This window comes from Marmota flaviventris, chromosome 13, assembly GCF_047511675.1.
Source record: "Marmota flaviventris isolate mMarFla1 chromosome 13, mMarFla1.hap1, whole genome shotgun sequence".
Taxonomy (NCBI): Eukaryota; Metazoa; Chordata; class Mammalia; order Rodentia; family Sciuridae; genus Marmota; species Marmota flaviventris.
The window spans coordinates 11,799,573-11,942,251 of NC_092510.1; positions in this window are offsets into that span (position 1 = coordinate 11,799,573).

The window sequence follows — 142,679 nt, forward strand, 5'->3', positions numbered from 1 at the left end:
TCTTGTTAGGGTCAGGTTTAGAGCTACAGGTATTATTGGGGTAAGGGTCAGGATAGGGTTTTTATTAGATTAAGGTTTAGGGTTAAGGCTCAAGTTATCATTATGGTTAGGGATAGGTTAATGATAGTTTTAGGTTTAGAGTTGAGGTTAGGTGTAGGGTAATGGATAGGGTTAGGGTTAAGTATAGGATTAGGGTTCAGTCTATGGTTAGCATAAGGGTTAGGGTTATCATTAGGGTAATGTGGTAGGGCTAGTGTTATGCTTAAGATTAGGTCTTGGGTTAGGGCTAGGTTTAGGGTTATGGCTAAGTTTAGGGTTGTGGTTAGCTTTAGTGTTAAAACTAGGGTAGGGCTTAGTTTAGGGCTAGGTATTGCAATAAGTTAAGGCTATGACAAATGTAAGAACTTTGTTATGATTAGGGCTAATTTTAGAGTTAAAGATAGAGTTAAGTATAGTTTTATGGTTAGGTTTAGGGTTAGTGTGATGTTTAGAGATAGGGTTAGTGTTAATATCAGGGTCAGTTTTCAGTTTAGGGTATGGTTAATGGGAAAGCCAGAATTAGGACTAGGTTTAAAACTAGTGCAAGGGTTAGTTTTGGGCTTTAGGCTAAGGGTTATTATTAGGGCTAGAGCTAAGTTTTTCTTTAGGTCTATGGGTAGAGTTATGGATAGTTTAGGATTAGGTTTAGGTCTAGGGCTAGTGTTAGTGTTAGGTTTAGGTATAAGGTTACCAATAGGGCTAATGTTAGGGTTCAGTTTAGGGTTAGGTTCAGGTTTAGACGTATGATTAGTGTTAGGGTCAGAATAAGGGTCAGAGTTAGGGTTAGGGTTTGGGTTATGGTTATTGCTAGAATGAGGGCTAGGGTTAGGACAACTAATAGGGTTAGGGTTTTGGTTAGGTTGAGGAATAGTATTAGGATTAGGATTAGAATAAGCATTCGGTTTAGGGTTTGGCATAGGTTAAGGGATAGGGTTAGAGGTAAGGTTAGGGCTAGTGTTATGGTTAAAGCTAGGTTTAGGGCTCAGATTAGGGCTAGTTTTGTGTTAGGGTTATGGCTATGGTTAGAGCAATGGCTAATGTAAGAACTATGGTTTATAAGGTTAGTTTTAGGGTTATGGTTAGGGGTTAAATCTCTAGTGTTAGGATTATGTTTAAGGGTAGGGTTAAATATAGAGCTAGTGTTAGTGTTAGGTTAATAGTCAGGGTCAGGTTTAGTTTTAGGGTTATGGTTAAGACTCGAATTAAGGCTAGGATTACTGTAAGGATTCGGTTTAAGGTTAGGGTGGTGTTTAGAGCTAGGGTGAGTGTTAGGATATGAGTCAGAGTTACAGGTAGTATTAAGGTTAAGTTTGGGACTCCAATTAGGGCTAGGGTAAGGTCTAGGTGTAGTGTTAAGGTTTGGTTTAAGTTAAGGTTTAGGGTTAGGGCTTTTGCTGGGTTTTGTTTTACTGCAAGGGTTAGTGTTATTGCAAGTTTTATGATTAGCATTCGGGCTAGGGCCAGTGTTAATATTAGGCTTAGGTTTAGGGTTAGGGTTAGATTTAGAGTTAAGGTTAGATCTAGGATTAGGACTAGGAATAAGGATTTGGCAATGGTTATGGCTAGGTTTAGGGCTAGGTTTAGGATTACATTAATGGATAGTGTTAGAAGAAGGGTTAGGGCTACTGTGAGAGTTAGAGTTAGTCTTAGGACTAGGGTTAGGGTTAGGGTTAGGGATAGGGTTAACTTAGGGCTAGGATTAGGCCTAAGATTAGTGTTTAACTTAGGCCTATAGTTAGGGTTAGGGTTAGGTTTAAGTTTAGGATAAGGAATGGCATTATAGCTAGGTTTAGAGATAAGGTGAAGATAAGAATTAGGTTTAGGGCTATGGTTTGGGTTAGGGTAATGATTAAGGCTAGGTTTGGGGCTAGGATGAGGGCTATGCTTTATTTTAGTGTTAGGGATAGGATTAGGCCTAGGGCTAATATCAGATCTAGGGTTACGGTTAAAGATACTTTTAGGGTTAGGTTTATGCCTACCTATAATGAAAGGGTTAGGTTTAGCTTTAGGGTCAGGTTTAGATCTAGGGTCAAGGTCTGGGTTAGAAGATTGGTATAGGTTAAGGTTTAAAATTAGGGCTCAAATTAGCATCATGGTTAGTGTTAGTGTAATTATAATATGAGGTTTAGGGTTTAGGTTTGGTTTAGAATAATGCATAGGTTTAGGATTAGGGGTAGGGTTAGGTTTAGACCTAGAGTTATGGTTATTGCATTGGATAGGTTTAGAGATATGTTTAGGGCTAGGGTAATAGTTTTGATTAGGGTTAGCATTAGGATTAGGTTTAGGGTTAAACTTGGGTTAGGGCTTGGATTAGGGCTAGGTTTTGGTTTAAGTTAGTGCTAGTGTTAGGGGTAAGGTGAATGTTAGTATCAGGGTTACAATTAGGGTTAAATTTAGGGTTAGGGTTAGTGGTAGTTCTAGTGATATGGTTAGGGTTAGGGTGATGTTTAGGATAGGGTTAGTATTATGGTCAAGCCAGGGTTAGTGTTAGTTTTAGCTTTCAGCTTAAAACTAGAATTAGAGCTAAGGTTAGGGTTAGAGTTAAGGGTTGGTTTAGGTTAAGGGTTAGAGTTAGGGCTATGGCTCAGTTTTGTTTTAGGGCTAGGGTTAAAATTAGATTTAGTGTTATGGTTAAGGTTAGGCTTAGGGTTAGGTTTTGATTTAGAGTTAAAATTAGATCTAGGTTAGGGCTAGAGCTAATGATACGGCCAGGGTTAGGGCTGGGTTTAGGGCTAGAATTAGGGTTCCAGTAAGGGATAGGGTTAGAACTAGGGATGGGGCTAGGGTGAGAGTTAGAGTTAGTCGTAGGGCTAGGGTTTGAGCTAGGGTTATGAATAGGACTAAGTTAGTGCTAAGATTAGGGCTAGGGTTAGTTCCTGGGTTAGGCCTAAATTTAGGTTTAGGGTTAGGATTAAGGCTAGGTTTAGGGCTGGGGTTTGTGTTAGATTTAGGGCTAGGATTGGGGCTATGGCTAATGTCAGGTCTAAGCTTATGATTGGGGATAGTTTTAGGATTAGTGTTTATGGCTAGATCTAGTGTAAGGGTTAGGTTTAGTGTAAAAGTCATCCTTAGAGATAGGAGATTTATTAGGGTCAGGGTCAGTGTTACAGTTTGATTGAGGTTAGGTTTTAGGGTTAGGGCTTGAATTAGCACAAGGGTGTGGGTTAGGGTAATGATAGGGTTTTGTTTAGAGTTAGCATTAGGTTTAGGGTAATTGATAGGGTTAGGGTTAGCAATAGGTTTAAGGTTAGGCCTAGGGTTCACATTAAGGTAAGGGTTATGTTTACTATGATGGATAGGATTAGAGTTAAGTTTAGGGCTAGGTTTATGGTTAAGAAGAGGTCTTGATTTAGGGTTAGGGTTAGGGTTAAATCTAGGGTTAGGCTTAGGTTTATGTTAAGCATCAGGGTACGGTTTTGATCTATGTTTAGGGCTAGGGTGAGGGTTAGGTTTAGGGTTACTTCTAGAGATAAGATTATAGTACTCATAGGGTTAGGGTTAGGATTATGGCTAGGGACATCATTAGGGATAGGGTCAGGTTTAGGGTAATGTATACGTTTAGATGTAGATTTAGGGCTATGTTTAAAGTTAGACTGAGGTCTAGGCTTAGAGTTAGGGCTATGGTTATGTTTAGGTTTATAGTAAGGGTTAGGGTTTGAGCTAGGTTTAGGTCTATGGCAAGTGTGAGATTTAAGGTTAGGTCTAGGGTTAGTTTTCCAGTTAGTCTTAGGTTTAGCATTAAGCCTAGGATTATCAATAAGTTTAGGTTTAGGTTTAGAGTAATGAGTAAGTTTAGTGCTAGGTGTAGGGCTAGTGTTAATGTTAAAATTAGGGATAGGGTTATGGTTAGATTGAGGAATAGGTTTAGGTTTAGGTTTAGAGAAATGTTTAGGCTTTGAGCTAGGATTAGGACTAAGGCAGGGTTAGGTTAGGGTTACTGCTAGGGTTAGGGTTAGGGTTAGGTTTATGCTTAAGGCTTGATTTAGGCCTAGGACTAGCTCTAACTTTTGTGTTACGTTTAGGGCTATGGTTAGGGCTATGGGTAATGTAAGAGATAGGGTTATGTTCAGGGCTAGCTGTAGGGTTAGGGTTATGGCTAGGTCTAGTGTTTGGTTTAGAGAAGTGCTAGGGTTACTCTTAGTGTTCGGGTAAGGTGTGGGCTGATTTTAGAGCAAGGGTGACTTTTAGGATATCAGTCAGGTCAGGGTTTGCTTTAAGGTTAGGGTTATGACTTAAATAAGGGCTAGGGTTACTGTTAGGGTTTGGTTTAAGTTTAGTGTTGTCTTTAGAGCTAGGGTCAGTGTTAGGATATGAATCAGAGTCAGGGTAAGTTTTAAGGTTAGGGTTAGGACTCGAATTAGGTCGAGGGTTATGTCTAGGTATAGTGTTAGGGTTTGGTTTAAGTTAAAGTTTAGTGTTAGGGCTGTTGCTCAGTTTTGTTTTAGTCCTAGGTTTAGGGTTTGGGCTAGTTATAAGATTAGCATTAGGGTTAGGGCTAGTGTTAGTGTTAGGCTTAGGGTTATATTTGGATTTAGCATTAGATCTAGGATTAGGGCTAGGCCTAACTATAGGGCAAGGGTTAGGGCTAGGGTTATGGTTATGGTAACAGATAGGGTTAGAAGTAGGGCTAAGGCTAGGGTGAGAGTTAGAGTTAGTCTTAGGTCTAGGGTTTTGGTTAGTTTTATGGATAGGGCTAAGTTAGGGCTCGGATTAGGGCTAGGGTTAGTGTTCAGCTTTGGTCTAGTGTTAGGGCAATGGTTATAGTTAATTTTAGGGTAAGTTATGGTGTTATACCTAGGTTTACAGGCAGGGTGAGGTTTAGAATTAGGGTTAGGGCTACGGTTAGGGTTAGGGTTATGATTAAGGCTAGGTTAAGGGCTAGGATGAGGGCTAGGGTTTGTTGTAGATTTAGGTCTAGAATTAGGGCTAGGGATGATGTCAGGTCTAGTGTTACAGTTTGGAGTATATTTAGGGTTAGGTTTGTGTCTATGCCTAGTGTAATTGTTAGGCTTTTGGTAAGGGTCAGGTTTAGAGCTAGGTGTATTTTTAGGTGCAGGATCAGTGTTAGGGTTTTTTTTTTAGGTTAAGTTTTAGGTATAGGGCTCAAATGAGCATTAGGGTAAGTGTTAGGGTTATGGTAATTGATTGGTTTAGGTTTAGGTTTCAGGGTAGGTTTAGGGTTTGGAGAGCTTTAGGGTTAGCAAAAGGGTTAGGGTGATGCCTAGCATTAGCATTAGGATTAGGGTTATCATAAGGATAATATATAGGGTTAGATCTATGGTTAAGGCTAGGGTTAGGTTAGTATTAGTGCTAGAGTTAGGTTAGGTTTTGGGTTAGAGCTATTAAACCTAGCTTAGGGTGAGGGTTAGGGTTATATTTAGGGTAAAGTTTAGGTTTTGAGCTAGGGTTGGGTCTAGGACAAGGGTTAGGTTTAGTGTTATGGTCAGGGTTAGGTTTAGGGTTAGGGCTAGGGTTTTCATTAGGGTTAGGATTAGGTTTAGGGTAATAGATTGGTTTAGATGCAAGGTTAGCTTTATTGTTAAGGTTAGGTTATGTTTAAGTTTAGATTTAGGGCTAGGTTTACTGTTGAATTAGGGTAAGATTTAGGGTTTGAGTTAGGGTTAAGACTATGGCAAGGTTTAGGTTTAGGGTTAGGTCTAGGGTTAGATTTATGGTTAGGTTTAGGGTTTCAGTTAGGGTTATCATTAGGGTTAGGGTTAGAGTTAGGTTAATGACTAAAGTTAAAGCTACTGTTATGTCTAGGTTTAAGGTTAGAATTACGGCTACAGTTAGGTTTATGGTTAGGGATTGTGCTAGGGTTATGTTTTGGCTAAGGGTTAGGCTTTGAGCTAGTGTTCCGACTAAGATGAGGGTTAGGGTTAGGGTTAGGACTAAGGTTAAGGTTATGTTTAGGGTAGGTTTAGGCCTCGATTAGGGTTAGGGTTATTTAAGTTTTGTGTTAGGTTTAGGCCTAGGGTTACTGCTATGTGTAATGTAAGTTCTAGGGTTCTGATTAGAGCTAGTTTTAGGGTTAGACTTAATGCTATGTCTAGTGTTATGTTTAGGTTTGTGGTTAAGGTCAGGTTTAGAGCTAGGTTTAATGTTAGTTTCAGGGCCAGTGTTCAGGTTAAAGTTAGGGTTAGGGTAAAATCCAGAATAGTACTAGGGTTAGGTCTAGTGGCAGGGTTAGTGTTTGGTTTAGGTTAAGGGTTATCCTTAGTTCTAGCACTAAGTTTTTGTTTAGGTCAGGGGCTCGAGTAGGTAAATTTAGGATTAGGTATGGGGCTAGTGTTAGGTTTCGGTTTAAGTATAAGTTTACTGGTAGGGCTAGTTTCAGGTTTCAGTTTCTGTTTAGGGTTAAATTTAGACCTGTAATTAGTGTTAGGGTCAGAATAAGGGTGAAAATTAGGGTGAGGTTTGGGGTTAGGATTAGGTCTAGAATGAGGGCTGGTGTTAGGACTAGTAATAGGTTTATTGTTTTGGTTTGGCTAAGGATTAGGATTAGGACTAGAGTTAGCATTATGAATAGGGTTTGGCTTAGGGTAATGGATAAAATTAGAGCTAGGGTTAGGGCTAGGATTAGAGTTAGGTTTAGGGCTAGTTTTAGGGTTAGGTTTAGCGTTAAATCTAGTGTTAGGGTTAGGATTAGGGTTTGGCTAAGGCCAATGTAAGAACTAGGGTTATGATTATGGTTAGTTTTAGGGTTATGGTTATGGCTAGGTCTAGTGTTAGGATTAGTTTTAGGGTTAGGGTGATATTTAGAGCTAGTGTTTGTGAATGAGGGTTAGTTTTAAGCCTAGGACTCGAATTAGAGCTCGTGTTATGGCTAGTTATGGGTTAGGTTTGGTTTAAGTTAAGATTTAGGGTTAGAACAATGGCTAGGTTTTATTTTAGGGCTAGAGCTTGGATTAGGGCTTGTTTTAGGATTAGCAATAGTGTTAGAGCTAGTTGTAGAATGAGGATTAGGCTTAAGATTAGGGTTAGATTTAGAGTTATGGTTAGATCTAGGGTTAGAGCTATGGCTAGCGTTAGGGCTCAGGTTAGGGCTATTGTGAGGGTTATAGTAACAAATAGGGTTATAAATAGAAATAGGGCTAGGATGTGAGTTAGTGTTAGTCATAGGCTTAGGGATAGGGGTGGGGTTAAGGTTAGGGTTCAAATAGGGCTAGGATTAGTGCTATGATTAGTGTTAGGATTAGGCCTATGTTTAGGGCTAGGGTTAGGTTTAGTTTTAGGGGAAGGGATGGGGTTATATAGCTAGGTACAGTGCTAGGGCGAGGGTTATATTTAGGGATAGGGATAGAGTGAGGGTTTCATTTAGGATTAAGTATGTTTGGGGCTAGGATGAGGGTTAGGGTTTGCGTTAGGGTTAGGGCTAGGATTAGGGCTAGGGATAATGTCAGGTCTAGGGTTATCCTTAGGGATAGTGATAGGGATATGTTTATGGCTAGGTCTAGTGTAAGGATTAGGTTTAGTGTAGGGCTCAGGTATATAGCTAGGTTATTATTAGGGTCAGAGTATGAGTTAGGGTTTGGTTTGGGTTAAGGCTTATGATTAGGGCTCAAAATAGGATTAGATTTAGGGTTGGGGTTAGGGTCATGGATAGAGTTAGGTTTATATTTCAGGTTAGGTTTAGAGTAATATATAGGATTAGTGTTAGGGATAGGGTTAATGTTAGGTTGAGGGTTAGCATTTGGTTTAAGCTAACCAAATGAATAGGTTTAGTGCTAGTGTTAGGGCTTAGGAAAAAGTTAGGATTAGGGCTAGGATTTGGGTTAGTCCTAGCATTTGTGTTAGCGTTCGATTTAGGGTAAGTGTTAGGGTTTGAGCTAGGTTTAGGGCTAGGGCAAGGGTTAGGGTTAGAATCAGGGTTACAATTAGGGCTACGGTTAGGGTTAGGGTTAGGGTTAGGGTTAGGGCTAGGGTTAGCATTATGGTTAGAGTTATGTTTAAGGTAATGGATAAAGTTAGAGCTAGTATTTGGGCTATGGTTACACTTGGGATTAGGGATAGGGTTAGGGTTAGGTTTAGAGCTAGGGTTATATTTAGAGTAAGGGTTAGAGTTTGAGCTAGGGTTAGGGCTAAGGGCAAGCATTAGGTTTAGTGTTTGTGCTAGGGTTAGGGTTAAGGTTATGCTTAATTCTAGGTTTAGGGCTTGTATTAGGGCTAGGTTTTGTGTGAGGTTTATGGCTAGTGTTAGGGTTATGGGTAATGTAAGAGCTAGGGTTATGTTTATGGCTAGATTTTTGGGTTAGGGTTATAGATATGTCTAGTGTCAGGTTTAAGTTTTGAGAAAGGATAAGGATTAGAGATAGGATTTGTGTTATGGTAAGCATCAGTGTTCGGGTTAGCATTGGGTTTATTGTTAGGGCTAGAATTAGAACTAGGTTTAGGTCTAGAGCTAGGGTTAGTCTTCGCAGTAGGTAAATGGTTATTTTAGGGCTAGGGCTAGGTGTTTGTTTAGGACTAGGGATAGTGTTATGGCTATATTTATGATTAAGTTTGGGTCTAGTGCTAGTGTTATGGTTAGGTTTAGGTATAGGTTTACTGGTAGGGCTAGTGTTAAGGTTCGGTTTAGTGTTTAGGTCAGGCTTTAAACTAGGGTTAGTGATAGGGTCCGAATAAGGGTAAGGGTTAGGCTTAGGCTTCGGGTTAGGTTAGAGATAGAATGAGGGCTAGGATTAGGACTAGTAATATAGTTAGTGTTTGGGGTAAGCTTAAGATTAGGTTAAAACTAGGGTAGCATTGGGGTGAGAGTTTGGCTTATGGTAAGGAATAGGTTTAGAGCTAGGGTTTGGATTGGTGTTAGGATTAGGGTTAGGGTTCGGGTTAAAGCTAGGGTTGAGGCTCAGATTAGCGCTAGGTTTTGTGTTAAGGTTAGGGCTATGGCTAATATAAGAATTAGCTTTAGGGGTTAGGGATAGTTTTAGGGTTAGTTTTAGGGCTAGGGCTAGTGTTTGAGTTAGGTTTACGGTTGGAGTGATGTTCAGAGTAGGGTTAGTTTTAGGGTCAGCGTCAGGGTCAGTTTAGTTGTAGGGATACCTTTAGGATTCGGTGTAATATTAAGATTTGTTTTAGGTTAAGGGTTAGTATTAGGGTTAAGATCAGTTTTGTTTGTGGGCTATGGCTAGGGTTAGGGGTAGTTTTCAAATTAAAATTAGAGTTAGGGCTAATGTTAGGGTAAGATTTAGGTTCAGATTTAGGGTTAGATTTAGAGTTAGGGTTATTTCTAGGTTTAGGACTATGGCTTGTGTTAGGACTAAGTTTAGGGCTAGTGTTAGGGTTAGACAATAGATAACTTTGGTACTAGAAATAGGTCTAGGGCTAGAGATAGTGTTAGTCTTAGGGCTAGGGTTACAGTTAGGGTTACAGTTAGCAATAAATTAGGGCTAGGATTTGAGATATGGTTAGTGTTAGGATTAGGCCTAGGGTTAGGGCTAGGATTAGTGTTAGTGGTAGTGTTAGGGTTAGGGTTAGGGATAGGGGAAAGTATGTGGTTATACCTAGGTTCAGAAATAGGGCAAGCGTTGAAATTAGGGTTTGGGATAGGATTAGTTTTTGTGATAGGATTAAGGCTAGGTTTATGATTAGGATGAGGGCTTGGGTTTGTGTTAGGTTTAAAGCAAGAATATGGTTGAGTGCTAATGTCAGGTCTAGGGTTACATTTAGGGATACTGTTAGGGTTAGTTTTATGGCTAGCTCTAGTTTAAAGGTTAAGTTTAGGGTAAGGGTCAGTTTAGAGCTAGGTTTGTTAGTAGAGTCAGGGTCTTGTTCAGAGTTTGGGTTAGGTTTTGGTTTATAATTAGGGCTCGAATTAGCATTAGGGTTAGGTTTAGAGTTAGGTTTAGAGTAATTGATAGTGTTAGGGTTAGTGTTCATTTTAGGTTTACGTAAGGATAAGTTTAATATTAGTGAAAAGTTTGTGGTTAGGCCTAAATGGATAGGGTTAGATTTAGGTTTAGGACTAGGGTTAGTGTTAGGTTTAGCGTTAACTGTTAGGGTTTGTGCTAGGATTAGTACTATGGCAAATGTTAGGTTTACGGTTAGGTCTTGGGTTAGGTTTAAAGTTAGGATTAGTGTAGGTTTAGGGTTAGGACTAGGGTTAAGTTTACAGTTAGGGTTAGAGTAGGTTTAGGGTTAGGGCTAGTGTTATTATGATGTTTATAATTAGGTTTAGGTAATGGGTGGGGTTAGAGCTATGTTTAGAGCTATGTTTGGGTTAGGCTTATGTTTAGGTTAATGGAAAAGTTTAGGTCTAGGATTATTGTTAGTATTAGGGCTAGGGTTAGTTTTAGGTCTAGGGTTAGTGTTAGGGTTAGGTTTAGGGTAAGTGTTAGAGTTTGAGCCATGGTTAGGGCTAAGTTGATGGTTAGGTTTAGTATCAGGTCTAGGTTTAGGGTTAGGGTTAAGTTTAAGGCTAGGGTTATCATTAGGGTTAGGGTTATGTTTAGGGTAATGGATAGGGTTAGAGCTAGAGTTAGGACTAGGATTATGGTTAGGATTAAGTCTAGGGTTAGGTTTAGGGTTAGGGCCAGATTTAGGTTTAGGTTTAAGTTTAGGTAATGGATAGGGTAAGGTTAGGGTTAGGGTTAAAACAAGGTGTAGCGCTCAGTTTAGGGATAGAATTTGCATTAGGTTAAGGCTATGGCTAATGTAAGAACTAGAGTTATGATTAGGGCTACTTTATGGTTACAGTTAGGGCTAGTACTAGTTTTAGGTTTATGTATACTTTTAGGGCGATGTTAGAGCTAGGGTTAGTGTAAGGTCAGAGTTGGGCTCAAGGTTAGTTTTAGGTTTAGGTTAGGACTGGAATTAGGGCTAAGGTTAGGGCTAGGTGTAGGTTTAAGTTTTGGTTTAGATAAGTGTTAACATTAGGGCTATGGTTCAGTTTTATTTTAGGGCTTGAACTAGATTAGGTCTAGTTTTAAGATTAGTGTTACTGTTAGAGGTAGTGTTAATGTGAGGTTTAGGCTTAAGTTTAGGTTTGGACTTAGAGTTATGGTTAGTTCTAGGGTTAGGGCTAGGGTTAGTGTTAGGGATAAGGTTAGGGCAAGAGTCAGGGTTATGTTAAGGGATTGGGTTAGATCTAGGAATAGGGCTAGGGCAAGAGTTAGAGTTAGTCTTAGGGGTAGTGGTAGGATTAGGACTAAATTATGTCTAGGATCAGGTCTAGGATTAGTGCAAGGGTTAAGTCTAGAGTTAGAGTTAGGGTTAGATTTGGGTGAAGGGATGGGTTTATAGCAAGGTTCAGAACTAGGGTGAGGGATAAAATTAGGGATAGGGCTAGAGTTCTGGTTCGGGTTTGGATCAAGGTTAGGTTTAGGGCTAGGATGAGGGCTAGCGTTTGTGTTAGGGTTATGGCAAGAATTAGGGCTAGGGCTAATATCAGGTCTAGGGTTATGGTTAGGGATAATTTTGGGGTAAGATTTATGTCTAGGTCTAGTTTCAGAGTTAGGTTTAGGGTGAGGTTCAAGTTGAGAGCTAGGGATATTATAATAGTCAGAATCAGGTTTTGGGTTTAGGTTAGGTTTAGTTTTAGGGTTATGGCTCAAATTAGCTTTAGGTTTGAGTTAGGGCTAGTGTAATGGATGAGGTTAGGTTTAGGCTTCAGGTTTGCTTTAGGGCTTAGGTTTGATTTAGGGTAATGGATAGGGTTAGGGTAAGGCCTAGGGTTAGCATTAGGTTTATTGTTATCATTAGGGTAATGGAAAAGGTTAGTGCTAGGGTTATGTTTAGGTTTAGGGCTAGAGTTAGATGTTGAGTTAGGGGTAGGGTCAGGTTTAGGTTTAAGACTAGGGTTAGAGTTTAGTTTAGCATAATTGTTAAAGTTTGAGCTAGGGTTAGGACTGTGACAAGGGTTTGGTTTATGGTTCAGTCTAGGTTTAGGTTTACAGTTAGGGTTATCATGATGTTTATGGTTAGTGTTAGGCTTATGGGTGGGGTTCAAGCTTAGGTGAAGTCTATTTTTAAGTTTAGGATTAGGGCTAGGGTTAGGGTTAGGGTTAGGTTTATCATTTTCTTAAGGTTAGGTTAAGGGTAAGGGTCAGGGATTGAGTAAGTGTTAGGGCTAGGTTGAGGCTTCAGGTTAGAATCAGGGCTAGGGATAGAGTTAGGGTTAGGGTTATGGTTAGGGCTAGGTTTAGTATTAGGTTTAGGGTTTTGGTTAGGGTAATGGATAGAGTTAGAGCTACAGTTTGGGCTATGGTTACGGTTAGGATTAGAGCTAGGATAGGGTTTAGGTTTTGGCCTAGGGTTATGTTTAGGGTAAGGCTAGGGTTTCAGCTAATGTTAGTGATAGGGCTAGGTCGAGGATTAGGTTCTGCCTTAGGTCTAGGGACAGAATCATGGTAGGTTTAGGGTTAGGGTTAAGGTTAGGGCTAGGGTTATCATTAGTGTTAGGATAATTGTTAGGGTAATGGATATGGTTAGCTGTAGGCTTAGGTTTAGGTTTAGGGTTAGATTTAGTTTTAGGGTTAATGTTAAGGCTACAGTTATGTTTAGGTTTATGGTACATGTTAGGTTTTGAGCTAGGGTTAGGGCTATGGCAAGTGTTAGGTTTAGGGTTTGGTCTATTGCTAGTTTTCAAGTTAGAGTTAGGATTATGGTTAGGGTTAATGGTAGGGTTATTGATACAGTTAGGTGTTGGTTTAGAAAAGTTGTAGGTTTACAGCCAAGTTTAGGGATAGGGTTAAGTTCAGGGTTAGGGCTAGGTTTAGGGTTTAGAGTAAGGTATAATTCTAAGTTTATATTTATGGTAAGGGTTAGGCTTTGAGTAAGGTTTAAGACTAAGGCTAGGGTTAGGTTTAGATTTAGGTTTAGGGATAGGATTAAGGTTAAGGTTACACATAGGGCTAGATTGAGGCCTAGAATTTGCTCTAGGTTTTGTGTTAGGTTAAGACATAGAATTAGGGCTATGGTAATTGTAAGAGCTAGGATTATGATTAGGGCTAATTGTAGGGTTAGAGTTATGGCTATGTCTAGTGTTAGATTTAGGTTTTTGGTTAGGGTCAGCTTTAGAGTTAGGTTTAGTGTTAAAGGCAGGGTCAGTGTTCAGGTTAGAGTTAGAGCTAAGGTTAAAGCCAGATTTGGGACTAGGTTTATGTCTAGGTGTAGGGTTAGTCTTTGCATTAAGTTAAGTTAAGGGTTATTGTTAGGGCTACAGCTAGGTTTTTGTTTAGGTCTAGAGCTAGAGTTAAGTCTACATTTAGGATTAAGTTTAGGTCTAGGGTTACCTTTAGGGTTAGGGATAGGGTTAGAGCAAGTGTTAGGGGTAGGGTTAAGTTTAGGGTTAGGGTTAAAGCTAGGTGTAGGGCTCGGATTAGGGCTCGATTTTGTGTTATTGTTGGGGCTAGGGTTAGGGCAACATGTAATGTAAGAACCAGGGATACAATTAGGGTTAGCTTGGGGTTAGGGGTAGGGGTAGATCTAGTGTTTGTTAGATTTAAGGTTAGGGTGATATTTAGAGCTGGAGTTATTTCTAGAATAGGAGTCAGGGTCAGGGTTAGTTTTAGGGTTTTAGTTAGGACTCAAATTAGAACTAGGTTTACTGATGGGGTTCGATTTAAGGTTAGTATCATGTTTAGAGCTAGGGTGAGTATTAGGATATGAGTCAGGGTCAGAGTAAGTTTTAAGGTTAGAGTTAGGAATTAATTAGGGCTAGGATTAGTTTTTGTAGTACGGTTTGGTTTAAGTTAAGGTTTAGTGTTAGGTCTATTGCTCAGTTTTGTTTTAGTCCTAGGGTTAGAGTTAGGGCTAGTTTTACAATTAGTATTAGGGTTAGGGCTAGTGTTAGTTTTAGGCTTAGACTTAGGGCTAGTTTTACAATTAGTATTAGGGTTAGGGCTAGTGTTAGTTTTAGGCTTAGACTTAGAGTTAGGTTTACATTTATAACTATGTTAGATCTAGGATTAAGCTAGGATTAAGGATAAGGGCAAGGGTAAGGGCCAGGGTTAGAGTTATGGTAAGGGATAGGTTTAGAACTAGGAATAGGGCTAGTGTGAGAGTTAGAGTTAGTGATAGGGCTAAAATTAGAGTTAGAGTTTGTGATAGGGTTAAATTAGGGCTAGGATTAGGACTAGGGTTAGTGTACAGTTTAGGCCTAGTGATAGGGATAGGGTTAGGTTTAAGTTTAGGATAACGAGTGGTGTTATAGCTAGGTTTAGACGTAGGGTAAGGGATAGAGTTAGGGTTAGGGCTAGGGCTGGGGTTAGGGTTATGATTAAGGCCATGTTTAGGGCTAGGATGAGGGCTAGTGGTTGTATTAGATTCAGGGCTAGGATTAGTTATAGGGCTAATATCAGGTCTCAGGTTATGGTTAAAGATAGCTTTAGGATTAGGCTTATGGCTACGTCTAGTGTAATGGTCAGGTTTAGAGCTCAGGGAATTATTAGGATTAGGATTTGACTGAGTTAAGGATTTAGGTTTAAGGCTCAAATTAGCATTAGGGTTAGTGTTAGGGATATAGTTAGGGTTTGTTTTAAGGTTCAGGTATGGTTTAGGGTAATTGATATGGATAGCGTTTGTGATAGGTCTAGGGTTAGGCTTAGGGTTAGCATTAGTGTAAGGGTTATGGTTAGGGTAATTGATAGGGTTAGAGATTAGATTAGAATTAGAGTTATGGTTAGTAATATGCCTTGAGTTAGGGTTAGAGATAGTGTTAGAACTAGGGTTAGGGTTTGGTTTAGGGTTATATTTAGCATAAAGTTTAGGTTTTGAGCTAGGGTTAGGGCTAGGTTTAGGGATAGGTCTAGGGATAGGATTATGGTAGGTTTAGGTTTAGGGTTAGAGTTAGTGCTAGGGTTATCATTAACATGAGGGTAGGGTTAAGGTAACGGATAGGGTTAGATTAGGTTTAGATTTTTTTAGAGTTAGAATTAGTGATAGTTTTAGGATTAGAGCTATGGTTATGTTTAGGTTTATGGTTAGGTTTATGATTTGATCTATAGTTAGGGCTATGCTGAGTTTAATTTTAGGGTTATGTCTATGGTTAGTTATCTGTTTAGGGTTAGGGATAACATTAGGGTTCGGGCTAGGATTATCAATAAATTTAGGTTTAGGGTTAGGGTACTGGGTTGATTTAGAGCTAGGATTAGATCAAGGTTAAGTTTAGGATTTGGGCTATGGTTAGTGTGAGAGTTAGGTATAGGTCTAGGCTTATGTTTAGCATAAAGGTTAGGCTTTTAGCTATCTTAGGTCTAAGGTGAGGGCTAAGGTTAGGTATAGGGCTAGTATTAGGGTTAGCATTATGTTAGGGCTAGGATTAGGCCTAAAATTACCTCTATGTTTGGAGTTAAGTTTAGGCCTAAAGTTAGGACTATGGGTAATGTAAGATCTAGAGTTATGATTAGTGCTAGTTTTAGGGTTAGAATTAGGTTTAAGTTTTGGTTAGTTTCAGGTTTAGTGGTAGGTTTAGTGTGAAAGCCAGGGTCAGTGTTTGGGTTAGAGTTAATGTTAGGGTTAAAGCCAGAATTAGTACTAGGTTTAGGTCTAGGGGTAGAGTTAGTGTTTGGGTTAGGTAAAGGATTTTTAGGGCTAGGGCTAGGATTTTGTTTAGGTGTAGAGCTATATTTCAGGCTATATTTATAATTAAGTTTAGGTCTAGAGCTAGTGGTAGGTTTAGGTTTAGGTGTAAGTTTACAAGAAGGGCTAATGTTAGGATTTTGTTTAGGGTTATGGTCAGGTTTAGCCCTAGGGTTTATGTTATGGTCAAAATTCGGTTCAGGGTTAGGGTTAGGGTTTGGAATAGCATTAGAGATAGAATGAGATCTAGTATTAGGACTATTAATATGGTTAGGATTTGGTTAGCCTAAGGATTAGGGATAAGTCTAGGGTTATCATTAGGATTAAGGTTTTTCTCAGGGTAAGGCATAGGGTTAGGCCTAGGGGTAGGTTTATGTTTAGGGTTAAAGCTAGGCTTAGGGCTCAGATTAGGGAGAGTTTTTGTGTGAGGTTTAAGGCTAGGGTAGGGCAATGGCTAATATAAGGACTGGGGTTACAATTAGGCTTAGGTGTAGGGGTAGGTCAAGTGTTAAGGTTAGGTTTAAGATTAGGGTGATATTTATAGCTAGAGATAATGTTAGGATATCAGTCAGGTCAGGGTTAGTTTTAGGGTTAGGGTTAGTACTCGAATTAGGTCTAGGTTTATTTTAGGGTTCAGTTTAATTTTAGGGTGGTGTTTAGAGATAGGATGAGTGTAAGGATATAAGTCAGGTTCAGGGTTATTTTTAAGGTTATGATTAGGACTCAATTTAGGGCTAAGGTTAGTCTAGCTGTAGTGCTAGTGTATAGTTTAAATTAAGGTTAGTGTTTGGCCTTTTGCTCGCTTTTGTTTTAGTGCTATGGTTAGAGTTAGGGCTAGTTTTATGATTAGCTTTAGGGTTAGGCCTAAAGTTATGGTTAGGTTTAGGATTAAGGCTGGATTTAAGGCTAGTATTAGGACCAGGTTTTGTGTTAGGTTTAGGGCAAGAATTAGGGCTAGGACTACTGTCAGGTCTAGGTTTATAATTAGTGATATTTTTAGGGTTAGGTTTAGGGCTAGGTCAAATTAAAGTTTTACGTTTAGGGAAAGGGTCAGATTAAGAGCTGGCGTATTATTAGAGTCAGGGTCAGGCTTTGGGTTTGGGTTAGGTTAAGGTTTATAGTTAAGGCTCAAATTAGCATTAAGTTAGAATTAGGGTTAAGGAATGGATAGTGTTAAATTTAGGGTTCAGGTTAGGTTTAAGGTAATGGATATAGTTAGGGTTTGTGATACGTTTAGGGTTAGGCCTAGGGTTTTCGTTAGGGTGGTGGATATTATAGGGTAATTTATAGGGTTACATCTAGGGTTAGGGCTAGGATAATGGTTAGAATTAGGGCTAGATTTAGGGTTATGGACAGGGTTATAGGAAGGGCTACATTTAGGATTAGGTTTAGGAGATTGTTTAGGGTTTGAGCTAGGATTTTTGCTATGGCTAAGGTTAATTTAGGGTTTGGTCTCGGTTTATGGTCATGGTTAGTGTTACAGTTAGGGCTAGTGTTATCATTATGGTTAGGGAAATAGGTTTAGATGTCAGGTTAAATATAGGGTTAGGTTTAGGTTTGCATTAGGTTTAGGTTTAGGATTAGTGTTAGGGCTTGAGCTGCTTAGATTTAGGGTTAGGGTTAGATTTACTGTTAGTTCTATTGTTAGGTTTATGTTTAGAGTTAGGGTAGGTTTAGCTTTAGGTCTAATGTTATCATTAGAGTTAAGTATAGGGTTACAGTATTGGGTATGGTTTGAACTAGAGTTAGGACTAGGGTAAAGGTTAGGATTAGGGCTGGGGTTAGGGTTAGGGTTAGTCCTTGCTTACAGTTAGTTTTAGGTTAAGTGTAAGGATTAGGGATTGAGCTAGATTTAGGGCTAGGGCGAGGGTTAGGGTTACAGTCTGGGTTAGGGTAGGGTTAGGATTACGTTTAGGGCTAGGTTTCGCATTAGTTTTAGGGTTATGGTTAGTGTAATGCATAGAGTTAGAGCTAGGGTTTGGGATATGGTTACAGTTAGGGTTAGGGATGGAGTTAGGATGAGGTTTAGGGTTTGGGGTAGGGTTATGTTTAGGGTAAGGTTTAGGGTTTGAGCTGGGGTTAGGGCTAGAACGAGGGTTAGGTTTATGGTTAGGGCTAGGTTTAGAGCTGTAATTAGGGCTAGATTTTTTGTGATGTTTAGGGCTAGGTTTAGGTATATGGGAAATGTAAGAGCTAGAGTTATGGTTATGGCTAGATTTAGAGTTTGTCTAGTGGTAGGGTTAGATTTTGAGATAGGATAATGTTTAGATTTAGGGTTTTTGTTAGGGTAAGTGTCAGTGTTCAGGTTATGATTATTTTTAGTGTAAGGTCCAGAATGAGGACTAGGGTAGGTCTAGGGGTAGGGTTATGGTTTGGTTTAGATTAAGAATTATTGTTAGGGATAAGGCTAGGGTTATGACTATATTTAGAATTAGGTTTAGGTCTATTGCTAGTGTTAGTGTTAGGTTTAGGGTTAGGGTTACTGGTAGGGCTAGTGTTAGGTTTCAGATAAGGTTTAGGGTCAGGTTTAAACCTAAGTTTAAACTTAGGGTCAGAATAAGGGTCAGAGTTAGGTTTAGGGTTTGGGTTAAGTTTAGAGCTAGAATGACGGCTAGGTTTAGGACTAGTAGTAGAGTTAGTGTTTGGGGTAGGCATAGAATTAGGGTTAGGACTAGGGTAGCAATAGGGTGAGGGTTTGACTAAGTGTAAGTAATAGGTTTAGAGCTAGGATTAGGACTAGGGATAGCGTTAAGGTTAGGGCCAGGGTTAGGGTTAGGGTTAAAGCTAGGTTTAGGCCTTGAATTAGGGCTAGGTTTTGTGTTAGGTTTAGGACTATGTCTAATTTAAGAACTGGCATTACGATTAGGGCTAGTTTTATGGTTATGTTTAGGTTGACGTCTAGTGTTAGGATTAGGTTTAGGGATAGGGTGATGTGTAGAGCTAGAGTTTGTGTTAAGGTCAGAGTCAGAGTTAGTATTAGTTCTGGGGTTAGAATTAGGACTCAAATTAGGTGTAGGGTTAGGGTTTGGTTTAGGTTAAGGATTAGGGTCAGTGCTATGGCTCAGTTTGGCTTGAGGGCTAGGTCTAGGGTTAGAGCTAGTTTCAAATTAGTGTTAGGGTTAGAGCTAGTGTTAAGGTGTGGTTTTGGCTTAGATTTAGGGTTATATTTACAGTTAGGGTTAGATCTTGGTTTAGGGCTACAGTGAAGGTTAGGGCTAGGGTTAGAGGTCTAGGGTTTGAGTTACCATAAGTGATATAGTTAAAACTAGGGATAGGGGTAGGGCTAGACTTGGAGTTAGTGTTAGTGTTAGGGTTAGATTTGGGGTTAGAATTAGGGCTCAGTTAGGGTTAGGATTATAGCTAGGGTTAGTATTAAGGCTTAGCCTAGGTTTATGGCTAGGGTTATGGTTATGGTTATGGTTATGTATGATGTTTTAGATAGCTTTAGAACTAGGGTGAGGTTTATAATTAGGGTTAATTTTATGGTTAGGGTTAGGTTTAGAATTAAGGCTAAGAATAGGACTAGGATTAGGGCTAGAGTTTGTTTTAGGGTTAGGGCTTTATTAGGGCTATGGCTAATGTCAGGTCTCGGGTTATGGTTAAAGATAGTTTTAGGGTTAATATTATGAGGGTTAGTATTAGGTTTATGGATACGCTTAAGTTTAGGGTTCAGGTTACGTTTAGGGTAATGTATAGGTTTAGGGTTATGAATAGGTTTAGGGTTATCCTAGGGTTAGCATTAGGGTTAGGATTAGGAATAGGGTAATGGATAGGGTTACAATGGGGATACAGCTAGGTTTAAGGTTAGGATAAAGGCTAAGGTTAGGGTTAGGTTTTGGGTTATGTCAAGGTTAGGTCAGGGTTAGGTTTAGGGTAAGATTTAGGGCTAGAATTAGGGTTATGGTTAGGGTTATATGTAGTGATAGGGCTCAAATTAGGGATAGGTTTTGGTTTAGCTTAGGGCTAGGTTTAGGGATACAGCCAGTGTAAGAACTCATGTAATGATTAGAACTAGTTTTAGTGTTAGGGTTAGGTCTAGATTTAGGGTTAGGTTTAGGTTTAGGCTTTGAGTGATGTTTAGAGGTAGGGTTAGTGTTAGGTTCAGAGGCAGGGTCTGGGTTTGTTTTAGGGTTAGGTATAGGAATCGAATTAGGGCTAGGTTTAGGGCTAGGTGTAGGCTTAGGGTTTGGTTTTTATGTTCAAGGTTAGGGTTAGGGCTAATGTAAAGGCAAGTGATAGAATTATGGTAAGTGATAGGGTTAGAATTAGAAATAGGACTAAGGCGAGAGTTAGAGTTAAACTTAGGGCTAGCATTAGGTTAGGTTTAGGGCTAAATTCGGTCTAGGATTAGATCTAGCATTTGAATTAGGGTTAGGCCTAGTTTTAGGCTTAGGAGTAGGTTTAGTTATACGGTTAGGTTTAGAAGAAGACATGGGGATATAGCTAGTTTTAGGGCTAGGTAAAATGTTAGAATTCGGTTAGGGCTAGTGTTATGGTTTTGATTAGTAATAAATAAGGCTAGGGTAAGGGCTAGGATGAGGGCTAGGGTTTGTTTTAGGGTTTTGGCAAGAATTAGGGCTAGGGCTAGTGTCAACTTTAGGCTTATGTTAGGGATAGATTGAGGGTTAGATTTATGGCTAGGACTAGTGTAACGGTTTGTTTTAGGGTAAGGGTCAGGTGTAGAGCTAGGGGTATTATTAGGGTAAGAATTAGATTTCAGGTTTGGTTTAGGTTAGGGTTTAGGTTTAGAGCTTGAATTAGCATTAGAGTTTGGTTAGGGTAATGATAGGTATGGATTTAGGGTTCATGTTAGGTGTAGGGTAAGTGATAGGGTTAGAGTTAGCTAAAGGGTTAGGGTTAGGCCTAGGGTTAGCCTGAGGGTTATGGTTGTGCTTAGGATAATGGATAAAGTTAGGGCTAGGGTTATGGTTTGTATTAGGGCTAGAGTTATGGTTAAGCCTAGTGTTAGGTTTAGGTTCAGGTTTAGGATGTGGTTTAGAGTTTAAGCTAGGGTTAGCTCTAGGGCAAGGGTTAGGTTTAGGGTTACGTCTAGGTTATAGTTACAGTTAGGGTCAAGGTATGTGTTAAGTTTAGGGATAGGGTTATCATTAAGTTTAGGGTATTGGATAGGGTTTGGTTTTTGTGTTAGGGTTAGGGTTAGGGTTAGGTTTTGCCTTAAGTTTAGGATTAGGGATAGGCTTAGTGTTAGATTTAGGGTAATGGTTAGGATTTGAGCAGAGGTTAGCTCTATGGCAAGGTTTAGGTTTATGGTTATGTCTAGGGTTAGAGTTAGGGTAGATTTAGGTTAATGGCTAAGGTTATCATCAGGGTTAACTTTAGGGTTAGGGTAATGGGTAGGGTTAGAGCTAGGGTTAGGGCTAGGGTAATCATTAAGGTTAGGGTTAGAGATAGGGTAATATTAGGGTAATATGTAAGCTTAGAGCTAGGGTTAGTGATAACGTTAAGGTTAGTGTTAGGGCTAGGGTTAAGTTTAGGTTTAGGTTTAGGCCATGGTTTAGTGTTAGGGTTAGGTTAAGTTTAAGGGTTAGGGATTGAGCTAGTGTTTGGACTAGGATGAGGATTAGGGTTAGAGTCAGTGTGAGAGTTGGGGCTAGGGTTAGCATTAGCATTAGGGTTAGGGTTAGGGTAATGGATAGAGTTAGAGGTAGGATTTGGCCTATGGTGATTGCTAGTCTCAGGTTTAGTTATATGGCTAGGTCTAGTGTTAGGGTTATATTTTTTGTTAGGATAAGCTTTAAAGCTAGGGTTTGTGTTAGGGTAAGGGCCAGTCTTTGGTATAGGGTTAAGTTGATTGTTAGGGCCAGTGTTAGGTCTAAGGTTTGGTCTAGGGGTAGCATTAATGTTTGGTTTAGGTTAAGGGTTATTATTATGTCTAGGACTAAGTTATTGTTTAGGGACAGGCCTCGAGTTATCACTAGATAAAAGATTAAGTGTAGGTCTAGGTCTAGTGTTAAGGTAAGGTTTATTTATAGGGTTACAAGTAGTGACAATATTAGGGGTCGGTTTAGTGTTAGGGTCAGGTTTAGTTCTATGGTTAGTGTTAGGGTCAGAATAAGGGTCAGGGTTTGGGATAGAGATAGAGCTAGGTTGAGGATTAGGGTTAGAACTAGTAATAGAGTTAGGTTTTGGGTTAGGCTAAGAATTAGTTTTAGGACCAGGGTAGTTTTACTGTTAGAGTTTGGCTTAGGGTAAGGGATAGGGTTAGCACTAGTGTTCGGGCTAAGGTTAGGGTTAGGTTTAGGATTAGGGTTAAAGCTCAGGTTATAGCTTGGTATTGGGCTAGGCTAGTTTTGGTGTTATCTTTAGGGCTTCGGGTAATGTAAGAACTAGTGTTACAATTAGGGCTAGTTTTAGTGTTAGTGTTTCACCTAGGTTTAGTGTTTGGTTAGGTTTAGTGTTAGGGTTATGTTTATGGTAATGGATAAGTTAGGGTTAATGAATGTGTTAGGGTTAGGCCGAGGGTTAGCATTAGGGTTAGGATTAGGGTTAGTGTTAGGGTAATGGATAGGGTTAGAGCTAGGGTTAGGGCTAGGTTTATGGTTAGTGTTAGTGTTAGGGTTAGTGTTAGGTTTAGGGTTATTGCAAGGATTAAATTTAGGGTTAGTTTTAGGGTAAGTGTTAGGACTTGGTTGAGGTTTAGAGTTAGGGTTAATGCTAGGGTTGGGGCTCGCATTAGGGCTAGATTTTGGATTACATTAGGGAAAGTGTTAGGGATACAACTAATGTAAGAACTAGGGTTATGATTAAGGCTAATTTTAGGGTTCCGGTTAGGGCTAAGTCTAGTTTTAAGGTTAGGTTTAAGTTCCAGGTGATGTTTTGAGCTAGGGTTAGTGTTAGGTTCAGAGTCAGGGTCAGGGTTCATTTTCGGATTGGGGATAGGACTCAAAATAGGGTAGGCTTAGGGCTAGATGTAGGGTTAGTATTTGGTTTAGGTTAAGGGTTAGGATTAGTTCTATGGCTTGTTATGTTTTAGGGCTAAGGATAAAGGTAAGGGTAGATTTATTATTAATGTTAGTGTGATTGCTAGTGATATGGTGAGTATATATAGGCTTAGGGGTACATTTCGAGTTATGGTTAATTCTAGGGCTAGGGCCATGGCTAGGTTAGGGCTAAGGTTATGACAAGTTTTTGGGTTTTGATAAGGGATATGGTTAGAACTAGGAATAGAGCTAGGGTGATAGTTAGAGTTAGTCTTAAGGCTAGGGTTAGTGTTAACTTTAGGGCTAAATTATGGCTAGGAATATGTCTAGGTTTGGTGTTAGGGTTAGGCCTAGGGTTAGGGCTATGTTTAAGATTAGGTTTAGGGTTAGGTTAAGGGGAAGGGATGAGGTTATAGCTAGGTTTAGGGCTAGGGCGATGATTAGAATCAGGTTTACATCTAGGGTTAGGTTTCTGTTAGAATTAAGGCTAGATTTGGGGTTAGGATGAGGGCTAGGGTTTGTGTTAGCATTAGGGCAAGTTTTAGGGATAGGGATAATATCAGGTTTAGGGTTAGAGATAGGGATAGTTATAGGGTTAGGTTCATGGCTAGGTCTAATGTTAGGTTTAGGGTAGGCTTAGTGCTAGGGCTAATGTCAGGTCTAGGGTTACATTTAGAGATAGGTTTCAGTTTATGTTTATGATTAGGTCTAGTGTAATGGTTAGATTTAGGGTAAGGGTCAAGTTTACAGCTATGTGTATTAATAGGGTCACTGTACAGGTTAAGGTTTTGTTTAGGTTAATGTTTAGGTTTAGGGCTTGAAGTAGCATTAGGGTTAGAGTTAGGGTTAGGGTAATGAATAGGCCTAGGATTAGGGTTCAGATTAATTTTAGGGCAATAGATAGGTTTAGGGATTGTGATAGGGTTAGGGTTAAGCCTAGGGTTACCATTAGGGTTAAGATTATGGTTAGGGTAATGGATAGAATTAGAGCTAGGGTTAGAGCTAGGGTTATCATTAGGATTAGGGCTAGGATTAAGGTAGTTGATATAATTAGAGCTATGGTTAAGGCTATGATTAATGTTAGGATTAGGGCTAGTGTTAGGTTTATCATTAGGGCTAGGGCTAGGTTTTTGTTTAGGTCTAGGGCTAGAGATATGGCCAGAGATTTTTTGTTTTAGGATTAGGTTTAAATTTAGGGCTAGTGTTAGGGTTAAGTTTAGGTATAGGTTTATTGCTAGTGCTAGTGTTATGGTTCAGTTTATGGTTAGGGTCAGTTTTAGACATAAGGTTACATTTAGGATTAGAATAAATATCAGGTTTAGGTTTAGGGTTTGGGTTATTGTTAGAGCTACAATGAGGGCTAAGGTTAGGACTAGTAATAGGGTGAGGGTTTGGGTTAGGCTAAGGATTAGAGTTATGCCTAGGATTAGCATTAGGTTTAGGGTTAGCTTAGGGTAAGGGATAGGGTTAGAGCTAGGATTAGGTCTATGTTTATGGTTAGGATTAGGGCTAGTGTTAGGTTAAGGTTTAGGATTAAAGCTAGGGCTAGGTCTTGCATTAAGGCTAGGTTTTGGTTAGAGTTAGGGCTAGTTTTAGAGTTATGGCCAATGTAAAGACTAGGGTTACAATTTGGGCTATTTATAGGATTAGGGTTAGGTTTAGGTCTAGTGGTAGAGTTAGGTATAACATTTAGAGCTAGGGTTAGTGTTAGGGTCAAATTCAAGGTCAGAGTAGTTTTAGTGTTAGGGTTTGGACCCAAATTATGGTTAAGGTTAGTGCTAGGAGTAGAGATAGGTTTCAGTTTAGGTTAAGTTTTAAAGTTAGGGCTATGGACTGGTTTTGTTTTAGGGCTAGGGCTATGGTTACAGCTAATTTTAGGCTTAGCATTAGGTTTAGGGCTAGTGTTAGGCTGAGGTTTAGGCTTAGGTTTAAAGTTAGATTTTGATTTAGGATTAAATCTAGGGTTAGGTCAGGGATAAGGTTAAGGCTACTATTAGGTCTTGGTTTAGGTTTAGGGTTATGGCTTTGTTTTGTGTTAAGTTTAGGGCTAGAATTATGGCTAGGGAAAATGTCAGGTCTAGGATTATGGCTAGGGATAGATTTAGGGTTAGGTTTATGGCTACATCTAGTATAAGGGTTAGGTTTAGGGGTAGGGTCAGGATTAGAGCTAGGTATATTATCATGGTGAGGGGAAGATTTAGAATTTGGGTTGTATTAAAGTTTAGGGATAGGGCTTGAATTAGCATTTGGGTTAGAGTTAGGGTAATGATAGGGTTAGGTTTATAATTCAGGTTAGGTTTAGGTTAATGAAATAGGTTAGGTTTAGGGATAAGTTTAGGGTTAGGCCTAGGGTTACCATTAGAGTTATGGTTATGGTTAGGGTAATGGATAGGGTTAGAGCTAGTGATAGGGCTATGGTTATGGTTAGAATTCTGGCTAGGGTTAGGGTAAAGTTTAGGGCTATGTACTGGGTTAGGGTTAGGTTTAGGGTTAGGTTTAAATCTAACGTTAAGGATCGAAATGGGGCTTGGTTTTGGGTTTGGTTAGGGCTAGGATTAGGGCTATGATAATGTATGAACTAGTGTTGCAATTAGTGCTAGTTTTGGGGTTAGGTTTAGGGCTAGGTCTAGTGTGATGATTAGGTTTAGGGTTAGGGTGATGTTTAGACCAAGGGTTATGTTAGGGTTAGTGTCAAAGTCAGGGTTAGTTTTTGGGTTAGTGTTAGAACTCAAATTAGGGCTAAAGTTAGTACTAGTTGTACGGTTAGGGTTTGGTTTAGGTAAAGGGTTAAGGATATATGTTGGTTTTGTTTTAGGGCAAGGGCTATGGTTATGGCTAGATTATGCATTAGCATCAGGGTTAGGGCTAGTTTTAGGTTAAGGTTTAGGTTTAGGGTTAGGGTTAGATTTTGAGTTAGGCTAGGATCTAGGGTAAGCGCTAGGGCTAGGGCTATGTCTAGGGTTAGGTTTAGGATGAGGGATAGGGGTATGGTAAGGAATATTGTTAGAACTAGGGATATGGCTAGGGTGAGTATTTTCATTAGTTATAGTAGTAGTCTTAGGATTAGGGTTAGAGTTAGGACTAAATTAAGGCTAGGATTAGGGCTTGGGTAAGGGCTAAATTTGGCCTAGGATTAGGGCTAGGGTTAGTGTTAGAGTTAGGGCTAAATTAGGGCTAGTGTTAGGGCTAGATTTAGGGTTAGGGTTAGAACTAAATTAGGGTTTAGGATTAGGGCAAGTGTTAGTGTTAGGGTTAGGGCTATATTAGGGCTAGTGTTAAGGCTAGGGTTAGTCTTATGGTTAGACTAAGGGGTTGGGCTAGAGTTAGGGTTAGCATTGGTGTTAAGGTTAAGTTTAGGGGAATGGGTGGGGTTATAGCTAGCTTTAGTGATAGGGTGATGGATAAAATTAGGATTACACCTAGGATTATGTTTCACTTCAGGATTAAGTCTAGGTTTAGGGCTAGGTTAAGGGCTAGGGTTTCTCTTAGTTTAATGACTAGGACCAGGTCTAGGGCTAAGATCAGGTTTAGTGTTAATGTTAAAAATAGTTTTAGGGGTAGGTTATTTCTAGGTGGAGTGTAAGATTTAGGTTTAGGTTAAAGGTCAGCTTTAGGGCTAGGGTTATTATTAGGGTCAAGGTCAGGGTCAGGGTTAGCATTTGGTTTAGCTAAAGGTTTAGGGTTAAGGCTCAAATTAGCATTAGGGTTAGGTTTAGGATTAGGGAATGGATAGGTTTTAGTTTAGGTTTCAGTTAATGTTTAGGGTAATGTATGAGTTAGGTTTAGCAATCGGGTTAGGTTTACTATTACGGTTAGGGTTATGTTTAGTGTAATGGATAGGTTTAGAGCTAGGGTTGGGGCTAGGATAAGGTTTGGATTAAGTGCAGAATTAGGGTTAGGTTTAGGGATAGGGCTAAGGTGTGATTTTGGGTAAGTTTTAGGGCTAGGATTATAGTTAGTCTTAGCGCTAGGGTTAGGGTTAGGGTTAGGGTTAGGGTTAGGGATGTTTTTGCATGCTTCAGCTTAGGGAAACTTTCACAAGGAATAAACCAGAATGTCCTCATAGAACTGATTAAGTGTGTGCAAATTTAAGCAGCGAGCACCAACACTGTTTGACTTTAAGTTCCATTTCCATTTACCCGTGTAGGCCAAATGAAGGAAACCTTAAAATACAAACTGTTCCTGACAGCAAAACATTGAAGGGATAAGGTGCAAACCTGGGGACAATAGTAAGGCTAGGTAAAAGATGAATTATGCCAAGTATCAAATGAATTTGAACAAAACTCACTCTAATTCAAACACTAACCCAACCCTAATCAAATTCTAACCTGTTTAGAGTACCTATGATCATAGAAGTCCCAAATTGGGGAGCCTAGCAGTGCAACTTAACAGATGAATCTTCTGCAGTATCAAAGAAATTTGATGAAAAATTGGGCGAAGTATTTTATATTTGTTCATATGAAGTACATTCATATTTTCCAGTTTTTTCCTAGAGTGCTCATTGATAAATTGTTTTTTATGCTTCAGCTTAAGGTACTTTCACAAAGAAAAAACAAAGAGTTCCCACAGAAAGCTGACTGAGTGTGTGAAGTTTCATGCAGCTAGCACCAACCCTGTTTTATTTCTAGCTCCATTGCATTCACACCTATAGGCCATAATGAAGTGAAACCTAAAAATTCAAACTGTTCCTGACACTGAACCATTGAAACTTGAAGGCCCAAACTTGGGGAGCCTACTAATCCTGTACAGTATCAAAATAATCCAACCAAAAACTATTTGAAGCTCTTTCAGTACATGGGTATTGTGCATGCTCCTAAAACACTCAGAGATAAAGCTGCTACTTTCTGCTTCATCTTAGTGCTACTTCCATGGCAAACACCAGATTATGCTCACTGAAAATTGATGGAGTATGTGAAGTTTCAAGCATCTAGCCCAAACCCTGTTCGATTACCAGCTTCATTTCCATTCACGCCTATAGGGCAAAAAGAAGGGAAAAAATGAAAATTGAAACTGTTCCTGAGGGCAAATCTTTATGTAGGAGGCCCAAACATTTGGAGGATAGTCAAACAGGAAAAAAAAAATGAATCCTGCAGAGTTTCATACAAATTTGAAAGTAAAACTAACCTTAACCTCTTTAGAGTCCCTTTGATCCTAGAAGTTCCACACTTGGGGATTCAAGTTGGGTAGGCTAACACATGAATCTTTCACATTTATCAAAGAAATCTGACCAAATATTTGGGGAGGTAGTTCAGTACATGCATATTTTCCTGTTTTATCCTAAAGTGCTCTCACATTAAGTTGCTTTACATGCTTCAGCTTAGGGCTACTTTTACAAGGAATAAAGCAGAGAATTCCCATAGAAAACAGATTGAGTGTGTGAGGTTTGAAGTAGCTAGCACCAACTCTGATGGATTTCCAGCTCCATTTCCATTTACACGCATAACTCAAAATGAAATGAAAACTTAAAATACAAACTGTTCAGGAGAGCAAACCCTTGACCCAAGAGGCCCACACCTAAAGAATATAGTAAGGCTAGGTAAAAGTTGAATTCTGCCTATTATCCAAGAAATTTGAACAAAACTAAATCTATCAAACACTAGCTGTAACCCTAGCCCTAATTTAATACTAAATCTAACCTAACCTGTTTAGAAAACCATTGATCAAAGTAGTCCCCAAATAAAGGAGCCCAGTGGGGCATGCTAACAGATGAATCCTGTGCAGTATCAAAGAAATCTGACCAAAAATCTGGGGGGAGGTATTTCAGTACGTGCATATTTCCCCATTTTCTCCTAATGTGCTCTTGGAAAATTATTTTTTTATTGCTTCAGTTTAAGGTACTTTCACAAGGAACAACCAGAGAGTGGCCACAGAGAGCTGATTGAGTGTGTGAAGTTTCAAGCAGCTAGTACTAACTCTGTTTGATTTCCAGCTCCATTTTCATTTACGTCTATAGGCCACAATAAAGTGAAACCTAAAATTTTAAACTGTTCCTGACAGTGAACTGTCAAACCTTGAAAACCCAAACATGGGGATCCTACTAAGACTAGGAAAATGATGAATCCTATACCATATCAAAGTAATCCATGCCAAAAAATTGAAGCTTGCTCCTAAGGTGCTCACAGATAAAGCTGATTCTTTCTAATTCAGCTTTAGGCTACTACCACAAAAAAAAAAAAATATGAGAGAATGTGCACTGAGAACTGATTGAGTGTGTGAAGATTCAAGCAGCTAGCACAAACCCTATTTGAGTCCAGCTCCATTTCCATTCACCCCTATAGTGCAAAATGAAGTGAAACATGAAAATTAAAACTGCTTCTGAGAGCAAACACTTTTACCTAGGAGGCCCGAACATGGGGAGCATACTAAGAATAGGAAAAAGGTAAATGCTGCCCAGAATCCAAAAAAATTGAAAAAGAAATTACTCTATCCATAAAACTAGTTATAACACTTGTCCTAACTCTAACCATAACCCTAAGCCTAACCTGTTAAGAGAACCTTTGATCAAAAAGTTTTAAACTTCGGGAGACTAGTGGGCAAGGTTACAGATGAATACTACACAGTATCAAGGAAATTTGACCAAATAATTGGGGGAGGTATTTCAGTACATGCATATTGCCCTGTTTTCTCCTAAAGTGCTGTTGGATAAAGTTGCATGCTTCAGCTTATGGATACTTTTACAAGGAAGAAACCAGATAGTGCCCAAAGACAGCTGATTGAGAATGTGAAGTTTCAACCAGCTAGCACCAACCCTCTGATTTGCAGCTTCATTTGCATTTACCCATATAGGTCAAAATGAAGTGAGACATTAAAAACAAACTATTCTAAACAGGGAACCATTAAACCAAGAAGGCCCAAAACTGGGGCACATAGTAAGGATAGGAATAATAAATCTTCCCAGTATCAAAGAAATTTGAACAAAACAAACTCTAACCCTAACACTAGCTCTAAAACAAGCCCTAGCCCTAACTGTAACACTAACCCTTACCTGTTTAGCGAACCATTGATCATAGAAGTGCCAACCTTGGGGAGCCTAGTGCAGCAAGCTAAAAGATTAATACTGTGCAGTATCAAAGAAATCTGATCAAATTGTTGGGAGACTTATTTCAGTACATACATGTTTCTCTGTTTTCTGCTTAAGGGCTCTCGGATACACTTTCTTTTGCATGCTTCATCTTTGGCCTATCTTCAAAAGAAAGAAACCAGAGAGTGCCCACTGAGAACTGATTGTGTGAAGTTTCAATCACCTCCTGCCAACCTTGTTGGCCAGCTCAATTTTAATTCACATCAATAAGCCAAAATGAAGGGAAACCTTAAAATACAAACTGTTCCTGACAGTGAACCATTGAACCGAGAAGCTCCAAACCTGTAGAGCATAGTAAGGCTAAGTAAAAGGTTAATTCTGCCCAGTATCATAGAAATTTGAAGAAAACTAGGGCCCTATGGGTGCTCTCAGCTCAGATGGAAGGCTCGGCTGTACAGTTTCTCTGGGCGCAGATAGCACTCTCAGCCACAAGGGTGCTCACTGCTAGGACGGAAGGCAGCACAGAACACAGAGACTTTACTTGAGAATCACCAGAATGAGCTCTGGACACAGCACAATGTCAATCCAGAACCACCCACTTCACCAAACACCATACATAGGTAATAGATGGAATCCATCTTGCAAAACCTAACTCGACATCTATCACTGGGTGTGGCTACCAGCTCAGTTCTGCAGCTTATCAAGTAAGTGGTTTCCAACTCTCCTGCCTTCAGCTGTGATAACTCAAGATTTTTCTCACAAGCTTTTGGGGGTGTAGCTATCAATGAGAAACAGCAACTCTACAGGCACCTGATTTCCAATTCGGACACTAAGAGTAGGAAGGCTCCAGGAAGAAGCTCAAGCTCTCTCACCCTGGTTACCTCCACCACCCTGAGCACAGAGACGCAAGCAAGGAATAGACAACTCCACCTACTGCAGGAAAAGAAAACAGAGTTCTGAGAGACTATTTTTTCTTACTTTTCTTTTCTTGCTCTTCTCATCCATTCTCCTCTACTCTTCTCCTCTGGTCCTCACAACGTCAACCTATGTGAAACCAAGAACTTTCCATGAAATTGGACTTTAAGAACTGAATCACTAGAATAGCATAATATAGAGGAATTACATAGGCCCCACCTGACCACCTCTTTATTTGCTCTTATTTTCTTTCTCCCTCTATTTACTTGTTATTTTTTCTTCTTTTTTCTTTCTCCCTCTATCCCACTTTCAGCCTCCTAACTTTTACTATTTATACATAGGGTAATTTTATGAATACAGATAAGGAGTTTGAATTTATACCTTCTTCCATAAATTACCCCTCTCTATTCATTAGAGTTCTCCTTCAAAGTTACTAAGTTAGATTAATCACACACCCTCATTCCTTTCCCCCTTAACATAGTATCCTACCCCTGACCCTCAGTTCTCTATACACTTCCAGAAATGGTATGCCTTTTATGAAATTAATGAATATATTCTAAATAATAATTGAAGCTAACATCTGTAGACACAGAGTCTAAATATAAATGTTTTATAATGGTTAGGTTTAGGCTTTGTGTTAGGGTTAGATTTAGAGTTAGGCTTTGATCTATGGTTTGGGCTAGGGCTAAGGATAGGGTAAGGTTTAGGACTAGGGTTTGGGTTAGGTTTAGTAATATGGTAAGGTATAGGGTTAGAACTAGTGATAGGGCTAGTATGAGAGTTAGAGTTAGTCTTAGGGCTAGGGTTAGGGTTAGGTTTAGGGATAGGACTAAATTAGGTCTAGTGTTAGTATTAGGTTTAGACCTTGGGTTAGGGTTAGAGTTAGGAATATGTTTAGGCTAAGGTATTGGGTTATAGCTAGGCTGAGGGCTAGGGCAAAGTTTAGTATTAGGGTTAGGGCTAGGGTTATGTTTAGGGTTAAGATTAAAGCTAGGTTTAGGGCTAATATGAGGGCTAATGTTTGTGTTAGGGGTAGGGCTAGTATTAGGTCTAGGGCTAAAGTCAGGTCTGGGGTTACAGTTAGGGATAGATTTAGTGTTAGGTTTATGGCTTGGTCCAGTGTAGGCGTTAGGTTTATACTAAGGGTCAGTTTTAGAGCGAGGGTTATTATTATGTTCAGGATCAATGTGAGAGTTTGAGTTAAGTTAGGGTTTAGGTTTAATGCTTGAATTATCATTAGGGTTTAGGGTTAAGGTAATGAAAGGGTTAGGTTTAGGATTTAGATGTGTTTTAGTGTAATGGATAGGGTTAGGGTTAGGCCTAGGGTTAGCATAAGAGTTATTATTAGGTTAATGGACAGGGTTAGACCTAAGGTTAGGGGTAGGGTTATGTATAGGATTAAGGCTTTTCTTTAGATAAGGGTTAGGATTAACGTGTGATTTAGTTTAATGCATAGGGTTAGGGTTAGGCCTAGCATTAGCATAATGGGTTATCATTAGGGTAATGGATTGGGTTAGACCTATGATTAGGGGTAGGGTTATGTATAGGATTATGGCTTTTGTTTGGGCTATTGTTAGATTTAGGGTTAAAGCTAGGTTTAGCGGCTGAGGATGTGGTTCAAGAAGTAGTGTGCTTGTCTGGCATGTACAGTGCACTGGATTTGATCCTCAGCACTGCATACCAATAAAATAAAGATGTTGTGTCCACCGAAAAGTAAAAAAAAATAAATAAATCTTTAAAAAAAAGGCTAGGTTTTGGGTTAGGTTAGGGCTAGGGTTAAGGCTACAGCTAATGTACAAAATAGTGATATGACTAGAGCTAGTGATAGCGTCAGGATTAGTGCTAATTCTACTGTTAGGGTTAAATTTCTGGTTATGGTGATGTTTAGAGCTAGGCTTAATGTTAGGGTCAGAGTGAGAGTCCAGATTAGTTTTCAGGTTAGGTTTAGGACTTGAATTAGAGATAGATTTAGGGCTAGGTATAGGGTAAGGTTTTGGTTGAGGTTAAGTGTTAGGATTAGGGTTATTATTCTTTTTTTTTTGGGGGGGGGTAGGGGTAGAGTTAGGGCTAGTTTTAGGATTAATTTTAGGATTAGGGCTAGTGTTAGTGTGAGGTTTAGGCTTACTTTTAGGGTTAGATTTAGAGTTAGGGTTAGATCTAGGCTTTGAGCTAGCGGTAAGGGTAGGACTAGGATTAGGGATAAGATTAGGGCTAGGTATAGGGTGATGGTGAGGGATAGGTTTATAACTAGGTATAAGGCTAGCGTGAGAGTTTGAGTTAGTCTTGTGGTTGGGTTAGGGATGAGTTAGCAATAGGGGTAAATTAGGGCTGGGATTAGGACTAGGGTTAGTGTTAGGGGTAGGCCTAGATTTAGGGCTAGGGTTAGTATTAGAGTTAGGATTTGGGTTAGGTTTAAGTTAAGGGATTGGATGATAGCTACATTAGGACTAGAATGAGGATTAGACTTAGGGTTATATTTAGGGTTAGGTTTATGATTAAGGTGAGGTATATGGCTAGAATGTGGGCTAAGGTTTGTGTTAGGATTTGGACTAGGATTAGAGCTAGAACTAATGTCAGGTCTAGGGTTACAGTTAGGGAGAGTTTTAGGGTTAGGTTTATAGCTAGGTCTATTGTAAGGGTCAGGTTTCTTGTTAGTTTCAGGTATAGAAATATGGGTATTATTAGGGTCAGGGTCAGAGTCTGGATTTTTATTAGATTAAGGTTTAGGGATAAGGCTCGAGTTATCATTATGGTTAGGGATAGGTCAATGATAGCTTTAGGTTTAAAGTTGAGGTTAGGTGTAGGGTAATGGATAGGGTTAGGGTGAAGAATAGGATTAGGGTTCAGCCTATGGTTAGCAGAAGTGTTAGGGTTATCATTAGGGTAATGGATAGGCTTAGACCTAGTCATAGGTCTAGTGTTATGCTTAGGATTAGGGCTATGGTTAGTGCTATGGTTAGCTTTAGAGTTAAAGCTAGGGTAGGGCTTGGGTTAGTGCTAGGTTTTGCAAAAGGTTAGGGTTATGGCAAATGTAAGAACTATGCTATGATAGGGCTATTTTTAGGGTTTATGTTAGACCTAAGTACAGTTTTAGGGTTAGGTTTAGTGGTAGGGTGATGTTTAGAGCTAGGGTTAGTGTAAGTGTCAGGGTCTGTGTTCAGTTTTGGGATATGGTTAATGTGAAAGCCAGTATTAGGACAAGGGTTAAGATTAGGGGAATGGTTAGTTTTTGGCTTTAGGCTAAGGGTGATTATTAGTGCTAGGTTTTTCTTTAGGTCTAGGCATAGAGTTATGGACAGATTAGGATTAGGTTTAGGTCTAGGGCTAACGACAGGTCTAGGTTTAGGTATAACCTTACCAGAAAGGCTAGTATTAGGGTTTGTTTAGGGTTAGGTTCAGGTTTAGACCTATGATTACTATTAGGGTCAGAATAAGGTTCAGGGTTAGGGTTAGGGTTTGGTTTATGGTTAGAGCTAGAATGAGGACTAGGGTTAGTGTTTTGGTTAGATTAAGGATTAGGATTAGTATTACGATTAGGATTAGCATTAAGTTCATGGTTTGGCATAGGGTAAGGATAGGGAGGGAGCTAGTATTAGGACTAGGGTTGGGGTTAAAGCTAGGTTTACGGCTCGTATTAGGGCTAGTTTCTGTGTTAGGATTCAGGCTAGGGTTAGAGCAATGACTAATGTAAGAACTATGGTTTTTAGGGTTAGTATTAAGGTGATGGTTAGGGGTTATACCTCTAGTGTTAGGATTAGGTTGAAGGTTAGGGTGAAATTTAGAGATGTGTTAGTTTTAGGTTAATAGTCAGGGTCAGGTTTATTTTAGGTTTAGGGTTAGGACTTGAATAAAGGCTAGGATTATTGTAAGGGTTTGTTTTAGGGTTAGGGTGTTGTTTAGAGCAAGGGTGAGTGTTAGAATGTGAGTCAGAGTTAGGGTTAGTATCAAGGTTAAGATTAGGACTCGAATTAGGGCTAGGTTTAGGTCTAGGTGTAGTGTTAAGGTTTGGTTTAAGTTAAGGATTAGGATTAGGGCTATTGCTCAGGTTTGTTTTCCTGTAAGGGTTAGGGTTAGTACATTAGGGCTAGGGCTAGTGTTAATATTCGGCTTAGGCTTAGGGTTCGATTTGTAATTAGGTTAGATCTAGGGTTAGGAATAGGAATAAAGATTAGGCAGTGGTTATTGCTAGGTTTAGGGCTAGGGTTAGGGCTAGAGTTAGGATTATGGTAATGGATAGGGTTAGAAGTAGAGATAGGGCTAGTGTGACAGTTAGAGTTAGTCTTAGGGCTAGGGTTAGGGTTACAGTTAGGGATAGGTTTAAATTAGGGCTAGAATTAGGGCTAGAGTTAGTGTTCACCTTAGGCCTAGCGTTAGGGTTAGGGTTAGCGTTAAGTTTAGGGTAAGGAATGGCATTATAGCTAGGTTTTGAGATAGGGTGAGGATTAGAATTAGGGTTAGCACTATGATTAGGGTTAGGGTAATGATTAAGGCTAGGCTTGGGGCTAGGATGAGGGCTATGGTTTATTTTAGTGTTAGGGCTAGGATTAGGGCTGAGGCTAATATCAGATCTAGGGCTACCTTTAAAGATAGTTTTATGGCTACATGTAATATAAGGGTTAGGTTTAGAGTTAGGGTCAGGTTTAGAGCAAGGTCTATTATTAGAATCATGTTCTGGATTAGAAATTTGGGATAGGTTAAGGTTTAAAGTTAGGGCTCAAGTTATCTTTCTTGTTTGTGTTAGTGTAATTATAGTGTGAGGTTTAGGGTTTAGGTTTGGTTTAGAATATTGCATATGTTTAGGATTAGGGATAGGGTTAGTGTTATGGTTTAGGCCTAGGTTTATGGTTAAGGCAATGGATAGGGTTAGAGATAGGGTTAGGGCTAGGGTTATGATTTTGATTAGGGCTAGGTTTAGGATTAGTTTTAGGGTTAAAACTAGGGTTGGGGCTTTGTTTGGGGCTAGGTTTGGGGTTAACTTAGTGCTAGTTTTAGGGGTAAGGCTAGTGTAAGTACCAGGTTATAATTAGGGTTAAATTTAGGGTTAGGGTTATTGGTAGGTCTATTGTTAGGTTTAGGTTTAGGATTAGGGTGATGTTTAGACTAGGGTTAGCATTATGGTCACAGTCACGGTCAGTGTTAGTTCTAGTTTTCAGATTAAAACTAGAATTAGAGCTAAGGTTAGGGTTAGGGTTAAGGTTTGGTTTAGGTTAAGGGTTAGGGTTAGGGCTATGTCTTGGTTTTGTTTTAGGGCTAGTGTTAGATTTAGATTTAGGGTTAGGCTTAGGATTAGGTTTTGATTTAGAGTTAAAATTAGATCTAGGTTAGGGCTAGAGCTAATGATAGGGCAAGGGTTAGGGCTAGGGTTTGGGCTAGGATTAGGATTCTGGTAAAGAATAGGATTTGAACTAGGGATGGGGCTAGGGTGGGAGTTAGATTTAGTCTTAGGGCTAGGGTTTGGAATATGACTAAATTAGGGCTAAGATTACAGCTAGGGTTAATTTTGGGGTTAGTCCTAAAGTTACGTTTAGGGTTTGGATTAATGCTTGGTTTAGGGCTAGGATAAGGGCTGGGGTTTGTGTTAGGTTTAGGACTAGGATTAGAGCTGTGGATAATGTCAGGTCTAAAGTTAGGGTTGGGAATAGTTTTACGATCAGGGTTACGGCTAGGTCTAGTGTAAGTGTTAGGTTTAATGTAAATTCAGCCTTAGAGCTAGGAGACTTATTAGGGTCATGGTCATTGTTAGAGTTTGCTTGAGGTTAGGGTTTATGGTTAGGGCTTGAGTTAGCACTAGGGTGTGGGTTAGGTACTGATAGGGTTTTGTTTAGTGTTTACATTAGGTTTAGGGTAATTGATAGGGTTAGGGTTAGTGATAGGGTTAAGATTAGGCCTAGGGTTAGCATTAGGGTAAGGGTTATGGTTAGTATAATGGATGGAATTAGAGCTAAGTTTAGGTCTAGGTTTTTGGTTAGGAATAGGTCTTGAATTAGCGTTAGGGTTAGGGTTAAAACTAGGGTTAGGCTTAGGTTTATGTTTAGTAAAAGGATTAGGTTTTGTGCTAGGGTTAGGTTTACGGTGAGGGTTAGGATTAGGGTTACTTCTAGGGATAAGATTATAGTACTCATAGGGTTAGGTTTAGGAATAGGGATAGGGACATCATTAGGGTAAGGGTTAGGGTTAGGGTAATGTATATGCTTATATGTAGATTTAGGGGTATGTATAAGGTTAGATTGAGGTTTAGGCTTAGATTTAGGGCTAGGGCTATGGTTATGTTTAGGTTTATAGTAAGGGTTAGGGTTTGAGCTAGGGTTAGGTCTATGGCAAGTGTGAGATATAAGGTTATGTCTAGGGTTAGTTTTCCAGTTAGGTTTAGGTTTAGCATTAAGCCTAGAATTATCAATAAGTTTAGGTTTAGGTTTAGGTTTAGAGTAATCGGTCGGTTTAGAGCTAGGTTTAAGGCTAGGGTTAAGGTTAGGATTAGGGTTAGTGTTAGGGTTAGTTTGAGGGATTGGTGTAGGTTTATGTTTAGAATAATGTTTAGGCTTTGAGCTAGGATTAGGACTAAGGCAAGAGTTAGGTTAGAGTTAGTGCTATTGTTAGGGTTAAGTTTATTCTTAAGGCTTGATTTAGGCTTAGGATTAGCTGTAGGTTTTGTGTTAAGTTTAGGGCTAGGGTTAGGGCTATGGGTAATATACAAGCTATGGTTATGTTGAGGGCTGGTTGTAGGTTTAGGGTTATGGTTAGGTCTAGTGTTAGGTTTAGATTTTTAGGTAGGGTCAGATTTAGAGACAGGTTTATTCTAAAGGCAGAGTAGGTGTTTGGGTTAGAGTTAGTGTTAGGGTTACAGCCAGAATTAGGACTATGTTTAGGTCTAGGTTTAGGATAGTGTTTGAGTTAGGGTAAGGATTATTGTTAGGGCTAGGGATAGGTTTATGTTTAGGTCTAGGGGTAGAGTTAAGGGTAGATTTAGGATTTGCTTTAGGTCTAGGGCTAGTGTTAGGGTTTGGTCTAGGGTTGGGGTCAGTTTTAGACCTAGGGTTAGGGTCAGAATAAGGTCAGGGTTAGTGTTAGAGTTTGGGATAGGGTTAGAGCTAGAATGAGGGCTAGGGTTAAGACTATTCATAGGGTTAGAGTTTTGGTTTACCTAATTATTAGAGATAGGTCTAGGGTTACCATTAGGGAAGGATTTTTCTTAGGTTAAGGAATAGCCTTAGAGGTAGGGTTAATGCTAGAGTTAGTGTTAGGGTTAGGGTTAAATATAAATTTTGAGATCGGATTAGGGCTAGTTTCTGTATTAGGATTAGGTCTAGATTTGGCCATTGGCTAATGTAAAAGCCAGGGTTACAATTAGGGTTAGTTTTCAGGTTAGAGTTAGGGGTAGGTCTAATATTAGGTTTAGGTTTAAGGTTAGGGTAATATTTACAGCTAGGGTTATTTTTAGGATATGAGAAAACATCAAGGTTAGTTTTAGGGTTAGGATTAACACTCAAATAAGGGCTAGGGTTACTGTTTGGTTAAAGGTGAGGGCTGTGTTTAGAGCTAGGGTGACTGTTAGGATATCAGTCAGGTCAGGGTTTGCTTTAAGTTTAGGGTTATGAATTGAATTAGGGCTAGGGTTACTTTTAGGGTTTGGTTTAAGTTTAGGGTGGCCTTTAGAGGTAGTGTCAGTTTTAGGATATGAGTCAGGGTCAGGGTAAGTTTTAAGGTTTGGGTTAGGACTTGAATTTAGGGCTAGGGTTACGACTAGGTGTACTGTTAGTGTTTGGTTTAAGTTAAGGTTTAGGGTTAGGGCTGTTTCTCAGTTTTGTTTTAAGTCCTAGGTTTAGGGTTTTGGCTAGTTATAAGATTAGCATTTGGGTTCGGGCTAGTATTAGTGTTAGGCTTAGGCTTTGGCTTAGGGTTAGATTTGTATTTAGCATTAGATCTAGGATTAGGGCTAGGTCTAACTATAGGGCAAGGGTCAATGTTAGGGTTATGGTTACAGTAACAGATAGGTTTAGAACTAGGTCTAGGACTAAGGTGAGAGTTAGAGTTAATCTTAGTCCTAGGGTTTTGGTTAGTTTTAGGGATAGGGCTAAGTTAGGGCTAGGATTAGGGCTAGGGTTAGTGTTCAGCTTAGGCCTAGTGTTCAGGTTAGGGTTATACTTAATTTTAGGGTACGGTATGTTGTTATAGCTAGGTTTAGAGGTAGGGTGAGGGTTAGAATTTGGGTTAGGACTAGGGTTAGATTTAGGGTTATGATTAAGGCTAAGTTTAGGGCTAGGATGAGTCCTAGGTTTAGTTGTAGGTTTAGGTCTATAATTAGGACTAGGGCTTATGTCAGGTCTAGTGTTACAGTTTGGGGTAGATTTAGGGTTAGGTTTGTGTCTAGCTCTAGGGTAAGTTTTATTCTTAGGATGAGGGTCAGGTTTAGAGCTAGGTGTATTTTTAGGGTCAGGATCAGGTTAGGATTTGTTTTAGGTTAATGTTTAGGGATAGGGCTAAAATGAGCATTAGGGTTAGGTTTAGGGTTAGGGCAATTGATTGTGTTAGGTTTAGGTTTCAGGGAAATTTTAGGGCAATGAAGAGCTTTAGAGTTAGCAAAAATATTGGGGTTATGCCTAGGGTTAGCATTAGGATTATGGTTATCATAAGGATAACATATAGGTTTAGAGCTATGGTTAGTGCTAGGGTTAGGTTATGATTAGTGCTAGATTTAGGTTAGGTTTTGAGTTAGGACTAGTAACCCTAGCTTAGGGAAGGGTTAGGGTTCAATTTAGGGTAAAAATTAGGTTTTGTGCTAGGGTTAGGTCTAGGACGAGTGTTAGGCTTACTGTTATGGTCAGTGTTAGGTTTAGTGTTCGGATAGGGTTTTCATTAGGGTTAGCATTAGGTTTAGGGTAATAGATTTGGTTAGATGTAAGGTTAGCTTTATGGTTAAGGTTAGGGTTAAATTTAAGTTTAGTTTTAGGGCTAGGTTTACTGTTGGTTTTAAGGTAAAATTTAGGTTTTGAGTTAGGGCTAAGGCTATGGCAAGTTGTAGGTTTAGCATTAGGTCTAGGGATCTGTTTATGGTTTCGGTTAGGGTTATGGTTAGGGTGATGTATAGGGTTATTATTAGGGTTAAGGTTAGAGTTAGGCTAATGCCTAAGATTAGAGCTAGTGTTAGGTTTAGGGTTAAGGTTACGATTAGGGCTATGGTTAGGTTTATGTTTAGGAATAGTGCTAGGGTCATGTTTGGGCTAAGGTTTAGTCTTTGAGTTAGGATTAGGACTAGGTGAGGGTTAGGGTTATGGTTAGCACTAGAGTTAGAGTTAGGGAGAGTGTTGTGCTTAGGGTAGGTTCAGGCCTTGTTTAGGGTTAGGGTTAGTTCAGTTTTGTGTTAGATTTAGGCCTAGGGTTAGTGCTATGTGTAATGTAAAATCTAGGGTTCTGATTAGAGCTAGTTTTAAGGTTAGGCTTAACTCTAGGTCTAGTGTTAGATTTAAGTTTTGGGTTAGGGTCAGGTTTATAGCTAGGTTTAATGTTAGTGTCAGGGCCAGTGTTCAGGTTAAAGTTAGGGTTAAGGTGAAAGCCAGAATAGGACTAGGGTTAGGTCTAGTGGTAGGTTTAGTGTTTGGTTTAGGTTAAGGGTTATTGTTAGGCCTAGGACTATGTTTTTGTTTAGGTCAAGGGCTAGAGTAATAGCTATGTTTAGGATTAGGTTTAGGTATGGGGCTAGTGTTAGTGTTAAGTTTAGGTATAAGTGTACTGGTAGGGCTGTTTTCAGGTTTCAGTTTCAGTTTAGGGTCAAATTTAGACCTATAATTAGTGTTAGGGTCAGAATAAGAGTGAAGGTTAGGGTGAGGTTTTAGGTTAGGGTTAGATCTAGAATGAGGCTAGTGTTAAGACTAGTAATAGGGTTATTGTTTGGGTTTGGCTAAGGATCAGGATTAGGACTAGAGTTAGCATTATGAATAGAGCTTGTTTTGGGGTAATGGATAGGATTAGAGCTAGGGTTAGGGCTAGGATTAGAGTTAGGTTTAGTGCTAGTTTTAGGGTTAGGGTTAGGGTTAAATCTACTGTTAAGGCTCAGATTAGGGCTTTTTTTTAGTTAGAGTTAGGGCTAGGGTTTGGCTAAGGCCAATGTAAGAACCTGGGTTACGATTAGGATTAGTTTTAGGGTTAGGGTTACGGCTAGGTCTAGTGTAGCATTAGTTTTAGGGTTAGGGTTATATTTAAAGCTAGGGTTTGTGTTTGGATATAAGTCAGAGTAAGGGTTAGTTTTAGGCCTAGACTCGAATTAGAGCTCGGGTTATGGGTAGTCATGGGGTTAGGGTTTGGTTTTGGTTAAGATTTAGGGTTAGAACAATGGCTAGGGTTAGGGGTAGGGTTAAGGTTAGGGCTCAAATAGGGCTAGGATTAGTGCTATGATTAGTGTGAGGGTTAGGCATATGGTTAGGGCTAAGGTTAGGGTTAGTTTTAGGGGAAGGATTGCGGTTATATAGATAGGTTAAGTGCTAGGGCAAGGGTTATAATTAGGGATAGGGCTAGGTGAGGATTTCACTTAAGATTAAGTCTAGGTTTAGGGCTAGGATGAGGGCTAGTGTTTGTATTAGGGTTAGGGCTAGGATAAGGGCTAGGGCTACTGTCAGGTCTAGGGTTATGGTTAGAGATAGAGTTAGGGATAGGTTTATGGCTAGGTCTAGTGTAAGGGTTAGGTTTAGCATAGGGGTCAGATATAGGGCTAAGTTATTATTATTATGGTGAAAGTGTGGGTTAAGGATTTGTTTGGGTTAAGGTTTAAGGTTAGGGCTCAAATTAGCATTAGGGTTAGGGTTAGGGCTAGAGTAATGGATAAAGTTAGGTTTACAGTTTAGGTTAGGTTTAGAGTAATATATAGGGTAGTGTTAGGTATAGGGTTTGGGTTAGGCCTAGGGTTAGTGTTTGGTTTAGGCTTATATGTAGAGTAATGAATATGTTTAGTGCTAGTGTTAGTGCTTAGGTTAAGATTAGGATTAGGGCTAGGGTTTGGTTTACAGCTAGGGCTAGTGTTAGGGTTAGTTTTAGTGTAAGTGTTAGGGTTTGAGCTAGGGTTAGGGCTAGGGCGAGGGTTATGTTTAGAATCAGGGCTACAGTTAGGGTTAGGGTTAGGGTTAGGGCTAGGTTTAGCATTAGGTTTAAGTTTATGTTTAAGGTAATGGATAAAGTTAGAGCTAGGATTTGGGCTATTGTTTCAGTTAGGATGAGGGATAGGGTTAGATTTAGGGTTAGAGCTAGGGTTATGTTTAGAGTAAGGGTTAGAGTTTGAGCTAGGGTTTTATCTAGGGCAAGCATTAGGTTTAGGGTTTGTGCTAGGGTTAGGGTTAAGGTTATGCTTAGGTCTAGGTTTAGGGCTTGTATTAGGGCTATGTTTTGTGTGAGGTTTATGGATAGTGTTAGGGCTATGGGTAATGTAAGAGCTAGGGTTATGCTTATGGCTAGTTTTTTTTTTTTTTTTTTTTTTTTTTTTTTTGTTAGGGTTATACATATGTCTACTGTTAGGTTTAAGTTTTTGGTTAGGATAAGGTTTAGAGCTAGGGTTTATGTTAGCATAAGCATCATTGTCCGGGCTAGCATTGGGTTTTGGTTACGGTCAGAATTAGAACTAGGTTTAAGTCTAGAGCTAGGGTTAGTCTTTGCTTTATTTTAATGGTTATTTTAGGGCTAGGGCTAGAGTTATGGCTATATTTAGGATTAAGTTTAGGTCTAGTGCTAGTGTTATGGTTAGTTTCAGGTATACGTTTACTGGTAGGGCTAGTGTTAGGGTTTGGTTTAGTGTTAAGTTCAGGCTTTGACCTATTGTTAGTGTTAGGGTCAGAATAAGGGAAGGGTTAGGTTTAGGCTTCGTGTTAGGGTTAGACAGAGAATTAGGTCTTGGGTTAGGACTAGTAATTGAGTTAGAGTTTGGGGTAATCTAAAGGTTAGGGTTAGTACTAGGTTAGCATTAGGGTGAGAGTTTGGCTTCGGGTAAGGACTATGTTTAGAGCTAGGGTTTGGGTTAGTGTTAGTGTTAGGGTTAGGGTTGGTGTTAAAGATAGAGTTGAGGTTCAGATTAGCGCTAGGTTTTGTGTTAGGGTTATGGCTCTGGCTAATGTGAGAACTATCTTTACAATTAGAGAGAGTTTTAGGGTTAGGTTTAGGGCTAGGTCTAGTGTTAGGGTTAGGTTTAGGGTTAGGGTGATGTTTAGAGGTAGGGTTAGTTTTAGGGTCAGAGTCAGGGTCAGTATTAGTTGTAGGGATAGGGTTAGGACTAGGTGTAGAATAAGGATTTGATTTAGGTTAAGGGTTAGAATTAGGGCTATAGTTCAGTTTTGTTTGTGGGCTATGGTTAGGGCTAGTTTTCTTATTAGAATTAGGTTTAGGGCTAGTGTTAGGGTGAGGTTTAGGTTTATAGTAAGGGTATATTTAGAGTTAGGGTTAGTTCTAGGTTTAGGACTATGGCTAGGTTTAGGGCTAAAGTTAGGGTTAGTGTTAGGGTTAGGTAATAGATAAGGTCGGTACTAGAAATAGGTCTTGGGCTACAGTTAGGTTTAGTCTTAGGGCTAAGGTTAGAGTTAGGGTTAGATTTAGCAAAAAATTAGGGCTAGGATTAGAGCTATGGTTAGTGTTAGGATTAGGCCTAGAGTTAGGGCTAGGTTTAGTGTTAGTGATAGTGTTAGGGTTAGGGATAGGGGAAAGGATGTGGTTATACCTAGATTCAGAACTAAGGCGAGGGTTGAAATTAGGGTTTAGGCTAGGGTTAGCGTTCAGGTTAGGGTTAAGGCTAGGTTTAGGGCTAGGATGAGGGCTCTGTTTTCTGTTAGGTTTAAGGCAAGAATTAGGTAGAGTGCTAATATCAGTTCTAGGGATACTGTTAGGGATAATGTTAGTGTTAGTTTTATGGCTAGGTCTAGTTTAAGGGTTATGTTTAGGGTAAGGATCTGGTTTAGAGCTAGGTGTGTTATTAGAGTAAGTGTCTTGTTCAGAGTTTGAGTTAAATTTTGGTGTAGTTTTAGGGTTTGAATTAGCAATAGGTTTAGGGTTAGCGTTAGACAAATTGATAAGGTTAGGCTTAGTGTTCAGGTTAGGTTTAGGTAAGAATAAGGTTAGTGTTAGCTATAGGTTTAGGGTTAAGCCTAAATGGATAGAGTTAGATTTAGGTTTACGACTAGGGTTAGTGTTAGGTTTTAGCGTACCTGTTAGGATTTGAGCTAGGATTAGGACTACGGCAAGGGTTAGGTTTACGGTTCAGTCTAGGGTCAGGTTTACAGTAAGTGTTAGTGTAGGTTTAGAGTTAGGACAAGGGTTAAGTTTACAGTTAGGGTTAGAATAGTTTTAGGGTTAGGGCTAGTGTTATCATGACATTTATAGTTAGGGTTAGTGTAATGGGTGAGGTTGGAACTATATTTAGAGCTATGTTTGGGTTAGGCTTAAGTTTAGAGTAATGGATAGGTTAGGGCTAGGTTTATGTTAGGATTAGGGCTAGGATTAGGGTTAGGGTTAGGTTTAGGGTTATTGCTAAGGTTAGGTTTAGGGTAAGTTTTAGGGTTTGAGCTATGGTTAGGCCTAGCATGACGGTTAGGTTTAGTGTCAGGTCTAGGTTTAGGAATACGGTTAAGTTTAGGGATAGGGTTACATTAGGATTAGGGTTATGTTTAGGGTAATGGATAGGATTAGAGCGAGAGTTAGGGCTAGGATTATGGTTAGGATTAAGTCTAGGGTTAGGCTTAGGGTTAGGGCCAGTTTTAGGGTTAGGATTAGGTTTAGGGTAATGATTAGGGTTAGGGTTAGTGTTAAAACGAGGTGTAGGGCTCAGTTTAGGGCTAGGTTTTGGGTGAGGTTAGGGAGAGGATTAGGGCTGAGGCTAATGTAAGAACTAGAGTTATGATTATGGCTACTTTTAGGGTTACTGTTAGGGCTAGATCTAGTTTTAATGTTAGGTATACTTTTAGGTGATGTTTGAGCTAGGGTTAGATTAAGGTTAGAGTCAGTCTCAAGGTTAGTTTTAGGGTTAGGTTAGGACTGGAATTAGGGCTGATGTTAGAGCTAGGTGTAAGGTTAGGTTTTGGTTTAGGTTAAGGGTTAGGGTTAGGGTTATGCCTCGGTTTTGTTTTAGGGCTTGAACTAGATTAGGGCTAGTTTTAGGATTAGTGTTAGTGTTAGGGCTAGTGTTAGTGTGATGTTTAGGCTTAGGGTTAGGTTGGATTAAAGTTATGGTTAGTTCTTGGGTTAGGGCTACGGGTAGTGTTGGGGCTAAGGTTAAGGCAAGTGTTATGGTTATGATAAGGAATAGTGTTAGATCAAGGAATAGGCATGGGTGAGAGTTAGAATTAGTCTCAGTACTAGAGGTAGGGCTAGGGCTAAATTAGGGCTAGGATCAGGTCTAGGATTAGTGCAAGGGTTAAGTCTAGAGTTAGAGTTAGGGTTAGATTTGAGTGAAGGCATGGGGTTATAGCAAGGTTCAGAACTAGGGTGAGGGATAGAATTAGGGATAGGGCTCGAGTTAGGTTTTGGGTTAGGATCAAGGCTAGTTATAGGGCTAGCATGAGGACTAGCGTTTGTGTTAGGGTTATGGCAAGAATTAGGGCTAGGGCTAATATCAGGTCTAGGGTTATGGTTAGGAATAGTTTTGGGGTAAGATTTATGGCTAGGTTTAGTGTCAGAGTTAGGTTTATGGTGAGGTTCAAGTTGAGAGCTAGGGGTATTATAATAGTCAGAGTCCGGTTTTGGGTTTGGGTTAGGTTGAGGTTTAGGGTTATGGCTCAAATTAGCATTAGGTTTGAGTTAGAGTTAGGATAATGTATAAGGTTAGGTTTAGGCTTCAAGTTAGGTTTAGGGCTCAGATTAGGTTTAAAGTAATGGATAGGTTTAGGGTTAGGCCTAGGGTTAGCATTAGGTTTATGGTTATCATTAGGGTGATGGGTAGGGTTAGAGCTAATGTTAGGGCTAGGGTTATGTTTAGGATTAGGGCTAGATTTAGGGTTAAAGTTAGGTTTAAGGCTAGGGTTAGGTTTAGGGTATGGGTTAGGGTTTGAGCAAGGTTAATGCTAAGGATAGCGTTAGGCTTAGGATTAGGTCTAGGATTAGGATTAGGGTTACCATTAGAGTTAAGGGTAAAAACAGGTTTAGATGTCGTGTTAGGGGGGTTAGGGTTAGATTTAGATTTGGGACTAGGGTTAGTGTTATGTTTAGCATAATTGTTAGGTTTTGAGCTAGGGTTAGGACTATGGGAAGGTTTAGGTTTATGGTTAGGTCTACAGTTAGGTTTACAGTTAGGGTTAGAGTAGGTTTAGGGTTAGGGCTAAGGTTATGGTGAAGTTTATGGTTATTGTCAGATGAATTGACGGGGATAGAGCTAAGGTTATGTCTAGTTTTAAGTTTAGGATTAAGGCTACGTCTAGGGCTATTGTTAGGGTTAGGGTTAGGCTTATCATTTTCTTATGGTTAGATTAAGGGTAAGGGTAAGGGATTGAGTAAGTGTTAGGGCTTGGTTGAGGCTTCAGGTTAGAATCAGGGCTAGGGATAGAGTAAGGGTTAGGGTTATGGTAAGGGCTAGGTTTAGCATTAGGTTTAGTGTTATGATTAGGGTAATGGCTAGAGTTAGAGCTGGAGTTTGGCCTATGGTTACAGTTAGGATTAGGGCTGGGATTGGGGTTAGGGTTTGGGCTAGGGTTATGTTTAGGGTAACGGCTAGGGTTTGAGCTAGTGTTAGTGCTAGGGCTAGATCGAAGATTAGGTTCAGCCATAGGTCTAGTGACAGGTTTATGTTAGGTGTAGGGTTAGAGTTAAGTTTAGGGCTAGGGTTAACATTAGTGTTAGGATAAGGGTTGGGGTAATGGATATGGTGAGATGTAGGTTTATGTTTAGGTTTAGGGTTAGATTTAATTTTAAGATTAATGTTAAGGCTATGGTTATGTTTAGGTTTATAGTATGGTTAAGGTTTTGAGCTAGGTTTAAGGCTATGTCGAGTGTTACTTTTAGGGTTAGGTCTATTGTTAGTTTTCTGGTTAGGGTTATGGTTACTTTTAAGGTTAAGTCTAGGGTTATCAAAACATTTAGGTTTAGTGTTAGGTAAGGTGTAGGTTTAGAGCTAGGTTTAGGGCTAGGGTTAAGTTTAGGTTTAGGGCTAGTGTTTGGGTTTAGAGTAAGGTAGAGGTCTAATTTTATATTTATGGTAGGGTTAGTCTTTGAGTAAAGTTTGAGACTAAGTCTAGGGTTAGGTTTAGGGTTAGGTTAGGGTTAGGGTTGGGGTTTCGCTTAGGGCTAGATTTAGGCCTAGAATTCACTCTAGGTTTGGTGTTAGTTTAAGGCATAAAGTTAGACCTATAGGTAATGTAAGAGCTAGGATTATGATTAGAGCTAGTTGTAGGGTTAGGGTTATGGCTATGTCTAGTGTTAGGTTTAGGTTTTTGGTTAGGGTAAGTTTTAGAGATAGATTTAGTGTTAAAGGCAGGGTCAGTGTTCAGTATAGAGTTAGAGTTAAGGTTAAAGCCAGAATTGGGACTAGGTTTATGTCTAGGGGAGGGTTAGTCATTGCGTTAAGTTAAGGTTTATTGTTAGGGCTAAGGCTAGGTTTTTGTTTAGGTCTAGAGCTAGAGTTAAGGCTAGATTTAGGTTTAGGTTTAGGCCTAGAGCTAGTGATAGGGTCTGATTTAGGTATAAGTTTACTGGTAAGGCTAGTGTTATGGTTTGGTCTAGCATTAGAGTCAGGTGTAGACCTAGGTTAGTGTTATGGTCAGAATAAAGGTCAGGGTTATGGTTAAGGTTTGGGATAAGGTTTGAGCTAGAATGAGGGCTAGGGTTAGGACTATTAATATGACAAGAGTTTTCATTATCCTGAGGATTAGTGATAGGTCTAGGGATACCATTAGTGTTAGGGTTTTTCTTAGGTTTAGGGATAGGGTTAAACCTAGTGTTAGGTGTAGGGGTAAGGTTAGGCTTAGGGTTAAAGCTAGGTTTAGAACTCCAATTAGGGCTAGTGTTTGTGTTAGTGTTAGGGCTATGGTTAGGGCAACAGGTAAAGTAAGAACCAGGGTTACAATTAGGGTTAGCTTTAGAGTCAGGTTTAGGGGTAGTTCTTCTGTTAGTGTTAGATTTACAGTTAGGGTGATATTTAGAGCTAGAGTTATTTTTAGGATAAGATTCAGGGTCAGGTTTAGCTTTAGGGTTTGAGTTAGGACTCAAATTAGGGCTAGGTTTACTGTTAGGGTTTGGTTTAATGTTAGCGTCATGTTTAGAGCTAGGGTAAGTGTTAGGATACGAATCAGGGTCAGGGTTCGTTTTAAGGTTATGGTTAGGGCTCAATTAGGGCTAGGATTAGTTCTTATAGTAGTTTCTGGTTTGGTTTAAGTTAAGGTTTAGGGTTAGGTCTATTGTTTGGTTTTGTTTTAGTCTAGGGTTAGGGTTAGGGCTAGTTTTACAATTAGTATTAGGGTTAGGGCTAGTGTTAGTTTTAGGCTTAGACTTAGGGTTAGGATTATATTTATAGTTGGGTTTAGATCTAGGATTAGGCTAGAATTAATGATAGGGCAAGGGTTAGGGCCAGGGTTAGAGTTATGGTAAGGGATAGGGTTAGAACTAAGGATAGAGCTAGTGTGAGAATTAGAGTTAGTGATAGGGCTAAAATTAGAGTTAGGGTTATGCATAGGGGTAATTAAGGATAGGATTAGGGTAGGATTAGTGTTCAGTTTAGGCCTAGTGATAAGGATAAGGTTAGCTTTAAGTTTAGGAAAAAGAATGGCATTATAGCTAGATTTAGAAATAGGGTGAAGGTTAGAATTACAGTTAGGGTTCGGGTTGGGCTTACAGTTATGATTTAGGCAAGGTTTAGGGCTAGGATGAGGGCTAGTGTTTATTTCATATTCAGGGCTAGGATTTGTGCTAGGGCTAATATCAGGTCTAGGGTTATGGTTAAAGATAGTTTTAGGGTTAGGCTTATGGCTACATCTAGTGTAAGGGTTAGGTTTAGCATAAGGGTCAGGTTTAGAGCTCGGGGAATTATTAGGATAAAGATTTGGCTTAGGTAAGGATTTACGTTTATGGATCAAATTAGCATTAGGGTTAGGTTTAGGGTATAGTTAAATTTGGTTTAAGGTTCAGGATTGGTTCAGGTTAATTGATATGGTTAGCATTAGTGATAGGGTTAGTTTAGGCTTAGGGTTAGCATTATGGTAAGTGTTATGGTTAGGGTAATTGATAGTGTTAGAGATTAGATTAGAACTAGAGTTAAAATTAGGAATATGCCTTGATTTAGGGTTAGAGTTAGTATTAAAATTAGGGTTAGGGTTAGGTTTGGATTTATGTTTAGCATAAAGGTTAGGTTTTGAGCTAGGATTAGTTCTAGGTTTAGGGTTAGGTCTAGGGATAGCATTACAGGAGGTTTAAGATTAGGGTTAGAGTTAGGGCTAGGGTTATCATTAACATTAGGGTTAGGGTTAAGGTAAAGGATAGAGTTAGTTTAGGTTTAGATTTGGTTTAGAGTTAGAATTAGTGATTGTTTGAGGATTAGAGCTATAGTTATGTTTAGGTTTATGGTTAGGTTTATGGTTTGATCTAGAGTTAGGGGTATGCTGAATGTTAATTTTAGGGTTATGTCTCTTGTTAGTTTTCCAGTTAGGGTTAGGTTTAACATAAGGGTTCTGGCCAGGATTGTCAATAAGTTTAGGTTTAGGGTTAGGATAATGGGTAGGTTTAGAGCTAGGTTTAGGGCTAGGTTAAGTTTAGGATTTGGACTAGGGTTAGGGTGAGAGTTAGGGATAGGTCTAGGTTTACGTTTAGGGTTAGGGTTAGGCTTTGACTATCTTAGGACTAAGGCGAGGGCTAGGGTTAATATAGGGCTAGTGTTAGGGTTAAGGTTATGCTTAAGGCTAGGTTTGGGCCTAAAATTAGCTCTATTTTTAGTGTTAGGTTTAGGCCTAGGGTTAGGGCTATGGGTAATGTAAGATCTAGGGTTATGATTAAGGCTAGTTTTAGGGTTAGGGTTATGGCTGGGTCTAGAATTAGGTTTAGGTTTTGGTTAGTTTCAGGTTTAGAGGTAGGTTTATTGTTAAGGGCAGGGTCCGTGTTTGGGTTAGAGTTAAAGTTAGTGTTACAGCCAGAATAAGGACTAGGTTTAAGTCTAGGGGTTGAGTTAGTGTTTGGGTGAGGTAAAGGCTTTTATTTGGGCTAGGGCTAGGATTTTGTTTAGGTCTAGAGCTAGAGTTCAGGCTAGATTTAGAATTAGGTTTAGGTCTATAGCTAGTGGCAGGGTTAGGTTTAGGCATAAGGTTACAAGTGGGGCTAGTGTTAGGGTTTGGTTTAGGGTTAGGGTCAGGTTTAGCCCTAGGGTATATGTTATGGTCAGAATAAGGGTCAGGGTTAGGGTTAGGGTTAGGGTTTGGGATAGCATTAGAGCTAGAATGAGATCTAGGGTTAGGACTATTAATAGGGTTAAGTTTTTTAGCCTAAGGATTAGGGATAGGTCTAGGGTTACCATTAGGTTTAAGGTTTTGCTCAGGGTAAGGAATAGGTTTAGGGCTAGGGTTAGGTTTATGGTTAGGGTTAAAGCTAGGTTTAGGGCTAAGATTAGGACTCGTTTTAGTGTGAGGTTTAAGGCTAGGGTTAGGACAATGGCTAATATAAGAACTAGGGTTACAATTGGGGTTTGAGGGAGGGATAGGTCAAGTGTTAGTGTTAGGTTTAAGATTCGGGTGATATTTACAGCTAGGGTTAGTGTTAGGATATCAGTCAGGTCTGGGTTAGTTTTAGGGTTAGGGTTAGAACTCAAATTAGGGCTAGGTTTACTGTTAGGGTTCAGTTTAAGTTTAGGATGGTGTTTAGAGCTAGGATGAGTGTTAGAATATAATTCAGGTTCGGGGTTATATTTAAGGTTATGATTAGGACTCGAATTAGGGCTAGGGTTAGATCTAGGTGTAGTGCTAGGATTTGTTTTAAGTTAAGGCTAGACTTAGGCCTGTTGCTCAATTTTGTTTTAGTGCTATGCTTAGGGGTAGAGCTAGTTTCATGAATATCTTTAGGGTTAGTGCTAGGGTTATGGTTAGGTTTACGATTAAGGCTAGATTCAAGGTTTTGTGTTAGGTATAGGTCAAGAATTAGGGCTAGGACTATTGTCAGGTCAAGGTTTATATTAAGTGATATCTTTAGGGTTAGGTATATGGCTAGGTAAAATTAAAGTGTTAAGTTTAGGGAAAGGGTCAGAATAAAAGCTGGGGTGTTATTAGGGTCAGAGTCAGGCTTCAGGTTTGGGTTAGGTTAAAGTTTAGAGTTAAGGCTCAAATTAGCATTAAGGTTAGAATTAGGGTTAAGGTAATGGATAGTGTTAGGTTTAGGGTTCATGTTGGTTTTAAGATAGTGATAGTTTTAGGGTTAGGCTTAGGTTTAGCATTAGGGTTATGGTTATCATTATTGTAATTTATAGGGTTAGACCTAGGATTAGGGCTAGGGTTATGGTTAAAATTAGGGCTAGAATTAGGTTTAGGGTCAGGGTTAGGGCGAGGGTTACAGTTAGGATTAGGTTTAGGGTACGGTTTAGTTTTTGAGCTAGGATTTTTGCTATGGCTAATGTTTATTTAGACGTTGGGCTAGGTTTATGGTCATGGTTAGTGTTACAGTTAGGGCGAGGGTTATCATTAGGGTTAGGTTAATAGGTTTAGATATCAGTTTAAAGATAAGGTTAGTTTTAGGTTAGCCTTAGGTTTAGCATTTGAGCTAACTTAGATTTAGGGTTAGGGTTAGGTTCACTGTTAGTTCGAGGATTAGGTTTTGGTTTAGGGTTAAGGTATGTTTACCTTTAGGTCTAGTGTTATCATAGGGTTAAGTTTAGGATTAGGGTAATGGGGATGGTTCAATGTAGGGTTTAGGCTAGGGTTAAGGTTAGGATTAGGGCTTGGGTTAGGGCTATGGTTAGGCCTTGGGTTAGTTTTAGGGTTTTGTTAAGTGTAATGGTTAGGGATTGAGCTAGGTTTAGGGCTAAGGTGAGGGTTAGGGTTACAGTCAGGGCTAGGGTAGGGTTAGGGTTAGGTTTAGGGCTAGGGTTGGCATTAGTTTTAGGGTTATGGTTAGTGTAATGGATTTGTTAGAGCTCGGCTTTGGGCTATGGTTACAGTTAGGATTAGGGCTAGAATTATTGAGGTTTAGGGTTTGACTAGAGTTATGTTTAGGGTAAGGTTTAGGGTTTGAGCTAGAGTTAGAGCTAGAACAAAGGTTAGGGTTACGTTTAGTGTTATGCTTAGGGTTAGGTTTAGGGCTGTAATTATGGTTAGGTTTTGTGTGAGGTTTAGGGCTTCTGTTAGGTATATGGTTAAGATAAGAACTAGAGATATGGTTATGGCTAGATTTAGAATTCGTCTAGTGTTAGTATTAGTCTAGTGTTAGTATTCGTCTAGTGTTAGTCTAGTGTTAGAATTCGTTAGTTTTGGGGTTAGGCTAAGCTTTATAGCTAGGCTTTTTGTTAGGGTAAGTATCAGGGTTCAGGTTAGGATTAGGTTTAATGTTAGGTCCAGAATGAGGATTAGGGTTAGGTCTAGGGTTAGAGTGTTTGGGTTGGTTAAGGGATCTTGTTAGGGCTAAGGCTGGGGTTATGGCTATATTTAGGATTAGGTTTAGGTCTATTGCTAGTGTTAGTGTTAGGTTTAGGGTTAGGGTTACTGGTAGGTCTAGTGTTAGGGTTTGGATAAAATTTAGGATCAGGTTTAAACCTACGTTTAGAGTTAGGGTCAGAATAAGGGTCAGGGTGAGGGTTAAGGTTTGGGTTAAGTTTAGAGCTAGAATGAGGGCTAAGGTTATTACTAGGAATGGAGTTAAGGTTTGGGGTAGGCATAGAATTAGGGTTAGGCCTAGGGTAGCAATAGGGTAAGGGTTTGACTAAGTGTAAGAAATAAGATTAGAGCTAGGATTAGGACTAGGGTTAAAGCTAGGGTTAGCGCCAGGGTTAGGGATAGGGTTAAATTTAGGTTTAAGTTTGAATTAGGGCTAGGTTTTCTGTTAAGTTTAAGGCTATGGCTAATTTAAGAACTGGCATTATGATTAAGGCTAGTTTTAGGGTTAGGTTTAGGGCAAGGTCTAGTGTTAGGATTAGGTTTAGGGAAAGGGTGATATGTAGAACTATGGTTAGTGTTAAGGTCGGAGTCAGTGTTAGTGTTAGATCTAGAGTTAGGGTTAGGACTCAAATTAGGTCTATGGTTAGGACTAGGTGTAGGGTTAGGTTTCAGTTTAGGTTAAGGTTTAGAGTCAGTGCTTTGGCTCGGTTTTGCTTAAGGGCTAGGGCTAGGGTTAGGGCTAATTTTCAAATTAGCATTAGGGTTAGAGCTAGTGTTACAATGTGGTTTAGGCTTAGGTTTAGGGTTATATTTAGAGTTAGGGTTAGATCTAGGTTTAGGGCTACTCTGAAGGCTAGGGATAGGGTTAGGTCTAGGGTTTGAATTATCATAAGGGATAGGGTAAGAACTAGGAATAGTGCTAGGGTGAGAGTTAGAGTCAGTCTTTGTGTTAGGTTTAGATATAGGGTTAGAATTATGGCTTAATTAGGGCTATGATTAGAGCTAGGGTTAGTATTAAGGCTGAGCCTAAGTTTATGGGTAGGGTTATGGTTATGTTTATGGTTAAGTATGATGTTATAGGTAGCTTTAGAACTAGGGCAAGGGTTAAAATAAGGTTTAGGTCTATGGTTAGTTAGTATTAGGTTTACAATTAAGGCTAAGATTAGGGCTAGGTTTCGGGCTAGAGTTTGTTCTAGTTTAGGGCTTCATTAGGGCTAGGGTTAATGTCAGGTCTAGGGTTATGGTTAGAGATAGTTTTAGGGTTAAGCTTATTAGTGTTAGGATTAGTTTTATGGATATGGTTAGGTTTAAGGTTCAGATTAGGTTTATGCTATGTATAGGTTTAGGGTTAGAAATAGGTTTAATGTTATCCTAGGGTTAGCATTAGGGTTAGGATTAGGATTAGGGTAATGGATAGGGTTACAGCTGGGGTTAGGGCTAGGTTTATGGTTAGGATTAAGGCTAGGGTTAGGGTTAGGTTTTGGGTAATGGCAAGGGTTAGTTTTAGGGTTAGGTTTAGGGTAAGTGTTAGGGCTAGAATTAGGTGTTTGGTTAGGGATAAAGTTAGTCTTAGGGCTCCGATTAGGGATAGGTTTTGGGTTAGGTTAGGGCCAGATATAGGGCTTCAGCTAATGTAAGAACTAAGGTTATGATTAGAACTCATTTCAGAGTTAGGGTTAAGGATAGGTATAGGGTTAGGTTTAGGTTTAGGTTCTGAGTGATGTTAGGGCTAGGGTTAGTGTTAGGGTCAGAGTTAGGGTCAGGATTTGTTTTAGGGTTAGGGATAGGACCTGAATTAGAGCTAGGTTTAGGGCTAGGTGTAGGCTTAGGGTTTGGTTTATGTTAAAGGTTAGGGTTAGGTCTAAGGCTTCATTTTTTTTTAGGGTTAGGGCTAGATTAAGGCTAGTTTTAGGATTAGCGTTAGTATTTCAGCTTGTGTTAGTTAGAGGTTTAGGGTTTGATTTAGAGGTAGGCTTAGATATAGGATTAGGGCTAGAGCTAAGGTTAGGGCTAATATTAAGGCAAGTGATAGGAATATGGTAAGGGATAGGGTTAGCACTAGAAATGCGACTAGGGCGAGAGTTAGAATTAGTCTTAGGGCTAGGGTTAGGTTGGGTCTAGGCGTAAATTAGGACTAAGATTACGTCCAGCATTTGTATTAGGGTTAGGCCTAGTTTTAGACTTAGGTTTAGGTTTGTGGATAAGGTTAGGTTTAGAGGAAGGGATGGGGTTAGAGCTAGTTTTAAAGCTAGGTCGAAGTTTAGAATTTCGGATATGGCTAGGGTTATGGTTTGATTTATTAATAAGGCTAGGTTTAGGGCTAGGATGAGGGCTAGTGTTTGTTTTAGGGTTATGGCAAGAATTAGGGCTAGGACTAGTGTAAGGTCTAGGCTTACGTTAGGGATAGATTGAGGGTTAGTTTTATGGCTAGGTCTAGTGTAGGGTTAGGTTTAGAGTAAGGGTCTAGTTTAGAGCTAGAGGTATTATTACATTTAGAATTAAGTTTCAGGTTTGGTTTATGTTAGGCTTTAGGTTTAGAGCTTGAATTAGCTTTAGGGTTTGGTTAGGGTAATGATAGGTTTAGGTTTAGGGTTCATGTTAGGTGTAGGGTAATTGATAGGGTTAGAGTTAGCAAAAGGGTTAGGGTTAGGCCTAGGGTTATGTTTGTGTTGGGATTAAAGCTAGATTTGGGGTATGGATTAGGGCTAGGTTTTGTGTTAGGATTAGGGCAAATTTTAGAGATAGTGATAATGTCAGGTTTAGGGTTACAGCTATGGATAGTTATATGGTTAGGTTCATGGCTAGGTCTAATATTAGGTTTAGGGTAAGGGCCAGGTTATGGTAAGGTGTATTTTTAGGGGCAGGTTCAGGATTCAGGTTTGTATTAGGTTAATTATTAAAATTATGGCTCAAATTAGCATTAGGGTTAAAATTAGGGTTAGGTTAATGGATAGGTTTAGGATTAGGATTTATGTTAAATTTAGGGTAATTGGTAGGGTTAGGGTTAGTGCTAGGTTTAAGGTTAGGCTTAGGGTTTGCATTTGGGTTAGGGTTATAGTTAGGCTAATGAATAGCATTAGAGCTAGGGTTAGGCCTAGTGTTTTGGATAGAATTAGGGCTAGAGTTAGTGTTAGGGTTAGGTCTAGGTCTAGGCTTAGGGTTTCGGTTAGGTTTAGGGTACAGGATATGTTTTGAAGTAGGGTTAGAGCTAGAGTGAGGCTTAGGTTTAGGATTATGTCTAGGGTTAGATTTATGGTTAAGGTTAGGGTTAGTGTTAGGGTTAGAGCTAAGGTTATTTTTAGAGTGAGGTTAATGGATAGCGTTAGATGTTAGGTTAGGATTATGCATACTTTTAGGTTTAGCGTTAGGGTTAGGGTTAGGGCTAAGATTATCATTAGAGTTAGGGTAATGGATAGGGTTAGATTTCAGGTTAGGGTTAGGGGTAGTTTTAGGTTTAGGGTTAGTGTTAGGGTTTGGGCTAAGGTTAGTGTCAGAGTAAGGGTTAGGGTTTTATTGAGGGTTAAGTCTACAATGAGGGTTAGGTTTAGAGTTATGTCTAGTATTAAGTTTACAATTAGGTTTAGAGCTAGGTTTATCATTAGCATTAAGGTTTTGTTTAGGGTAATTGGTAATTCTAGATATAGTATTAGGGCTAGTATTAACATTATGATTAGGGCTAAGAGTAGGTTTAGGTTTAGGGATAGGGCTGGGGTTATGTTTAGGGTTCAGTTTTGGGTTTTATCTAGGGTTAGGTCTATGGCGAGGGTTAAGGTTAGCATGAGGGTTAGGCTTAAGATAAGGGATAAGCTTAGGTTAGGGTTAGGGTTACGCTTTGGGCTAGATTTAGGCCTAGGATTAGGGCTAGATTTTGTGTTAGATTTAGAGCTAGTTTTAGTCCTATGGTAATGTAGGGGTTATGTTTACAGTTATGGCTAGGTCTAGTGTTAGGTTTAGGTTTCAGTTAGGGTCAGTTTTATATCTAGGGTTAGTGTTAATGTCACGGTCTGTTTTGGGATTAGGGTTAGGGTTAGGGCTAGAGCCAGAATTAGGATTGGTTAGGTATAGAGGTAAGGTTAGTGTTTGGCTTAGGTTATGGGTTATCATTAGAGTTAGGGCTAGGTTTTTTTATGTCTTAGCTAAAGATATGTCTAGATTTAGGATTAGGTTTAATCTAGGGCTACTTTTATGGTTAGGTTTAGATATAGGGTTATGGGTAGGGCTAGTGTTAGGGTTTGGTTTAGGTTCAGGGTCAGAATAAAGTTCAGGGTTAGGGTTAGGATTTGGGTTATGGTTATAACAAGAAAGAGGGCTAAGGTTATGACTAGTAATAGGGTTAGGGTTTGAGTTAGACTAAGGATTATTTTAGGACTAGAGTTAGCATTAGCTTGGGATTTAGCTAGGGTAAAGATAAGGTTAGAGCTAGGTTAGAGCTAGGGTTTGGGTTAGGGTTAGGGCTCGTGTTAGGTTAGGTTTAGGGTGAAAGCTATGGTTAGATATCAGATTTGGGCTAAGTTTGGTTAGCATTAGTTTTAAGATTATGGCTAGTGTATCATCTAGGGTTATGATTAGAACTAGTTTTAGAATTAGGGTTAGGACTAGGTCGAGTGTTAGAGTAAGTTTTAGGTTTAGGGTGATGTTTAGAGATTGGGTTATTGTTCATGTCAGAGACACATTCAGAAGCAGTTTTAGGGTTAAGTTTAGAACTCGAATTAGTTCTAAGCTTAGGGCTAGAGGTAAGGTTAGGGTTTGGTTTAGGTAAAAGTTTAGGGTTACTGTTATGGTTCAGTTTTGTTTTAGGTCTAAACCTATGGTTGGGGCTTGTTTTAGGATTAGCGTTAGGGTTAGGGCTAGTGTTAGTGTTTGGTTTAGGTGTAGAATTAGGGTTAGATTTAGTGTTAGGTTTACATCTAAGGTTAGGGCAAGGTTTAAGTTTAGGGCTAGTGTTATTCTAGACTATGGCTTGGAATAAGGTTACGGTAAGTGATAGGGTTAAAATTAGGGCTAGGGTGGAGTAGTCTTGAAACCAGGGTTAGGATTAGGTTTAGAATTAGTGGTAGGGTTAGTGTTAGGGTTAGTCCTAGGGTTAAGATTAGGGCTAGAGTTAGTGTTAGGGTTAGGGTTTGGGTTAGGTTTAGGGTAAGCAATGGGGTTATAACTAGTTTTAGGGCTATGGAAAGTGTTAGAATTATGGTTAGGGTTATGATTAAGGCTAGGTATTGAGCTAGGATGAGAGCTAGTGTTCGTCTTAGGGTTAGGGCTAGGATTAGGGCTAGGGTTACAGTTAGGAATATGTTTTAGGTTATGTTTATGGATACGTCTAGTGTAAGGGTTAGATTTAGAGTAAGGGTCATGTTTTGGGCTATGTGTATTATTAGGGTTAGTGTACAACTTAAGGTTTGGTTTAGGTTAAGGTTTAGGTTTAAGGCTTGAATTAGCATTAGTGTTAGAGTTAGGGTTAGGGTAATAAATAGGCTTGGGATTAGGGTTCAGGTTAGTTTTAGGGCAATGGATAGGTTTAGGGATGGCAATAGGCTTAGGGTTAAGCCTAGGGTTAGTATTAGTGTTAGAATTATGGTTAGGGTAATGGATAGAATTAGAACTAGGTTTAAGGCTGGGGTTATGGTTAGGATTAGGACTAGGGTAAGGTTAGTGGATATAATTAGAGCTATGCTTAGCGCTATGGTAAAGGTTAGGATTAGGGCTAGTGTTAGGTTATGTTTTGGGATAGGACTTGGGTTATGTTAAGGTTAAAGTTTAGGCTTTGATCTAGGGTTAGGTCTAAAGCAAGGCTTAGGGTTAGGGTTAAGGCTAATGTTAGATTTAGGTTTATGCTTAGGGCTATGTTCAGTCCTAGGATTAGGGCTAAATTTTGTGTTAGTTTAGGCCTAGGGTTATGGCCATGGGTAATGTAAGAGCTAGGGTTATGATTAGGGCTAGTTTTAGGGTTAGGGTTATGCCTAGGTGTAGTGTTAGGTATACGTTTTGTGTTAGTGTCAGGTTTAAAGCTAGGTTCAGTGTTAGAATCATGGTCAGTTTTTGGGATAGCGTTAGGGTTAGGGTTACAGCCAGAATTAGCACTAGGTTGAGGTCTAGGTGTAGGGTAAGTATTCAGATTTGTTAAGAGTTATTGTAGGGCTAGTGCTAGGCTTTTGTTTAGTTCTAAGGCTAGACTTATAGCTATATTTAGGATTAGCTTTGGGTATAGGTCTAGTGTTAGGCTTAGGTATATGTAAAGGGTTACCAGTAAGGCTAGCGTTAGGATTTGGTTTAGGTTTATGGTCAGGTTTAGACCTAGGGTTACTGTTAGGGTCAGATGAGGGTCAGGGTTAGATTTAGAGGTAGAATGAGGGCTAGGGTTAAGACTAGTAATATAATTAGAGTTTAAGTTAGGCTAAGGATTAGGATTAGAACTAGGGTTAGCCTTTGGGTTAGGGTTTGGCTTAGTATAAGTAAAAGGTTTAGAGTTAGGGTTAGGGCTAGTTTTAGGGTTAGAGTTGGGGCTAATATTAGGGTTAAACCTAGGGTTAGGGCTCGGATTAGGGGTAAAATTTGTGTTAAGGTTAGGGCTATGGTTAGGACAATGACTAATGTATGAACTAGGGTTTTAATTAAGGCTAGTTTTAGGGTTAGGTTAAGGCTAGATGTAGTGTTATTAATGTTATTAATATTAGGGTGATTTTTATATCTAGGATTAGTGTTAGGATCAGTGTCAGGGTCAGGGTTAGTTTTAGACTTAGTTTTAGGGCTAGTTGTAGTGTCAGTGTTTGACTTAGGTTAAGGGTTAGGATTAGGGCTATGGCTTGGTTTTGGTTTATGGCTAGTGCGATGGATAGGGCCAGTTTTAGGATTCGCATTACGGTTATGGGTAGTGTTAGGGTTTGGTTTAGGCTTACTCTTACAGTTAAATTTAGAGTTAGCATTAGATTTAGACGTAGGCTTACATCTAGGATTAGGGTCAAGTATAAGGATAGAACTAGGACTAGGCCTAGGTCAAGAGTTAGAGTTAGTCTTATGGCTAGGTTTAAGTTTAGGATAGTTTATGGGTTAGTATTAGGGTTACAGCTAGAGTTAGGGTTACGGTTATGATTAAGGCTAATTTTATGGCTAGGATAAGTTTTAGGGTTTGTGTTAGCGTTAAGGATAATATTAGGGCTAGGGCTAATGTCAGTTCTAGGATTATAGTTAGGGCCAGATTTAGTGTTAGGTTTATGGCTTGGTCCAGTGTAAGGATTAGGTTTAGGGTAAGATTAAAGTTTATATCAAAGGTTATATTTAGGGTCAGGGTCAGGTTTAGGGTTTGGGTTATGTTAAGGTTTCAGTTTAAGATAATGACAGGGTTAGTTTTAGGGTTTAGGTTTGGTTTACTGTAATGGATAGGGTTAGGGTTAGGCCTAGGGTTAGCTTAAGGTTACAGTTACTGATAGAGTGATGGATAGGTTTAGACCTAAAATTAGGGCTAGGGTTATGTATAGGATTAGGGCTAGTTTTGGGTTAGGCTTAGGTTTAATTTTAGGGTTAAAGCTAGGTTTAGGACTCAAATTAATGCTAGGTTTTGGGTTAGGTTATGGCTAGGGTTAAGGCTACGTCTAATGTATGAAGTAGGGTTATGATTAGCACTAGTTACAGGGTTAGGGTTAGGGCTCGGTCTAGTGTTAGGTTGAGGTTTACAGTGATGATGATGTTTAGATCCAGGGTTAGTGTTAGGGTCTAAGTCAGGGTCAGGGTTAGTTTTTGGGTTAGTGTTAGGACTAGAATTAGGGATGTGGTTAGGGCTAGGTGTAGGGTTAGTGTTTGGTTTGGGTTAAGGTTTAGGGTTATGGCTATGACTCAGTTTCTTTTAGGGCTAGAGCTAGGGTTAGAGCTAGTTTTAGGATTAGCTTTAGCATTAGGGCTAGTGTTAGGTTTAGGTTTAGGCATAGGGTTCAGGTTAGATTTAGAGTTAGGGTTAGATCTAGGATTATGACCAGGGCTATGAATAGGGCTAGGGTTACACCAAGCGTTAGGGCTAGGATTAGGGTTCTAGTAAGGGATAGAGTTAGAACTAGGGTTAACTTTAGGGTGAGAGTTAGAGTTAGTCTTTGGGCTAGAGTTAGGGTTAGGGTTAGGGATTGGGCTAAATTAGGGCTAAGATTAGGTCTAGAGTTAGTGTTAGGGTTAGGCCTAGGGTGTGGGTTTGGGATAAATTTAAGGCTATGTTCAGGGCTAGATAAGGCTTAGGGTTTGTTTTAGGGTTAGGCCTAGGATTAAGGCTAGGCTTAATATCAGGTCTAGGGTTAAGGTTAGGAATAGTAGTAGGGTTAGGTTTATGGCTAGGTCTAGTGTAAGGGTTAGGGAGGGTAAGAGTCAGGTTTATAGCTAGGGGAATTATTAGGGTCACGGTCAGTTTTAGGGTTTGGTTTAGGTTTCAGGTTAAGTTAGGGCTCGAACTAACATTAGGGTTAGGGTTACCATAATGATTGGGTTAGGTTTAGGGTTCAGGGTAGCTTTAGGGTAATTGATAGGTTTGAGGAAAGTGATAGGGTTAGGGTTAAGCCTAGGGTTAGCATTATGGTAAGGGTTATTTTTAGGGTTAGAGTTAAGGTTAGGGCTAGGTTTATGGTTAGTATTAGGTTTGTGTTAGGGTTAAGGTGAGGGTTAGAACTTGGATTAGGTTTAGGGTTATGTTTAGCATAAGGGTTAGGGTCTGAAGAATGATTATGGCTTGGCTGAGAGTTAAATTCAGAGTTCGGTCTAGGGGTAGGATTATAGTAAATTTGGGTTAGGGTTGGTGTTAGGGTTAGACCTAGGTTTAGTGTTAGGGTCAGAATAAGGGTCAGATTTAGGATTAGCATTTGGGATAGTGTTAGAGCTAAAATGAAGGCTAGGGTTAGGAATATTAATAGGGCTATGATTTTGGTTAGTCTGAGGACTATGGATATGTCTAGGGTTACTCTTAGGTTTAGGGTTTCGCTTAGGGTAAGGGATTGATTTAGATCTATGGTTAGGGCTACGATTAGGGTTAGAGTTAGAGTTAAAGCTACGTTTAGGGCTTGGTTTAGGGCTAGATTTGTGTTAGGTTTAGGGCTAGGATTATTGCAACTGCTAATGTAAGAACTGGTGTTTCCATTAGAGTTAGTTTTAGGTTTCGGGTTAGGGGTAGTTTGAGTGCTAGTGTTAGGTTTAAGGTTAGGTTGATATTTATAGCTACGGTTCTTGTTAGGATAGGAGTCAGGGTCAGGGTTAGTTTTAGGGTTAGCGTTAAGTGTTGAATTAGGGCTATTGTTAATGTTAGTGTTCGATTTGAGTTTAGGGCAATGTTTAGAATTAGGGTGAGTGGGTAAGGATTAGTTTTAAAGTGAGGCTTAAGACTCGAATTAGGGCTAGGTTTAGGTCTAGGTGAAGTGTTAGTGTTTGGATTAAGTTAAGGTTTAGGGTTAGGGCTATTGCTCAGTTTTGGTTTACTGCTAGGATTAGGGTTAGGGCTAGTTTTATGATTATCATTAGGGTTAGGGCTAGTGTTAGTGTTAGGCTTAGGCTTAAGTTTAATGTTAGATTTAGAGTTAAGGTTAGGGCTGGGACCAACTTGAGGGCAAGTGTTATGGCTAGTGTTAGGTTTACGGTAGCATATAGGGATAGAACTAGGGATAGGGCTAGGGCTATGACAAGATTTAGAGTTAGTCTTAGGGCTAGGGTTAGGATAGGGTTATAGATAGAGCTAAATTAGGGCTAAGATTAGGGCTAGGTTCTGTGTTTAAGCCTAGGGTTATGGTTAGGGTTAGGTTTAAATTTAGGGTAAGGGATGATGTTATAGGTAGATTTAGAGGTAGGGTGAGTGTTAGAATTAGGGTTAGGTGTAGGGCTAGAATTAGGGTTATGATTAAGGATAGTTTTAAGGCTGGGATGAGGGCTAGGTGTGCTTTTAGAAATAGGGCTAGGATTAGGGCAAGGGCTAATTTTATTTCCAGAATTATGGTTAAAGTTAGTTTTAGGATTAGGTTTATGGCTACATATAGGCTAAGGGTTAGGTGTTCGGTTACAGTCAAGGTTTGAGCTAGGGGTATTATTAGGGTCAAGGTCTGGGTTAGGGTTTGGGATAGGTTAAGGTTTCAAGTTTGTGCTTGAATGAATTTTAGGATTAGGATTAGGGAAATGATAGGGTTATATTTAGGATTCATGTTAGGTTTAGGGTAATGAAATGGTTAGAATTTGGGATAGGGTTAGGTTTTTGCCTAGGGTTATCATTACGGTTAGCGTTATGGTTATATTATTGGATAGAATTAGACATCAGTTTAAGGCTAATGTTATGGTTACAATTAGGGCTAGTGTTAGGGTTTGGTTAGGTTTGAAGTTAGGGTTATGGCTAGGTTTTGGGTTATGTTAGGGCGAGGGTTAGGGTTACAGCTAATGTAAGTACTAGGTTTTTAACTAGGGCTAGTTTTAGGGTTTTAGTGCTAGGTTTTTTGTTAGGGTTAATTTAGGGTTATAGTGATATTTAGAGCTAGAAGTGTAGGGTCAGTGTCAGGTTCAGGGTTGGTTTTAGGGTTTGGCTTCCAACTCAAATTAGAGCTAGGGTTATGTCTAGTTGTACGGTTATGGTTTTGTTTAGAATAATGGTTAGGGTTAGAGCTCTGGCTTGGTTTTGTTTTAGGGCTAGATCTAGTGTTAGGGCTCCTTTTAGCATTAGTGTTATGGTTTGGGCTAGTGTTAGGGTAAGGCTTACGCTTCGGTTTAGGGCAAGATTTAGAGTTATGTTTTGCCTAAGGTTAGTGCTAAGGATAAGGATCGGGCAATGGTTAGCACTAGGATAAGGGCTAGGATTAGGGTTATGGTAAGGGATAAGAATAGAACGAATGATAGGGCTAGTGTAAGAGTTAGTGTTAGTCTTAGGGCTAGGGTTAGGTTTAGATTTAGGGATAGGGCTAAATTATGGCTAAGGTTATGTTAGGGCTATGGTTAGGGCTAGTTTTAGGAATAGGCTTAGACATCGAGTTAGGGTTACATTTAGAGTTAGGTTTTGATCTAGGATTAGTGCTAGGGCTAAGAATAAGGCAAGGGTTACCATTAGGGTTAGGGTTAGAGTTTGGGTTCAGTTTAGGGTAAGGATGTGGTTATAGCTAGGTTTAGGGAAAGAGCTAAGGCTTGTATTAGGGTTAGAACTAGGGTTAGGTTTAGGGCTACGATGAGGACTAGGATTTTTTTTAGGGTTAGGGATAGTATTAGGTCTATGGCTAATGTCAGGTCTAGGGTTACAGTTAGGGATATATTTAGTCTTAGATTTATGGCTTGGTCCAGTGTAAGGGTTAAGTTTTTGGTTAGGGTCAGATTTTGATCTAGGGTTAATTTTAGAATCAGGGTCAGGATTAGGGTTTGGGTTAAGGGTGCAGGGCTCAAATTAGTGTTATATTTAGGGTTAGGGCAATGACAGGATTAGGTTTAGGGATTAGTTTTGGTTTAGTGTAATATATAGTGTTAAGTTTAGGCCTAGGGTTATTAGAAGGATTAGAGTTATCATTAAGGTAATGGATAGGGTTAGCCCTAAGTTTAGGGCTAGGGTTATGATAGGATTAGGGCTAGTGTTTGGGTTAGTATTAGGTTTAAATATAGGGTTAAAGCTAGGGTTAGGACTTGGATTAAGGCTAGGTCTTGGGTTAGTTTAGGGCTAGGGTTAAGGCTACTGGTAATGTATGACATAGGTTTATGATTACAGCTAGTTATAGGGTTAGAGTTAGGGTCTAGGTCTAAAGTTAAGTTTAGGTTTACAGTGATGATGATGTTTAGAGCCAGGGTTAGTGTTAGGGTCAGAGTCAGGGTCAGGGTTAGTTTGGGGTTAGGATTAGACTATAATTAGGGATAGGGTTAGGGCAAGGTGTAGGGTTAGGGTTTGGTTTAAGTTAAGGATTAAGGTTAGAGCTATGACTCAGTTTTGTTTTAGGGCTAGTGGTAGGGTTAAGGCTAATTTTAAGATTAGTCTTAGGGTTAGGGCTAGTGTAAGTGTGAGATTTGGGCTTAGGTTAAGGATTAGGGATAAGAGTAGACTTATGGTTAGATTTAGTCTTCAGGTTATGGTTAAATTTAGAGTTAGGTTTTGATCTAGGTTTTGAGATAGAGCTAAATATTGGGCTAGGGTAGTACTATGTTTAGGGTTAGGTGTATGATGATGCTTAGGAATTGGGTTAGAACTAGGTATAGTGTTAGAGTTTGTAAACATGTCAGGATGGCGCCTGGCAAATGTTAGATTCTGTCAACAAATCTGGATGGCACCTGGCATTTTGCCAGAGGGAGTGGTTTGTGAAGTAACGCCAGCGAGCCATTAAGTGTGGAGATTCCTATTGGTTGATACCCGTATCTTGTTTATGTTAATTAGATAAGCTGTGTGGAATGTATAAATACCTCTGTTGTCCTACAATAAAGGGCCCCCACTCCTGCTCTATCAGTCTACACAAGTTGTTCATCACCCCCTGGTTATTTTGCTGCAGCCAGATTGTGGCAGATAGTGGCCTGTTATGGGGAGCCCCTGGACACTCGGGGGTAAGTGACGAAAAAAAGCTGCTCGTCCCTAGATAGGACGGGAGCAAATCTGCCCATCCTTAGGCAGATAGGGCAAGAGGAAAAATGGCCATTTTGAAAAAATGGAGAAGATTGATACAGTATGTTTGTGTCTTGTTTTGTCTTGAAATTTTGTATTGTCTTTATGATGAAAATATGGAAGGGGTGAGAAGTAAATTGATAAGGGAAAGAGACACCCCAGTGGAACCAAGAATATTTAGGGCATGTGTTGATAAGTGCCCAGGAACTATAGTCAGAAAGAAGAAAAAACATCAGAAGAAGAAGGATTATCAGGAAAAAAGTTTCAGCAAAAGGCTATTACTGAATACTTTTTGTTACAGAAGGGTGTGTGAATCTGCACAGAAGCTGCCGTGTGCACAAGAGAATCATGGTGCAACAAGGAATTTCCAAGCGATGGCAGCCAGCTCTTCCCAGCCCCCTGCCTGGGGAGCAGGATGCCAATGAGAGAGCCCAAATCCAAACCTGACCTGGAGGCACAGTCACCCCCTCGCTATTTTGCCCAGCCAGCCGGGCTGCAGCAGTGTAGGGCTAGTGTGAGTTAGAGTTAGCCTTAGGACTAGGATTAGGGTTAAGGATAGGGCTAAATTAGGGCTTGGATGAGGGCTAGGATTAGTGTTAGGGTTAGGGTTATGTTTAGGCTTACATAAGGGATGGGAATATAGCTACTCTTAGGACTAGGGTGAGAATTAGGATTAAGGTTAATGTTAACATTAGGGTTAGGGTTATGATTAAGGCGAGGTTCATGGCTTGATTGTGGGTTAAGTTTTGTACTAAGGTTAGGGCTAGGATTAGAGCTAGGTCTAATGCCAGGTCTAGAGTACAGTTACGGATAGTTTCAGTGTTAGGTTTATGGCTAGGTTTAATGTAAAGGTTAGGTTTCTTGTTAGGCTCAGGTTTAGAGCTATGGGTATTATTATAGTCAGAGTCAAGTTTAGGGTTTGGGTTAGGTTAAAGTTTAGGTTTAGGGCTCAAATTAGTCTTATGTTTAGGGATTGGGTAATGACACAGTTAGGTTTAGGGTTCAGGTTAGGTATAGGTTAATAGAGAGGGTTAAGTCTAGTGCTATGATTAGGGTTTGGCCTAGGGTTAGCACAAGATTTATAGTTATCTTAGGGTAATGAATAGGGTTAGAGCTAGGGTTAGGGCTAGGTTTATGGTTAGGATTTGGTCTAGGGTTAGGCTTAGGGTTATGGTTAGGGCTAGGGTTATTGTTAGGGTTATCTTTAGGGTTAAAGCTAAGGTAGGGCTTGGATTAGGGCTAGGTTTTGTAATAGATTAGGGCAATGGCTAATGTAAAAACTAGAGTAATGAATAAGAATAGTTTTATGGTTAATGATAGGTCTAGGTGTAGTTTTAGGGTTAGATTTAGTGTTAAAATTAAGTTTGGATCTAGGGTTAGTATTAGAGTCACTGACAGTGCTCGTGTAGGGTAATGGTTAGGGTTAAAGCCAGAATTAGGACCAGGGTTAGGTCTAGAGGTAGGGTTAGAGTTTGGGTTAAGTTAAGGGTTATTGTTAAGGCTAGGTCTAGTTTGTCTTTAGGACTAAAGCTATAGTTATGGCTAGATTTAGGATTAGGTTTAGGTCTAGGGCTAGTGTTAGGGCTAGGTTTAGATATAAGGTTACCAGTAGGGCTAGTGTTAGGTTTCGGTTTAGGGTTAGGTTTAGATTTAGACCTAAAATTAGTGTTAGGTTAGAATAATGGTCAGTATTGGGTTAGGGTTTAGGTTATGGTTATATCTAGTATGAAGGCTAGGGTTAGGACTAGTTATAGAGTTAGGCTTTGGTTAGGCTATGGATTAGTGCTAAGAATATGTTTAGCATTAGGGTGAGGTTTGGCTTAGGGTAAGAAATAGAGTTAAAGCTATGGTTAGGACTAGAATTAGGGTTAGGTTTAACGTTAAAGCTTGTGTTAAGCCTTAGATTAGGGCTAATTTTGTATTAGGGTTAGGGCTAGTGTTATGGTTACAGCTATTGTAAGAACTAGGGTTACTATTAGGGTTAGTTATAGGGTTAGGTGTAGGGCTAGGTCTAGTGTTAGGGTTAGGTTTAATGTTAGGATGATGTTTAGAGCTAGGTTTAGTGTTTGGATATGAGTCAGGGTCATGGTTATGTTTAGGGTTAGGATTAGGTGTCAAATTAGGGCTAGGGACAGGGCTGGTGTAGTATTAGGTTTTGTTCTAGGGCAAGAGTTAGTGTTAGGGTTATGGCTCGGTTTTGTTTTAGGGCTTAGGCTAGGGTTAGGGCTATTTTAGAATTAGCATTAGGGTTAGAACTAGAATCAGGGTTAGGCTGAGGCATTGGGTTACGGTTAGTTTTAAAGATAGGTTTTGATCTAGAGTTAGTAATAGGGCTGAGGATAGTGCAAGGGTTATGACTAGGATTAGAGCTTGGGTTAGGGTTATGGTAAGGGATAGGGTTAGAAGTAGGGATAGGTCTTGTCTGAGAATTATAGTTAGTCTTAATTCTAGGGTTTTGGTTAGGGTTAGGAATAGGGCTAAATTAGGGCTAGGATAAGGGCTAGGTTTAGTGATAGATTTAGGGCTAGAGTTAGTGTTATGGTTAGGAATTGGGCTAGTGTTAGGGTTAGGGTAAGGGTTAGGGATTGATCTATGGTTAGGGCTAGCGGAAGTGTTAGGGTTAGTGTTAGGTCTGGGTTAGGGTTATGATTAGGTTATGGTTAGAGTTGGGTATAGGGCTAGGGTCTTCATTAGGGTTAGGGTTAGTTTTAGAGTAATGTATTGAATTAGATGTAAGATTAGGTTTAGGGTTAAATTCAGGTTATGGTTAAATATAGGTTTAGGGATACATTTAGTTTTGATTTGCAGTAAGGTTTAGGGTTAAGTTTATGGTATTGTTTAGGTTTAGGGTTAGGTTGAGGGTTAGGTTTATGATTAGGGTTAGGTTTAGGGCTAGGGTTATAATTAGGGTTAGGGTTAGGGTAATATTAGGGTGAGAACTAGTGTTAGTACTAGGTTTAAGGTTAGGATTAGGGCTAAGGTTAGGTTTTTGTTTAGGAATAGAGCTAGGATAATGTTTAGGCTAAGAGTTAGGCTTTGAGCTAGGGTTTTGTGTAAAGTAAGGGTTAGGGTTAGGGCTTCATTTAGGATCATGGTTATGCTTAGGGTAGGTTTAGGCCTCAGATTAGGGCTAGGTTTTGTGTTAGGTTTAGTCCAAGATTAAGGCTATGTGTAATGAAAAATCTAGGGTTCTGGTTAGAGCTAGTTTTAGGGTTAGAGTTATGGCTATGTCTAGTGTTAGGTTAATGTTTTCTGTTAGGTTCAGGTTTAGAGCTAGGTTTAGTGTTAATGTTAGGGTTAGTGTTCAGGTCCAAGTTAGGTTTTATCTGATAGCCAGAATTAGGACTAGAGTTAGGTCTAGGGAGAGTGTTAGTGTTTGCTTTAGGTTAAGGATTGTGTTAGGGCTAGAGCTCGGGTTTTTTTTTTTTTTTTTTTTTTTTTTTTTTGGTCTAGGTCTAGAGTTATGGCTATATTTAGGATTAGGCTTAGGTCTAGGGCTAGAGTTAGGGTTAGGTTTAGGTATCAGTTTACTGGTAGGGCTAGTTTTAGGGTTTGGTTTAGGGTGAGGGTCAGATTTAGACTGAGGGTTTATGTTAGGGTAAGGATTTGAGTTAGGGTTAGAGCTAGAATGAGGGCTAGAATTAGAACTAGTAATAGGATTAGGGTTTGGATTAGGCTATGGATTAGGATTAGGACTAAGGTTAGCTTTATGGATAGGGTTTGGTTTAGGGTAAGTGATAGAGTTAGAGCTAGGTATAGGACTAGGGTTAGGGTTAGGGTTAGGGCTAAGGCTAGGTTTATGTTTAGATTTAGGTTTACTTCTTAGTTTAGGGCTCAGATTAGGGCCAGTTTTTCTGTTAGATTAAGGGCTAGGGTTAGGGCTATGGCTAATATAAGAACTAAGGTTTTGATTAGAGTTAGTATTTGGTGTAGATCTAGTGTTAGCACTATCTTTAGGATTAGTGTGATATTTAGAACTAACGTTAGTGTTAGAATATAAGTCAGAGTCAGGGTTAATTTTAGGACTAGGACATGAATTAGAGCTAGAAGGTTATGGCTAGGTTTAGGGTTAGGGTTTGGTTTAGGTTAACATTTAGAGTTAGGACAATGTCTCGGTTTTGTTTAAAGAATAAGGCTAAGTTTACGGCTGGTTTTAGGATTAGTGATAGTGATAGGTTTAGTGGTAGATTGAGGATTAGGCTCAAGGTTAGAGTCAAATATAGAGTTATGGTTAGATCTAGAGTTGGGTCTAGGGCTAGGGTTAAGTCTAAGGTTAGGGTTTTTGTTATGTTTATTGTAATGGAGAGGGTTAGAATGAGAAATATGCCAGGGGGAGATTTAGAGTTAGTCTTAGGCCAAGGTTAGGGGTAGAGTTATGGTTAGGGCTAAATTAGGGCTAGGATTAGTGCTAGGATTGGTGTTAGGGTTATGCCTATGGTGAGGGCTAGAGATATGAATAGTGTTAGGGTTAGGGGCAATGATGGGGTTATTCCTAAGTTCAGGTCTAGGGTGAGGGTTAAAATTAGAGATAGGGCTAGAGTTAGGGTTTGGGATAGCATTAAGGCTAGGTTTAGGCCTAAGATGAGGACTAGTGTTTGTGTTAGGATTAGGGTTAGAATTAGGACTGTTGCTAATGTCAGGTCTGGATTCATGGTTATGGTTAGTTTTAGGGTTAGGTTATGGCTAGGTCTAGTGTAAGGGATAAGTTTAGGTTAAGGGTCAGATTTACAGCTAGGTGTATTACTAGGGTCAGGGTTTGAGTAGGGTTTGGTTTAGGTTAAGATTTAGGGTTAAGGCTTGTATTAGCATTAGGGATAGGGTAAGGGTCTGGGTTAGGGTAATTGATAGGGTTAGGTTAACGATTCTGGTTAGGTTTAGAAAGGAATGGGGTTAGTGTTAGCAATAGTTTTACCATTAGGTCTAGAGTTAGCATTTGGGTTAGGCTTGTCTTTAGGCTAATGGATAAGGTTAGAGGTAAGTTTAGGACTAGGGTTAAGTTTAGAATTAGTAATATGGTTAGGTTTAGGCCTAGGGTTAGTGTCAGGGTTAGTTTTGGGGTAAATGTTAGCGTTTGAGCTAGGATCAGGGCTAGCGTGAGGGTTAGGGTTAGAGTGAGGGCTAATGTTAGGGTTAGCATTAGGGTTATGCTTAGATTAAAGTTAGAGTTTGAGTTAGAATTAGGGTTAGGGGGAGGGTTAGGGCGAGGGTTATGTCTAGGCTTATGTTTAGGGTTATAATTGAATTAGTCTTTACTTTAGGTTTACGGCTAGGATAAGGGCAATGTTTTGTGTGAGGTTTATGGCTATCATTAGGGCTATGGGTAATGTAAGAGCTAAGGATATGGTTATGGCTAGTTTTAGGGTTAGGGATATGGATAAGTAGTGTTCTACTTAGGTTTTGGGTTAGGATAAGATTTAGAGCTAGGGTTTGTTTTAGGGTAACTGTCATTTTCGGGTTAGGGTTAGGTTTGGGGTTAGGGCCAGATTAATGGCTAGCATTGGGTCTAGGGATAGAGTTAGTCTTTACATTAGGTTAACAGTTATTGTCAGGGCTAGTGCTATGTTTTTATTTAGGGTTAAGGCTAGATTTATAACTCTATTTAGGATTAGGTTTGGTCTAGTGCTAGTGTTACTTTTAGGTTTAGGTATAGGTCTACCAGTAGGGGTAGGGGTAGGGTTTGCTTTAGGGTTAGTGTCAGGTTTAGACCTAAGATTAATGTTAGGTTCAGAGTAAGGGACATGATTAGAGTTAGGGTTAGAGCTAGAATGAGGACTAGGATTAGGACTAGTAAAAGGGATATGGTTTGGGGTAGGGTTAGTATTAAATTTAGGCCTAGGTTTAGGGCTAGGGTTAGGGTTAGCATTAGGATTAGGGTAAGGTATGATGTTACAGCTATTTTTAGTGCTAGGGTAAGGGATAAATTTAGGGTTAGGGCTAAGGTTAATATTAGGGTTAGGATTAAGTCTAGGCTTAGAACTAGGATTAGAGATAGGGATAAGGCTAACGTCAGGTTAGGTTTAAGGTTAGGCTAGGGTTAGGGATAGGGGCATGGTTCAGTTTTGTTTTAGAACTAGGCCTAGGGTTAGGGTTAGTTTTATGATTAGCGATAGTGTTAGGGCTAGTGGTATGGTCAATTTTAGGCTTAGATTTATTGTTATGGTTAGATCTAGGTTTAGGGCTATGGCTAGGGTTAGGGATAAGGTTAGGACTAGTGTTAGCGTTATGGTAATGAATAGGGTTAGAACTAGAAATAGGGTTAGGTCAAGATTTTGAGTTAGTCTTTCTTCTAGGGTTAGGGTAGGTTTAGGGTTAGGGCTAAATTAGGGCTAGGATTAGTGCTAGGGTTAGTGTTAGATTTATGGTTAGTTAGCGTTATGGTTAGGATTAGATTTAGCGGAAGACATAGGGTTATAGCTAGCTTTAGGGCTACGGCGAGGGCTAGAAATAGGATTAGGAATAAAGTTACTGTATGGGTTAGAATTAAGTCTAGGTTTAGGGTTAATCTGAGGGTTTGTTTTAGGGCTAGGTCTAGGGTTAATGTCAGGTGTAGGTTTATGGATAGTATCAGTTTTAGTGTTAGGTTATAGCTATGTGTATTATAAGGTTTAGGTTTTGGGTAGGGGTCTGGTTTAGAACTAGGTGTATTATTAGGGTCAGTGTCTTGATAGGGTTTGGTTTAGGTTAAGATTTAGGGTTAGTGCTTGAATTAGCAGTGGATTAGGGTTAGGGTTATGGTAATGGAAAGAATTAGTTTTATGGTTCCAGTTAGGTTTAGAGTAATGAATAGGGTTAGTGTTAGCACTAGGATTATTGTTAGGCCTGGGTATAGCATTTGGGTTAGGCTTATCTGTATAGGTTAAGAGCTAAGGTTAGTGCTAGGGTTAAGGTTAGGATTAGGGTTAGGGTTAGGGTTAGGCCTAGAGTTAATGTTAGGGTTAGGTTTATGGTAAGTGTAGGCATTTGAGCTAGGGTAAGGGCTAGGGCAAGGGTTAGGGTTGGAGTCAGGGATAGGCTTAGGTTTAGGGTTAGGGTTATGTTTAGACTGAGTATTAGAGTTTGAGCTGGGGTTAGGGCTAGGGCAAGGGTTAGCATAAGGGTTAGGTCTAAGGTTATGGTTAGGGTTATGTTTTGTGTTAGGTTTAGTGCTAGGATAAGGGCTACGTTTTGTGTGATGTTTAGGCCTAACGTTAGGGTATGGGTAATGTAAGAGCTAGGGATATTGTCATGGCTACTTTTAGGGCCAGAGTTATGGATAAATCTATTGTTATGGTTAGGTTTTGCTTTAGGATAAGGTTTAGAGCTAGGGTTTCTATTAGGGTAAGGGTCATTGTTGGGTTAGGTTTAGTTTTATGCTTAGGGCCACAATTAGGACCAGCATTTGGTCAAGTGATATGTTTAGTCTTTACGTTAGGTTAAGGGTTATTGTTAGGGCTACTGCTAGGGTTTTTGAGTGCTAAGGCTAGATTTTTGACTATATTTAGGATTAGGTTTGGTCTAGTGCTAGTGTTACTGTTAGGTTTAAGTATAGGTTTACCAGTAAGGGTAGTGTTACATTTCGGTTTAGGGTTAAGGTCAGGTTTAGATCTAGTGTTAGTGTTAGGATCAGAATAAGGGTCATGGTTAGGATTAGAGTTAAAGCTAGAATGAGGGCTAGGTTTAGGACTAGTAATAGAGTTAGGGTTTGGGGTAGGCTAAGGATTAAGTTTAGGACTAGAGTAGCATTAGGGAGAGGGTTTGCCTTAGGGTAAGGGATAGGATTAGAGGTACGGTTAGGGTTAGTGTAAGAGTCAGGGCTCAGATTAGGATAGGATTTGTGTTAGCATTAGGGCTACAGCTAATGAAAGATTTAGTTTTCTGATTAGGGCTAGTTCTAGGGTTAGCGTTAGGGCAATGTTTAGAGCTAGGGGTACTATTAGGGTCTGACTCAGGGTCAGGGTTATTTCTATAGTTAGGGTTATGACTCAAATTAGGGCTAAGTTTAGGATAGGTGTAAGGTTAGTGTTTGGTTTAGGTTAAGGGTTAGGGTTAGGATTATGGCTCAGTTTTGTTTTAGGCATGGGGTAGGGTTAGAGCTAGTTTTCCAATTAGCATTAGGTTTACAGGTAGTGTTAGGGTGAGGTTTGGGTTTAAGATTAGGGTTTACAACCAGGTTGACGGCTACAGTGATGTTTAGAGTTAGGATTGGGGCTAGGGATAGGGCTAGGGTTTGGGTTATGGTAAGGGATAGGTTTTAAACTAAGGATAGGTCTAGGGCGAGAGTGAGAGTTACTCTTAGGGCTAGGGATAGGATTAGATTTAGGATTAGGGTTAATTTAGGGCTAGGATTAGCTCTAAGGTGAGTGTTAGGTTTTGGCCTAGAGTTAGGGCTAGGGTTAGGGTTAGCATTGCGGTTAGGGTAAGGTATGATGCTACAGCTACATTTTGGGCTAGGGCATGGGATAAAATTAGGGTTAGGGTTCCAGTTAAGGTTAGGAATAGGATTAGGGCTAGGCTTAGGGCTAGGATTAGGGAGATGGTTTGTGCTAGTGTTAGGGCTAGGATAAGTTCTAGGGCTAATGTCAGTTCTAGGGTTATGGTTAGGGATAGTTTTAGGTTTAGGTTTATGGCCAGGTCTATTGTAAGTCTTACTTTGAGCGTTATGGCCAGGTTTACTGCTAGGGGTATTATTAGGGTCAGAGTCAGGGTTAAGGTGTGGGTTAGGTTAAGGTTTAGGGTTAGGGCTAAAATTAGCCTTAGGGTTAGAGTAATGTATATGGTTAGGTTTCAGGTTCAGTTTAGGTTTAGTATAATGGACAGGATTAGGGTAAGGCATAGGGTTAGAGTTAGGCCTAGGACAGAATTTGGTTAAAATATGGTTCAGTTAATGGATAGGATTAGAGCTCCAGTTAGGATCTGGGTTATGGTTAGGTTAGGGCTCTGGTTAGGATTAGGCCTAGGGTTTGAATTTGCTTAGAGTTATGGTTAGGGTAATGGATAAAATTATATCTATATTTAGGGCTAGTGTTATGGTTAGTAATAGAGTTATGGTTCAGGTTAGGTTTGGGTTAGGACAAAATTAGGTTAAGGGTTAGGTTTAGGTTAAGTGTTAGGGCTAAAGATAGGGCTAGGGTTACGATTAAACTAGGGTTAGGGCCTGGATTAGGGTTAGGTTTTGGGTTAGGTTAGGGCTAGTGTAGGACTACGGCTAATGTAAGAACTATGGTTATTATGATTAGGGCTAGTATAAAGGTTAGCATTAGGACTGGGTCTAGTGTTTATATTAGGTTTAGGTTTAGTGGGATGATTAGAGATAGGGTTCGTGTTAGGGTCATAGTCAGGTTCACTGTTACTTTTAGGATTAGGGATATGACTCAAATTAGAGCGAGGGTTAAGGCTAGGTGTAGGGTAAGGATTTGTTTAGGGTTAGGGTAAGAATTAGGGATAGTGCTAATGTCAGGTTTAGGGTTATGTTTAGGTTAGGATTAGGTTTGGGGCTATGGCTCAATTTTGTTTTATAGCTAGGGCTAGGTTTCGGGCTAGTTTTGGATTAGCAATAGTGTGAGGGCTTGTAGTAAAGTAAGGTTTAATCTTATATTAATTGTTATGGTTAGATCTAGGTGTAGGCCTAGGGCTATGGTCAGGGCTAAAGTTAGGGCTAATGTTACGGTTATGATAACAGATAGGGTTAGAACTAGAAATAGGGCTAGGGAGAGAGTTAGAGATAGTCTTAGAGCTAGGGTAAGGGGTGGGTTTAAGGTTAGGTCTAAATTAAGGCTAGGATTAGCACTAGGGTTTGGGCTAGGTTTATGGTTAGTGTTAGTGTTAGGGATAGCATGAGGTTTAGGGAAAGGGATGGGGTTATAGCTAAGTTTATGGGTAGGGCGAGAGTTAGAAATAGGGTTAGGGCCAGCTTAGTGTTCGGGTTATGATTAAGGCTAAATTTAGGGCTAGGTTTGAGGGTTTGTGTTAGGGCTAGGGCTAGGATTAGGGTGAGGGTTAATGTCAGGTCGAGGGTTAGTGTTAGGGGTAGTTTTAAGGTTCGGTTATGGCTAGGTCTAGTGTAAGGATTACGTTTAGAGTAAGGGTCAGGTTTAGAGCTAGGTGTATTATAAGGGTCAGGGTCTGGGTAGGGTTTGGTTTAGTTTAACGTTTAGAGTTAAGGATTGAATTAGCAGTAGGGTTAGGGTTAGAGTTAGGGTAATGAATAGGGTTATGTTTAGGATTCAGGTTAGTTTTAGAGTAATGGATATGGTTATTGTTAGCAATAGGGTTAGTGTTAGGCCTAGGGATAGCATTTGGTTTAGGTTTATCTTTAGGGTAATGGATAAGGTTCAAGCTAATGTTAGGGCTAGAATTAAGGATAAGTTTATGGCTAGGGTTAGGGTTAGGCCTAGCGTTAGTGTCAAGGTTAGGTTTAGGTAAGTATTAGGGTTTGACCTAGGGTTAGGTCTAGGGCAAGGGTTAGGGTTAGAGTCAGGGCTAGGGCTAGGGTTAGGGTTAGGGTTATTATTAGGGAAATGGTTAGAGTTTGAGCTAGGTTCGGGACTAGGGTAAGGGTTAGGGTTAGTGTTAGGTCTAGGGTTATGGTTAGGGTTACTATCAGAGGTAGGTTAGGGCTAGGTTTAGATTTGGCATTAGGTGAGTGTTAGGGTTAAGGTAAAGTTTAGGGTTAGGGTTAGTTTTAGGGTTAAGGTTAGGGTTAGAGACAGGGTTAGGTTTAGGGTTAAGGTTAGGATTAGTGCTACGGTTAATGTTAGGTTTAGTATTAGGGTTACGGTTAGGGTTATTGTTAGGTTTAGTGTTAGTTTTAGTGTTAGGATTGATATTAGGGTTAGGGTTTTGGTTAGGCTTATGGTTACAGTTAAAATTATAATAATGGTTAGGGTTATGATTAGTATTAGGTTTAGGGTTAGGGTTTATGTTAGTGTTAGAATTAGTTTGAGGTTTAGGGTTACAGTTGGCTTTAAGGTTAATGTTAGATTAGTGTTCAGTCAGGGTTAGGGTTTGAGTTGGGGTTAGGGGTAATGTTATCTTTAGGGTTAGGGTTAAGATTAGAGTTCGAATTACAGTTAGGGTTAGGGTTAGGGTTATTGTTAGAGTTAGGGTTAGTGTTAGGTTTAGGTTTAGGGTTAAACTTAGTTATAGGGTTAGGGTTAGTGTTAGTGTTAGGGTTAGGGTTAGGGTTAGGTTTATAATTAGGGTTAGGTAGGGGTTAAGGTTAGGGTTAGGGTTTAGTTAGGGTTTGTGTTAAGATTAGCGTAAGATTAAGGGTTTGTGTTAGGGTTAGGGTTAGGGTGTGGGTTCATGTTATGGTTACAGTTAGGATTAGGTTTAGGGTTCATGTTAGGGTTACATTTAAGTATATGGTTAGGATTAGGGTAACTGTTACAGTTAGGGTTAGGTTTAGGGTTAGGATTATTGTTTGGGATAGTGTTAGATTTAGGTTTAGTGTTAGTGTTTGGGTTAGGTATAGAGTAAGTGTTAGGGTTAAGGTTACATTTTTGGTGAGGTTTAATGTTAGTGTTAGTGTTAGGGTTAGTGTTAGTGATAGGATTAGGGTTAGGTTTAGTGTTAGGGTTAGGGTTAGTGTTAGGGTTAGGCTTAAGTTTAGGATAAGTGTTAGGTTAAAGTTTAGGTTTAGGGTTAGTGTTAGTGTTAGATTTAGGTTTAGGTTTAGGGTTAATGTTAGGGTTAGGGTTAGGGTTATGGTAGGCGTTAGGATTCCTGTTAGAATAAGGGTTAGTGTTAGGATTACTGTTTGGTTTAGGGTTATAGATACATTTAGGGTAATTTTTAGATTTAGGGTTTGTGTTGGTGTTAGGGTTAAGTTAGGGTTAGGGTTAGGTTAAGGATAGGGTTAGTTTTAGAGCTAGGGTTAGATTAGGTTTTCGGTTAGGGTTTGGGTTTGAGTTAGGGATAGATTTAGGGTTAGTGTTAGGTTTAGGGTTAGTTTTAGAGTTAAATTAAGGGTTAGGGTTTGGGTAAGGGTTAGGGTTACACTAAAGATTAGGATTACGGATAGATTTACGTTTAGTGTTAGGTTTAGGGTTATTATTAGGGTTCGTATTAGGGTTATTTTTAGTGTTTGTGTTAGGGATAGTGTTGGGGTTAGTTTTCACTTTAAGGTTAGGGTTAGATTTAGAGTTGGGGTATGGTTAGAATTAGCATTAGTGTTAGGTTTAATGTTAGTGTTAGAGTTAGGGTTTGTGTTAGGTTTAGGGTTTGTGTTAGGGTTTGGGTTAAGGCTAGGGTTATGATTAAGATTGTGTTTAGAGATAGAGTTAATGTTAGGCTTAGGGTTAATGTTAGTGTTACAGTTAGTGTTAGGGTTAAGTTTAGGATTAGTGTTAAGGTTAGGGTTAGGTTTAGTGTTAGGGTTAGTTTTAGAGTTAGGGTTAGAGTTAGGTAAGGGTTAGTGTTAGGGTTAGGTTCGGGTTAGGGTTGTGGTTTAGGATAGGGTTTGTGTTAGGGTTAGGAATAGGGTTAGTGATTGCGTTAGGTTTAGGGTTAGGGTGTTCGTTTGTGTTAGTGTTACTGTTAGGTTTATAGTTAGGGTTCATGTTAGGATTAGGGCTAGGTATAATATTAGGGTTAGGTGTAAATTTTTTCTTAAAGTTACAGTTAGTGTTACAGTTAGGGTTAGGATTAGGGTTAGGATTAGTGTTTCACTTACGGTTACAGTTAGGTTTAGGGTTTGTTTAAGGATTACGGTTATACTTAGTGTTAGGTTTAGGGTTAGTGTTAGGGTTAGTGTTAGTTTTAGGGTTAGGGTTAGGGTTAGGGTTAGGGTTAGTGTTAGAGTTAGAGTTAGGTTTAGGGTTAGTGTTAGGTCAGGTATACAGTTAAGTTTAGGCTTAGGGTTGCAGATTGCTTTAGTGTTAATATTAGGGTTAGGGTTACGATTAGTGCTAGGTTTGGTTTTAGGGTTTGTGTTAGGGTTAGGTTTATGTTTAGTGTTAGGATTAGGATAAAGTTTTGGGTTGTGGTTAGGATTAGTGTTAGTTTTAGGGTTAGGATTAGGGTTAGTGATTGGGTTAGGGTTATGTTAGGGTTAGTGTTAGGGTTAACATTAGTGTTCTGGTTAGGGTTACATATAGGGTTAATGTTACGTTTATGGTTAGAGTTAGAGTTAGGTTTAGTGTTACATTTAGGGTTAGGGTTCGTGTTAGGTTAGGGTTACGGTTAGTGTTAGGGTTAGGGTTAGTGTTAGGTTTAGAGTTATGGATAGGGTTAGATATAGTGTTAGGTTTTGGGATATGTTTAGGGTTAGTGTTACAGTTAGGGTTAGTGTTAGTGTTAGTGTTACATATAGGGTTAGGGCTTAGGGTTTGGGTTAGTGTTAGGTTTAGGGTTAGGGTTAAGATTAGTGTCATTGTTAAGGTTAGGGTTAGGAATAGTGTTATTGTTAGGGTTAGAATTAGCTTTAGGATTAGGGTTATGGTTAGTGTTATGGTTATGGTTAGTGTTAGGGTTAGGGTTAAGGTTAGTGTTAGGTTTAGGGTTAGTGTTAGGTTATGGGTTAGGTTTAGGGTCTGGTAAGGGTTAGGGTTAGGGTTGTGGTTTGGGTTAGGGTTTGTGTTAAGTTTAGGGTTATGGTTTTTGTTAGGATTAGGGTTAGGCTGTGGGTTTTAGTTAGGGTTACATTTAGGGTTCAGTTTAGGGTTGGTGTTAGGGTTAGGGCTAGGTTTATTGTTAGGATTAGGTGTAAATTTTCGGTTATTGTATGGTTAGTGTTACAGTAAGGATTAATGTTTGGGTAAGGATTAGTGTTTCGCTAAGGGTTAGAGTTTGGTTTAGGGTTTGTGTTAGAGTTAGGGTTAGGGTTAGGGTTAGGGTGAGGTTTAGGGTTAGGTTTAGGGTTAGCCTTAGGTTTAGGGTTAGTGTTAGAGTTAAAGTTAGGGTTAGGATTAGGGTTAGTGTCAGAGTTAGGATTAGGGATAGGGTTGCAGTTAGGTTTATGCTTAAGGTTAGGGTTAGGGTTAGCGTTATGGTTAGGATTAGGGATAGGTATAGGGTTATTTTTAGGGTTAGTGTTAGGTTTACGTTTAGTATTAGGGTGATAGGGTTAGGGTTAGGGTTAGTGCTAGGGTTAGAATTAGGTTTATACTTAGGGTTAGTGTTAGGGTAAGCTTTAAGTTTAGTTTGGTATTAGGGTTAAGGTAAAAATTATGGTTAGTTTTGTGGATAGGTTTCGTGTTAGGGTTACGAGTCATTTTAGTGTAAAAGTTAGGGGTAGTGTTAGTGTTAGGGTTATTTTTAATGTTAGGTTTAGTGTTACACTTAGTGTTAGGTATAGGGCTAGGTTTAGTGTTAGGGTTAGGGTTCCTGTTAGGGTTAGAGTTAGAATTAGTGTTAGGGTTAGGTCTAAAACTAGTGTTAGTGTTAGGTTTAGATTTTGGGGTAGGTTTAGTGTTAGTGTTAGAGTTAGGGTTAGGGTTAGCATTAGGGTTAGGGTTACTGTTAGTGTTAGGTTTGAGTTGTGGTTAGGATTAGGGTTATTGTTAGGGTTATGGTTAGATTTAGGTTTAGTGTTAGTGTAAGTGTTCGGCTTAGGTATTGGTTTAGGGTTAAGTTTCGGGTTAGGATTTGTGTTAGGGTAAGGGTTAGAGATAGGATTTTTGTTAGGATTACGATTGAATTATGGTTAGAGTTAGGGTTAGAGTTAGGAGGATTAGAGTTAATGTTAAGGTTATGGGTATGGTTACGGTAAGTGTTAGGGTTATGGTTAGGATTAGGGTTATTGTTACTGTTAGGGTTATGGTAGGTTTGGTGTTAAAGTTAGGGTTAGTGTTAGGTTTAGGGTTAGGGTTACAGTTAGTGTTAGTGATAGGGTAAGTGTTAGGATTAGGTTTAGTTTTAGGTAAGAGTTAGGGTTATTGTTAGGGTACGGGTAGGGTTAGGTTTAGGGTTAGTTTTAGAATTAGGGTGAGGATCATGGTTAGGGATCGGGTTAGGGTTAGGTTTAGGGTTAGTTTTAGAATTAGGGTGAGGATCACGGTTAGGAATTGGGTTAGTTTTAGGTTTAGGTTTAGTTTTTAAAATTAGGGTGAGGATCAGGGTTAGTAATTGGGTTATGGTAAGGGTTAGTTTAAGAGTTAGGATTAGGATTAAGGTTAGGGTTAGTGTTAGGGTTAATGTGAGGGTTAGAGTTGTGGATCATTTTAGGTTGAGGGTTAGTGTTAGTGTTTGGATTAGGGTTAGGTTTAGGGTTACGCTTGGATTAGGGTTAGAGTTAGGGTTAGGGTTAGTGTTAAAGTTAAGGTTAGTGTTAGGTTTAGGGTTAGGGTTACAGTTAGGTTTACTGATAGGTTTAGGATTAGGTTTAGGTTTAGTATTAGTTAAGAGTTAGGGTTATTGTTAGGGTATGGATTAGGGTTAGGTTTAGGGTTAGTTATAGAATTAGGGAAAGGATCAAGGTTAGGGATCAGGTTAGGGTTAGGGTTAGTTTATGAGTTAGGATTAGGGTTAGGGTTAGGGTTAGTGTTAGGATTAGTGTTACAGTTAGGGTTATGGTTTATGTAAGGTTAGGGTTAGGTTTACGATTTGGGTTAGGGTTAGGATTAGGGTTAGTGATAGGTATAGGATTAGTTATTGGTTTAGGATAAGATATAGGTTTGGGTTTAGTGTTAGGGTTAGGATTAGGGTTAGGGTTAGTATTATGGTTAGGGTTAGGGTTAGGGTAAGGATTATGGTTAGGGTTACCCTTAGGGTTACGTTTTGGGTTAGTATTAAAGTTAGGGTTCGGATTAGGTATGGATTATGGTGAGGGTTAGATTAGAGTTAGGTTTATGGTTTTGGTTAGGTTTTGTGTTAGGGTTACGGTAAGGATTAGAGATAGGGTTAAGGTTAGAATTAGGGTTATTGTTAGGGTTAGGGTTAGGGTTTGTGTTAGGTTTAGGGTTAGTGTTAGTGTAAGTGTTAGGGTTAGGATTAGTGTTAAGGTTATGGTTTGGGTTAGGGGTAGGATTAGTGTTTGGTTTAGGGTTAGAAATAGGATTAGTTTAAGAGTTAAAGTTATGGTTAGTGTTATGGTTAGTGTTAGGTTTAGGTTAGAGTTAGGGTTACAGTTAGGTTAAGTTTAGGGTTAGTTTAGGGTTAGGTTTAGTGTTTGGGTTACAGTTAGGTTTAGGGTTAGGTTAGGGTTAGGTTTATGTTTGGGTTCATATTAGGGTAGGGTTAGGGTTAGTGTTAGGTTGAGATTTAGGGTTAAGATTAGAGTTAGGTTTAGGGTTACAGTAAAAGTTAGGTTTAGTGATAGGGTTAGGAATAGGGTTAGGTTTAATGTTAGGGTTTGTTTTGGCATTAGGTTTAGTTTTAGGGTTAGGTTTAGGGTTAGGTATAGGGTTAAAATTAGGGTTAGTGTTAGGGTTACTTTTAGGGCTAGGGTTAGATTTCATTTAGGGTGATGTTTAGCGTTAAGGTTAGTGTTAAGGGATTTGGTTAGGGTTAGGGTAAGTGTTAGGGTTAGGGTTAGTGTAAATTTAGAGTTAGGATTCGATTTAGGTAATGGTTATGGTTATGGTTAAGTTTATGGTATATGTTACTGTGTTATGGTTTGGATTATGGTATGGGTTGCGGTTATGATTAGGGTTAGTGTTAGGGTTAGGGATAGTGTTAAGGTTAGTTTTAGGGTTAGTGTTAGGTTTAGGGTCAGTGATGGGTTAAGGTTTAGGTTTAGGGTTAGGGTTATAATTAGATTTAGTGTTAGTGCTAGGGTTTGGGTTAGGGTGAGTGATAGGTTTAGGGTTCGGGTTAGTGTTAGGATTAGGATTAAGTTAGGGTTAGGGTTAGGGTTAGGGTAGGGGTTAGGCTTAGGTTTAGGGGTCCTGTTAAGGATAGGTTTAGATTTAGATTTAGGTTTGCGTGAGCATTTGGCTTAGGGTTCCTCTTAGGTTTAGACTTAGGGATAGTGTTAGGTTTAGGTTTAGGGTTAGTGTTAGGGTTAGTGTTAGGACTATAATTAGGGTAATCATTAGTGTTTGGTATAGTGTTAAAATTAGTTTTAGGTTTAGAGTTAGGGTTAAAATTAGGATTAGGGTGAGGTTTAGAGTTAGGTTTAGTTTAAATGTAAGTGTTAGGGTTAGGGATAGGGTTACAGTTTGGGTTAGGGTTAGGTTTGATATTATTGTTAGGTTTAGGTTTAGTGTTAGAATTAGGTAAGTGTTAGGGTTAGGGTTAGGTTAGTTAATGGTTAGGATTTGAGTTGGGTTTAGTGTTAGATTTACCATTAGTGTTAGGTTTTGGGTTACAGTTAGAGTTAGTGTTAGGTTTATGGTTAGGATTCAGGTTAGGTTTATGGTTAGTGTTAGGTTTTGGGTTAGGTTTAGTGTTAGGGTTAGGTTTATGGTTAGGTTTAGGGTTTAGGACAGGTTTAGAGTAAGGGTTATGGTTACTGTTAGGGTTAGGGTAAGAATTCGTTTTGGAGTTAGGGTTAGTGTTAGTGTAAGGTTTAGGGTTATGATTAGGGTTAGGGTTACTATTAGGATTAGAGTTAGTGTTTGAGTTAGGTTTAGGGTTAGGATTATGGTTAGAGTTATGGTTAGGATTAGATTTAGTGTTAGTGTTAGGTTAGTGTTAGGGTTAGGGTAAGTTTATGGTTAGGGTTAGGGTTAGGGTTAGGGTTGGTTTTACAGTTAGGGTTAGGGTTAGAGTTAATGTTAGGGTTAGTGTTAGTGATAGGGTTATGGTTAGTGTTAGGGTTAGGGTTAAGGTAATGTTAGGGTTAGGTTTGGGGTTATGATTAGAGTTATTGTTACTGTTAGGGATTGGGTTAGAGTGAGTGTTAGGGCTAGGGTTAGGTTTAGTTTTAAGGTTAGTGTTAGGTTTGGGGTTAGTGTTATGGTTAGGGTTAGTGTTAGGATTAGGATATATGTCAGTGTTTGTTTTAGGGTTAGGTTTAAGATAGGGTTAGGGTTAGGGTTAGGGTTAGTGTGAGGGTTATGGTTATGTTTGGGTTTAGGTTTCATTTTATGGCTAGGGTTAGGTTTAGGTTTATTTGGGGTTAGAGTTAGGTATATGGATCGTGTTAGGATTAAGGTTAGTGTTAGGTTTAGGTTTAGGGTAAGGCTTAGTGTAATTTTTAGGGTTAGGGTTAGGGTTAGCATTAGGGTTAGGTTTAGTGTTAGGATTAGGGTTAGGGTTAGTGTTAGTGTTTGATTAGGGTTATCGAAAGGATTAGGGTTTAGTTTATGGTTATGATTACATTTAGTGTTAGGGTTAGGGTTAGGTTCAGTTAGGGTTAATTTTAGTGTTAGATTTAGGGTTTGTGTTATGGTTATGGTAATGGTTATGATTAGGATTAAGGTTAGGTTTAGGTTTAGGGTTAGGGTTAAGTTAGGATTAGGGTTAGCTTTTGGGTTAATGGTAGGGTTAGGGTTAGGGTTAGGTTTGGTGTTACTGTTCATGTTAGGGTTATACTTAGGGTTAGGTTTACTTAGGGTTAGGGTTAGTGTTAATGTTCGTGTTCGGGTTAGAGTTAAGGTTAGTGTTATGTTTAGGTTTAGGTTTAGGGTTAGGGTTATTTTTATGGTTAGTTTTAGTGTCAGGTTTAGCGTTAGGGTTAGTGTTAGGGTTAAGATTACTTTTAGGGTTAGTGATAGCATTAATGTTAGGGTTATGGTTATCATTAGTGTTAGAGTTAGTATTAGGGTTCATGTTAGGTTTAGGGTTAGGTTTAGTGTTAGGATTAGGATTAGATTTAGGGTTAGGCTTACTGTTAATGTTAGGGTTAGGGTTAGTTTTGGGGGTATAAATAGTGTTAGAGATAGAAATAGGTTTAGAATTTGTGTTAGGGTTAAGGTTAAGGTTAGTGTTACATTTAGGGTTAGTGTTAAGTTTAGGGTTAGTGTTATGGTTAGGTTTAGGATTAGGTTTAGTTTTAATGTAAGGGTTATGGTTAGAGTTAGGTTTAGGGTTAGGATTAGTGTTAGTTTTAGGGTTATGGTTTAGGTTTTGTGTTAGTGTTAGGTTTAGGGTTAGCATTACGGTTAGTATTAGGTTTAGAGTTAGTGTTAGGTTCAGAGTTATTGTTAGGGTTAAGGTTAGTGTTGAGGTTAGTGTTAGGGTAAAGTTTAGGTTTAGGGTTAGTGTTAGTATTAGGTTTAGTGTTAGGATTAAGCTTAGGGTTAGAAATAGTGTTAGGGTTAGATTTAGTGTTAGTGTTAGGGTTAGGGTTAGGGTTAGGTTTATGTATGGATTAGGTTTAGAGTTAGGTTAGGGTTAGGATTAGTGATAGGATTAATGTTAAGTTTACATTTAGGTTTATAGTTAGTGTTAGGGTTAGTGTTAGTGTTAGTGTTAGGGTTAGTGTTAGAGTTAGGGTTAGGGTTAGGTTTAGTGTGAGAGTTAGGCTTAGGTTTAAGGTTATTGCTAGGGTTATTGTTAGGGGTCATGTTAGGTTTAGTGTTAGGATTTGTTTTAGGGTTATGTTGAGGGTTATGTTGAGGGTTATTGTTCGAGTGAAGGGTAGGGTTAGTGTTAGGAATAGTTTTTTTGGTAAAGGTTAATGTTAGTTTTTGGCATAGTGTTAGGGTTAGGGTTAGGGTTAGGGTAAGGGCGAGTTTTAAGGTTAGTTTTAATGTTAGGATTATGGTTAGGATTACAGTTAGGATTAGGTTTAGGGTGAGGGTTACTGTTAGGGTATTGTTAGGGTTAAGGCTAGGGTTAGCGTTAGTGTTAGGTATAAGTTAGGGTTAGGTTTAGTGTTAGGGTTTTGGTTAGGGTTAGGTTTAGTTTAGAGTTAGGGTAAGCATTAGGGTTCGTGTAAGGGTTGAGGTTAGGATTAATGTTAGGTTTACGTTAAAGTTAGGGTTAGGGTTAGGGTTAGTGTTAGGTATAGGATTAGGTTTAGGTTTAGTGTTAGGTTTAGGTTTACGGATACTGTTAGGTTTAGTGTTATGCTAAGATTTATGATTCATGTAAGGGTTAGGGTTAGAGTTAGTGTTAGGTTTTTTGTTAGGTTTAGGGTTAGTGTTAGAGTTACTGTTAGGTTTAGGGTTTTTTTTAAGGGTTAGTGTTAGGATGAGTGTTAGGGTTTGTGTTATCATTAGTGTTAGGGTTATTGTTAAAGTTAGAATAAGGTTTAAGGTTATGTTTGGTGTTAGTGTTTGGATTAGGTTTAGGGATGTTATTAGCGTTAGGTATAGGTTTAGAGTTAGTTTTAGGGTTAGGGGTAGGGTTAATTTTACTGATAGGGTTAATGTTATGGTTACGGTTCGTGTTATGTTTAGGGTTAGGGTTATGTTTAGAGTTAAATTTAGGGTTAGGGTTTGTGTTATTGTTCGGGTTAGGGTTAGGGTCAGTTTTAGAGTTAGGGTTAGGGTTAGGGTTATTGTTAGGATTAGCGTTACGGTGAAGGGTATGGTTTGTGTTAGGGTAAGGTTTAGGGTTAGGGATTGTGTTAGATTTAGGGATAGGGTAAGTGTTATGGTTATGGTTAGTATTAGGGTTAGATTGAGGCTTAGGGTTAGATTTAGGCTTAGTTTTAGAGTTAGGGTTAAGTTTAGGTGTAGTGTTAGGTTTAGGGTTAGGGATAGTGATAGGGTTAGGGTTAGTGTTAGGGTTAGGGCTAGGGTTAGTGTTAGGTTTAGGGTTAGGGTTAGTTTTAGTGACAGGGTTAGTGTTAGGGTTAGGATTTGTCAGTGTTAGGGTTATGGTTAGGTTTAGGGTTTGGGTTAGTCTTTGGGTTATGGTTAGTGTAGCTTTAGTGTTAAGGTTAGGTTAGTGCTAGGATTAGTGTTATGTATCAGTTTAAGTTTCGGGTTAGGGTTACGGTTAGGGCTAGTGTTAGGGTTAGGGTTAAGATTAGGTTTAGGGTTAGATTTAGGGTTAGTGTTAGGGTTAGGATTTGTGTTAGTAATAGGGTTAATTTTAGGGTTAGTGTTAGGATTAGGGTTAGGTTTAGGTGAGGTTTATGTTAGTGCTAGTGTTAGTGTTAGTGTTACTCTTAGGGTTAGGTATAGTGTTAGGTATGGGGACAGGTTTAGGGTTAGTGTTAGGGTTAGGGGTAGGGTAGTGTAGTGTAAGTGTTAGGGTTAGAGTTAGTGTTAGGCTTAGTGTTAGGGTTAGGGTTAGTTTTAGGTTTAGATTTATGTTTATTGTTAGGGTTAGTATTAGAGTTTGTTAATGGTTAAGTTTAGTTTGGGATAGATTTATGGTTATGGTTTGTTAGGGTTCGTGTTCGGGTTAGGGTTTGGTTTATGGTTAGGTGTTGGTTTAGGGTTAGGTTTAGGATTAGTGTTAGTGTTAGGTTTAGAATTAGTGTTAGTGTTAGGGTTAAGGTTAGGATTAAAGGTAGGGGTAGGGTAAGTTTAAGGGTTAGAGTTAGGGTTAGGATTAGTGTTAGTGTTAGGGTTAGTGTTAGTTTTAGGCTTATGTATCGGGTTATGGTTAGGTTTAGGGTAATGTTTAGGGTTAGGGTTAGGTTTAGGTTTAAAGTTTGGGTTACGGTTAGGGTTAGGGTTAGTGTGTTTGGTTTAGGTTTGGGTGTGTTTTAGCCTTAGTGTTAGGGTTTTTGTTATGGTTAGGGTTAGTATTAGGGTTACGGTTACAGTGTTAGGGTTAGGGATAGGTTTAGGGTTAGTGTTAGGCTTAGGTTTAGGGTTTGTGTTATGGTTAGGGTTAGGTTTAAGGTTAATGATAGGGTTAGGGTTAAGGATAAAATTAGTGTTTGTTAATGGTTAGGATTAGGGTTAGTGTTAAGTTTGCGTTTATTTTTAAGATTATTGTTAGTGTTACTGTTTGGTTAGTGTTAGGGTTAGGGTTAGTGTTAGTGTTCGGGTTAGGTTTAGGGTTATGGTTAGTGATATGTTTAGGGTTATGATTAGGGTTAGTGTTAGTGATAGGGTTAGGTTTGATTTTAGGTTTAGTGTTAGGGTTAGGGTTAGGATTAGTGTTAGGGTTACTTTTAGGGTTAGGGTTAGGGGTAGGTTTCATGTTACGGTTAGGCTTAAGTTTGGGGTTAGGATTAGGGTAAGTGTTAGGGTTAGGGTTATGTTACAGATAGAGTTAGTTTTAGGGTTAGGGTTAGAGTTAGTGTTAGTGTTATGGTTAGTGTTATGTTTAGTGTTAGGTTTAGTGTTAAGGTTTGTGTTAGGGTGAGTGTTAGGGTTAGTGTTAGGGTTAGGGTTAGGTTTTGTGTTATGGTTAGTGTTAGGGTTACTGTTAGGGTTTGTGTTAGGGTTAGGATTAGGTTTAGGTTTAGGTTTAGTGTTTGGATTAGGGCTCGTGTTAGCATTAGGGTTAAGGTTCCATACAGGATAATCGTATTTTAGGGGTAGGGTTAAGGTTAGTTTTAGGGTAACTGACAGGTTAGGTTTAGGGTTATGGCTAGGGTCAGCCTAGGATTAGCATTAGGGTTAGTGTTAGGTTTTGAGTAATGGATAGGGTAGAGCTAGGGTTAGGGCTAAGTTTATGGTTAGATTCAGGGCTGGGGATAGGGTTAGGTTTAGGTTTAGTGCATGGATTAAAGTTAGGATTAGGTTTAGGGTAAGGCTTAGGACTGGGTTTTGGATTCGAGTTAGGGTTAAAGCTGGGGTTATGTCTTGGATTAGGGCTAGGGTTTGGGTTACATTAGGGCTCTCCAAGAGTGATACAGCTAATGTAAGAACTAAGGTTATGATTAGGACTAGTTTTAGGGTTACCTTTAGGACTAAGTCTAGTTTTAGGTTTAGGTATAGGTTTAGGTTGATGTTTTGAACTAGGGTTAGTGTTAGGGTCAGTGTCAGGGTAACGGTTCATTTTATGGTTAGTGATAGGACTCAAATTAGGGGTAAGCTTATGGCTAGATGTAGTGTTAGGATTTGTTTTACATTAAGGTTTAGGGTTAGTCCTATGTCTCGGTTTTGTTTTAGGGCTAAAGCTGAAGTTAAGTGTAATTTTATGATTAGCATAAATCTTATTGCTACTGATAGTATGAGTTTAGGCTTAGGAGTAGATTTAGAGGTATGGTTAATTCTAGAGTTAGGGCTATGGCTAGTGTTAGAGCTAAGACTAGGGCTAGTGTTTGGGTTATGGTAAAGGATAGGGTTAGAACTAGGAATAGGGCTATGGGAAGAGTTAGACTTAGTCTTATGGCTAGAGTTTGGGTTAGGGTTAGGGCTAAATTCAGGCTAGGAATAGGTCTAGGGTTAGTGTTAGCCTTATTCCTAGGATTAGGGCTATGTTTATGGTTAGGTTTAGGGGAAGGGATGCCTGTTTGATTTCCACATCCATTTCCATTTACCCTTGGTGTCAAAATGAAGTGAAATCTTAAAATACAAAGTGTTCATGATAGTGAACCATTGAATTGAAAAGAACATACCTTGGGAGCATACTAAGGCTAGATAAAAGATGACTCCTGACAAGTATCAAAGAAATTTGAACAAAACTAACTCTCACCCTAACATTACCTCTTACCATAGACCTAGACATAACCCTAAACCTAACATTAACCCTAACCTGATTAGAGAACCATTGGTCCTAGACTTCCTGCACTTGGGGAGCCTTGTGGGGCAAGCTAAGCGATGAATTCTATCCAACATCAAACAAATCTGACCAAATATTTATGGGAGGTATTTCAATACATGCATATTTTCCTATTTTCTCCTAAAGGGCTCTCAGATTAAGTTGTTTTTGCATGCTTAAGCATAGGTCTACTTTTACAAGGAATATACCAGAGTTCCTAGAGAGAACTGATGGAGTGTGTGAAGTTTCAATAAGCTAGCAAAAACCCTGTTTGATTTTCAACTCCATTAACTTTCCCGTATAGGTCAAAATGAAGTGAAATCTTAAAATACAAATTGTTCCTGACAGCGAACCTGTGAACAGAGAAGGCCTAAACCTGGGGAACAGAGGAAACCTAGCTAAAAGATAAATCCTCTGAAGTATCAAAGAATTTTGAATAAAACTAACTCTAACCCTAGCTCTTCCCCTAACCCTAACATTTTTATGAAACCTTTGACCATAGAATTTCCAAACTTGGGCAGCCTAGTGGGGAAAGCTAAGGGATGAATGCTGTGCAGTATCAAAGAAATCTGTCCAAAAAGTTGATGGAGTATATCAGTACATGCATATTTCCTAAAGGACTCTTGGATAAAGTTGTTTTTACATGCTTCAGTTTAGGCCTACTGTCACAAGAACAAACCAGAGATTGCTCACAGAGAATTGATGGAGTGTGAAGTTTCAAGCAGCTAGCACCAATGCTGTTTGATTTTAAACTCCATTTCCATTTACCTATATAGGACAAAATGAACTAAAACTTTAAAATACAAACTGTTCCTTACAGTGAACCATTGAACCTAGGAGGCCCAAATAGGTGGAGTATAGTAAGAAAATAATGAATCCTGCCCAGTATCAAAGACATTTTTTTAAAAAGTACCTCTAATCCTAATACTAGCTTTAACACTAGCCCTAACACTATCCTTAACACAAACCCTAAACTGATTGAAATACTGATGATCCTAGAAGTCCCAAACTTGGGAAGCCTAGTGGGCTAAGCTATCAGATGAATCCTATGCAGTATCAAAGAAATATGACCAAATAATTGAGGTGGTATTTTAGTTCATACATATTTCTCTGTTTTCTGCTAAAGGGCTCTCAGATAAACTTGTTTTTGCCATCTTCATCATAGGGCTACTTTCACAAAGAACCAGAGAGTTCCCACAGAGAACTGATTCAGTGTTTGAAGTTTCAAGCAGCTAGCACCAACACAGTTTGATATCAACCTCAATTTTCATTTACCTATATAGGTCAATATGAAGTAAAACCTTAAAATACAGAGTGTCCCTGTTAGCAAATCATTGAAATGAGAAGGCCCAAACCTGATGAACATATTAAGGCTAGGTAAATGATGACTCCTTCCAAGTATCAAAGTAATTTGTACAAAACTTACTCTCACCCTAACACTACATCTAAACCTAGCCCTAACCCTAAACCTAACACTACCCCAAATCTCATTAGAGAACCATTGATTCTAGAAGTCCCACACTTGTAGTGCTTTGTGGGGAAAGCTAAATAATGAATCCTACTCCGTATCAAACATATCTTAAAAAATAATTATGGGAGGAATTTCAGTTCATGTATATTCCCTGCTTTCTCCTAAAGGGCTCTCAGATAAAGTTGTTTTTGCATGCTTCATCTTAGGCCTACACTCACAAGAAACATACCAGAGTGTCCCCCACAAATAATTGAGTGTGTGTGTGCAGTTTCAAGCAGCAAGCATAAAATCTGTTTGATTTCCAGGTCCATTTACATTTACTCATATAGGTCAAAATGAAGTAAAATGAAAACATTAACTGTTTCAGACACAAAACAGTTGAACCAAAAGGCCTAAATATGGGAAACAGAGTAAGGTTATTTAAAGATGAATCCTGGATTGTATCAAAGAAATTTGAATAAAGTAACTCTAACCCTAATTCTACCTCAAAACTGAGCCCTAATCCTAACCCTAAACATTAACATAGCCCTATCCCTAACCCTAACTTTAACCCTAATTTTAACTGTAACCATTGGCCAAAGCCTTGATCTAACTGTAACCATTACCATAACTCTAACCTTAACCCTAATGCTAAACATCGCTCTAACCCTATCATTTACCCTAGACCTGCTATAACCCTAACCCTCTACCAACCCCTAAATATAGCTCCAACCATAACACTTACCCTAAACCTAACCCTAACCCTAGGCCTAAACATAAACCTAACCCTAACTCTAGCAATAATCCTAACCATAAATGTAGCCCTAAACCTAGCTGTAATCCTATATTTTACCCTAAACTTAAGACTAACCAAATGCTAACAATAGGAATAAACCTATCTGTATAGCTATCCCTAAGGCTATTTAAAACCTTAAACCTATCCTGAACCCTAAACCTAACCATATCCATTACCCTGAACCTAATGCTAATTAAAGCCTTAACTCTAAACCCTAACCAAAACCAATCCCTAATCCAGACCCTGACCGTAATAACACACCTAGCTCTAAACCTGATGTTTACCCTAAACCTAACCCTCACATTAGACCTGTTCATAACCAAACCCTACAACTACCCTTAATTATAATGCTAGAACTGATATTAGACCTAGCCTTAATCCCAGCCCTAGCCCTAACATAAACCCTCATCCAAGCTGTAAACCTCGTCTTAATCCTAACCCTCACGCTAACCCTAACCCAAGACCTAATCCTAACCATAACTCTAGCCCTAACCTTAATATAAATGTATCATTACCCTAAACGTAACCCTTATCCTAATGCTAACACTAAGACTAACCCTAACCCTATCATTATCCACAAAAATATCAACTACCCTAAACCTAACCTGAACCCTAAACCTAACCCTATCTTTACCCTAAACCTATCCATAATTCGAGCTGTAACCCTAAACTCAAACCTAAATTAAGCCCTAACACTGACCCTGGTCCTAATAATTCCCCTAGCTCTAAACCTGACTCTTACCCTCTACCTAAACCTTACAATAGACCTAACCATAAACCTTTCTGTAAAACTATTTCTAACAGTAACCCTACACCTGACATTAACCCTAGCCATAATTCTAGCCCTAACCTTAACACAAAACCTCATCCGAGCTGTAAACCTAGCCTTAATCCTAACCCTCACCCTAACCCTAACCCAAGACTTAATCCTAACCATAATCCTAGCCCTAACCTTAACTGTATCCATTACCCTAAAATAACCATTACCCTAATGAAAACCCTAGGACTAAACCTAACCCTATCACTATCCCCAAAACTATCAATTTCCCTAAACCTAACCTGAACCCTAAATCTAGCCCTATTTTTACCCTAACACTAAACCTAACTCTAATTTGTGCTGTAACCCTAAACTCAAACCTAAGCCAAGCCCTAACCATGACAAAAACCCTAGCCCTTATCCTAGCCCTAAACATATCCTTAATTACAACTCTAACCCAAACTCTAGGCCAAACCTGACACTAACCCTAGCCCTAATCTTGGCCATAATTTAGCCCTATCCCTAACCCTAGTCCTAAGACTAACTCTAACTCTCACATTAGACCTTTCACTTGTTCTAAGCCTTACCATAGCCCTAATCCTAGCCCTAAGCCTAGCCCTAACCTTTGCCCTATCCTTGGCCCTGGCACTAACTTTAGACAAAACCTAACTCTATATCGAGCCCTAACCCGAAGACTAAGCCAAAACCTAACACTAGGCCAAACCATAACACTAATCCTGAAACTAGCCCTAACCCTAGCCCTAGCCCTAAAACAAAATCGAACTATAGCTATAACACTAACCCTTAACCTAAACCAAACCCTAACCTTAAACCTAGCCCTAACACTAACCCTAATATGAGTTGTAATCCGAACCCTTAAACTAACCCTGAACCTGACACTGACCCTAACACTATTAGATCTAAACATCATCCTAACCCTAAACCTAACCCTAACAACAACTCTAGCCCTAAAACCCTAAAACTAGCCCTAAACTTCACCCTAGAACTTACACTAGCCCTATCCCTATCTCTATCCATAACTTAACCCAAAATGTAGCCCTAATCCTAGCTTTAACCCTAGACCTATTCATAACCATAAACCTAGCCCTTAACCAATATCTAACTCTATCCATTAACATAACCAAAACCATTACCCTAATGCTAACCCTAATGAACCTAAACCTATCCCTAATCTTAATGCAATCTATTACCCTGAACCTAAACTTAACCTATAATTACCCTAACCCTAAAACTAACATTAATTAAAGCCCTAACTTTAAACCTTAACCTATCCCAAACCCTAACCCTGACCTTGACTCCAATAAAACCCCTAGCTCTAAACTTGAACATAACCCTACACCTAACCCTTACTTTAGACGTAGCCATAATCCTAACCCTAAAGCTATCTTTAACCATAATTCTGGACCTGAAATTAGCCCTAGCCCTAATCCTAGTCCTAAACCTAAAACAAAACCTAGCCCTCATCCTACTCCTAAGCCTACTTTTAATCATGACCCTAACCCTAACCCTACACCTAACCCTAATTCTAGCCCTCATTCTATATTCTCTATACCTAGCTATAATGCCATCTCTTACCCTAATCTTAAACCTAAAACTAAACCTAACTCTAGGCTTAAGCCAAACAATAATCTTAGCCCTAATCCTAGCACTAATTTAGCCCTACCTCTAACCCTAACACTAAGCCTAGAACTGAGACTCACTTTAACTCTTGCCCTATACCTATCCCTAGTTCTAACCCTATCCCTTACCATAACCCTATCCCTTACCATAACCCTATCCCTAGCCCTAACCCTTGCCCTATCCTTAGTCCCAGCTCTAACCCTAGATCTAACCCTAACCCTAAGCCTAAGCTTAACACTTACACTATCCCTAAACCTAACCCTAGGACTAAACTAAAACCCAGAAATATCCCTAACACTAAACATTAACTTAAACCAAACCCTTACACTAAACCTAGACATATCCTTATACTGACCCTACCACTATTCCTAGGTCTAACTCTTACCCTAACTCTAACGCAAAACCTATGGTAATACTATTCCTAGATCTAACCCTGAAGCTAACTCCCAGCCTAGCCCTAACCATAGCTCAAAACCTAACCCTTTTGCTAAACATTACCCTAAACATAACCATAGTTCTAACCCTCACTCTAACCCTAACTCAAGACTTATTCCTAACCATAACCTAGCCCTAAAATTCACTCTAACTGTATCCATTACCCTAAACATTATCCTTACCCTAATGCTAACCCTAGGCCTAACCCTAACCTTATCACTATCCCCCAAACTGTCAATTACCCTAAACCTAACCTGAACCCTAAACCTAACCTTATCATTACCCTAATGCTAACCCTAATGCTAAGTTGAGCCCTAACCCTAAACTGAAACATAAACCAAAGCCCAACACTGACCTTGACATTAATAATTACCCTAGCTCTAAACCTGACTATTACCCTATATCTAACACTTACACTAGACTTAGACATAAACCTAACCCTAAAACTATTCCTAAACATGACCTTACACCTGTCTTTAGCCCTAGCCATAATCCTAGCCTTAACCCTAACACAGACCCCAGTCCTTATCCTAGCTCTAAACATAGCCTTAATTATAACCTTAACCCTAACCCTAGGCCTAAACCTAACACTAACCATAGCCCTAATCTTAGCCATAATATAGCCCTATCCCTAACCCTAACCCTAACTCTATCCCAAAGATTACCTCTAACTCTCACACTAGCACTAACTCTAGTTCTAACCCTATATATTATAAGAAGCCTAATCCTACCCTGAACCATAGGTCTAACCCTAGCCCTATTCATATCCCTGGCCATAACCTTCGATCTAACCCTGACTCTAAATCTAACCCTAACAATAAGCCTAAGCCTTCACCTAACCCTAGCCCTAACCCTAAGGCTAATCCTAATACTAGCCCTAACCCTAACCCTAGCACTAAAACCAAACTGAGCCATAGACCTAACCCTAACCCTTAACATAAACCAAGCCCTAATCATACACCTAGCCCTAACCCTAGCAATAATTTGAGTCTTAAGTTGAACCCTAAAACTAATCCTCACCCTGACTCTGACATTAAAACTAACCCTATGTCTAAACATCACCCTAATCCTAAACCTAAACCTACCACTAGACCTAGTCCTAACACCTAACACTAAAATTAGCCCTAATCATAACCCCAACCCTATCCCTAACTTAACCCAAATCCTAGCCCTATTTTGAGCCCTAAACCTAGCTTTAACCCTAAAACTAACTCTAACCCTATCCCTAATTGTAACCATAACCCTAGCTGTAACCCTAGCTCTAACCCTATCCATTACCCTAACCATAACCATAACTCTAGGCCTAAACCTAACCCTATCCCTAACCTTCACCCTATCCATTACCCTAAATCTAACCTAAAAACAAAACCTAATCCTATCATTACTGATCATAATCTTAATGCTAATTCAAGTCCTAACTTTAAACCTTAACCTATCCAAAATACTAATCGTGACCATGACCCTAATAATACCCCTATCTCTAAACCTGACCCTAACCCTAAACCTAATGCTTACAGAAAGCATAGCTATAAACCTAACCTTAAACTATCTTTAACCGTAACCCTAGACGTGAAATTAGCCCTAACTGTAATCCTAACCCTAAACCTAGGCTTAATCCTAACCTGAACCATGACCCGAGCCCTAACCCTAATTCTAACCCTCACCCTAGCCCTAAAACTACCTATAACACCATCCCTTACCACAAAGCTAACCATAACCCTAAACCTAACCCTAACCCCCACCCTAACCCTAAGCCTAATACTAACACTAAGCCTAGCGCTAATCCTAGCTCTAATTTAATCCTATCCTAATCGTAACCCCAGCCCTAAGACTAACTAGAACTCTTGCCCTATCCCTAGCCCTAGTTCTATCTTTAGCCCTATCCTAACTCTAGTTCTAAACATAACTCTAAATATAAACCTAACTCTAAATTTAACTGTAATCATAAGCCAGACCAAACCCTAACACTACCCCTAACCATAATGCTAACCCTAAAAATTGCCCTGTTCCTAGCCCTAGCCATAAAACAAAACCAAGCCATATCCCTAACCCAAACCATTAACCTAAACCAAACCCAAACCTTACACCTAGCCCTAAACCTAACTTTAAAAATTATTCTGACCCTGATGCTGACCCTAACACAAAACCTAGCTCTAATCATCACCCTAACTTAAATTAACCTAACACTAGACCTAGCCTTAACCGTAACACTAAAACTAGCCTTAATTGTAACCCTAGTTAGTACATTAGTCATTTTCCTAACCCTAGCATTAACACTAACACAAATTCTACCCTGGATCCAAGCCCGAAACCTAGCTTTAACCCTAATCTTAACACTAACACTAGCCTAAACCTAACCCAAACCCTAGCCCTAATCCTAGCTCTAACCCTATCACTTACCCTAAGCCAAACCCTAAACCAAATGCTAACCCTAGTCCTCAGCCTAACTTCAACTCTAACCATATTAGTAGTCTTAACCCTACGCCTCAATCTACCTCTAAACCTAACCCTGACACTCATCTGACCCTAAAAGTAACCCTATGTCTAAACCTGACCCTATACCTAAACCAAAACATATCACTAGACCTACCAGTAACCCTATACTTATGCCTAAGCCTAACACTATAACTAGACCCAAAGCTAATCCTAAATATAGCTATAACTCTAACCCTAGACCTAAACAAAATCCTAGCACCAGCCCTAACAATAACCCTTAACCTAAACCAAAAACTTACCCTATCCCTAGACCTACCCCTCGTCCTAATTCTGGCTCTAACCCTAAACCTAACCCTATCCTGAACACTGACCCTGATCCTAACCCTTAAACTAGCTTTAAACCTGACACTAACGCCAAATCTAGACCTAACACTAGACCTAGCTATAACCCTAAACCTAAAATTAGCCCTAAATATAACCCTATCTTTTACATTACCCATAGTCCTAAACCTAGACCTAAACCTAACACAAAACCTAGATCTAATCCTAGGCCTAAACTTAGCTCTAAGTATAAACCTAAGCCTAGCCCTAACTCAACACTAACTCTAACCCTAACCCTCTCTTTAGACCTAACCCTAGCTCAAAGCCTAACCCTTACACTAAACATACCACTAGCCCTATCCTAAATCCTAATCCTAACCCTAGCCCTAATCCTAACCTAACCCTAGTCCGAAATTTAGCTGTAACCATATCCATTACCCTAACCCTAATCCTAGCCCTAATAAAAACCCTATCCCTAACACTAAACCTAACTATAACTATAATCTTGACCCTAAACCCTAAACCTAACCCTCACACTAGACCTAACCATAGCTCAAACACTAACCCTTATACTAACCTAACCATAACCTTAAACCTCAACTAACACTTGCCCTAACCCTAACACTTACCCAAAACCAAACCCTAGCCCTACCTCTAAAACTAACCCTAATCCTAGACTTAATCCCAACCATAACCTAGCCCTAAACCTAGCTCTAAAACTATCCATTACGCTAAACATAACCCTAACCCTAATGTTAACACTAACCCGATTGCTGAAACCTAACCCATCCGTTACCTTAAACCTTAACTAAAACCTAAAGGAAACTCTTCCATTACCGTAACTCTAAACCTAACCCTAACATTAATTTGAGCCCTAACCCCTTAACCTTAACACAAACCAAATGCTAACCTTGACGGTGACACTAATAATAACCATAGCTCTAAAGTTGACCTTTAACGTAAACCTAACCCTTAAAATAGAACTTGCCAAAACCTAACCCTAAAACTATCCTTAACCATAACCCTAGACCTGATATTATCCCTAGCCCAAGACCAAGCCCTAACCCTATCAGAATACCTAACATTTCTAGCTCTAATCCTAGCCTTAATCCTAACCTGAACCATAACTTGAGGCCTAACCCTAATTCTAACCCTCATCCTAGGCCTAAACCTAGCTATAACCCCATTCATTCCCTTAAACTTAACCCTAACCCCAGTGCTAACCCTAACCCTAGCCCAACACCTAGGCTTAAACCTAACACTAACCCAGGTCTTAATCCTAGCTCTAATTTAGCAGTAACCCTAACCCTCACCCTAAGCCTACTCCTAAGAATAATTCTAATTCTCAACCTAGACATATTCCTAGTTCTAAACATATTCCTTATCATAACCCTAAACCTAGCCCTAACCCTAGCATGAGCCCTAACTTTGGATCAACCCTAACTCTAAATCTAACCCTAACCCTAAGCCTAAACTTCACTCTAAAACTAGTTCTAACCCTGATGCTAATCCAAAATCTAGCCTTAACCTTATCCCTATCCCTAAAACAAAACTGAGCCATAGCCCTAACCGTAACCCTTAACCTAAACCAAAACCTAACCCTATACCTAGCACTAACTTTAGCCCTAATTCGAGTCCTAAACCTAAAACTAAAACTAACCCTGACCCTTACGCTGACCCTAAATATAACCCTTGCTCAAAACATCACCCTAACCCTAACCCTAAAACTGGCACAAACTGTAACACTAGTTCATACATTAGCCATAGCCCTAACCCTAGCCCTAAGCAAAACCAAAACCTTGCCCTTATTTGAGACTTAACCCTAGTTTTAAACCTAACCCTAAACCAAAACCTAGCCCTAAACCTTACCCTATTCCTAGCCAGAATCCTAAACAAAACCCTAGCCTTATCACTAGCTCTAACCCTACCCATTACCCTAACCCTAACCATAACCCTAATACTAACCCTAGGCCTAACCCTAACCTTATTGCTAACCCTAACCTTATTCATTAACCTATACCTAACCTGAACCCTAAACCTAACCCTATCATTACCCTAACCCTAATGCTAATGTTAATTTGAGCCCTAATCCTAAACTTAACCTAAGACAAACCCTAACTCTGACAATACCCGTAATAATATACCTACCTCTAACACTGACCCTACCCCTAAACCAAACCCTTATACTAGACCTAGCCATAAACCTATCCCTAAAACTCTTCCTAATGTAACCATAGACCTGACATTTGCCCTAGCTGTAATCCTAGCCCTAATCTTAACACACACCATAACTCTAAACCTAACCCTAACCATAACCATAACCCTATCCCTAATCCTATCCATAACCCTAGCCCTAAACTTAGCTCTAACTCTATCAATTACCCTAAACATAGCCCTAATTCTAATGCTATACCTAGGCCTAAATCTAACCCTATGCCTAACAGTAACCCTATCCATTATGCTAAACCTAACCTGAATACTAAACCTAACCCTATCATTACCCTAACACAAATCCTAATGCTAATTTGAGCACTAACCCTAAAACCTAACCTAAACAAAATTCTAAATATGACCCTGACCCTAATAATACACCTAGCTTTAAATTTGACCCTTACCCTAAATCTAACCCTTACACTGAAGATAAACATAAACCTAACCTTAAAACTGTCCCTAAACGTAACCCTAGAACTGACATTTTCCCTAACACTAATCCTAGCCCTAACCAAAACTCAAACCTTAACCCTCATCCTAGCCCTTAACCTAGCCTTAATCATAACTCTAATGAAACCCTAGCCCTAACCCTAATTCTAACCTTCGTCCTAGCCCTAAGCCTAGCTCTATCCCCATCATTTACACTAAACCTAACCCTAGGCCCTAAACTAACCCTAGGCCTAAACATAAACATAAACCTAGCCCTATTCCTAGCTCTAATTAAGCCGTATACCTAACCGAACCCTAAGCCTAGCCCTAAGACGAACTCTCACTCTCTCCCTGGCTCTATCCCTAGTTCTAATCCTATTTTTATCATAACCCTATCCTAGCTATGAACCTAGAACTAACACTACCCATATCCTTAGCCTTAGCCTTAACCCTAGATCTAATTCTAACTCTAAATCTAAATCTAAACCTAAGACTAAACCAAACCATAACACTAGTCTTAAACCTAACACTAATCTTAAAGCTAGCCCTAACCGTAGCCCTAGCTCTAAAACAAACCCGAGCAATAGCCCTAAATTTAAATCTTAACCTAAACCAAAACCAAACGCTACACCTAGCCCTAACCCTAGCCCTAATTTGAGTCCAAACCCTAACCGTAAAACTACCTCTGACCTTAATTTTGACCCTAACATTAACCCTACCTCTAAACATCATGCTAATATTAAACCTAACCCTAACAATAGACCTAGTCCTAACCCCAATCTTATAACTAGCCCAAATCATAACTCTACTGCAAACATTGGCTGTAACTCTGAACATAGCCATAACTCTAAGCAAAATTTAGCCCTTATTGGAAACCTAACCCTAGCATTAACCCTAAACCTTACACTAGCCCTAACCCTACCCGAAATGTAACCATAAACCTAGGTCTAACCCTATCACTTACCCTAAGCCAAACCTAACCCTAATACTAAACCTAGTCCTAAACTTAATCCTATGACTAGTACTAACTCTAGCCCTCACTCTAGCTCTAACCATAACTCAAACCTGACACTTATTCTTACCCTAATGGTAACCGTAGGTCTAAACCTGACCCTAACCCTATACTGAACCCTAACACTAGCACTAGATATAAACATATTCCTAAACCTAACCCTAACACTAGCACTAGACCTAAACCTAATCCTAAATCTAGCCATATATATAGCCCTAGATATAAACAAAAAACCTAGCCCTAGCCCTAAAAATAAACCCTAACCTAACCCAAACACAAACCCTACTCCTAAACCTAAGACTAGTGATAATTCTGGCTTTAACCATAAAACTAAGTCTAACCTGGCTTTAACCAAAAAGCTAAGTCTAACCTGACCCTGACCCTAAAACTAACTATAGCTCTACACAACACGCTAACACTAATCCTAATCCTAACACTTGACCTAGCCATAACACTAACCCAAAAACTGGCCCTAATCATAACCCTAGTTCGTACATTAGCAGTATCCCTAACACTAGCCCTAACATAACCCCAAACCTGGCCCTAATCCTAGTGCTAACCATAGCTTTAACCCTAACACTAGCCCGAGCCATAAGCCAGTCCCTCACCCTTCCTTAACCCTAGCTCTTATCATATTTTTTTACTTAATCCAACCCTAAACCTAATGCTAACCCTAGCCCTAACCCTAATCCATACCCTAAACCAAACCCTAACCCTATTACTAGTCCTAACCCTAGACCTCATTCTAGATCTAAAAAAAAAAAAAAAAAAAAAAAAAAAAAACCCTAATCCTACCCCTGAAACTTATACTGACCAAAACACTAACCATAGGTCTAAACCTGACCCTAATCTGAACCCAAACCCTAACATTAGCCCTACTGGTAACCCTAGACCAAAATCTGAACCTAACATTAGTCCTAGACCAAAACCTAATCCTAAATCTAGCCATAATTCTAGCCCTAGACCTGAACAACAACCTTGCCCTAGCCTTAACAATCACCCTTAACATAACCTAAACACTAACCCTACTTCTAGACCTAAACCTAGTCCTCATTCTGGCACAAACCCCAACACTCACCCTAACTTGAACATTGACCCTGACCCTAATATAAACCTAGCTCCAAAGCTCACCCTAACTCAAAACTTAATCCTAACACTGCACCTAGCCATAATGCTAACCCTAAAACTAGCTCTAATCATAACCGTAACTCTTAACTACCAATGGCCCTAACCCTAGGCCTAAAATAACACAAAACCTACCCCTAATCCTAGGCCTAAACCTAGCCCTAAGTGTAACCCTATACTAACACTAACCCTAACCCTAACCCTCCCTTAAGACCTAACCCTAGCTCAAAGCCTCACCTTCACCCTAAACATAACCCTGGCCCTATCCCAAACCCTAACCTAACCCTAGCCCTAATCCTAACCTTAACCATCGTCCTAACCATAGCTCTAATTCTATACACTACCCTAAACCTAGCCATAATCCTAACCATAACCCTAGCCCTAACCCTAGCTCTAATCATATCCATGACCCTAACCATAATCCTTACCCTAATTCTAACTTTAGGCTTAAAACCTAACACTATCACAATCCCTAAACCTATCCATTACCCTAAAACTAACCTGTACCCTAATCCTAAGCCTATTCATTACCCTAACCTTAACTCTAACACTAATGCTATTTAAAGCCCTAAACCTAAACCTTAACCTAAACTGAACCATAAGCCACACCCTGACCTTAATACATCTAGCTCTAAACTTGACCCTTACCTTAAATCTAACCCTTACACTAGACCTAACCATAAACATAACCCTAAATCTATCCCTAACCGTAACCCTAGACTTAACTCTAGTCACTTAACCTAACACAAACCATCACTCTAAACCTTATCCTAACCAAAAAACTAACCCTAACACTATGCAAACCCTAACTCTAGCCATAATCATAATCCTAGCTCTTACATTACCCATACACCTAACACTAGCCCTAAATATCACACAAAACCTAGCCCTAACCCTCACCCTGAACCTAGACCTAAGCATAACACTAAACCTATCTCTAGCATTAACCTTAACCCCAACACTGGCTCTGGCCATAACCCTGCTCAAATTCTAAACCTTACCCTAAATTTAATAGCCCTAACCCTCAACCTAATTCTAAACTAGCCCTAATCCTAACTGTAACCATAGCACAAACTCTATCCATTACCTTAAACATAAACCTAAACCTAATGTTAACCAAAGCCATAACCCTAACACTAACCCTAACCATAGCCCTGAGTCTAACCCTAACCCTCACCCTAGCCCTAACCCTAGCTCAAACCCTAACACTTCTGCTAAACCTAACACTAACACTAACTCTAGGCCTATCTCTAAACCTAGCCAAAATCCTAAGGTTAACACAAGCCCTAACACTAGCACTAACCCTATCATTTACCCTAAACATAAACCTAAATCAAATGCTAACCATAGGCCTAACCCTAATCCAATTGCTAACACTAACCCTATCTATTACTCTAAACCTAACCTGAAATCTAAACCTAAAACTATCCATTACTTTAACCATAACCCTAATGCTAATTTGAGGCCTAAACCTAAACCTTATCCTAAACCAAATCCTAAACCAGACTCTGACCTTAATAATACACCTAGCTCTAAAACTGACCTTTACACTAAACCTATCTTTCCATTAAACCTAGACATAAACCTAAAGTTAACACTATTCCTAACCCTAACCTTAGACCTGACATTAGCCGTAGCTCTATTCCTAGCTCTAACCCTAACAGAAATCCTAGCCCTCATCCTAGCCCTAATCCTAGCCTTAATCCTAACCTAAACACTCACCCTATTCCTATACCTAATTTTAACCCTCTACCTAGCCATGAACCTAGCCATAACCTTACCCTTTCCTTTAAAACTAACCATAATTCTAACACTAACATTAACCCTAATCCTAGCCCTAAAAATGTGTCTAACCCTAACACTAAACCTAGTGCTAATCTAGCCCTATATTAGCCCGAACCCTAAGCAAATCCCTAACTCTAGCCCTAAGACTACCTCTAACTCTCAACCTAGCCCTATTTTTATTTCTAAACCTGTCCAGTACCGTAACCCTAACACTAGCCCTAACCTTAGCCCTAACCTTAAATCAAACCGTGACTCTAAATCTAACCCTAAACTTTAGCCTAAACCTCACCCTACCACTACCTGAACACTATCACTAATCATAAAACTAACCATAACCATAGCCCTAGACATAAAACAAAACCGAGCCATTACCCTAACCCTAAAACTAACCTAAACCAAATCCTAACCCTACAACTAGACATAACTCTAGCTCAAATTTGAGTCCTAGGACTAAAATTAACTCTACACTGACTCATATCCAAACACTAACCCTAGCTCTATATATCACCCTAACCATAAAGCAAATGCTAACACCATTCCGAGCCCAAAACCTAACCCTAAAACTAACCCTAATAATAACCCTAGTTCTTACATTAGCTATAGTTCTAACCCTAGTCCTAACCCAAAAACAAAAATAGCCATAATCTGAGCCCTAAAACTAGATTTAACCCTAACCCTAGACCTAGACCTCAACCTAACCCTAATCCTAGCTCTAAGCCTACTTGTAACACTATACCTTATTCTAAGCCAAACCCTATCCATAATGCTATCCCTAGTCCTAATAGTAATCCTTACCCTAAATCAAACACTAACCCTATTACTAGTCCAAACCCTAGCCCTCATTCTATCTCTAAACCTAACCCAAAACCTAACCCTAATCTTCACCCTTATTCTGACCAAAACAATAATTACAGGTCTAAACCTGACCTTAACCCTAAACTGAACCCTGAAAGTAGCCCTACCAGTAAATTTTACCTAAACCTAACCCTATCACTACCCCTAGACCTAAACCTAATCCTAAATCTACTGATAACTGTAGCCCTAGACCTAAACAAAAACTTAGTCCTAGCCCTAACAATAACACTTAACTTAAACCAAACAATAACACTACCTCTAGACTTAATGCTGCTCCTGATTCTGGCTTTCACCCTAACTCTAATTAGAACACTGACCCTGACACTAACACTAAACCTGGCTCTAAAACTGACTCTAAACCAAAATCTAAACCTAACACTAGACCTAGCCATAACCCTAACCCTAAAACTATCCCTAATAAGAACCCTAGATCTTACATTACCCATAGCACTAAAAGTAGACCTAAACTTAACACAAAACCTAGCCCTAATGCAAGGCCTAAACCTACCTAAGCATAACCCTAAACTTAAACCTAGCCCTCACCCTAAGCCTAACCCTCACCTTAGACCTAAGCATAGCTCAAAGCCTAACCTTTGGCCTAAACATAACCCTAGCCTTATCCCTAACAATAACCCTAACCCTAGTTCTAATCCTAACCCTAACTCTAATCCTAACCCTATACATTACCCTTATGATAACCCTATTCCTAATGCTAACCCTAGGCCTAACCATAACCCTATCAAAAACCCTAAATCTCTCCATTACCCTAAACCTACCCAGAAACCTAAATCTAACCATATTCATTACCCTAAACCTACCTCTAACCCTAAAGTTCATTTGAACCTTATCCCTAAATCTTAACCTAATTCAAACTGTAATCCTGACCCTGAACTTAAAAATACCCCTAGATCTAAAACTCACCCTTACCCTAAACTTAACACTTACAGTAGACTAAGACATAGACCTAATTACAAATCTACTCTTAAATGTAACACTAGACCTGGCATTATCCCTAGCGCTAATTCTAGACTTAACCCTACAACAAACCCTAGCCCTCAGCCTAGCCCTAAACCTAGCCTTAATCAAAACTATAACCCTAAACCTAGCCCTAATCCTAATTATAAGCCTCACCCTACCTCTAAACCTAGCTATAACACATCCCTTACCCTAAACCCTAAACCTAGTCCTAATGCTAGGAGTAAGCTGAACACTAACCCTAGTTCTAAACCTTGCCCTGATTTAGCTCTATCTCTAAAATTAACCATAACCCTAGTCATAAGACTAACTCTAACTCTCGCCCTAGCCTTATCCCTAGTTCTATCCTTATCACTTACCGTAACCCTAAAACTAGCCCTAACCCTTGCCCTATCATTAGACCTAGCCATAACCCTAGACCTAACCCTAACTACAAGTCTTAACATAACCCTCATCCAAAGCCTAACAAACACTAGCCCTGACCCTAACGCTAATTATATAACCTAGGACTAAAACAAAACTGAACAATAGAGGCTGAGGATATGACTCAAGCGGTAGCGCATTCACGTGGCATGTGCGGGGTGCTGGGTTTGATCCTAAGCAACAATAAAATATAATTAAAAAATAGATGTTGTGTCCACCAAAAACTAAAAAAATAAAAATATTAAAAATTCTCTCTCTCTCTCTCTCTCTCTCTCTCTCTCTCTCTCTCTCTCTCTTTCTAAAAAACAAAACAAAACGGAGCAACACTCCTAACCTTAAACCTTAACATAATCCAAAACCTAACACTACACCTAGACCTAACCCAAGCCCTAATTCGAGTCCTTACTATAACCTTAAACTAACCCTGACCCTGTATCATATCCTAACACTCACACTAGGTCTAAACACCATCCTAAACTTAAACCGATCCCTAACAGTAACCCTAGCCTTAAATTAAGTCATGACCTTAATCTTAAAACTAACCTTGATGCTGACTCATAACCTAACAGTCACCCTAGCTATAAAGACCACCCTAAACTTAAACTGATCCCTAACAGTAATCCAAGCCCTTATTTGAGACCTAACCCTAACCCTAAAACTAACACTGTCTCTGAATCATATCCTAATACTAACCTAACACTAACACAAAAATTAGCCCTAATCTGAGCCCTAAACCTATATTTAACACTAACTCTACCCTAAATCTAGCCCTAACCCTAGCTCTAAGCCTATCCCTAACCCAAAGTGAAACCCTAACCCTGAAAGGTAACCCTAGACCTATTCCTAATCCGTAAGCTACCCAAAATCCTAACTCTATTAATAGTCATAACCCTACGCTCTCTCTAGCTATAACCCTATTCCAAACCCTAATGTTAACCCTGACCATTTTTTTCATCCTAACAGTAATCCTAGCATTAAACCTGGACCTAACCCTAGACCAAGCCCTAACACTAACCCTAGACATAAACCAAATCCTAAATCTAGCCTTAACTCTAGCTCTAGACCTAAACAGAAACCTATCCCTAGCACTTAAAGTAATCCTTAACCTAACACAAACACTAACCCTACCCCTAGACCTAAACCTAGTTCTAATTCTGGCTGTAAACCTAATCCTAACTCTAACCCAAACATTGACCCTGCCTTTAAGAGTAAACCTACCTCTAAACCTAACCCCAATAAAAATCTCAACCTAACACTAGACCTAGCCAAAATCCTAAACCTAAAACTAGCCGTAATCATAACCCTAGCTCTTACATTACCCACAGCCCTAAACCTTGGCCTAAACCTAACACAAAACCTAGAGCTAATCCTAGGCCTAAGAATAACCATAACCATAACCATAACCTAACACTTGCTTAATCCTAACCATAGCTCAAAGCCTAACTCTTATCCTAAACATAAACCTACACCTAGTCCTAAATATACCACTAACACTAGCCCTAATCCTAAAATTAACCCTAGCCCTAAACTTAGCTCTAAACCTACCCATTACCCTAAAACTAACACTAAACCTATTGATAACCCTAGGCCTAACCCTAACCCTAAACTTAATCAAAAATCTAACACTAGACCTAAACCTAAACCTCACACTCACCATAGACCTAACTCTAGCTCAAACCCTAAACCTTACCATAAACCTAAACATAACCATAGCCCTAAACCTAACCCTAAACCTCAATCTAAAGCTAACCATAACCCTATGCCTACATCTAACCATATCCATTACTCTATCCTGAACACTAACCATACTCTAATTTTATCCCTAGACCTAACTCTAAACCTAACCCTCGCCCTAGCCCTAACCCTAGCTCAAAACCTAACCCTTATGCTCAACATAAGCCTAAAACTAACCCTAGATCTAACCCTAACCCTAACCCTAACTCAAGACATATTCCTAAACATAACCCTAACCCTATCCATTATTCTAACCATTACCCTTACCATAATGCTAACCCTAGGCCTAACACAAACACTATCACTAAACATAACTATATCAAATACCGTAAACCTAACCTGAACCATAAATAAAAACCTATCATTATCCTAACCCTGCCTAATGCTTATTTGAACTCTAATGCTAAACACTAACCTCAACCAAACTCTAACCTGATCCTGACCCTAATAATTCCCCTAGCTCTAAATCTGACCCTTAGCCATAAATCTAACCCTTACACAAGACCTAGCCATTAAACTAATCCTAAAACTATCCTCTCCTCAACTGTAACCCCACACCTGATATTAGCCCTAGCCCTAATCCTAGACCTAACATTAACAAAAACCCCAGCCCTTATCCTAGCCATAAACCTAGATTAATCATAACCCTAAACCTAACCCTAACTCTAACCCCAATACTAACCCTAGCCCTAATATTAGCCCTAATTCACCCTATCTTTAAACCTAACCGTAACCCTAGATTTAAGAATAAATATAACTCTCACATTAGCCCTATCACTAGTTCTAAACCTATTGCTTAACCTAACCCTAACCCTAGTTCTAAACTTAGTCCGAACCCATGCCGTATCCTTAGCCCAAGCACTAAACTTAGATCATAATCTATCTCTAAATCTAACACTAACCCGAAGCCTAAGCCTAACCCTAATCCTAGCCCTAGCCCTAAAACAAAACCAAGCCATAAGATCTATTCCGAACCCTTAAACTAAACCAAACCCTAACCATACACCTACCCCAAACCTAGCCCTAATTCGAGTTTTAAGATGAACCCTAAAACTAACCCTGACACTGACTCTGACACTAACACTAACCTAGCTCCAAACATCACCCTAATCCTAACACTAACTCTAACACTAAACCTAGCCCTAAACTTAACCCTAAAATTAGCCCTAATAGTAATCCTTGTACTTACATTAGCCGTAATCCTAACCCTATCACTAACTTAACCCAAATCCTAGCCCTAATCTGAGTCCTAACCTGAGCTTTAACCCCAACCCTAACCCTAACCCTAGCCCTAGCCCTAATCATAAACAGAACCCTAGCCCTATCCTATACATTACCATAACAATAACCCTAACCCTAATGCTAACTCTAGGCCTAAACCTAACCCTATCTCTAATCCTATCCCTATCCATTTCCCTAAACCAAACATGAACCCTAATTCTAAGCCTATCAATACCCTAACCCTCACCCTAATGCTAATTGAATCCCTAACTTTAACCCTGAACCTATTCCAAACCCTAACCTAGACCTTCACATTAATAATACTCCCTAGCCCTAAACCTGACCCTAACCCTAAACCTAAACCTTATACTGGACGTACCCATAATCCTAACCCTAAAAATATCTTTAAACATAATTCTAGACTTGAAATTAGCCATAATACTAATCCTAGTCATAACCCTAAAACAAATCCTAGCCCTCACCCTTGCCCTAAACCTAGCCTTAATCATAACCCTATTCCTAACCCTTATTCTAATCATCACCCTATCTTTAAAACTAGCGTAACACCATCCCTTACCCTAAACTGAATCCTAAATCTAACACTAATTCTATGCTTAAACTGAACACTAACCATAGACCTAATCAAAGCCCTAATTTAGCCCTATCCCTAACCCTAATCCTAAACCTAACCCTAACTTTATTCATAAAACTAGCCCTAAACATACCACTAGCAGTAAAACAAAAACGAGCATTAGTCCTCACCCTAAACCTAACATAAACCAAACCCTAACACTACACCTAGACCTAACCATAGACTTAATTTGAGTCCTAACCATAACCTTAGAAGTATACATGACACTGACTCATATGATAAACTCACCCTAGCTTGAAACACCATCCTAAACTTAAACCTAAACTTAACAGTGACCCTAGCACTTATTTGAGTCTTAACCCTAACACTGATCCTGACTCATATCCTAAAACTAACCCTAGCTCTAAATATCACCCTAAACTTAAACTTAACCCTAACACTAAAACTACACCTACCCCTACCCCTAACTCTAAAATTAACACTAATTGTAACCCTAGTTCTTATATTAGCGATTGCCCTAACCCTAGCCCTAACCCTAACACAAAACTCGCCCTAATCCAAACCCTAAACCTAATTTTAACCCTAACCCTACCCTAACTTTAGCCCTAAACCTGGCTATAAACCTATTCCTTACCCTAAGTGAAACATTAACACTAATGGTTAACAGAGACCTATCCCTAGTCCTTAGACTAACCAAAATCCTAACCCTATTAATAGTCCCTCATTCTACCTCTAATCCTATCCCAAACCCTTTCACTAATCCTGACCCTTTTTCTGACCCTAACAAAAACCCTAGGTCTAAAACTGTCCCTAAACCTAGAGCAAACCCTAACACTGGCCATATTGATAACATATACCTAAACCTAACCCTAACCGCAGCCCTAAGACTAACTCTAACTCTCACCCTATCTGCATCCCTACTTCTAAGCCTATCCACTACCATAACCCTAACCCTTGCCCTATCCTTAAGCCTAGATCTAACTCTAACTCGAAATCTAACCCTAACCTTAAGCCTAAGCCAAACACTAAAATTAGCCCTAACCCTAATGCTAATGATAAAACTAGCCCTAACCCTAACCCTAGCAGTAAAACAAACTGATCAATAGCCCTAACCATAAACCTTAACTTAAACCAAACCTTAACACTACACCTAGACCTAACCATAGCCTTAATTCAAGTCTTAACCATAACCTTAAATCTAACCCTGAACCTGACTCATATCCTAACACTCACCCTAGCTCTAAACACTTTCCTAACCTTAAACTGAAACCTAAAAGTAAACCTATTCCTAATTTAAGTCCTAACCCTAACCCTGACCCTGACTCATATCCTAACACTAACCCTAGGTCTAAATATCAACTTAACCTTAAACCTCACCCTAACACTAGACATACACCCAACCCTAAAACTAAAACTAACCCTCATTGTAACCCTAGTTCTTACACTAGCCATTGCCCTATCATTAGCCCAAACCCTAACCCAAAATCTAGCCCTAATCTGAGCCCTAAACCTAGATTTAACCGTAATCCTAACTCTAGCCCTAACCCTAGCTCTAAGGCTTTCACTTACCCTATGAATAACCCTAACCCTAATGGTAGCCCTAGACCTCTGCTTAATCCTTAGGCTAACCAAAATCCTAACCTTATTATTAGTCTTGACCCTAGCCCTTATTCTAGCTCTAATCCTATCCCAAACTTGAACGCTATCCCTGACCCTTATACTGACCCTAACACAAACCCTAGTTCTAAACCTGATTTTAACACTAGACTAAAACCTAACACTAGCCCTTGACTCAAACTTAATCCTAAATGTAGCCTTATAACTAGCTTTAGAACTAAACAAAAATCTAGTCCTAGGCCCAACAATAATTATTATCCTAACAAAAACACTATTCTACCTCTAGACATAAACCTACTCCTAATTCTGGCTGTAATCCTAACTTGAACTCTAACCCAAACACTGACTCTTCCTTTTACCGTAAACCTACTTCTAAACCTGACCCTGACTGAAAATCTAAACCTAACACTAGATCTTGACATAACCCTAACCCTAAAACTATCCCTAATCATAATCCTAGCTCTTACATTACCCAAAGCTTTAACCCTAGGCCTAAACCTAGCACAAAACCTAGAGCTAATCCTAGGCCTTAACCTAGCCCTAAGCATAACCCTAACCCTAACCATAGCCCTAACCCAAACTTAACCCTCCCCTTAGTCCTTACCATAGCTCAAAACCTAACCCTTACTATAAACATGAACCTATAACTATCCCTGAGTCTAACCCTAAACCTAGTCCTAATTCTAACCATAACCCTAGCCCTAACCCTAGCTCTAAACCTACCCATTACCCTAACCCTAACCCCAAATGTAACCCTAGCCTCAACCTTAACCATAATCCTAAACCCTAAACAGAAAACTAACCCTAGACCTAACCCTAAAATAATACTCGCAATAGCCCTAAACATAGATCAAACCCTAAGCCTTACCATAAACCTAAACATAACCAGAGACCTAACCCTAACCCTAAACTTAAATCTAGCCCTGTCCCTAAAACTAAACCTACATCTAACCATATTTATTACACTAACCCTAACCTAAAACTTATTGTAACCATTCCCCTAACCCTAACTCTAACCCTAAACCTACCGTAATCCTATCACTAAACATAACCCTGAACCTAACCCTTGCTCTAACACTAATCATAGCTCAGAACCTAACTCTTATATAACACTAACTCTAACCATATTTCTAACCCATTCCCTAATACTAACTCAAGACCTAATCCTAACCATGAGTCTAGCTATAAAGTTAACTCTAACTGTACCCATTACCCTAATCTTAAACCATACCCTAATGCTAATTCTAGGCCTAACCCTATCTCAAGACTTAATCCTAATCATAACCCTAGCCCTAAACTTAAATCTAACTGTATGCATTACCCTAAACATAACCCTTTCCCTAATGCTAACCCTAGGCCTAACCCTAAACCTATCACCAAACCTAACCCTAACAATTACCCTAAACCTAACCTTCACCCTAAATCGAATCTTATCATTACCCTAACCGTAACCCTAGGGCTAATTTGAGCCCTAACCCTAAATCAAACCTAAAAGAAACCCTGACTATGACCCTAACCCTTACCATAAACCTAATCCTTACATTAGACCTAGCCAAAACCTAACCCTAAAACTATCTATAACCATAACCTTAGACCTGACATTAGCCCTAGATATAATATCCTAGCCCTAACCAGAACACAAACCCTAGCCCATATTAGCACTAAACATAGCCTTAATCATAACCCTAACCTTAAACCTAGGCCTAACTTAAAACCAACCCTATCCCTAATCTTAGACCTAACTCAGCCCTATCCCTAACCCTAACCATAACCCTAGGCCTAAAACTAAGTCTAACTCTCTCCCTAGCCCTAAAACTAGTTCTTACCCTATCCCTTACTGGAATTATAAACCTAGCTCTAATCCTAGGCCTAACCCTAGCCATTTCCTTAGCACTAGCCCTAACCTTGGATCTAACCTTAACTCTAAATCTAACTCTAATGCAAAGCCAAAGCCTAAATCTAACACTAACCCTAACCCTAAACTTAATGCTACTCCTAAAACTAGACCTAAATTTAGGCCTAGCCCTAATACAAAACCGAGCCATATCCCTAACCCTAAACCAAACCCTAACCCTACACCTCGCTCTAACCCTAGCCCTATTTCTACTTTTAAGCAGAACCCTAAATTTAGCCCTAACCCTGATTTGATGAAAACACTAACTCTAGCTTTAAACATCACCCTAAACATAACCCTAAACATAACACTAGACCTAGCCCTAACCCAAACCCTAACCCTAAAACTAGCCCTAATTGTAACCCTAGAACTTACATTAGCCATAACCCTAACCTTAGCCCTAACTTAACCCAAACCCTAGCCTAATCTTAGCCCTAATCTGAGCTTTATCCCTAACCCTAACCATAACCGTAAACCTAGCACTAAGAATAACCATAACCATAGATCTAACCCTAGCTCTAACCCTATCTATTACCCTAACCATAATCCTAATGCTAATGCTAACCCTAGGCCTAAACCTTACCATATCCCTAATCCTAACCTTAACCATTACTCTAAACCTAACTTGAAACCTAAACCTAACTATATCCTTACCCTAATCCTAAACCTATGCTAATTTGAGCCCTAAATTTAAACCTTAACCTATGCCAAACACTAATCATGACCCTGACACAAACAATACCATTAGCTCTAAACCTGACCAAAAGTCTAAACCTAACCATTACACTACATCTAACCTAACCCTAAACTATCTTTTACTGTAAATCTGGACCTGAAATTAGCTCAAGCTCTAAACCCAGCCTTAATCCTAAACCGAAAAATAACCCAAGGTTTAACCCTAATTCTAACCCTCTCCTTGCATTAAACATAGCTATAACCCCATCCCTTACCCTAAACCTAACAATAACCCTAAACCTAACCATAATCTTAAACCTAACCATAACCCTTGCCCTAACCCTAGGCCTAACCCTAACACTAAGCCTAGCACTAACCCTAATTTAGTCCTATCCTAACCCTAAACTTAGCCTTAAGACTAACTCTAACTCCTGCCCTAGCCCTAGCCCTACTTCTATCCTTAGCCCTAGCCCAACCCTGGATCTACACCTAACTCTAAATTTAAACCTAACTCTAAATTTAACCATAATCATAATCCTAAACCAAACCCTAACAGGAGCCCTAACAATAATGCTAATCCTAAAACTTGCCTTAACCCTAGCCCTAGCCTTAAAACAAAATCAAGCCATATCCCCAACCTTAACTCTTAACCTAAACCAAACCACAAACCTACAGATAGCCCTAACCCTAACTCTAAAAATAACTCTGACTCTGACCCTGATCCTAACACTAATCCTAGCTCTAAACATCACCCTAACCTTAAATTAACCCTAACACCAGACCATTCCTTAAACCTAACCCTAAAACTAGACCTAATCTTAACCCTAGTTCATACATTAGTCATTGTCATAAACTAGCCCTAACCCTAACACAAATTCTACCCCTAATTCTAATCCTAACCCTAGCTTAAACCCTAATCTTAACCCTAACTAGCCATAACCCTAACCATAAACCGAGCCCTATCCCTAGCTCTAATCGTATCACTTACCCTAAGACAAACTCTAAACCAAATGCTAACCCTAGTCCTAACCCTAATCCAAAGCCTAACTTAAACACTAACAGTATTACTAGTCTTAACCATAGACCTCATTCTAGCTCTAACCCTAACCTTGACCCTTATTCTGATCCTAAAAGTAACCCTAGTTCTAAACCTGACTCTAACCCTAAACCAAACCCTCACACTAGCCCTACCGGTAAGCCTACTCCTATACCAGACCATAACACTACATCTAGACCCAAAACTAATCCTAAATATAGCTATAATTCTAGCCCAAGACCTAAACAAAACCCTAGCTCTAGCCATAACAATAACCCTTAACCTAAACTAAACACTTACCCTACCCATAGACCTAACACTAGTGTTAATTCTGTCTCTAACCCTAACCTTTATCCTATCCAGAACAATGACCATGACCCTAACATTAACCTATCTCTAAAACTGACCCTAACCCAAAACATAGTCCTAATACTAGACCTAGTCATAACCCTAACCCTAATACTAGCCCTAAAAATAACCATAGCCCTAATCCTATTTTAACCCTAATCTTAACCCTAACAGTAGCCCTAACCCTAACCATAATCATAACCCTAGAACTACAACTAACACAAAACCTAGTCATAATCCTAGGCCTAAACTTAGCCCTAAGCATAACCCTAACCCTAACCCTAGCCCTACCACTATCATTTGACTTAGACCTAACCCTAGCTCAAAGCCAAACCCTTACCCTAAACAAAACCCTAGCTCTATACTAAATCATTACCCTAACCCTAGCTCTTATCCTAACCTTAATCCTAGCTTAAACTTTAGTTCTAACCCTGTCAATTACCCTACCCTAACCCGAAACCTAATTATAAACCTATCCCTAACACTAAACCTAACCCTAACTATAAACGTATCCCAAGACCTAACCATAAACCTAAACCTCACCATAGCCCTAGCCCTAGCAGAAACATTAAGACTTACACTAAACTAAACCTAAGAGTAGCCCTAAATCATAACCTAACTCTAACCCTAACCCTAAATCTAGCATTATCCATTACCCTAAAACTAACCCTAAATGAAATGAAAACTCTAGCCATAACCCAAACCCTAAACCAAAACCTAACCATAAACATATCCCTAGACCTGAATGTAAACCTAACCTTTGCCCTAGCCATTACCCTAGCTCAAATACTAACCCTTACCCTAACCTAACCATAACCATAGCCCTAAACCTAACACATACCGTAAACCAAACCCTAGACCTATCCCTAAACCTAAGTCTAATTTTAGACTTAATCCAAAGCATAACCTAGCCCTAACCATAGCTCTAAATCTATCCATTATATTAAACATAACCCTAACCTAATGCTAACCTTAACCCTATTGCTAAACCTATCCCATCTATTACCCTAAACCTTAACTGAAACCTAAACCTAACCCTATCCATTACCCTAACCCTAAGCCTAAACCTAACACTAATTCAAGCCCTAAACCTAAACTTTGACCAAAACCAAATGCTAACCCTGACCCTCACCCTAATAATACCCCTAACTCTACATCTGACGCTTACCCGAAACATAGCTATGATACTAGACCTAGCAATAACCTCACCCTAAAACTATCCTTAATCATAACTCTAGACTTGACTTTAGCTCTAGCCTAGTTCTAGCCCTTAACCTAAAAGAAACCCTAGCCCTAAACCTCACCTTAATCCTAACCTAAACACTAACCCTAGCCCTAATCCTAATTCTAACCCTCACCATAGCCCTAAAGCTAGCCCTCATTCTAGCTCTAACCCTAACCTTGACCCTTATTCTGATCCTAAAAGTAACCCTAGTTCTAAACCTGACTCTAACCCTAAACCAAACCCTCACCCCACCCATTCCCCTAAACTTAATCCTAACTACAATGCTAATCCTAAACCTAGCCCTACCCCTAAGCCTATCCCTAACACTAACCTTAGCCCTCATCCTAGCCCTATTTTAGCTTTAACACTAACCCTAAGCCTAAGCATAGCCCTAAATCTATATCTAACTTTCGTCCTAGCCATTTCCCTTGCTCTAACCCTTTCCCTTACCGTAACACTCACCCTAGCCCTAAACCTCACCCTGGATCTAACCCTAACTCTAAATATAACCCTAAACCTAAACCTACACCTCACCCTAACACTAGCCCTAACCCTAACACTAATTCCAAATCTAGCCCTAACCCTAACCCTAGCCATAAAAGAAAACCGAGCCATAGGCCTAACACTAAACCTAACACATAGAAGTAAAAATGAAGTAAAACCTGAAAACATAAACTGTTCCTGACAGCAAACTTTGAACTGAGAAGGCCCAACCTGGGAAACATGGTAATGCCAGGTAAAAGATGAATACTGACCAGTATCAAAGAAATTTGAACAAAACTAACTCTAACCTGAACATTAGTTCTAACCCTAGCCCTAACCCTAATCCCAAAACTAAACCTTTCCTGTTTATGGAGCTTGATCATAAAATTCCCAAACTTGGGGTGCCTAGTAGGGAAAGGTAACAGATGAATCCTGCCCAGTATCAAAAATTCTGACCAACGAGGGATCCAACATGGCGGCAGGCGCTGAGAAACAAAGTCTCTGACCTCTTCAGCGGCGCGGGCATAGGGAGTCATAAACTGTCTAAATGCTGTTTGCTCAGGATCACTAGGCAATGCTGTGCTGACGTGGATCTGGGGCGAACAGTCTGGGCCTCTCAGAACACACACCGAGCCCAGATCGGATGAATTCAAGCTCCCATTCTCCTGTGTCTTGCAGACAAACCGCTGTGACTCAGCACTAAACAAGCCTGCTGAAACAACTGGTTGGCCCTTTTGATCCTACAAAGGTTAATGCCAACCAAGCCTTCATAGGCAGTGGCCACAGGATTGAAACGGGGCTTGGGAGAGACAGTCAGGACCCAACTGTTGTGTTTGTCACCAGGCAAAGGGAATGAACTGTCGCCATTTGCATGGGATACCACCATGGCAGAGAACTGACATCACCAGAATGTGGCAGAGGAGATAACTTCATTGAAACCAGCGGCAACAGGTGTGTAATCCCCTAGCCTTCCCTCTCCACACAGCGGGGAAACCTTAAGGGCCCCTCCCAGCTCTCCCGTGAGTGTGATAGCCAGACCGAGGGAATCAGGAGGAGCGTGGGACCTGCAGCGCGGAACTCCCGGCTACCGCTCCCACCAGTGTTGACAACTGAGGTCTCTTGCACCAGCTACCGGGGGCGTGGCTACCGGAGGGCAAGCAAAATTCGCTGAGGGTTCTGAGCCCAAAGCTCTACAAACTTAGGGTGTGAGGGAATAGCAAACAGGGAGAGTGTGCCCAGTCGTTCATGAAAACAGGGCTCCAAGAGATATGGGATAACATAAATAAACCAAACTTAAGAGTCATCAGGAGAGAGGAAGTTACAGAGATTCAAACCAAGGGAATGAGTAACCTGCTGAATGAAAATAATTACATAAAACTTTCCAGAAATAAAAAAGGAAATGAATACACAAATTATAGATGCATACAATACACTGAGCATACAAAATCACAGTATACCAACGCCAAGACACATTGTTATGAAGATATCCAATATACAGAACAAAGAGAAAATAAAAAAGCTACAAGAGAAATGAGGCAGATTACATTTAGGTGTAAACCAATAAGTTTAACAAGGGATTTTTCATCATAGATGCTGAAAGCGCGAACATCCTGGAACAACGTATTTCAGACACTGAAAGATAATAGATGCCAACCAAGAATTCTGTATCCAGCAAAATTAAGCTTTAGGTACAACAATGAAATAAAAATCTTTCATGATAAACAAAAGTTAAAAGAATTTGCAGCCAGAAGACCAGCATTGCAAATCATCTTGAGCAAAACACTACACGAGGAAGAAATGAAAAACAATAACCAAAACCATCAGTGGGAAGTGCCTCAGTAAAGGCAAAGGGCAGGGGAAAACTAATCATGGAGAAACAAACTAAATAAAAAAAAGATAAATAATCAAAATGGCTGGAAGTACAAACCATATATCAATAGTAACTCTAAATGTTAATGGCTTAAACTCTCCAATAAAGCGACATAGGCTGGTAACATGGATTAAAAAAAAACAAACAAACACAAATCCAACAATATGCTGCCTCCAGGAGACATATCTGATTGGAAAAGACATACACAGACTGAAGGTGAAAGGTTGGGAAAAAATATACCACACACACGGTCCTCTTAAGCAAGCAGGGGTGGCCATCCTCATATCGAATAAAAACGACTTCAAGACTAAGTTTATCAAAAGGGATAAAGAAGGACATTATATACTATTATAAGAAACCATTCACCAACAAGACATAAAAATTATCAATATTTATGCACCAAATAATGGTGCTGTGATGTTCAAAAAACAAATACTCCTCAAGTTCAAAAATCAAATAGACCACAACACAATAATTATGGGTGACTTCAACACACCTCTCTCAAGATTGGACAGATCCTCCAAACAAAAGTTGAATAAAGAAACTATAGAACTCAATATCACAATCAATAACCTAGACTTAACTGACATATATAGAATATATCAACCATCATCAAGTGGATATACTTTTTTTCTCAGCAGCACATGGATCCTTCTCAAAAATAGACCATATATTATGCCATAGGGCAACCCTCAGTAAATATTAAGGGGTGGAGATAATACCATGCATTTTATCTGATCATAATGGAATGAAACTGGAAATCAATGATAAAAGAAGGAAGGAAAAATCCTACATCACATGGAAAATGAACAATATGTTACTGAATGATCAATGGGTTACAGAAGACATAAAGGAGGAAATCAAAAAAATTCTTAGAGATAAATGAAAATACAGACACAACATATCGGAATCTATGGGACACAATGAAAGCAGTTTTAAGAGCGGAAATTCATCGCCTGGTCATTCCTCAAAAAAAGAAAAAAAAAAAAAAAAAAAAACAAATAAATGAGCTCACATTTCATCTCAAAGCCCTAGAAAAGGAAGAGCAAAACAACAGCAACTGTAACAGAAGGCAAGAAATAATTAAAATCAGAGCAGAAATCAACGAAATTGAAACAAAAGAAACTATTGAAAAAATTGACAAAACTAAAAGTTGGTTCTTCGAAAAAATAAATAAGAACGACAGACCCTTAACCATGCTAACTAAGAGAAGAAGAGAGAGAACTCAAATTACTAACATACGGTATGAAAAAGGCAATATCACAACAGATGCTATAGAAATACAGAAGACAATTAGAAATTATTTTGAAAACCTATATTCCAATAAAATAGAAGATAGTGAAGACATTGATAAATTTCTTAAGTCATACGATTTGCCCAGACTGAGTCAGGAGGATACACACAATTTGAACAGAGCAATATCAATGGATGAAATAGAAGAAGCAATCAAAAGACTACCAACCAAGAAAAGCCCAGGACCAGATGGGTATACAGCGGAGTTTTACAAAACCTTTAAAGAAAAATTAATATCAATAATTTTCAAGTTATTTCAGGAAATAGAAAAAGAGGGAGCTCTTCCAAATTCATTCTATGAGGCCAACATCACCCTGATTCCGAAACCAGAAAAAGACACTTCAAAGAAAGAAAACTACAGACCAATATCTCTAATGAACAGAGATGCAAAAATCCTCGATAAAATTCTGGCAAATCGGATACAAAAACACATCAAAAAAATTGTGCATCATGATTAAGTAGGATTCATCCCTGGGATGCAAGGATGGTTCAATATACGGAAATCAATAAATGTTATTCACCACATCAATAGACTTAAAGATAAGAACCGTATGATCATCTCGATAGATGCAGAAAAAGCATTCAACAAAGTACAGCATCCCTTTATGTTCAAAACATTAGAAAAAACTAGGGATAACAGGAACTTACCTCAAAATTGTAAAAGCTATCTATGCTAAGCCTCAGGCTAGCATCATTCTGAATGGAGAAAAATTGAAGGCATTCCCTCTAAAATCTGGAACAAGTCAGGGATGCCCTCTATCACCACTTCTATTCAATACAGTTCTCGAAACACTGGCCAGAGCAATTAGACAGATGAAAGAAATTAAAGGCATCAAAATAGGAAAAGAAGAACTTAAATTATCACTATTTGCGGAAGACATGATTGTATACCTAGAAGACCCAAAAGGGTCTACAAAAAAACTACTAGAACTAAGAAATGAATTCAGCAAATTGGCAGGATATAAAATGAACACACAAAAATCAAAGGCATTTCTGTATATCAGCGGCAAAACTTCTGAAACATAAATGAGGAAAAATACTCCGTTCACAATATCTTCAAAAAATAAATAAATAAATAAATAAAATATTTGGGAATCAACCTAACACAAGAGGTGAACGATTTATACAATCAAAACTACAAAACTCTAAAGAGAGAAGTAGAAGAAGATGTTAGAAGATGGAGAAATATACCCTGTTCATGGATAGGCAGAACTAACATCATCAAAATGGCGATATTACCAAAAGAACTCTATAGGTTTAATGCAATGCCAATCAAAATCCCAACAACATTTCTTGTAGAAATAGATAAAGCAATCATGAAACTTGTATGTAAAAATAAAAGACCCAGAATAGCAAAAACAATTCTAAGCAGGAAGTGTGAATCCGGCGGCATAGCGATACCAGATTTCAAACTATATTACAGAGCAATAGTAACAAAAACAGCATGGTACTGGTACCAAGACAGGTGGGTGGACCAATGGTACAGAATAGAGGACACAGAGACTAATCCACAAAGTTACAACTATCTTACATTTGATAAAGGGTCTAAAAGCATGCAATGGAGGAAGGATAGCATCCTCAACAAATGGTGTTGGGAAAACTGGAAATCCATATGCACAAAAGTTAACTCAAAATGGATCAAGGAGCTTGATATCAAATCAGAGACTCTGCGTCTGATAGAAGAAAAAGTTGGCTCCGATCTACATATTGTGGGGTCGGGCTCCAAATTTTTTAATAGAACACCCATAGCACAAGTGTTAATAACAAGGATCAACAAATGGGACTTACTTAAACTAAAAAGTTTTTTCTCAACAAGAGAAACAATAAGAGAGGTAAATAGGGAGCCTACATCATGGGAACAAATTTTTACTCCTCACACTTCAGATAGAGCCCTAATATCCAGAGTATACAAAGAACTCAAAAAATTAGACAATAAGATAACAAATAACCCAATCAACAAATGGGCCATGGACCTGAACAGACACTTCTCAGAGGAGGACATACAATCAATCAATAAGTACATGAAAAAATGCTCACCATCTCTAGCAGTCAGAGAAATGCAAATCAAAACCACCCTAAGCTACCATCTCACTCCAGTAAGATTGGCAGCCATTATGAAGTCAAACAACAACAAGTGCTGGTGAAGATGTGGGGGAAAGGGTACTCTTGTACATTGCTGGTGGGACTGCAAATTGGTGCGGCCAATTTGGAAAGCAGTATGGAGATTCCTGGGAAAGCTGGCAATGGAATCACCATTTGACCCAGCTATTGCCCTTCTCGGACTATTCCCTGAAGACCTTAAAAGAGTGTACTACAGGGATACTGCCACATCGATGTTCATAGCAGCACAACTCACAATAGCTAGACTGTGTAACCAACCCAGATGCCCTTCAATAGATGAATGGAAAAAAAAAAAAAAGTGGCATTTATACACCACGGAGTATTACGCAGCACTAAAAAATGACAAAATCATGGAATTTGCAGGGGAATGGATGGCACTAGAGCAGATTATGCTAAGTGAAGCTAGCCAATCCCTAAAAAACAAATACCAAATGTCTTCTTTGATATAATGAGAGCAAATAAGAACAGAGCAGGGAGGAAGAGCAGGAGGAAAAGATTAACATTAAACAGAGACATGAGGTGGGAGGGAAAGGGAGAGAAAAGTGAAGTTGCATGGAAATGGAAGGAAACCCTCATTGTTATAGAAAAATTGCACATAAGAGGTTGTGAGGGGAATGGGAAAATAAACAAGGAGAGAAATGAATTACACTAGATGGGGTAGAGAGAGAAGATGGGAAGGAAGGGGAGGGGGGATAGTAGAGGATAGGAAAGGTAGCAGAATACAACAGTTACTAATATGGCATTATGTAAAAATGTGGATGTGTAACTGATGTGATTCTGCAATGTTTATGTGGGGTAAAAATGGGAGTTCATAACCCACTTGAATCTAATGTATGAAATATGATATGTCAAGAGCTTTGTAATGTTCTGAACAACCAATAAAAAATAAAAATAAAATAAAATTTTAAAATAGGTCCATTAACAACTAAATAAAATTATACTTATCGGTATTCCAAAAGTATGCATTTATAACCCTCAATTTTTCAGGATACAATAAATTTAAGAGACATGAAAAAAAAAATTCTGACCAATATTTTGGGAAGGTGTTTCAGTACATGCCTATTTACCCTGTTTTCTCCTAATGTGCTCTTGGATAATTGTTTTTTCATGTTTCAGCTTAAGATACTTTCACAAGAAAAAAACCAGAACATGCCGACAGCGAAGTGATTGAGTGTGTGAAGTTTCAGGCAGCTAGCACCAACACTGTTTCATTCCCAGCTCCATTCCAATTCACTCCTATAGACCATAATGTAATGAAAACTAAAAATTCAAACTTTCCTGACACTGAACCATTGAACCTTGAAGGCCCAAACTTGGGAAGCCTACTAAGGTTGGTCAAAGATGAATCCCGTACAGTATCAAAGTAATCTGACCAAAAAATAATAATAATAATAATAATCAAAGCTCTTTCAGTACATGTGTATTTTGCTTGCTCCTAAAGCACTCAGAGATAAAGCTGTTTCTTTCTACTTCAGCTTAGGGATACTTCACTGGAAACAAACCAGAGAATATTCACTTAGAACTGATTGAGTGTGTGAAGTTTCAAGTAGCTAGCACAAACCCTGTTTGATTTACAGCTTCATTTCCATTCATGCCTATAGGGCAAAAAGCAGAGAAACATGAAAATTGAAACTGTTCCTGAGAGAAAACCCTTTTTATGTAGGAGGCCCAAAAATTTGGAGTATAGTCAAAATAGGAAAAAGGTGAATCCTGCCCAGTATCATAGAAATTCAAAAAAACAAAAACAGAAACAAAAACAAACAAACAAACAAAAACTAACTCTAACCCTAACATCTGGTCTAAACCTAGACATAACACTAAGTCTAATCCTAAACCTAATTTGTTTAGAGAAACTTTGATCATAGAAGTTTCAAATTGGGGAGTCTAGTGGGCCAAGCTTACAGATGAATCATGGGCAGTTTCAAAGAAATCTGACAAAATAATTCGGTGAGCTATTTCTGTACATGCATATTGCCCTGTTTTCTCCTAAAGTGTTCTCAGATAAATTTGTTTTCCATGCTTCAGCTTATTACTCATTACACAAGGAACAAACCAGAGAGTGCCCACAGAGAACTGATTGAGTGTGTGAAGTTTTAAGCAGTTAGCACCAACTTAGTTTGATTTCCAGCTCCATGTCCATTTACCCATGTAGGTCAAAATGAAGTGAATCCGTAAAATACAAATTGTTTCTGTCAGCAAATAATTGAACCAAGAAGGCTGAAATCTGGGGAAAATAGTAAGGCTAGGTAAAAATGTATCCTGCCCTGTATTAAAGAAATTTGAACAAGACAAACTCTAACCCTAACACTAGACCTAACTCTAACCTAACATGTTTAGAGAACTTTGGGATAGAATTATGGTAGTTTTAGGGTTAGAGTTAGGGTTAGGACTAAGATTATCATTAGGGTTAGGGTTAGGTTTAGTGTAATGGATATGGTTAGATTTAGATTTAGTGTTAGATTTAAGTTTAGGGTTAAGGTTAGGGCTATGGTTATGTTTAGGTTTATGGTAAGGGTTAGGTTTTGAGCTAGGGTTAGGGTTACAGCGACTGATAAGTTTAGGGTTAGGTCTAGGTTTAGTTTTCTGATTAGGGTTAGGGTTATGGTTAGGGTTAAGGCTATGGTTACCAATAGGTTTAGGGTTAGTTTTAGTGTGTTGTGTAGATTTAGAGCCAAGGTTAGGGCTAGGGTTAAGGTAAGCGTTAGGGCTAGGTTTAGGGTTAGATTTATGGATATTTCTAGGTTCATGTTTATGGTAAGTGTTAGGCTTTGAGCTAGGGTTGGGACTAAGGCTTGTGTTAAGAGTAGGGCTAGGGTTAGGGTTAGGGTTATGCTTAGGGCTAGGTTAAGGCCTAGGATAAGCTCTAGGTTTTGTGTTAGGTTTAGGCCTAGGATTAGGGCTGTGGGTAATTTAAGAACTAGGGATATGAGTAGGGCTAGTTTTGGGGTTAGGGTTATGGCTAGGTCTAGTGTTAGGTTTATATTTTCAGTTAGGGTCAGGTTTAGAGGTAGGTTTACTGTTAAAGGCTGGTCAGTGTTCAGGTTAGAGTTAGAGTTAGAGTTAGGGTTATAGCCAGAATTAGGACTAGGTTTAGGTCTAGGGGTAGGGGTAGTGTTTGGGTTAGGGTAAGGATTATTGTTAGGGCTAGGACTAGGTTTTTGTTTAGGTCTAGGGCTAGAGTTAAGGCTAGATTTAGGATTGGATTTAGGTCTAAGGCTAGTGATAAAGTTAGGTTTAGTAATAAGTTTATCAGTAGTGTCAGTGTTAGAGTTTGGCCTAGGGTTAGGGTCAGGTTTAGACCTAAGTTTAGTGTTAGGGTCAGAATAAGGGTCAGGGTTAGTATTAGAGTTTGGGATAGGATTAGAGCTAAAATGAGGGCTAGCTAGGTTTAGAACTATTAATGGGTTTAGGATTTTGATTAGCCTAAGGATTAGGGATAGGTCTAGGCTTACCATTAGGGTTAGGGTTATTCTTAGGATAAAGGGTAAGGTTAGAGCTAGGGTAAGGGTTAGAGTTAGGGTTATGGTTAAAGCTAGTTTTAGAGCTTGTATTAGGGCTTGTTTTTGTTGTAGGGTTAGGACTAAGGTTAGGGCACTGGCTAATGTTAGAACTAGGGTTACAATTAGGGTTAGTTTTAGGGTTAGGGTTAGGGGTAGGTCTAGTTTTAGGGTTAGGTTTAAGGTTAGGTTGATATTTAGAGCTAGGGTTAGTGTTAGGATATGAGTCATGGTCAGGGTTAGGGTTAGTACTCGAATTAGTGATAGGGTTACTGTTAGGTTTTGTTTAAGGTTAGGATGGGGTCTAGAGCTAGCGTTAGGATACGAGTCTGTGACAGGGTTACTTTTAATGTTAGGGTTTGGAGTCAAATTTAGGGCTAGGGTTAGGTCTAGATGTAGTGTTACTGTGTTTAAGTTAATGTTTAGCGTTAGGGCTATTACTTGGTTTTGTTTTATTGCTAGGGTTAGGGTTAGTGCTAATTTTATGATTAGCATTAGGGTTAGGGCTAGTATTAGTGTTAGGCTTAAGCTTAGGTTTAGGGTTAGATTTAGATTTAGGGTTATATCTACGTTTAGGGTTAGGACTGAGGATAGGGTAAGGGTTAGGGCTAGAGTCAGATTATGGTATGTAATAGGGTTAGAACTAGGGATAGAGGCAGTTTGATTTAGAGTTAGTCTTAGGGCTTGGGTTAGGGAAATGGATAAATTAGGGCTAGGATTAGGTCTATGGTTAGTGTTCAGCTTAAATACAGAGAAGGGTCTGAGTTAGTATTAAGTTTAGGTAAAGGGTTAATGTTATATCTAGGTTTAGGGTGATATTTAGAATTTGGGTTAGAGCTTGGGTTACATTTAGGGTTATGATTAAGGCTAGGTTTAGTTCTGGGATTAGGGCTAGTGTTTGTTTTAGGGTTAGGGCTAGGATTTGGGGTACTGCTAATTTCAGGTCTAGAATTATGTTTAAAGATAATTTCATGTTTAGGATTATGGCTACGTTTACTGTAAGGGTTAGATTTAGGGGTAGGGTCAGGATTAGGGCTATAGGTATTTTTTATGGACAAGGTCTGGGTTAAGGTTTGGGATAGGTTAAGGTCTAAAGTTAGGGATTGAATTAGCATTAGGGTTAGTGTTAGAGTAATGATAGGGTTAGTATTAGTGCCCAGGTTACGTTTAGGGTTATGGATAGAAATAGGATTAGAGATAGCTTTAGGTTTAGACCTAGGGTTAGCATTAGGGTTAGGGTTATGTTTATGGTAATGGATAGGGTTAAACAAGGGTTGGGGCTAGGGTTTTGGTTACGATTAGGGCTAGGGTTATGATTAGGGCTTGGGTTAGGTTTAAAGCTCAAGATAGGGCTCAGATTATGGCTAGTTTTCAGGTTAAGTTAGTGCTATGGTTAGGGTTATGGCTAATGTAAGTACTAGAGTTACATTTAGGGCTAATTTTAGGGTTAAGGTTAGGGCTAGGTTGAGTGTTAAGTTTAGGTTTAAGGTCAGGGTGATGTTTAGAGCTAGGTTTAATATTAGTGTCAGAGTCAGGGTCAGAGTTAGTTTTAGGGTTCGGCTTAAAACTCGAATTAGTTCAAGGGTTACTGGTAGGTGTATGGTTAGGGTTTCCTTTAGTTTAAGGATTAGTGTTCAAGCTATGGCTCAGTTTTGTTTTAGGCTAGAGCTAGGGTTAGGGCTAGTTTTAGGATTAGTGATAAGCTTAGGGCTAGTGTTTGGGTTAGGCTTAGGCTTCAGATTCCAGTTAGATTTAGGGATAGGTGTTGATCTAAGGTTAGTGCTAGGGCTAAGGATAAGACAAGGGTTAGGACAACGGTTATGGCTAGGGTTATTTTTATGGTAAGGAATAGGGTTAGAACTAGTGATAGGGCTAGTGTGAGAGTTAGAGTTCTTCTTATGGCTAGGTTTAGGGTTATGTTTAGTGATACGTCTGACTTAGGGCTGGGGTTAGTGTTAGGTTTAGGCCTAGGTTTAGGGTTAGAGTTAGGGTTACGTTTAATTTAAAGGAATAGGTTATAGCAAGATTGAGGGCTTGACGAGGCTTAGTATTAAAGTAAGGGCCAGGGTTAGGATTAAGGTTATGATTAAGGCTATGGTTTAGGGCTAGTGTTTATATTAGGTTTAGGGCTAGTATTAGGTCTAGGGCTAATGTCAGGTCTAGGGTTACAATTAGGGATACATTTAGTGTTAGGTTTGTGGCTTGGTCCAGTGTAAGGGTTAGATTTAGGGTAAGGGTCAGTTTTAAAGCTAAGGATATTATTAGGGTCAGAATCAAGGTTAGGGTTTGGGTTAGGTTATGGTTTAAGTTTAGGGTGCAAATTAGCATTAGATATAGGGTTAGGGTAGTGACAGGGTTAGGTTTAGGGTTTAGTTGTGGTTTAGTGTAATTGGTAGGGTTAAGGTTAGTCCTATGGTTAGCATAAGGGTTATAATTATAGTTAGGGTATTAGAGTTAGACCTAAGTTTAGGGCTAGGGTTATGTATAGAATTAGGGCTTTTGTTTGGGTTAGTGTTAGGTTTATGTTAAGGGTTAAAGCTAGGTTAAGGACTCTGACTAAGGGTACTTTTGGGGTTAGGTTAGGGCTAGGGTTAAGACTATTGCTAATGTACAAATTAAGGTTATGATTAGCACTGGTTATAAGATTATGGTTAAGGCTAGGTCTAGTGTTAGGGTTAGATTTATGGTTTCACTGATTTTAGAGCTAGGTTTAGTGTTAGGGTCAGAGTCAGAGTCAGGGTTAGTTTTCAGGGCTATGGATAGGGTTAGGGCTAGGTGTAAGGTTAGGGTTTGCTTTAGGTTAAGGGTTAAGTTTAGGGCTATAACTCTGTTTTGTTTCAGGGCTAGGGCTAGTGTTAGGGCTAAGATTAGGTCTAGGTTTAGGGTGATGATAAGGGAAAAGGTTAGTACTACCCTATAGGTCTAAGGTAAGAGTTATAGTTAGTCTTAGGGCTAGGGTTATGTTTAGTGTTAGGGATAGGCTAAGTTAGGTCTGGGATTAGGGCAAGTGTTGATGTTAGAATTAGGACTAGGGTTAGGGCTGTGTTTAGTGTTAGGGTTTGGATTAGGGTTAGTTTTAGGGTAAGGGATGAGTTTATACCTAGTCTTAGGGATAGAGTGAGGGTTAGAATTAGGGTTAGGGTTAGGGTTATGATGAAGGCGAGGATTATGTCTAGGATGTGGGTTAAGGGTTGTGTTAGGGTTAGGACTAGTATTAGAGCTAGGGCTAATGTCAGGTCTAGGGTTAGAGTTAGGGATAGTTTTAGGTTGAGGTTTATATCTAGGTCTATTGTAAGGCTTAGGTTTATGGTTAGGGTCAGGTTTAGAGCTAGGGGTATTATTAGGGTCAGGGTTAGGTTTTAGGCTAGGTTATGGTTTATGTTTAGGGCTCAAATTAACATTAAGTTTAGTGATAGGTTAACAATAGTTTTAGGTTTAGGGTTCAAGTTAGATGTAGGGTAATAGATAGGGTTATAGATGGGCATAGGATTAGGGTTTGGTCTAGGGTTAGCATAAGGGTTAGGATTATCCTTAGGGTAATGGATAGGGTTAGAGCTAGGATTAGGGCTAGGGTTATGCTTAGGATTGGATCTTAGTTTAGCATTAGGCTTAGGGTTAGGGCTATGGTTAGCGTTAGGGTTAGCTTTAGGGTTAAAAATAGGGTAGGCATTGGATTAGGGCTAGGTTTTGCAATAGGTTAGGGCTATGGCTAAATTACAAACTTGTTATGATTAGGGCTAGTTTTAGGGTTAATGTTAGGGCTAGGTATAGGTTCAGGGTTAGGGTGATGTTTAGAGCTAGGGTTAATGTCATGATCAGTGTTCAGATTCGGATTATGGTTAGAATTAAAGCCTGGAATTAGGATTAGGTTTAGGTCTAGGGGAAGAGTTAGTGTTTGGCTTAGGCTAGGGGTTATTATTAGGGAAAGGTCTAGGTTTTACTTTAGGTCTAGGGCTAGAGTTATGGCTAGATTTAGGATTAGGTTTAGGTCTAGGGCTAGTGTTAGAATTTGGTTTAGGTTTAGGTTCAGGTTTAGACCTAAGATTAGTGTTAGGGTCAGAATAAGGTTAAGGGTTAGGTTTAGGGTTTGGGTTATGGTTAGAGCTAGAATGAGGGCTAGAGTTAGGACTAGTACTAGGATTAAGGTTTGGGTAATGTTAAAGATTAGGATAAGAATTAGGATTAGAATTAGTTTTACTGTTTGGCTTAGGGTAAAAGATAGGTTTAGAGCTAGGGATAGGGCTTTGGTTAGGGTAAAAGCTAGGTTTAGAGCTCAGATTAGGTCTAGTTTTTGTGTGTTAGGGCTAGGGTTACAGTCACAGCTAATGTAAGAACTATGGTTAAAATTAGGGTTAATTTTAGGGTTATGGTTAGGAGTTAGATCTCTAGTGTTAGGATTAGGTTTAGGCTATGGTGATATTTAGAGCTAGTGTTAGGTTATTTGTCAGGGTCAGAGTTAGTTTTAAGGTTAAGGTTAGGACTCACATTATGACTACGTTTACTCTAAGTGTTTGGTTTAATGTTAGGATGGTGTTTAGAGCTAGGGTGAGTGTTAGGATATGAGTTAGAGTCAGGGTTAGTATTCAGGTTAAGGTTGGACTCGAATTAGGGCTAGGGTTAAGTCTAGGTGTAGTATTAGGATTTTTTTTAAGTTAAGGTTTGGTATTAGGGCTATTGCTTGGTTTTGATTTACTGCTAGGGTCAGGGTTAGGGGTAGTTTTATGAGTAGCATTAGGGTTAGGGCTAGTATTTATTTTAGGCTTAGGCTTAGCTTAGTGTTAGATTTAGAGTTATGGATAGATCTAGGGTTATGGCTAGGAATAAGGACCGGGCAAGGTTTATGGCTATGGTTAGAGCTAGGTTTAGGGTTACGGTAATGCATAGGGTTAGAACTAGGGATAGGGCTAGTGTGAAAGTTAGAGTTAGTCTTAGGGCTAGGGTTAGGGTTAGGGATAGGGTTACATTAGGGCTAGAATTAGGGCTAGGGTTATTGTTCAGCTTAGGCCTAGCATTAGGTTTAGGGTTAGGGTTAAGTTTAGGGTAAGGATTGGCATTATAGCTAGGTTTAGAGGTTGGGTGAGGGTTAGAATTAGGGTTAGGCTTATGTTTAGGGTTAGGGTTATGATTAAGGCTGGTTTTAGGGCTAGGATGAAGGCTATGTTTTGTTTTAGGATAGGGCTAGGATTAGGCCTAAGATTAATATCAGGTCTAGGGTTATGGTTAAAGATAGAATTAGGGTTAGGTTTATGGATATAGGTAGTGTAAGGGTTATGTTTAGTTTTTGGTCAGGTTTAAAGCTGGGGATATTATTAGGTTCAGGGCCTTGGTTAGGGTTTGGGATAGGCTATGGTTTAAATTTAGGGCTTGAATTAGCATTAAGGTTAGGGTTAGGGTAATGATAGATGAGGTTTAGGGTTTAGGCTTGGTTTAGGGTAATGGATAGGGTTAGGATTAGGGAGAGGGTTAGGTTTAGGCCTAGGGTTAGCATTAGTGTTAGGGTTATAGTTATGACGAAAGATAGGGTTAGAGCTAGGTTTAGGGCTAGGGTTATGATTCTGATTAGGACTAGGTTTAGTGTTAGTGTTAGGATTAAAGCTTGGTTTAGGTCTTGAATTAAGGCTAGGTTTTGTGTTAAGTTAGTGCTAGGTTTAGGGTTACCACTACTGTAAGTGCCAGGGTTACATTTAAGGCTAAATTTAGGTTTAGGGTTGGGGCTAGGTCTAGTGTTATGTTTAGGGTTAGGGTTAGGGTGATCATTATAGGTAGGGTTAGTAGTTATGGTCAGATTCAAGGTCAGGGTTAGTTTTTGGTTCAGCTTAAAACTTAAATTAGAGCTAAGTTTAAGGTTAGGCTTAGGATTTGGTTTAAGTTAAGGGTTAGGTTTAGTGCTATATCTTGGATTTGTTTTAGGGTTGGTGCAAGGATTAGGGCTAGTTTTAGGATTAAGATTAATGTTAGACTATTTTAGGTTTAGGTTTAGGCTTAGGGTTAAAGTTATATTTAGAGTTAGAGTTAGATCTAGGTTAGGGCTAGGGCTAAGGATAGGGCTAGGGTTAGGGCTAGGTTTATTACTGCTGAATGGGGCAAGGGTGAGAGTTAGAGTTAGTTTAGGGCTAGGCTTAGGGCTAAGGTTAGGGATAGGCATAAATTAGGGGTAAGCTTAGGGCTAGGGTTAGGGCTAAGATTAGCTCTAGGGTTAGGGTTAGGCCTAAGGTTAGGGTTAGGGTTAGGATTAAGGCTAAGTTTAGGGCTAGGATAAGCCCTGGGGTTTGTTTTAGGGTTAGAGCTAAGATAAGGGCTAGTGCTAATGTCAGGTCTAAGGTTACGGTTGGGGATAGATTTAGAATGTTTTATGGCTAGGTCTAGTGTAATGGTTATGTTTAGGGTAAGGGTCCGGTTTAGAGCTAGGGGAATTATTAGGGTAAGGTTGAGGGTTAGAGTTCGTTTGAGGTTAGGGTTTAGGGTTAGGGTTCTAATTAGCTTTAGGTTCAGGGTGAGGGTAATGATAGGTTTTTTTAAGGGTTCAGTTTAGGTTTAGGGTAATTGATAAGGTTAGGGTTAGCAATAGGTCTAGAGTTAACATTAGGGTCAGGGTTATGGTTAGGATAATGGATAGGGTTAGAGCTGAGCTTAAGGCTAGGTTTATGGTTAGAAAAAGGTTTTGAGTTAGGGTTAGGGTTAGGGTTAGATCCAGGGTTTGGGTTAGGGTTATGTTTAGTGAAAGAGTTGGGTTTTGACCTAGGTTTAGGGCTAGGGCGAGGGTTAGGTTTAGGGTTAGGTCTAGGGATAAGATTACAGTATGGTTAGGATTACGGTTAGGATTAGGGCTATGGTCATCTTTAGGGGTAGTGTTAGGGTTAGGGTAATGGATACCTTTAGATGTAGGTTTAGGTTTATGGTTAGAGTTAGATTGAGGTTTAGGCTTATGGTTAGGGCTATGGTTATGGTTAGGTTTATGATAAGGGTTAGGGTTTGAGCTAGGGTTAGGTCTATGGTGAGGGTGAGGTTGAGGGTTACATCTAGGATTAGTTTTTTGGTTAGGTTTAGGGTTAGGGTTAGGCCTAGGGTTATCAATAGAGTTAGGGTTATGTTTAGGGTAATGGGTATCTTTAGAGCTAGGTTTAGTGCTACAGTTAAGGTTAGGATTACGGCTGGGTTTAGAGTTACATTTAGGGATAAGTGTAGGCTTATATTTAGGGTAAGGGTTAGGTTTTGAGCCAGGGTTAAATCTAAGGCATGGGTTAGGGTACAGTTAGGGGTATGGTTTGTGTTAGGGTTATGCCTAAGGCTAGGTTAAGGCCTAGAATAAGATCTAGGTTTTGTGTTAGGTTTAGGCCTAGGGTTAAGGCTATGGGTAATATAAGAGCTAGGGTTATGATTAGGACTAGTATTAGGGTTAGAGTTATGGCTAGATCTAATATTAGGTTTAGATGATGGATAGGCTCAGGTTTAGAGATAGGTTTACTGTTAAAAGCAAGTCAGTGTTCAGGTTAGAGTTAGGGTTAGGGTGAAAAGCACAGTTAGAACAAGTGTAGGTTTAGGGGTAGGGTTAGTGTTTGTTTTAGGTTAAGGGTTACAGCTAATGAAAGCACTTGGTTTCTGATTAGGGCTACTACTTGGTTTAGCATTAAGGCAATGTTTAGAGCTAGGGTTAGTGTTAGGATACAAGTCAGGGTCAGGGTTACTTTAGGGTTATGTTCAGCACTCAAATTATGGCAAGGATTAGGGCTAGGTTTAGGCTTAGAGTTTGGTTTAGGTTAAGGGTTAGGGTTAGGTTTATGGCTCAGGTTTTTCTTAGGTATAGGTTAGGTTTAGGGTTAGTTTTCCAATCAGCATTGCTGTTACGGCTAGTGTTAGGGTGAGATTTATGCTTAAGGTTAGGGTTTATCCAGGTATAGGGGTAGGGCAAAGGTTAGGGATAAGGTTGGGGCTAGGGATAGGGCCAGGTTTTGGGTTATAGTAAGGGATAAGTTTAGAACTAGGGATAGGGCTAGGGCAAGAGTTAGAGTTAGTCTTAGGAATAATGATAGGGTTAGGTTTAGTGTTTGGGCTAAATTAGGGCTAGGATTAGTGCCAGGGTTAGTGTTAGGTTTAGGCCTAGGTTTAAGGATAGGGTTAAGTTTAGCACTAGTGTTATGGTAAGGTATGTTACAGCTATGTTTAGTGCTAGGACAAAGGATAAAATTAGGGATAGGGCTGGGGTTCAGATCAGGGTAAGGATTAAGGCAGGGCCTAGAACTAGGATTAGGGTTAGGGATAGGGCTAATGTCAGGTCTAGGGTTAAGGTTAGATAGGGTTAGGGATAGGGCTATGGCTGAGTTTTGTTTTAGAAGTAGACCTAGGGTTAGCACTAGTTCTATGATTAGTGATAGTGTTAGGGCTAATGGTAGGGTGAAGTTTAGGCTTAGATTTATTGTTATGATTAGATCTAGGTTTAGGGCTATAGCTAGGCTTAGGGCTAAGTTTAGGGCTAGTGTTAGGGTTATGGTAACAGATAGGGTTAGAACTAGATATAGGGCTATGTTGAGAGTTCGAGTTAGTCTTTGGTCTAAGGTTAAGGGTAGGTTTAGTGTTAGGGCTAAATTAGGGCTAGGTTTAGTGCTAGGGTTAGTGTTAGGGTTAGGCCTAGGGTTAGGATTAGTGTTAGTGTTAGGATTAGGATTTGGTTTAGGGGAAGGGATAGGGTTATAGCTAGGTTTAATGCTAGGGCGAGGGTTAGAATTAGGGTTAGGACTAAGGTTAGGGTTTGGGTTAGGATTAAGACTAAGTTTAGGGCTAGGCTAAGGGTTTGTGTTAGGGCTACATCTAGAATTAAAGCTAGGGATAATGTCAATTCTCGGTTTATGGTTACTATTAATTTTAATGTTAGGTTATGGCTATGTCTATTGAAAGGTTAAGGTGTAGGGTAAGTGTCAAGAATAGAGCTAGGTGAATTATTAGGGTCAGGGTCTGGGTAGGGTTTGGTTTAGGTTAAGATTTAGGGTTAATGCTTGAATTAGCAGTGGGTTCATGTTAGGGTTAGGGTAGTAGATAGAATTAGGTTTATGTTTCCAGTTAGGTTTAGAGTAATGGATAGGGTGTTAATAATAGGGTTATTGTTAGGCATAGAGTTAGCATTTGGGTTAGGCTTTTCTTTAGGGTAATGGATAGGGTTAGAACTAAGGTTAGGGCTAGAGTTTAGGATTAGGTTTAGGGTTAGGGTTAGGCCTAGGGTTAATGTTAGGGTTAGCGTTAGGGTTAGTGTAGGCATTTGAGCTTGGGATAGGGCTAGGGCAAGGGTTAGGTTTTGAGTCAGGGCTATGTTAGGTTTAAGGTTAGGGTTATATTTAAGCTAAGGATTAGAGATTGAGCTAGGGTTGGCTTTAGGGTGAGGGTTAGCATAAGGGTTATGTCTAAGGTTATGGTTAGGGTTATGATTAGGGCTAGGATAAGGGCTAGGTTTTGTGTGATGTTTAGGGCTAACATTAGGGCTTTGGTTAATGTAAGAATGAGGGATATGATTTTGACTAGTTTTCGCGTCAGGGTTATGGATAAGTTTAGTGTTAGTGTTAGGTTTTGGTTTAGGATAAGGTTTAGATCTAGGGTTTCTATTAGATTAAGGGTCATTCTGGGGTTACGTTTAGTTTTCGGTTTAGGGCCACAATTAGGACTAGCGTTGGGTCTAGTGATAGGTTTAGTCTTTATGTTAGGTTAAGGGTCATTGTTAGGGCTAGTGCTAGGTTTTTGTTTAGGGCTAGGGCTAGATTTATGACTCTATTTAGGATTAGGTTTGGTCTAGTGCTAGTGTTACTGTTAGGTTTTGGTAAAGGTTTACTGGTAGAGGTAGTGTTAGGTTTCATTTTAGGGTTAGGGTCAGTATTAGATCTAGGTTTAGTGTTAGGGTTAGAATAAGTGTCAGGGTAGGGTTATGGTTAGAGCTAGAATGAGGTCTAGGTTTAGGACTAGTAATAGAATTAGGTTTTAGGGTGGGCTAAGAATTATAGTTAGGAATAGGGTAGCATTAGGGTGAGGATTTGGCTTAGGGTAAGGGATAGGGTTAGAGGCAGGGTTAGGGTTAGGTTTAGGGTTACTGTTAGAGTTAGAATTAGGTTAGCGTTAGTGTTTGGGTTTGGGTTATAGTTTGGTTAAGAATTATTATTAGGGTTAGGGAGAGGGTTAGTCTTTGGTTTACGGTTAGGATAATGTGAGTGTTAGAATTATGGTTAGGGTCAGGGTTAAGATTACTGTTAGGCTTATGGTTAGGGATAGGAACAGGGTTAAGTTTAGGGATAGGTTAGGGTTTGCATTAGTGTTATGGTTAGGGTTACTGTTAGGATTAGAAATAGGGTTAGGGTTAGAGTTAGTGTTAGGATTACGGTTAGTGTTCAGATTAGGGTTAGGTTTAGGGTAAGGTTTAGGTTTAGGGGGTTAGTGTTAGGGTTGGGGTTAGAGTTATTGTTAGGGTTAAAGTGAGGGTTAGGATTAGTGTTAGGGTTAGGTATAGGGTAGTGCCGCAGTCTGGCTGGGCACAATCAGGAGCCACTTGTCAAAAGAAACTAACTTTATTTTTAGAACCACACATGCCAAACAAAACAGCCTCTCAGGAAAAACCCTCAGAGCCTCAACTGCCACCACCGGCTTTTCACAAGCCTCTCTCTCCCACACAAGCTTCTTTTCACCTCCCACAATCCTCCTGCTCTTGAGGCCAATTGGCTGGGTCACGTGGGCGGAGCCAAAAAAGTCCCCCAATGAGCAGCTCCGTGGTCTGAAAGGGCAGGGAAACAGTCCAATGAGCATCACTTCAGAGGAGCCAATCAGCTAGATGTTGCTGGGGCCGAGGAGCCAATCAGCTAGATGTTGCTGGGGCCGCTGTGAGCCAATCATCAGCCGGCAGCTGGAAGTTTGCTGGGGCCCCTTCGGCTGTGGCTCTCAACAGGGTAGGGTTAGGGTTAGGGTTATTGTTAAGGTCTGTGTTAGGGTTAAAGTTTGGGTTATGGTTAGGGTTACACTTACGATTAGGATTACAGTTTGGGTTATGATTAGTGTAAGGGTTAGAGTTAGGGTTTTTGTTAGGGTTAAAGTTTGGGTTACGGTTAAGGTTACAGTTAAGTTTAGGATTACAGTTAGGGTTAGGGTTAGTGTTAGGGTTAGGCTTATTTTTAGGGTTAGTGTTAGGTTTTGGGTTAGTGTTTGAGATAGGGTTAGGGTTAGGGTTCAGGTTAGGGTTAGGTTGAGTTTTACAGTTAGGGTTAGGGTTAGGTTTTGAGTTAGTATTAGGGTTTGGCTTTGGGTTTGTTTAAGGGTTAGGGCTTAGGTTAGCATAAGGGTTAGGTTTAGGGTTAGGGTTAGGGTTAGTGTTAGGGTTAGGATTAGGGTTAGGGTTAATGTTAGTGTTAATAGTTAGGGTTAGGTTTAGGGTTAGTGTTAGGTTAAGCTTAGGGTTAGGATTAGTTTTAGTTATAGAGTTATGGTTCGGGTTATGGTTAGTTTTAAGTTTAGGGTTAAAGTTAGTGTTATGGTTAGTGTGAGGGTTAGTATTAGGGTTACGGTTAGGTAACGCTAAGGGTTAGGGTTAGTTTAGGTTTAGGGTTATGGTTTGGGTTAGGATTTGTGATAGGTTAGTGTTAGGGTTAGGGTTAAAGTTAAGTTTTGTGTTAGTGTTATTGTTAGAATGTGGGTTAGTGTAAGGGTTATGGTTAGGGTTATGGTTAGAGTTCATGTTAGGGTTATGGTAAGGGTTAGTCTTAGGATAAGGTGTAGGTTTATGGTTAGGGTTAGGGTTAGTGTTAAAGTTAGGGTTAGGGTTAGAGTTTAAATTAGTGTTTGGGTTAGGGTTAGAATTAGGTTTAGGGTTAGTGTTAGGGTCAGGGTTAGATTTAGTGTTAGAGTTAGGGTTAGGTTTATTGTGAGGTCTAGTGTTAGTGTGAGTGTAGGGTTAAGGATAGGATTAGTGTTATAATAAGGATTAGGGTTAGCGTTAGGTTTAGGGTTAGTGTTTGGTTTAGGGTTGTGTTAGGGTTAGCTTTAAAGTTAAGGTTAGGGTTAAGGTTAGGGTTAGCATTACTGTTAGGATTAGGTTTAGGTTGAGGGGTGTGATTTGGGTTAGTGTTAGGGTTAGAGTTAAGGTTAGGGTTAGCATTAGTGTTTGGGTTAGGGTTATAGTTAGTTTTAATTTTAGTGTTAGGTTTGGGGTTAGGGTTAAAGTTAGGTTTAGGGATAGAATTAAGTGAGCGTTAGGGTTAGGGTAATGGTTACAGTTAGGATTAGTGTTAGTGTTAGGGATAGGGTTAGGTTTAGGGTTAGGGACAGCGTAAGGTTTAGATTTAGGTTAGGGTTTGTGTTAGTGTTAGTGTTAGGGTTAGGGTTAGGGTTACGGTTAGGATTAGTGTTAGGTTTAGCGTTATGGTTATGGTTAGTGTTAGGGTTAGGGTTTTTGCTTGTCTTAGGGTTAGTGTTAGTGTTAGGGTTAGGATTACTGTTATGGAAAGGTTAGGTTGTGTATTAGGGTTATGGTTAGGGTTACAATTAGGATTATCTTTAGTGTTAGGGATAGGGTTAGGGTTAGTGTTAGGGTTGAGGTTAGGTTTATGAGTAGTGTAAAATTTAGGGTTAGTGTTAGGGTTAGGGTTGGTTTTAGGGTTAGGATTGGTGTTTTGGTTATTTTTAGGGTTAGGTTTAGGTTTAGGGTTAATGTTATTGTTAGCATTAGGGTTAGGTTTAGTGTTAGTTTATGGTTAGCATTAGAATTAGAGTTATGGTTAGCATTAGTGTTAGGGTTAGGTTTAGTTTTAGTGTTTTTGTTATGTTTAGTGTTAGGTTTAATTTTAGGGTTAGTGTTAGGTTTAAAGTTAGGGTTAGGTTTAGGATTAGTGTTCAGGTTAGTTTTAGGGTTAGGATAAGCTTTACAGTTGGTGTTAGGGTTAGCATTAGGGTTAGGTTTATTGTTAGGGTTAAGGGTAAGGCTTTGAGTTAGGGTTAGTATTATGTAAGGGTTAGGTTAATCTTAGGTTTAGTGTTAGTGTTAGGGTTTTTGTAATGGTTATAGTTTGGGCTAGGGTAAGGTTTATAGTTAAGTTTAAGGTTATGGTTACGGTTAGGATTAGTATTAGGGTTAGTTTTAGAGTTATGGTTAGAGTTTGTGATAGGATTAGGTTTAGGGTTAGGGTTCAGGATAGGTTTAGGGTTAGTTTTAGAGTTAGCATTAGGGTTTGGTTTAGGGTTAATGTTAGGGTTTATATTAGGGTTAGGGTTTGTGTTAGGTTTAGGGTTAAGGTTTTCTTTAGGTTACGGTTAAGATTAGAATTAGATTTAGGGTTAGGTGTAGGGTTACCGTTAGGGTTAGGATTAGTTTTAGGTACAGGGTTAGGGTTAATTTTAGGGTTAAAATTGGGGTTATGGTTAGCGTTAGGGTTAGGTTAAGGGTTAGTGTTAGGGTTAAAGTTAGGGTTAGGATTAGGTAAGTTTTAGGGTTAAAGGTAGGTTAGGGTTAGGGTAATGGTTTGTTTAGGGATTTTGTTAGGATTAGCGTTATGGTTATGGTTTGTGTTAGGGTTAGGTTTAGTGTTTGGGTTACTGTTAGGGTTATGGTTAGGGTTAGGTTTAGGGTTTGTGTTAGAGTTACAGTTAGAATTAGTTTCCATGTTAGTTGTAGGGTTACGGTTAGGCCTAGGGTTAGTGTTATGGTTAGAATTAGGTTTAGGGTTAGGATTAGGTTTTGGGTTACTGTTAGAGTTAGGTTGAGGGTTAGTGATAGGATTAGGGTTAGAGTAAGTGTTAGGGTTAGGGTTACGTTTATGGTGACTTTTAGCGTTAGTGTTAGTGAAAGGATTAGGGTTAGAGTTAGCGTTAGTGTTAGGGTTAGGGTTAGGTTAGGTTTAGGGTTATTATAGGGGTTAGGGGTAATGTTAGTGTTAGGGTTAGGGATATGTTTATAGTTAGTTTTAGTGTTAGGGCTGGGATTAGAGTTACAGTTAGTGTTACAGTTAGGGAAAAGGTTAAGATTAGGATTCATGTTAGGTTTAGGGTTAGGGTTATGGTTAAGGTTAGTTTTAGGGTTAAGGTAAGGGAAATGGTTAAGTTTAGGGTTAGTGTAATGTTTAGGGTTAGGGTTAGTTTCATGATTAGGGTTCGTGTTAGTGTTAGGGTTATGGTTAGATTAAGGGTTAGGGCTAGGTTTTAGGGTTAGCTTTTGTGTTAGAGTTAGGTTTAGGATTAGGGAGAATGTTAGGGTTAGGGATAAGTTTAGGGTTAGGGATAGGTTAAGGGTTAGATTTAGTGTTAAAGTTAGGTTTAGGGATAGGGTTAGGGTTGGTTTTACAGTTAAGGTTATGCTTAGGTTTAGTTTTAGTATTAGGTTTAGTGTTATGGTTCGGGTGAGTGTTAGGCTTAGTTTTAGTGTTAGGGTTAGTGTTAGGGTTAGAATTAGTTTTACAATTAGTGTTTTGTGAGGGATATGGTTTGTGTTAGGGTAAAGGATAGGGTTAGGGTTTGTGTTAGGCTTAGGGATAGGGTTAGGGTAAGGGTTATGGTTAGGATTGGGGTTAGACTGAGGCTTAAAGTTAGGTTTAGGGTTAGTTTTAGGGTTAGTTGTAGGTAAAGGTTAGTGTTACTCTTAGGGTTAGGATTAGTGTTAGGGTTAGGGTTAGGGTTTTCATTAGGTTAAGGTTTATAGTGAAGGTTTGGGGTAGAGTTATGTTTAGGGTTAGGTTCACTGTTAGCGTTAGTGTTAGATTTAGGGATAGGGATAGTGTTAGGGTTAGGGGGTCGGTTTAGGGTTACGTTTAGGTTTAGGGTTAGAATTAGGGTTAAGTTCAGTGTTACAGTTAGGGTTAGGGTTGTGGATAGGGTTAGTGTTAGGTTAGGGTTAGGGTTAGGGTTAAGGTTAGTTTTGGGGTTAGGATTAGGTTTAGGGTTTGGGTTAGGGTTAGGGTTAGTTTTGGAATTAGGGGTATGTTTTGGATTAGGGTTAGTGTTAAGGTTAGTGTTAGGGTAAGAATTAGGTTTTGTGTTAGGGGAAGGGTTAGGTTTAGGTTTTGTGTTAGGGTTAGATTTAAAATTATGGTTTTAGTTATGATTAAAAGAGGGTTAAAGTGAGGTGTAGGGTTAGTGTTAGGGTTAGTGTTAGTGTTAGAATTAAAGTAAGGGTTAGGGATAGAGTTAGTGATAGATTTAGAGATAGGCATATGGTTAGTGGGATTGATAAGGTTAGTGTTGTTGTAATGGTTAGTATTAGTATTAGGGTTAGGGTTAGTGTTAGGTTTAGGGAGAGATTTAGGGTTAGGTAAGTGTTAGGTTTAGGGTTTCGTTTCAAATAGGGTTATTGTTAGGTTTAGGTTTAGGGTTAGGGTTAGGGTTGGGGTTACAGTTAGTGTTTGGGTTAGTATTTGGTTTGGGGTTAGGGATACAGTTATTGTTAGGGGTGGGGTTAAGGTTAGTGTTAGGGTTAGGGTTAGTTTTAGGGTGTTAGGTTTAGGTTTAAGGTGAGGTAAGGGTTAGAGCTAGGGTTAGGTTTAGGGTTAGGGTTAGAGTTAGTTTTAGATTAGTGTTAGAAATTGGGTTATATTTAGTGTAAGGGTTAGGGTTAGGGACAGGTTTTGTGTTAGGTTTATGGTTAGGCTAAGAGTTAGGGTTAGTGTATTGGTTAGTGTTAGTGTTACTGTTATGGTTAGGATTATGTTATGGTTAGTGTTAGTGTTAGGGTTGGGGCTGGGTTAGTTTTAGTGTTAGTGTTGGGGTTAGTGTTAAGTAAAAGTTAGGGTTAGTGTTAGGGTAAGTTTACTCTTAGGATTTGGGTTAGGGAATGTGTTAGAGTTATTGTTAGGGTTAGGGTTAGAGTTGGGGTTACTTTAGGTTTAGGTTTAGGGTTAGTGTTAGAATTAAGGTTAGCATTAGGGTTACTGTTACTTTAGGGTTAGGGTTAGGGTTAGGTTCCATGTTGGGGTTATTGTTAATTTTAGGTTTAGTGTTAGGGTTAGAGTTAGTGTTAGGGTTAGGATTAGGGTTAGGGTTAGTGTTAGGGTTAGGGTTATGGTTAGGTTTGTGTTAGGTTCATGATTCGGGTTAGGGTTAGGGTTAGGGTTTTATTTATGTTTAGGGTTAGGGTTAGCAGTATGACTAGTGTTTGGGTTAGTGTTAAGGTTAGATTTAGGGTTAGTGTTATGGTTATGGTTAGGGTTAGGTTTAGTGTTAGAGTTAAAGTTAGGCTTAGGGTTATGGGTAGTGTTAGGGTTAGGGATAGGTTAGGGTTTGTGTTAGAGTTATGTTTAGGGTTAGGGTTAGGATTACGATTAGTGTTTGGGTTAGTGTTAGAGTTAGGTTTAGGGTTAGTGTTAAGATTAGATTAAGGATTAGTGTTATGGTTATGGTTAGGTTTAGGGTTAGTGTTAGACCTAAAGTTAGGGTTAGGGTTAAGGATAGTGTTAGGTTTAGGTGTAGGATTAGGGTTTGTGTTAGATGTAGGCTTAGGGTTAAAATTAGGGTTAGGCTAATGTTTGTGTTAGGGTTAGTGTTAGTGTTATGGTTAGGGTTAGGTTCATGGTTAGGTTAGCATTAGGGTTAGGGTTCATATTAGGGTTAGGGTTACTCTTAGGTTTAGGGTTATTGTTAGGGTTAGGGTTAGGGTTAGGTTAGGGTTAATGTTAGGTTTAGGGTTCATTTTAGGTTTAAGGTTAGGGTTGGGGTTAGGTTTAGGGTTAGGGTTATAGTTAGCTTTAGTGTTATGCTTAGGTTTAGGGATATTGTTAGGGTTAGGTTTAAGGTTAGGATTAGGGTTAATTTTAAATTTAGGTTTAGTGTGTGTGTTAGGGTTAATTTTAGGGTTAGAATTAGTATTAAGGTTTGTGTTAGGATTAGGTTTAGGGTAAGTGTTAGGGTTAGGGTTATGGTTAGGGTAAAATTTAGGGTTAGGATTAGGGTTATGGTTAGATTTAGTGTTACAGTTAGGGTTCAGGTTAGTGTTAGGTTTAGGTTTAAGGTTAGGTTCTGTGTGAAGTTTATGGTTAGGGTTATATTTAGGGTTATAATAAAGGTTACAATTAGGGTTAGAGTTAGGTTGAGAGTGAGGGTAAGGTTAGGGTAAAGGATAGGTTTAGGGTTAGATTTAGTGTTAGGGTAAGGGTTAGGGTTAGGATTAGAGTTAAGATTAGGGTTAGGTTTTGGGTTAAAGTGAGGGTTAGGGTTTATGTAGTTTTAGGTTTAGGTGTAGGGTTGAGGCTAGTGTTAGTGTTAAGGATAGGTTTAGGGTTAGGGTTAGAGTTAGTGTTAGGGTTAGAGTTAGGAGTCATGTTAGTGTTAGGGTTAGGGTTAGTGTTAGGGTTATTGTTACAGTTAGAGTTAGGATTAGGGTTAGGTTTAGTGTTTGAGTTAAGGTTAGAGTTAGGGTTAGGGTTAGTGTTAGTGTTAACTTAGTGTTAGGGTTAGGGTAGTGTAAGGTTTTTGGTTAGGTTTCAGGTTAGTGTTAGGTTTAGGGTTATTGTTAATTGTAGGGTTATGCTTAGTGTTAGGGTTAGGGTTAGATTTGTGTTAGGTTTAGGGTAAGAGTTAGGGTGAGGGTTAGGGTTTGTGTTTGCTTAGCATTAGGTTTTGAATTAGGGCTAGGGTTAGGGTTAGGGTTACAGTTAGGGTTAGGGATAGGTTTAAATTTAGTGTTTGGGTTACGGTTAGAGTTAGGTTTATAGTTAGTGTTAGGTTTAGTTTAGGTTAGGGTCAGGTTTAGGGTGAAGTTTAAGCTTAGTGTTAGGGTTAGGTTTATGGTTAGCTTTAGGGTTAAGGTAAGTGTCAGGTTTAACATTAGGTTTAGGGTTTGTGTTAGGCTTAATGTAAGGGTTAGGGTTAGGTTTAGTGTTTGGGTTATGGCTAGGATTAGGTTTTGTGTTAGGTTTAGTGTTAGGGTTAGGTTTAGTGATTGGGTTATGGCTAGTATTAGGTTTTGTGTTAGGTTTAGGGTTAGGGTTAGGGTTTTGGTTAGGATTAGGGTTAGTGTTGTGGTCTGGGTTAGTATTATGGATAGTGTTAGGGTTAGGGTAAGTGTTAGGTTTAGGATTAGTATTAGGGTTAGGGTTAGGAATATTTTTAGGTTTAGGGATAGGTTTAGGTTTAGTCTTAGGGTTAGAGTTAGTGTTAGTCTTATCATTAGGGTTAGCGTTAGGGTTAGGTTTAGTGTTAGGGTTAGGTTTAGGGTTAGGGTTATTGTTTGGGTAAGTGTTATGGTTAGGGTAAGTTTTAGGATTAGTGTTAGGGTTAGGGTTATGATTAGGGTTAGGGTTAGTTTTAGAGTTAAGTGTAGGTTTAAGGTTAGTGTTAGGATTAATGTTCACATTAAGGTTATGGTTTGTGTTAGGGTAAGTGGGAGGTTTTGTTTTAGGGTAACATGTAGGATTAGGGTTAGGTTTAGGGTTGGTGTTACTGTTAGGTGTAGGGTTAGAGTTAGGGTTAGTGATAGGGTTAGGTTTGTTTTAGGTTTACATTATTTTTGGGTGAGGGTTAGTTATTGGTTAGAGTAAGGGTTTGTGT